Source organism: Carassius gibelio, chromosome B2 (genome assembly GCF_023724105.1).
Source record: "Carassius gibelio isolate Cgi1373 ecotype wild population from Czech Republic chromosome B2, carGib1.2-hapl.c, whole genome shotgun sequence".
Taxonomy (NCBI): domain Eukaryota; kingdom Metazoa; phylum Chordata; class Actinopteri; order Cypriniformes; family Cyprinidae; genus Carassius; species Carassius gibelio.
Window position 1 is genome coordinate 19281145 of NC_068397.1, and position 124141 is coordinate 19405285.

The 124141-nt window shown below is 37.6% G+C and overlaps 5 protein-coding genes and 1 long non-coding RNA gene across 9 annotated transcripts; 3 read left to right on the forward strand and 3 right to left on the reverse strand.

Annotated features, from left to right (window-relative positions):
• Positions 1 to 8840: 8840 nt before the first annotated feature.
• Positions 8841 to 11641, reverse strand: LOC127951475 (uncharacterized). 2 transcript variants are annotated; one of them, XR_008152655.1, is made up of 5 exons: positions 11393 to 11641; positions 10464 to 10584; positions 9403 to 9450; positions 9218 to 9310; positions 8841 to 9105 (listed from the first exon to the last, which is right to left on the reverse strand). It is a non-coding gene; the product is annotated as an uncharacterized LOC127951475 (long non-coding RNA). The 2 variants fall into 2 exon arrangements; XR_008152654.1 differs by lacking the exon at positions 9403 to 9450 and having other exon boundaries at positions 11393 to 11490.
• A 12790-nt stretch (positions 11642 to 24431) lies between these two features.
• adcyap1b (adenylate cyclase activating polypeptide 1b) lies at positions 24432 to 34148 on the reverse strand. Of its 3 annotated transcripts, none has more exons than XM_052548426.1 (5): positions 34019 to 34148; positions 27164 to 27268; positions 26100 to 26234; positions 25536 to 25640; positions 24432 to 25015 (listed from the first exon to the last, which is right to left on the reverse strand). In XM_052548426.1, the coding sequence occupies exons 2-5, from the start codon at positions 27265 to 27267 to the stop codon at positions 24832 to 24834; spliced, it is 528 nt and encodes a 175-aa protein (XP_052404386.1). In that variant the 5' UTR covers position 27268; positions 34019 to 34148; the 3' UTR covers positions 24432 to 24831. The 3 variants fall into 3 exon arrangements, with proteins under 3 accessions (XP_052404386.1, XP_052404385.1, XP_052404387.1); XM_052548425.1 differs by lacking the exon at positions 34019 to 34148 and adding an exon at positions 27679 to 28006; XM_052548427.1 differs by lacking the exons at positions 25536 to 25640; positions 34019 to 34148 and adding an exon at positions 27679 to 27993.
• On the forward strand, positions 34121 to 61019 carry yes1 (YES proto-oncogene 1, Src family tyrosine kinase). The gene is made up of 12 exons (XM_052548424.1): positions 34121 to 34563; positions 44960 to 45250; positions 47689 to 47788; positions 48233 to 48331; positions 49355 to 49458; positions 49556 to 49705; positions 51316 to 51471; positions 52504 to 52683; positions 53932 to 54008; positions 54663 to 54816; positions 55972 to 56103; positions 58713 to 61019. The coding sequence occupies exons 2-12, from the start codon at positions 44968 to 44970 to the stop codon at positions 58919 to 58921; spliced, it is 1644 nt and encodes a 547-aa protein (XP_052404384.1). The 5' UTR covers positions 34121 to 34563; positions 44960 to 44967; the 3' UTR covers positions 58922 to 61019.
• A 1312-nt stretch (positions 61020 to 62331) lies between these two features.
• Positions 62332 to 63784, reverse strand: clul1 (clusterin-like 1 (retinal)). Its single transcript, XM_052549332.1, is given in 8 exon segments — positions 62332 to 62432; positions 62863 to 62966; positions 62968 to 63064; positions 63067 to 63107; positions 63109 to 63269; positions 63370 to 63508; positions 63510 to 63538; positions 63716 to 63784. Coding segments are annotated over 8 exon segments (741 nt in total).
• A 4960-nt stretch (positions 63785 to 68744) lies between these two features.
• LOC127950957 (collectin-12) lies at positions 68745 to 110636 on the forward strand. The gene is made up of 23 exons (XM_052548423.1): positions 68745 to 69212; positions 72241 to 72291; positions 88402 to 88524; positions 92374 to 92460; positions 94743 to 95786; positions 96082 to 96573; positions 98209 to 98345; positions 98525 to 98634; positions 98774 to 98838; positions 101084 to 101188; positions 102880 to 102964; positions 103058 to 103133; positions 103260 to 103355; positions 103447 to 103593; positions 104728 to 104818; positions 104899 to 105091; positions 105400 to 105494; positions 107211 to 107299; positions 107536 to 107623; positions 107707 to 107761; positions 107937 to 108090; positions 108203 to 108336; positions 109039 to 110636. Exons 1-23 carry the CDS (start codon positions 69206 to 69208, stop codon positions 109244 to 109246), a joined length of 3732 nt encoding a protein of 1243 aa, XP_052404383.1. The 5' UTR covers positions 68745 to 69205; the 3' UTR covers positions 109247 to 110636.
• Positions 110637 to 111948: 1312 nt separating this feature from the next.
• On the forward strand, positions 111949 to 115009 carry tmem236 (transmembrane protein 236). The gene is made up of 4 exons (XM_052548801.1): positions 111949 to 112392; positions 112793 to 112865; positions 113484 to 113607; positions 113696 to 115009. Exons 1-4 carry the CDS (start codon positions 112145 to 112147, stop codon positions 114304 to 114306), a joined length of 1056 nt encoding a protein of 351 aa, XP_052404761.1. The 5' UTR covers positions 111949 to 112144; the 3' UTR covers positions 114307 to 115009.
• Positions 115010 to 124141: the final 9132 nt, after the last annotated feature.

The window sequence follows — 124141 nt, forward strand, 5'->3', positions numbered from 1 at the left end:
TCCATCTTTTATATACTGCACATTATAATGTTGTGGTGTCTAAATTCACTTATTTTAGCATTTAACATTTAAAACCATTGATTTATTGATTTATGCATACTGTTATGCATACTGTCTGCATATTGTCTAAACTTTGACTTCTGGGTACATCTGTCCATCTGTTCATGTTTGTTTTACTGTCTCCCTCTGCATAGCAATGGGCATTAAAGTAGTATTTGTATGTTTATATATGGATAAAATGGTCTATCTTTGTTTTATGAGTGTTTGTTTGAATAGGAAAGATGATAGATGTGTCTGTCTGTGTTATTTGTTCTGTTAACATCTATATACCTCCTCCTCCTCTTCCTCCACCTTAGAGTGAATCATCTGTCCGCCGCGTTTCCAGAAAATGGGAAGTGAGGACAAGCGACGAAGAGCGCTTATAAAGCTTATTTTTAGATGAAATAATCTCACACACCATTCACAGACATTCAGCTGCAAAGCATTGTCTTGACTTTTTCTTCTTACCTTTGCCCATTTATAAACACTCACAGTGTCTAATCAAATAAAGACTTGCTTCCTCTGCTCGAGTGTACTATACGCTGCTTTGAGTTTTGTTTGTTTGTCTCCTGCACTCCACTTTTAGATCCGTTCTCACTTGAAATGCTTTCTTCTGTGCACTTTAAAGCTTTCTGGGAAGTTCTGCGAGAATTTATCGAGGTGTGCGATCTTTTCCATTAACGAGAATGTCCGTTATGATTTCATCCTCAGTCCTGCTTCATTATAACCAAAGTTTCTAATTCTTCAGTGTCTTTACTTGTCTAATTAGGCTAGACCTCCTAAATGAATGACTTAAAATGCCCTGGAGTATTAGTCTTCCGGTGCAGCAGTCGCAGAGTGATTATTCAAATGAAAAGTGTTATTATTGTAAATAAGTTCATAATGCAAGAGAGATTTCTTCAGAGCGAGCTGTGGGATCAGTGATGACCAGTCGCTTAGCAACGCTACCTCATGACCATCTGTTGAGCGTTCAGTCAGAGCCCCTCTCAGATCACGCTGGGGGGAATTCCTGTATAGTGCTAGCAAGCTGCGGTAAATGAGGAGAGGTATGCGGCAGACATGAACCTCATGCAGTTTCAAAGTGACCTTACGTGAAAGCTCCACACACAAGACCTCGTCCAGGAGCTTCAAAAGTTCCCTTGACAATGATGGTGATTGTTTCGGAGATCAAACATCTTTGTGTTGTTTGTCGGGTTGAGGGGGCGGTGAGAGGGGTTGCAATTTCTTCTACATCAGGAGACGGAAGCATTGTGGATTTGAAGGACACATGTTGGTAAAGTGCCTGTGAGATGCTGGCTTCCTAAGTGCATCCTGATCAATTATTTACATTGGAGTAGAAGAAAAAATGTAATATTCATGCAAACAAATGTCCTTTTTTGCTATTCGGCCCCTTAGAGACCGGAGAAAATGGTGTGCATTTCCGCAAATAGTTGCCGCTAATGAAAGTGATGCTGTGTCCGCTCTCAATATGGCTTTCATCATCTGCCGGTTGATGATCTTACTAATGAGAAGATTGTTTCCACACTTGTCCCATTGTGCTGTTGCCTTGTGCCTTGCTGCTGAAAATAACTAACACTGAGTCAAAATCTAATTCAAATGCACTATCCCTTTTGCATTTCTCAAAATGGAAAGGCAAGGCTACCTGATAACATTAAATATTTTGCAGCCAAATTACTTTTTAGTTTTAAAATTTCAGAATTGCTCAATAAAGGTAGTTGCACACAGCTTAGTACTTGGATTTTAACAAGTACATATTATATTCTGTGCTGAAGGGATGTTTTTAGAAATCCATAAGAAAATAAAATAAAGAAATGTGTAAAAATTTTATGTGTTAAGATTTAGAGATTTAAGGGTACACCAGCTTGTCACTGCGTGGGGCAGTGCCCTTAAAATGACACCTTTGTATTTTCATTACCCCTAAAGGGTTCATAATAGTACCATAGGAGTGCATATTACAATCTAAGCCTATGTATTACTACATTAAGCTAGTCACACACACACACTCACACACTCATAAAAATAGGTTCTTCTGCGATTCTTTGTGATGATTAAGGGGCTATATAGCACAACTGCCATTCAATGCCCCATATATGGCTCTTTAAAGGTTCTCTATCTCTCGTAGTCTCTTAATTTAGTTGGGGAAAGGATAAAAAAAAGACATTAAAATACAGTGTATTTCCTGAAAATAACATGGTTCCCTATCTGTCGGTCACTACGAGTTATGTCGAACGACATACGGGGTCTCACTTGGGAGGCCAGTCATCTCTGAGTTTAAGAGAAAATGGCAATGAAAATTGGCTAGTGGATTTAACATACCTGAGCCACTCCCCGTGCCAACGGGTATAAATAGGGCGACAGGTGCATCCACTCATTAGGTTTTACGCTGAGGAACCGAGAATGTGTCCCGGCAACAGCGACCGGTTCGAGGTTGTGGCATGGGGACATAACATCTCCGTTCCCTCTATCAGGGAACGAGGGTTACATACGTGTCCTTTAAGGGCACTGCCCAGTAGTGGCAAGCTGCTGTACCCCTTATTGTACATGTTTTGCACATTTTGTCTAAGAGTATATAAACTATAGCCTTGTTAGTTATGTACACTTTGTTTTTAAGAATATTTCTGCCTGTTTGGGGTAAAAAATAAAGTGTTTTAAAGCAGTCAAATAATGCGTTTTTAAAGATCATTATTTTGTGTATTTGGTGCAACAGAATATGTTGACATGCTTTAATGTAAAAAAAAAAAAAAACATATATTTTTTTTCAAATACTGTACATTATTGTAGGTCCTCTATGCCCTGCCTCTCTCAAATGCATCGTTTTCTACAAAAGTCCCTCCTTCTGACAAGCACGGTCTGCTCTGATTGGCCAACTGACCCAATGCATTGTGATTGGCCGAACACTGCAAGCACTTGGCGGAAATGTAATGCCCCTTTTCATAATCGCAAGCTTCATCTTTAGACAGTTAATGTCCTTAGTTTTACCATCAGTTCAAGCCTGAAAGGGGAACAGAGTCGTGAGACAGACACAGTGATGAAGCTCGTATGTGTTTGAAATACAAAAGCCACGGATGGATATGACAGCAATACTCTGCACTTGAAATTTCAATAGCAAATACTAAAACTAAAAACAAGGCATACTTACTGTAGCTGATACAGCGCCAGATTGTTGTAGCAAAGTGAACCTCTTCTCCTAGGTTCACGAAACGGTTGTCCAAAATCATACCTGTGAAGTTTTGGATTTGAAAATAAGGGAAATTTTACGGCGCCCACCGCGAGCAGTCCCACCACCAGTGTTGGGCAAGCTACTTGGAAAATGTAGTGATCTAAGCTACCAGTTACTCTACAGTAAATGAAGCTTCACTACACTGAAGCTAACCACCTGGGAAATGTAGCAAGCTAAGCTACATCAACAGTAGCTTGCTACATCCAAGCTACTTTTAAAATTAAATGTTAATGTTGAACACGTTTTATTACAAGTCAATGCTATCTCAGTGCTCAAAACTGTCAGTCAAACAGAAAGGCAGGTGTAATTGTTTAGTTTAATAGTTTTTTGTGTTCCTCCTCAATTTGGCAACAAAAACAATCAAAATACATACCATACCATTAACAATGTGCGCACAAGTAAATGTATGCACCTGTTGCATGGGCATGCTTAATGTACTGTAGGCCTTTTCAGAAAAAAATGCAAAACCTCCAAACAGTACTAAAAAAAATGGCCAGGCTGGACCCTGATAATTTTTACAAGCAGCATCTGAAAACATATTTTCTCTCTGTTATCTCGGTCAGTGTCATGTAAGTTACTTGTCGAGGTACGGCCACAACTCCCTCACTCCTCGGGATTAACTGTTCTCTGACCTCATACTATGCCATCATTTCATCAAATAATTTCTTGCGTGACTGGCCAAGGAGTGGTCCCATCCGGAGCAGAAGGTAGCGGTAATGCATCATAAAGATGGTTGGTTGCTATCCACCGTAAACACGAACAAGATGAAGTAGCTCCGTCGCGTCCTAGACAGTAAAAGAAACCACACACACCCCTCGCGACAGGCTACTACAGGTGGCAGTTATCGTGAGACTAGTGACAGAGCTCAGATTGGGAATGTATTTTGTTAATAACGCAGGTAAAAAAATAAAAACTTTACAGGGAAAATACTAATACGGGAGGACGGCGGGAAAGAAGGGTAAAATACGTGACTTTCCCGGCCAAAACAGGATACTTGACAGGTATGATAAAATGCGTGGCTGTTCTGTTGTAAGCAATCTTAAAGATCCCTAAATGAATCTTCTTTCGGAAGGCCAAATAAAGTGCTCTTGCTTTCGCCTAAATACACACAGCATCTCCCTGAAATTGCTTTATTTAAAAACCATGATAAAATTTCTAAGTATTAATTTGGAAGATGTTGATTATATATAGAAAGAGTATTTTTGTGTGTTTATATACTGGATTACCTCATTCGCAGTGCTTCATGGTGGGTAAGTGCTTTAAAGATCTTTTGGTGCAATTTTCTTGCTTTGATTCTCTGATTGGTGGAGATTTCTCTGCAAAATTGTGGCTGAAGCCTTTATATATATATATATATATATATATATATATATATATATATATATATATATATATATATATATATATATATATATATATATATATATATATATATATATATATATTACTGACTCATGTAAAAGAACCCCTTCATAAGAGTCATTTGTTCACAAATCAAACACTGATGCTCCTGTGGTGGAAATACTGGCACCCACTCGATATCTGCACAAGACAGTATCAACAAAACAACAAATGGACCCCCATGAGACTTTCATGACAGGATTTTAAACTGTCGCAAGGCTTGTAAAAGACTGAAACTGAGAGTAAGTCAGCCATTGACAAACCTTATCAATCTTAATTTGGTCTGAGCGTGTTCCTCTCAGTGTATACAGTGGTTACGTCCTGCTGAGACACCCTTGAGGAAGTCATTTAGCAACTGGCACTAAAATATTGTCACTCACAAGGAGTTTGAGCCTCATTTATTTAAGGACCTAGAATGGATACAAAGCACAACAGCATGATATTTAAAGATTATACTTATCCCTTCATATTGTGATCCACGTTTCTGTGCTCGCACCTACAGTTGCTCAGTTATTATTTAATGACAAACTGTGGATAATCTTATGTGATTTTACTCAGTTTTTTGATGGAAACTAGTGTAGCTGAAGTTTTATATGAGTGATTCTTTGCTGCAAATAATTGCTCTGGTTAGCTCTAGACCATTGTTCTGACCACTTACAATATATTTTCCAATTAATTATGAAGCTTCTAAACATTGCATATAAAAGGAAAATTTGCTTACAGTAACTCCAGGCGCCAGCATATCTGACTCCATATTTCCGAAGTGAAGTGAATTCCCTTTGATAACAGTTTCCTCTGTGTCAGTTTTTAGACTCAGGCCTGGGTTTGTTTGTTATGTAGGCAGTGAGTGGGATATCTAAAGACTTCTCCCTATAATTAGAACTCACTTCATGCTCTTGAGTACTGAGGAGACTCCATCCTTCAAAATAAAGAGGAGAAAAAGTAAAGAAATAACTTTTTATTACTTGTGAGCTCATATGACTATATGAAAAGTCTGACTTTCCCATGCGGCATACTGTATCGGAGGAAAGGAACATCGTGAGGAGCATAAATGTTGATCACTTTGTTTTGATGTTCGTTATTAATTCATTTAACAGACGCTCTATTGTCAATAAAAATATACACTTGAATTACTGTTATGGATATGCAAGGAAGTTACCTAGCTATTTTATAATGCTTATAAGTATATTTAAAAGTGAATTATTTGCACATATTATATATATTAAAATTATATTCATATAATTTGTATAATGCATACATTTGAAATATATAAACGTAGCATATTTAACTAAAGTACTCTAAAATACACTAAAATATATTTAATTATATATATATATTATAGTAAATATATTAATTTGAAATACTGTTTTGGATTTTTTTATTGTATACTATGCAGTCTTAGTTTAAAAAGCAATCCTATGTTTATAAAATTATTTATAATCATTTATTATATAAATTACATTATCACAAAATAATTTTTAATATTGATTTTGATTAAAACAAATATCAAAATATGCATATATACAATTATTTTTATTAAAATACTTAATTTATATTTATATATATATATATATATATATATATATATATATATATATATAATATTACATTAAAATACATTATTTTAAAATAAATATTTAATTTAAATAATTTGACTTCATTGACAATGTTGTTTTCAGTAATTTATATACATTTATATAATCAATCAAATCTATAATTATATATATATATATATATATATATATATATATATATATATATATATATATATATATATATATATGTATATAAATAATTATATTTACATTAAAATAATTTAGTAGTTTTAACAACAATGTATAATAATTACATAAACATTAAAATACATTATAATATATATATATAACTATATAAATAATGTTATTTTCAGAACTTATCTTTCTACTTTTTAAGTCTTTCCTTAGTCAATGATTGCATCACTCTTCTCCATCATCCTCTACAAGCAGAACTACAGAAAAATCACGCCTTTGGAATCCATCCGTCATTAGTATGCAGAAGAAGGTCCCATCTGTCGAAGTGGGGCGACTGGTTTTAGGAGGGTGGGATTCCCTGGGGGGACTGGGATTAACCACTGACACCAGTGACACATGGAGCCCACTAATAAGGGGAGTAGAGAGAGCACACGCTCCTCTCAAGACAAGCGCAGTGACAGCCGGAACCGCCCCTATACACACACACACCCAGCCCCCCAGCTATAGACCACGTCTTTATTAGATTTAGTGAGGGGCCGCATCTGCTCTCTGACACAACAAAGGATGTCACCCTAACATATGAGGTGTGTGTGTGTGGGGGGGGGGGGGTTACTTCCTATGTATGCATGAGCAACTGGGCATGATCATGTGACCGCGTGCCAGATTCTGACAGGCACGGGGCCCCAGGTGTGAACATGAAAACCTGATTTAATTAACTTTCAGGGAGGGATTGACCCCTCATTTATATGTGGATGTTCTGGGCCCCTAACATGTAAGTACCAAAAATGCATTGTTTGAAATCATCAGTCATGGTTTTCTGGTTTTTATGCTTCTAGAGACATTATTTACATTGTGTTCACTACGTAGTTTACAACATATCTGCAAAATTATACACTGACATTTAAACTGTTTGGTTTTCACCAGTAAATCTTCATCCACTTTCAGTCATTTTAAAAGGATAGTTCGATTCGATGTAGTGCCTCAGTTCAAGCAGCACATGAATTGATCATCTTTTCATATTTACTACAATATAAACATAAATGAACATCACAATGTGTCTTGTTTCAAACGCAGAAAGATGTCAGTACACAACATTTCTTCCCGCTCATGTTGTTCCAAACCTGTATGACGGGTGAAAACTAAAGTAATATATTTAGAAGCATGGACTGTTGTTGTCATGAACAATTCATTTAAAGCAAATGTAGAGTATTATGAAGTCTCTTGGAACATCAGTAACACTTTTCTCTATTAATTCTTAGTGTTACTTTGAGTTTATCACCTCCTGTGCTGACTGGGGAGAAAAATGTTGCTCATTAAGTAGCTTCTCAGTATATAGGTGATCTGTCACATGTGAGAGGAGGTCTGCTGTGGGGGCTGTCCCTGAGGACCGGGCTATAAGCACTCATATCAAACAACCTCCCATGCAACATGACAATCACCTCCATATTTGGGGCTGGACGCGTGCTGAGCGCTTACTTAATTTGGATTTCATGCGTTCATGTATAAATCAAACATAAATAGCATCTGTGTAGGGTTGTGTATCTGTGCCAGAAAAAGGAACAAACTCTTCTCATTCGACAATTTGGAGACTTGAAGCGAGGGTTCCTCACGTCTTGTTTGAACTCGACAGCACAGCGTGTATTAAAATAGAACTTTGCTGACAAAGAGTGTTCACAAACAAGGGATCAATATTTGTTCCCCCGCTTTAAAACAGGGGCATTTGTCTTTGTGGTTCAAATTGTTTAACCCTGTCTGCCAATGTATTAACTATGCATTGACTTGGGGACCAGTGTGACTCACTCAAAGTCATCCAAAGAGAACCTTTAGCTCTTTGTTTTGAAAAAGGAAAGTATTTTTTTTTTTTTTTTTTTTGGTTCATGGTGGATTATGGGATGTTGGGGGCATTGATCAGAGACTAATTGCCATTTAAACTCACACTGGAAAAAAGAATGATGTCTAAGCATACCATAAATTCATATACGATTTAACCTTTTTATTAAATATAAAAAGTATTAATTTGAATATTAAATTGTATTTATGAATCATGCCTGAACAGCAGCACTAAAATAACTTGAGGGCCAAATCTCAGTATTAGCTAATAATTAACTTCAACTTTTGTCTCAAAACACTCCTAATTATTTCTTATTAATACACTGTAAAAAAAAATATGCCTCTCCAACATAAAAATTTCTAGTGACCCGTTGCACCTAAAATTTTTAGTTGGCCCAATTTAAGTTGCGGAAACCAACTTTTTTGTGTTGTGCTGACTACCCCTGCATGTAGACTGAACTTGAAATAGAATGTTGTGTAAATTAAATATTTTCTGTTGACTAAACATAGCTTGTTGGGCCAACAAGCAGACTAAAATTGAAATAAAATGTTGTATTAAATATTTATTCTTGGTCAAAATAGTCTATTTTTCATTATTTCAAATAAATTACACACTAGGCTTTGATAAAAAAAAACATTTTATTTATTTATTTAAATACATATGAATTTGCCTGTTAGGCTCAAGTAAAATATTACACAAGTATTCAACCAGTGCCGAAACAAACATCATGAGGGAATTTGTGAAGTCTCCCAGATTGTCCATGACAACTTCCTCCTCCACTACTACAGCCACATTGACCACTGTGGGATAAGGTCCTGAGTTGGTAGAACTGTCAGTCACTTCATTTTCATGGCCTTTGTGTGTGGCCCCAGTGCCTCAGTATCCTGTGAAACACAATAAATGTCTTTTAGTGTCAGACTGAAAGCATAATGTCTTATGCAATCACTACTGCATCACAAACAGTAATACCATAATAAAGATATTCAAATTAATTACCTTAATAGTCTTTGAAATTGAAGCTGGCTCTCTCAAGTACAGGGGAAGACCACTAAGAACAGCAGACCTTCAATGAGTAGTTAGATCTGTGGTCTGCCAAAAAGACCATCAATAAGACATTATTAAGTCGCTTAATTAACAAAGGGGTTACACGTATACTCTACCAACAGTTTAGGATCACCTACTCTTTTCACCATTGGGCGTCATTTCAACCAACTTCATGAAATAGTTTCCTGAAATACAATCAAGATTACAATCTGAGAGGGATAATCAGCTAACAAGTGCAGCAAGTCTACAGATCCCTTAAAGAGATACTCCACCGAAAAATGTAAGTTCTGTCATCATATACTCATCCTCATGTTGTTTCAAACCTGTATGAATTTCTTTCTTCTGCTGAACAGAAATGAAGATATTTAGAAGAATGTCAGTGGGGTATCCCTTTAAGACTGTTTGAATAACATTACCAGAGTCTACTTAGGTTAGATACTGAGAGTGGTTTTCTAACAGTCCTAAAATAGGTCTCAAACATGCTGTGCGCACGATGGCTGTTTTTTGTTCAGTCATATTGACCAAAAGCATGTCAGGTGACTTTCATGAGGCTGATCAAGATTAACCAATGGTGAAATGAGTCAATTCTGCCCAGTATGTAGGTGCTGGTCAAACGGAGCTATATGATAGGAGAAAAACAGCTTAATACTACACCAAAATATTTCTCTCTAATGCATACATGTTGATTTCAAGGTCTTAATCGGGGAAGTTGACTGCTTTGCCCATTTTGTTATCCATACCAATTGAAACAATAAAATAGCACCATAATCAAAATCTCAACCAAGGTTCCATGTACACTCCATGTAAATAAGATAACGTAAACAATACGTGTGGCATCCCACAAGCAAAAAAATAAGCCATCATCTCTGAACGCCATTTATGGCATACATTATATTATGTATTTGCGGGATTTGTACATGTATTGTAGATCATCAAAATCAAGTATACATTGAACCTTTTTGACAAATTCTGATCATATAATATAATTCTATTGTTTACATAATGAGCAATGGATAAATGTCACAAGACAATTATCAACTCAACTGCCAGAGACCTTGAAATTAAAATGTTGAGTTTTGCAGTTAAGTTTTTGTGGATCAGTGAGCTGTTGGCAGTTTGTTCTCTTAAACAGGTATCAGTAAATTATGTTACACTGTTTAACACTGTTATATTTTATACAAAGAAATGATTAATATACCTGGGCATCCAGTTGTTCCAGAAGTTCATCCAAGTTGTTCCACCTTCCCAGTCTTGCTTTTGGCTCTGTACATCTTTAGCAACCCCTGGGTGTGATTGTCCAGCGATGTCAGGAATGCTGACTTCAGGTCAATACGGTAGATGCGGAAGAATTCAGCACAAACCCGTGGGTAATGAAAGATTCAGAAGCAAACAATTAAAAGCAAAGCAAATTATTTCTTAGCCTAAATTATCAGTCACTCTGTGATAGCAAAAGCACAAGTTGTCAAGACTAGCTGTCTGTTACAGTCAATTATCATATATATCATAAGCCAAAATGCAAATGGAATTGGAAAATATTGACCATTAAAAATATTAAACGGAAACATGTAACCGTTTGGAAAACTGATAACGTTAAACAGCTTACAAATCTGATAACATTAGCAGCTATTAATTTTCGTGTTAGCACAACTCTTTATTTATTTTTATCAGACTGAAATGTTATTTCACTCTTGCAAATTGAGGCTTTGTGCAAAGTACTAGCTGCTAACACGAAGGCACATGTGCTTTGAATGCCACTAACAGTTAGAACTAACGTTAGCCTAAATTATCAGTCACTCTGTGATAGCAATAGCACAAGTTGTCAAGACTAGCTGTCTGTTACAGTCAATTATCATATATATATCATAAGCCAAAATGTAAATGGAATTTGAAAATATTGACCATTAAATATATTAAACGGGAACATGTCATGCTTAATAACCGTTAGGGTCGACTTTAAATCACATGCCAGTTGGAAAGGAATGCTAAGCTTTATGAGTTAAACGTTATTTTCCAGCACTGCTAATCACTGTAGGTACTCACAATAAAGCTATTTCAAACTTTGTTGATAGACAATCGATATATTATTAACCTAAATTTGCTCATTAACTCGCAGCACAAAGTACTCACCAATGCAATGTCGTGACTCCAGCCTGCTGCAGCGCTGCCTGGTAGAACTCCTTTGCGCATGCTCAGACGATTGACGGTGTTCTCTCTTGCTCGGCCAACATAATATTTTTTGTGCAACGTTAAAAGTTATCTCAACATAATTATTTATTTTCTCTTGATGAACATTTTGTAGTACAATCATGGAAATCATGCAATCATTGACCAAACATATTTTTCTTTTTTGACACAACCATTATGTTGAGCCAACATGTATTTCATCATTTGTACAACTTTTTGCATCAGTAATTTTTTACAGTGTAGTTAGTAAGGTATTTTTAAGTTTAGGTATTGGTAGAGTTAGGTTAGGTTGGGGTTAGGTTACTTGCAAGTAATTATGCAAACTGTATTTGTTATTATAATAGTAAGTACATGTAATGTTTAAAAAGGACACCTTAAAATAAAGTGTTACCATTGTAATAAACAGCCAACATGCAGTTCATAAGCCACTAGTTAATATTGAGAATTTGTCCCCAAACTAAAGTGTTACCAATTGTTGAATAATATAAATTTACAATTATTTACAGTTTATTGTTTATAGTATTATATAAATATTATGTATAGTATTATTCAGGTATTCAGTTTATTACATGTCATTTGTTATTACAATTATTACAGATTTAATTAATAAAGAGGTTTAATTGGGAAACTGATTTTTCATATGTTCATACATCATTCTTTTTCCCACAGTTGCCTGTGTTGATTAGCAAATGTGCTTACGTTTTGATAGACACAGCTAAAGCATAACTTAAAGGAACATTTAGCTCTGCAGCAGATGCTTTCATGTTCACATGTCGGTTTGCATCAAATGATTGACAGCTGTTGCTCCACTCTGCTTCTTTAGTTGAGACAAAGTTAATGTAAAGTTTCTCTAGCAAGATATTTAGAGTCAAGGCTGGGCATTTTTTATAGGTGATATTGGGTGTGGATATGCCGAGGGGTTCATAAAAAGTATATAAATCACAACAAATGCTAAAACAATACACAGCAGAGTAAACTAAATTGGTGCCATTGCAATCAAGGAATGAAATTTAATCATCAATGCTAAAGCGTCTTTGCATGGCAGAATCATTGTCAAAGGATACAGCTTCCCTTGCTTTCTGGGGAAAGAATACAGACATATGCTGACGTAGAGCTGCAAAGACATGCAGCCTGAAAATATGAGTAATGAATTTCATACATTAATACATTTAGAGTGGTCTGCTCTGATCTGTCAGTCTCTTTCCAGCTCAACCAATAGCGAGAGTTTGGGGCGTGGCTACTGTGGCAGTCTGAGCCCCAAGGTGTTTGTTTGGGACAATGGCTGACAAATTAAATTGGAAAATAAATTCAGATTCAGTTACAGAAGTGCATGCCAAAATTTAAAGACTTGCCAAAATACAAAGAGACAGACAATGGGGTTAAAGTAGTGCAAACACTGGAATTTGATGGAATGTTTGAGGTTTAATCGAGATCCTGATCTTGTGGAGTTTCTTTTTGGAAGGTAAGGTAAACTCAATTTTGACACATATTGTAGCTCTTCACTGTAAAACCCCAGATAAAATGGTAAGATATTGTAAGGATAAGAGTAATTTTAAGGGTGTGATGAATGTAAGGGCATTGCAAAGGTTTTATAAAAATATGTGGTAATGCCTTATTTTAAAGGCCAATTCTTATTACTAACAAACCATTAACTACATTTCCTTATTTGTTGCTTATTAATAGTTAGTTAAGTAGTTTAGGTATTGGGTATGATGATAAGGGATGTAGAAAAAGCAGGCAATATGCTAGTAATATGCATGCTAATAAGCAACTTGCTAATAGTGAGAATTGGTCCCTATACTAAAGCGTCACCAAATATGCTTTATTTTTATAATTTCACGAGATGCCACTAGTAGCACAGAAACTGCATACTATTATACTTTTAAGATTCACTTTTGCAAATGGGTAGCAAAGGGTAGCAAATCACATTTTCTCTTTATGCGCTGGGCAATGTAATTTTTTGGTGTTTGTTCTTAAAAAGAGACACATGAAACATCACACTGCAGTGCATCTGTGGATATTTCATTGTTTTGACAACTTTTACCCCAGTGAGGCCCATTTCCATGATCTCGCCCAGGGCCCCGGCAAACCCACAAGCTGACCCTGCTTGGAGCGAGATGTCTTGGAGTGCTAGTCTTGTTTTCCCATTCACGTGAGTGGCTTCTCCAAGTGTGGATTAATGGCATAGAATTCAGAGATTGAGGTAAATGGCTACAGAAACAGAAGGAAAGAGAAACAACAGAGAACAAAGTGGGAGTGGAAGAGAGATGACAGAAGCCACATCATAGCACAAGCAGAAACATGTCCTGCTGTTGGGCTGCTTGGATCTGGCCTCCTTAGGGAATATGGGCTGTCTTTCACAGGTGTGAATGAGGAACCTTATGGTGCATTGCCCCTTCAATGTCTAATTCTCACTCTGTCTAGCTTCTTATTTTAGCTCATTTGTTAAAGTAAAGACTTATCTGCTTACCTTCCTTTTGTTAAATAGCATCTGTTTGTCTGACAGGGTATGGCTGATGGGCATATTTTCCTAATATTGTTTCAAGAGAAAGAAATCATGCTTAACATTTTTTTTTTTAAGTTGCATGTTCAGAATAATGTTTTTTTTTTCATAATCAAAAATATTTCAAGCTGTTAATTTGTATGTTAGTCATTTAATTCAATAACGAAAATGTACTTTGGTACCAAGTCAATACTGAACTTTAAAAATATAAAAATATCAGTAGTACAGAGTAGAGGGTCATGCATAGGCAGGTAAAACACCTGTAAAAAACATGAAAAATCCTACATATTAATAAAGTACAGTATGCCATATTTTTACATTTATTAGAGTGTACATTTCACACAAGAAAAATCGCTTATTTTATAACTATTTATGCTATACCTGTTCAATTCATGAAACGTGACTGTGTGTGCAATCAACAGTTCAGTGTGACAAGACTGAATCTTACTCTCTCTTAATTCTAGCTCTTTGAGTAATTGGTTGACCTTGACCTTTGCCCTGAACATACTGTTGACAGTTATGCTTGACAAGAAGAGATTATTTTTAGAGCTCTTGAATACTAATGTGCCTTCTCTTCTCATTCTCCTGTAAATGAGAAAATAATGACAGGTTGAGTATATTTCCAGTGTATGGATTTAGACTTTCATTCATTATTACAATTTCCTAAGCACAATATCAATATTATTCTGCACAGAAGCAGATGTGATGAGATTAGTGGGTGGGTGGCCAAGAAATGAAAGTTTGGATTATTTCACTCATAAGAGAAATTGAGGACAGATGCTCTGCATGGAAAGGAGTGTCTGCTTCCCTGAAGGAATGCAGAGTCACTTCCCAATCCCCTTTTGTGGGGCCAGTGCGTATTTTACCTCTCATCAAAATCCAGACGCAGACAGAAAAGTTGCCGACATATCTCCAAGCCTTCTGAAACTCCATGAGCCCAGTGTCTTTGGATGTCTCCATTTTTGGCAACCTACCCACAGAGCAGCCTACCTTTATAACTGTCAAAAATAAGCCTTTCTGCAGGAAGATGGCAGTAATGCTCAGCTTATATATGTTGGGGTGGTATCTGGAAAAATAAAAGATGAACTACACCGTTTCATCTTCTACAGCAATAAGTTGCAGACACAGAAGATTTGTCCTTTATGGTAGCTTCTTGAGCGCCAGAGGACTGAATGTTCAGGAAGATGCATGATGGGAAAGTTATACATAGAAAACTGCAAGAAGAAACATTGATCTCTGAGAACTGTATTTTGTGGATGTTTCAGAGCAGGAAAGGGGGAAGTATTTTTCAGCTCAGAGAGGCTCCTTCAAAATATTTTATTTTTTGCAAATCTATATTGATAAGCTACATGAATTATAAATGATTTTTGATTCTACAGTATCTATCTATCTATCTATCTATCTATCTATCTATCTATCTATCTATCTATCTATCTATCTATCTATTTTTTTAAGAAATTAATACTTATTTTGCCAACGAAGCATTAAATTGATGAAGTCATTTACAGTACTACAACAGATTTTTATTTCAAATAAATGCTGTTCATTTGACATTAAGAACAATTTTAAGATGTGTCAGAGTTTGCACATAAATACTAAGCAGCATAACTGTTTTCTACAAAAGAGCACAATATAATAATAATAATAAATGTTTCTTGAGCAGCAAATCAGCATATAAGAATAATTTCTGAAGGATCATTTGACACGAAAGACTGTAGTAATAGCTGCTGCCAGCTTTGCAATAGCATAAATAAATTACATTTGTGAAATATATTAGTATAAATAACATTTATATTAAATTGTAATAATATTTAACATTACTGTATTAGATTATGATACTGATAAAGATTCATTCCCAGACAGTAAGCAGTTTTGGCACAGAACTGGCCCACATCTGGCCAACGTGAAATCCAAGCGGGCCAAATGTGGTCCAGATCTGGGCCAAAACTGCTTACTGTCTGGGTTAGTACTTCTTAAGATAAACTTAAGATCTACAAAGTGTACTCGACTGTGCTATTTTGGGACACCATGAATATGAACTAAAATTTATTTTTAACATACTATGTTTATCCATACTATGCACTCAATACTTAGTTGGGGCTCCTTTTGCCTGAATTACTGCTGCAATGTGGCGTGGCATGGAGTCGATCAGTCTGTGGCACTGCTCCGGTGTTGTGAGAACCCAGGTTGCTCTGATAGTGGCCTTCAGCTCTTCTGCATTGTTGGGTCTGGCATATCACATCTTCCTCTTCACAATACCCCATCCAAGACAGCAAGCAGTGTGAGCCCAGAACTGGCCCACATCTAGCCCGTTTGAAATCCATGCGGGCCAAATGTGGGCAAGATCTGGACCGAAATTGCTTGCTGTCTGGGACAGATTTTCTATGGGGTTAAGGTCAGGTGAGTTTGCTGGCCAATTAAGAACAGGGATACCATGGTCCTTAAACCAGGTACACGTAGCTTTGGCACTGTGTGCAGATCTGCATCTCCATAAAGTTGGTCAGCAGAAGGAAGCATGAAGTGCTCTAAAACTTCTTGGTATACGGCTGTGTTGACGTTGGACCTCTGAAAACACAGTGGACCAACACCATTAGATGACATGGCACCCCAAACCATCACTGACTGTGGAAAATTTACATTGGACCTCAAGAAATGTCGATTGTGTTCCTCTCCTCTCTTCCTCCAGACTTTGGGACCCTGATTTCCAAAGGAAATGCAAAATTTACTTTCATCAGAGAACATAACTTTGGACTACTCAGCAGCAGTCCAGTCCTTTTTGAAACGAGACGTTTCTGACGCTGTCTGATGTTCAAGAGTGGCTTGGCACAAGGAATGCCAAAAGGATTTTTGAATGGGTTTTGTTTCACAATCCTCTCCTGGGTGAGGTTATCCCTATTACACTTTTTTCCTACAACATCTTTTCCTTCCCTTTGACTCTCTATTAAGTTGCTTGGACACAGAGCTCTGTGAACAGCCAGTCTATTTTGCAATGACCTTTTGTGTCTTGCCCTCCTTGTGCAAGGTGTCAATGGTTGTCTTTTGGACAACTGTCAAGTCAGCAGTCTTCCCCATGATTGTGTAGCCTACAGAACTAGATTAAGACCATTTAAAGGCCTTTGCAGGTGTTTTGAGTTAATTAGCTAATTAGAGTGTGGCACCAGGTGTCTTAAATATTGAACCTTTTCCACAATATTCTAATTTTATGATATACTGAATTTAGGATTTTACTTAGTTGTCAGTTATAATCAGCAAAATTAAAAGAAATAAACATTTGAAATATATCAGTATGTGTGTAATGAATAAATATACAAGTTTCCCTTTTTGAATGGAATTAGTGAGATAAATCAACTTTTTGATGATATTCTAATTATATGACCAGCACCTGTATTAAGTACAAAACTAGTGTAAAACTAGTATAATATGGAAGTGTACTTTTTTTTTTTTTTTTTTACCTGAGGAAAGAGATTGCACAGATAATTTTAAATGGATGTCAATGGGGAAAATGCATGTTAATGCCAGATGGTGTAATTCCAACATTTACCAGTAGGGTAAATCCTAAGCAGGAAAAATATGACCCCTCAGTTCAGCTCCAGTAAAGTGACAGAGTTCAACACCATGGACAGCACCACAGGCTGCATCCTTTTCTTCTTTTCTCTGCTTCTTAGACAAGGTGTTTGTTTCAAACAGCACCGCAGAGCTAAGCAGTTAACACCTACCATGAGGCGAAAAACAACTGCAAATGTAAAAAGTGTGACTCATCTGTGGTCTCTAAACATAGGACCACACACTGGTAAACTCAGTCTGTTGTTTCAGGTAAGCTAGGAGCTCCTGCCACTCACTGTTTTGACGTCTGGTTCTTCCCCACAGGCTTTAGTTTTCCCCTGTTCCTCCCTGTTTGATTCTTGCTCGGTATCCGTCAAACCCCTGTGGCTTAGCAACACTGTATTTCCTGGTATCATCAACAAATACACACAAGCATTGCTCTGGCCCTATGCATCAAAGCTACTAATACCACAGCAAGTCATTCACACTTAATGAACATAATGTACTGCTTGATAAAAAGGAGAGAAATCCACACTAAGTGCTTCCTTTTGAAGATAAACATTGCGTTTAGGGATGATCACCAGTCAGTGTCAGTGTGAGTTACGTCTCAGTGCTCTCTCTGCTGTGTAAGTGCCCCTGATTCCCTTGAGGAAGGCAGTGTGCCATAGCCAGCTTTGTGCTCTTTGGCAGTTTTGACAGCCACACTGGCTCATGAAGAGGGGCTATTGGAACACTAAACTGGTTTGCTTCAGGCCAGGGTGGAGAAAGACCGGCCCCTTGGCCTTTTAACAGACACTACTGAATGATTCATAGTAGTGGGGTGGTTGTATCATCTTGAGGTAATGTTTCACAGAGTGACTTGCAGGGGTGTCGCTTTTCTAGTGTCTTCCGTCTGAACCTCAAACCGCGGGGGAAAGCTGGGTAAAACATCGATTTTGAAATTAATCGTGATCTTTATTTGATCACTATATCCCTTCTTAAAAATTCAATAGCGAGATTTTACCCTTTTTTCTACAGCTTTTTAGCAGTGGGCACCAAACCAGCAGTCTCATAGAAGTAGTATTTTGTATGAGTTTGCAGTCCGTATTGCTTTTTCAGTGCGTCAAAAACATACAACGCAAGCACTTTAAGTTAATGAATAAATTAATCTTCTGAGCTGATCCTTTTTAGTGAATCAAAAACATAGAGTGCTATCAGAGTAGTCTAAATTCACAAACAAATTACTCTTGAGTTGAACCTCATGAAGAATCAAAACAAGCTAAATAAACAAGTGGTGTAGTCTTATTCATGAAAAGTGTTCATTCTTCACAATGAATCAAAACATACAGTGCAATCACTGTTCTTCAATTAATAAATTAAAACAAGTATTAAGAGTCTCTTAAAAATCAGTTGTTTTAATGAATGATTCAAAATGACTCACAAACTCAGGAGTTTGAGGTCTGATTGATATGAAGCAGATTGAATCAGTCTGATTGACCTCACTGAATGAACTCAAATTAACCTTGTTATTTCTGCCATCTGTGATCAGTTTGGTAAATTTTAAAATACATATAAAAGAACCTAAGCAAGTAACTAATAAATGAATAAACAATTTGTCTGAAATATTTTGATTTATACCTGTTGTGTAGATTCATGTCTTTTCTATACTCTTCAATTCATAATTTCATAATCGACTAATCATTTTGTATTTTTTATAATTACAGTTTAATACAACAAATGAAATGTAATCTTTACTTCAGTAACTCACGGAGCATTTTTAATTGTGTTGATTATTAAATATAGAGGTTTATATAGTTTAGGCCCTGTTGCTAATTACTTTTTTTTTATACATATTAAACAGCTATATTTATTTTAATGTACCAAGTTATGAGGTTCCCTGCATATTTTTCAGCCTGAACTCATGTTTATCCATGTAAGTAAAATGGACATTTTTACAGAAAAATGAAATAGAATCAGAATTGAATCAGGAAATCTGTATCAGTACTCAGCAGCTATATATAACAACAATTTATCTGTGCTTAAAATAAAGCAAGAGTCCTATAAAAATAAAGCTATCCAAGGCTCCAGCCCCCCACCTCCTCAGTCACCAAGGCCACAGATTCACCTTTGACATATTGTTGTGTGACTGCAAATTACTCCCTAAGGGAGTGTGTTCATGTACACACACACACACATGCATAAGTCACATCTCACATGTGGACACACAATAGAAAGGAGTAGTGTGAGCTGGGGGTGGGTGCCAATCTCAGTGAAGTCCCCCTCTTGGAAAACCCCCACTTCACACCCATCTACCCGGCATCCTCTGCACCTCAGGTATGGTGTAAAGGGGCTGCGGCGCACAACAAGTACATGGCTAAGATGGAGTCTCCCAGCATGATTCCTTATTGGCTGCTGTTTTCACAGCTTTAATTGAAGGAAGGAGGGCTCTGCTGCTTTATTCAATGCCCTTAGACAAATAGTCTTTCCTTGGAGGAGTGGAAGCTAAACCAAGAAATCTACGTATCTACATATCTATCTACCTATGCATCCATCCATCCATGGAAAATGTAATGCCATTTGAGGAAAAACATTAAGTTCTTCCATAAATATTAACTGGCTTTTATATTGTCAAACTGCAAGTAAATTGTTAAAAATATTATTTGGAAAAGAAATACCTTTTGTGATCTTGAAAGCACATTTAAGATCAAAACAATATATTTAAACTTCAAACATTTGGGATTGGTAAGATTTGTAAATGTTTTTAAAGTGTCTTATGCTCACTAAGGCTGTATTTATTTTATCTGAAAATACAGTAAAAACAGAAATATTGTGAAATATTATTATGGTTTAATATAATATATATGCTTAATATATTTTGAAATGTAATTTCATTCATTTGATGGCAAAGCTTAATTTACAGCAGATATTGCTATAGCCAACAGTCTGACAATATTGCTTAAAAATAATTCTAAAATGCTGATTTGGTGTCAAAAACCTTTTCTTTATGTTGTTATCAATGTCAGTAGCAGTGTTGCTTAATATTTTGAGGAAACTTTAATAAATCTTATCCATTGTTAGATTAACAGAATGTTCAAAAGAATAGCATTTATTTTTATTCTAAAATGCATAGCCCACTTTGAAAACCCTTGGTCTATGGTATTTCACAGAAAATATGAATAGCCACAGCAAAGTCCCTTAAAGTTTTCTTTGAGCTGCCATCAAATACCATGTGTGTACACATGCTGACCTACAGATATACAGTCCTTTGTGTCCTGTTGCTCAGCAACACTTCCCTGATTAAGTTAGTTGACTATGGGTGCAAGGATCTGCCTTCTGAATGGACCACAGGATCAGATCACACTAATGGATCTGCAGCCACACCCTCAGCTTCGGTCCCGTGGGTCGAGTTCCCTTCCCAGCCTTTGTCTCTTAGTCAGAGAGAATGTGTACCAGGACAACACTACTATACAATAGGGACGTCTATTTTTATACATGGTAGCTTGAAAGCGATCATGGAAAACTCCTACTGTTGAATGCAGAAATGTCCTGGGAAGACTTATGGAACACTGAAGAGTTTTCTTGAGTGTTGTTTGTTCCACCCACTGGAATGTGTTCAGTTTTATTGTGAAGCTCTTTTAGGCTTGTACTTGAATACATGGTGCATTGTTAAAATATTCATTTTATATTGTTTAGTAAGTAATGTTTACATCATCATCTAGCCGGCTTAGAAGCGATTCCATTACCACTTGTCTCCAGGCTCCCTTTAAGGAAGAGTTTCAATGGCTTTTTACCAGTGCTATACAGTGCTTTGGACATTATGAAATAAACATCAAGTGACACTTTGCCCACTCTGACCATACTTCTGAAAAAGATTGACTGAAGGTCTCATCCCAGAAGGAAACATGACTTGTGGATGGCTGGAAGGCAGGAAAGATGAATGACAGAAGATATGTGAGGAGCTATAGAGTCAAGTGTGTCATGAGGTCTCTACTGGCTCAGACAGAGCTATCTCGTCCTAAAAACATGCTTTTCTTCCAGCATGAACTGAAGTTCGCTTTTGTTGAAGGTGCACCACACCAAAAAATTATCCCTTATATTTATGCTTTTGCATTGAATGTGTAAGTGTATCCCATATTTAAATAGTACTTTTGAAGCTTTGTTTTGTTTTGTTTTTGCTTCCAAGATTGATCTTTTTGGACAATTTTTATTTTTACTTCTGAAGTTAGATTGTACTGGACCGTGACATTATGTCTGTTTCATTTTATAACTTGCAGTCCAGAGCAAAGAAGCTTTTGACTTACCTCTGTAGTTGACTGGGACATCCAGAAACAGATCATGTGCAAATTATATGTATCTTCAGCATCTTGAGTCACCTTTATTGCTGGACAACACATAATTTGTGTGATCTTCCACCACCACTGTTGGGTTATGCATATGTTGTTAAATAGCTGTTCGTTTATTTCAGATATTTCTTTGTTTACAGTATGAGTACATATATGTATGTGTGCGTATGTGTCTTGCTGTCAGTGCTGAAGTGGGCGTTTCGTTGAGGGTCACTCTTGATCTAATCGCCTGGGATCACTGACGGGATGTTAATGTTCCGATTGTTGTGAGTAGAAATTAAAACCATCACAACCACTCAGCTCACCCACAGTGATATTTGGAGATCTGAATTATACTGATTACACATCTTGAACAGCAGTGGGTTTTGGTCTATCATTAGTGTCACAGCGTGAGCCTTCCCCGTGTGCTTGTGTGAATAAAAGTAGCCGGACAGAGAAACACACAAACTGTGCGTTCACACGGGCTATGGTGGAACGTTCCAAAGATTAGACATGGATTAGAAATTGTGTTGTTTACAAAAATTTATTCATACAAATCTTACAACACTTTTTAACATTTAAAAATGTCACCCCCTAAGGAGTTATATGTGTTAATATAGGATGATGTCACTTGCTAATATTCACTTGTCACATATATAATGTTTCAGGTATAGATAAAACGTTCACATTAAGGCTTTCGGCGCTTTCAGAAATGTACACAACAGGCTGTGCTGTGGCCTGGGTTTCATCAGGTTTTTCGCTCGCTGTCAAAAAACCCTCAAGCTATGCAACAAGAAACAACACAAAACCTAGCTAGGCTAGCTTCATGGACCTTGAGCTACAATGAGTAGAGCTAAACAGAAACACGTGCTTGCCACATTTACACACATTCATCAGCTTAAACAATTCAGACAATTAACACTTTTACCATGTACACCACTTCAGTAATAGATTTGATCACAATATATGCTGGCCATGCTTTTCAGCTCTAATTAAAGAATTAGGTTTGAAACCAGGTTTCGAAAAGAAAAGGAGAGGGAAAAGTAAAGATGGAGTTTGTGAAATGGAACCTAATAGTTTGCAGCATCGTAGGGCCACTAAAATTGCCATCCGTGATAAGTGGCGATTTTTTTATCATAAGTTGTCACAAGGCACCTAAGCCAAAACCAGTATCATCTTTCATAACATCATTATGTTCATGCACGCATTCACTCGCCCACCCACCTCCCGCCCTTCCTACACGCACACGGCACACACACACCTCGCATAACACTCTCAGAGACGCATCCATACTCACATAAAGCCTGGGGGACAATGCCAAATTGAAGAAAGATTGATTTTGTGCCTGGGACAGCGGTTTACATATTGAATTAGTGGATGAATAAGACCTGATTTACATATCAGGAGAAATATACTGAATTCAATACAGGCTTAACCAAAATATATGGCGAAAAAATCATATAGATGATTAAACAGATAGATGAAAAACAATAGATGATGTTGCAGTGCATCCCTCCCTAAGGGTAATGGGTGTACCTTATCTATACATACAAGAAAAAGGCTATCTTCAACATGCACTAGCACTATCTGCCAATAAGGGTGATGAATATGACAGTGGTCACTTTGAAGTTCACACGGACCTCCCCCTTCGCTCTCGCTGGCCTCACATTCCCTCAGTCATCAGCAGCAATTACAGATAGGTATTAATACAACTGATTTTTTCTAGATCTATGATGAGCTGATGAATGAAACCATTATGCATACTTTGTCCTATCTGAATTAAGGAGCGATCGCATTACTGAAGAAGTTTTCACGATTAAGTCATGGACCTGAAGGGACCATCCACCACATTCATCTCTTAACTGAATTTTAAAATAGGGGTGGCATCAGATGATCATTATCTCATGACTTGCTATTCAATACTGGTTTAGTCTGACTGCAGATAGCACATAACAAAGCATTCACAGCTTAAGGCATGTGAAATGACGCAAAGCCACCCACATAGGCATCGAATACATGCAAAGAAATCAGCGAGAGACCAACACGCCGATTCCACAACACATTTTAGGTGGAGCATGCATTTGAATATAAGGACTTCTTCGATCTGATTCAGGGTTTTTTTTTCTCTGCTTCCTCAGAGGCGGATCTGATGTGGGGACCAATACAATGAGCATGGAAACATTGAGTGAATGGGAAACAAAGAAATGCAAAGGACATGCATGTATACATTTTAAGTATACCATGCACTGGGATGAAGAAAAAAAACAGTAGAAAGATAATCCAACAAGGGAAAAAAAAAAACATGTAATTCAATACTACTCTAGTGTCATTTTTCCCAGTCAGGCATACTGGTCACTGACTCCAATCACATATACAGACAGGACAATCACATTCCATCTGGAGAAGACTGGTGTTTTGAAGTACAGTTCACAAATGAGTGGGCTAAGAAAGAGGGAACCGTGCCAGCTCCTATATATCCCTCTCCCACTCCCCCTCTTTAGGGGGAGTCACAACCATTGAAACAGCCCTGTACTTTACAGAGTATGTTGGATACATCCCTGGGCAGACTTTGGATAAAATAAGACTCTATTCTTTCAGCAGATTACAAAAATAAGTATAACATTCAGAACTTTGATTGTCTTTTTAAAATCTATTTATTTTCTGCATATGATGATGAATTTGAAAAGATATCAGGCGCAATAACGTTCAAGGTGCACAATTTTTTTTTTTCTTCTTCTCTTTTTTTTTCTTCTTCTGATAGTTTTTGTTCTCTTTTGTTTTTAACATATATAGCTATATACATGAAACTGAACGGTTGGTCCACAAAGTATAACTGTGCGGTTTCAAGTGCTTTTGTACAAAAAGAAAAACAATGTTATTAGTAAAATATTCATTTTAATGGCTTTACTTCATACATAAATACATGTTTAAAGAACACAGGCGCGATCCACTGACTGATCAGTTATATCAGAATGACGTTGATCTTAGAACTGAATGTACACATGGAGGGGCATTTGGGGGCAGTTTTGTCAGCGCTACAAATAAGCAAATCGACGTCCTTTGTTTTTAATTCGCTGTCTGTACCTTCTTCCCAGGACGGCTGCTAAATACTTCTTGACGGCCATCTGTTTTCGGTAGCGACTGTAAATGTCGGTGAAGATCCCATCCGAATGCCTTTTTGATAAGGTTTCCGATTCGTCCTCCTCGCTGCTTCCTCCGCTGCAAATATAGATGAACTGTTATTAGGCCACCGGCTGGCACAGAAAATGTGTTAACAGGTTTCAGTACAGCATAAACGCTCTTGGTGAACCAAACTGATTTTTTATTCCATTGTTCAATAATAAATAATTAAGAGATTTTTTTTTCGTTAGCATTACAACGAATTATTGTAGAAATCGAAAGAAGATCCAGCAGACAAGCCTCATAAATGATGCATGTTGGAATTTAAATGTAGGCTATTCTGATGCATGGCCTCTCGGCATTATTTCTCTAACAATATAGCCTACAACATTTTCGTTTTGGCACAAGCAATTAATATCACTTTTCATTTATCGGGTTTCATCTACGAATAGTTGCCCATGAAATTCCACGCCCATGCGAGCCCACAGACAAAGACACAAGAAGTCGGGGGGAAAAAAATAAAAAGAGTCAAGACAGGACAATGAGAAATCACCTCCACTGAAATCAAAAGGGGGAAAACAAAGATGACGGCAGGTAAACGCTTAAAAAATGCCCTTACCCTACGCGAACTGCCATCAGAGAATGCAGATATTTTCGTGCTGATAACTGAACCAGGATGTCCCTCAAGGCTCTATCTAATAATCCATCTGCATGCCTTTCCGTTCTGAGATAAAACGCCAAACACATAATATCAGTGATGAAATACCACAGAACACGTTTGTTGCAAAGTAATCAGCCCTGATTTGGTTGTATTCTTCTCTCGGCTAAACGCGTAATACGGTTAATACGGTTACTTTCGATTCCCCTAGTAAATCCTGCAATCGATCCGTCTCTCTCTCTCTCTCTCTCTCTCTCTCTCGCTCTATCTATCTATCTATCTATCTATCTATCTATCTATCTATCTATCTATCTATCTATCTATATGTCTATCTATCTATATGTCTGTCTGTCTGTCTGTCTGTCTTAATAGTCACTTGATGCAAAAATCAACAGCAACAATAACAGAAAAAAGCAAAGGAAAAAAGCTAGAAAACAAAAGGAACATAGATAGCGGAACAACAAACTAAACATAATGACATTGATTCGCATATGACATACAGTCATGTGCTGTGAAATAAAGTACCTTTTCTCTGGCGGGTAGTATAACGTGTATAGGTCATCTGTGAGAGAGGGAGGACTTCGTATAGCAATTTGATCAGTCCCAAAAGCCAGGTCGCTTAACGAGTTTCCGTCTTCGTCAAACACATTGTTGTCTAGTCTGGGGAAAAAAATGATTGATGCATTTATTAAAACACAATTTAATCACCGGAGTTATATGGTGTCGAAAAAAAACAGCGCTTGAAAGAAAGTCTAAATAAATCGCTAAATTAATTCTGCCGTTAATTATAGGCTACAGTTGTTTTGCGAACAAAATAAATAAAATGGGCTACACTGTGAGATGATAAATGCGTCATGCCCGAAGCAGGTTCGTGAATCGAATTGATTTTTAAATAAACTGACTTATTATTGTGTTTTTTTTTTTCTTTTTAGGACAAATGGGACTATAATAGGTTAATCTTATTTCTAAGCGTTTCTTCGCAGTTTTTAAAAAATCTTATTATAATGAACCTTATATTTGGCCATATGTGCTCAATAATGAGATTTGATGGTGACTTGTGGAACGTAACCGAATATAACTGACACTGTAATCTTATAATCATCAGTAAATTAACACAACAAAGGGTCCTGCACTGAGCATCTCATTCGTTTTTTCTTCGGTTTGTACAGTGACGCCACTGTACCGTCATCTTATACGGGCCACCCGTTACATTCATTGGTTTCTCATTTTCATACAAGCTACACTGCATCTGCCTGTCCCGATGGAGAAATTCCTTCTTAGCGATACCAACGCCCTCCCACATTGCGCTTGCACTGTAGCCTTGCGTAAACACTCGGGGGGGAAATCTCGTTGGGCTGTTACTGTTTGAAGGCTACAGAATAATACAACAAAGCCAATCCTTTTCCCACTCCATAAATTTAGTACTCCAAAAAAAAAAAAAAAAAAAAAAGATCAAATCCTTATGCGCTTCGACAAGATGATTAAATTCTAGCCCGTTTAGACTGTAAAAGGAAGCTCGTCGCAGAATATAGTTCGTTTCAACATGAAAGAAAACCCCAAAAACGTTGAGCAGAAAAGCTTATACATACCTTATATTGGGAAAAGTCATCCCAATAGGCGTGCAGAAGGCGCTGTAGTGCATTATGATTCCGTAGATGAGCAAAGCTAAAGTCGCTTTACTAGATCTGGCCATGCTGTAAAGACAGAAGAAAGTTCAATAAATAACTTAAACATATAAAACACTTGCCCCGATACAGTCCCGGTAGCCTCAATTTAAAAATGCATCGGACGCCTGGGTAGGGCTGTATTAGGCAATATTCGAGTAATGCGCAAATAACTTTTGATAAGAACGCCTCTGGAATCCAGAAAGGCAAACCAGAAGCTGGTTTTTACTTTTTTAATCGTATTTCCCGCTCATGAGATGATATTTGAAAAGTTTAAAGAATGCCATGCATGCGCATCAGAATCCTTCTCCCGATGAGGCAAACGATAAAACCGGTAGATAATCTTTAGAAAAGGAAAATCCAGTTGCCCGAGCGTCTTCGTATCATATAATTCCTTGGTTTAAACCGAATAAAAACGTCTTTGCCGGATTTTAACCTACCTATTGCAGAGTAGGTAGATAGAAATGCAGTTGGATGCGACTCGGGTGCGGCTGTGATTGTGTGAGAGAGATAGAGATCTTCCTCACAGCACCTCTTCCCTGAAGCGCCACCGTCCTTTGCTTATGTGCTCGTCGGTTCAACCCCTGCACTTTTATACAATAATCAATATAAACAAAATCACTTTTCCAAACAAAACTTCGGTGAAATCAGCAGAACTCGTTTGTCTACATATCCTTTTGCAAAACTTTTTCTGCTGTGCTCCGATTACCTCGGATTTTTATCCATGAATAGGGAGCCTTGCCTTTTTTTCAATAAGTCACATTAAGTATGCCACAGACGTCATCAACCCTTCCTCCCGGGATATAATAGTACAGTTCCTTCCTCATCGATGAACGAGTCACACACATGCACCTCAAATGGAACTTTCCTCTAAACGTAATTTCAGGAGAAAGAACAATTTGCAACTTTTTTTCAACTTGACAATGACAACGTGACTGCCAATTAGGCTCACCAGTCCGTGGAATGTCTCGAGGTCCCAAACCACATCAGTCACTCCATACAAACACTCACGCACTGTCGGACTGAGCAATGATGGGACAATAGAGGGTGGACACGACAATAAAAAGAGCTAAGTTCAAATACGCCACATTTGTCACAGGGTCACAAGCTGAGCGCTGTCCAGCAGTGGAGTGCTGAAATTTCATTGTGAATAAAATAGCGCACACTTTCTTTCTTTTTTTCTTCTTCTTTTTTTATTTATTTTTTTATTAACATGCGCTATATTTATACTGCGCTATATTTATATTTATACTATATTTAAATGTGTCTATCTATTTGTCTATTTATTTATTTTTATTTATATGCATTTATGTATATTTTTTACTAACACAATCAATAAAAGACATATTAGTCTATTTTAGTCTCCTATGCGTCATGGCTTTTCTTTGGTGAGCGGAAATTACTGCGTCTGAATTTTTTTAGAATGATAAACCCACCTAGCTATGTTCCACTTGCAACTTCAATATAAACTCTCGTTATTTTTTGTTATATCACTCACAAAAGCAAAAAGTTATTAAGGGTTTTTTTTTCATGGGAGCCTACTTTGAGCCTACTAGATCCCTGATGCATTTACTGGCTTGTCCACACACAGATGACGAAGTCTGGGTCGTGCACCACGGATGGATTTGCTATGAATTAATTAATGATTACGATTAGTGAACTCTGACGTCATATGACGATACTATAAGTCACCGCTTCGTATGCATGTATACTCACTCATTCTGTACACAGAGCGTGATTTTGTTGAACAATGATCACCTCAGGTCCGTTCTTACCTCAATACTACCCCCATGTGTTTCAGATTTGAAATTACATATGCAAACGTTGCTTGGTTTAAGAGGTGCACGGTCACCTGTAAGCGTCTTGAAGACTTTATTTTTAAGATATTTTTTGTTAGACTTTTGTAAATAAACTAGGCTGTATTTAAACCGTTACATCCAAACGTTGGTGTGCTAAAACACTAGTCACATTTAAATCTAGAACTTAAAACTCATCTGTTTAGCTGTGCATTTATTGAATGAGCACTGTGCAATGTCCGAACTGATTGCACTAGCATATATTTTCACTGCTTTTTTTTTTTTTTTTAATGTAAAATCATTTTCTAACTGTTTTAAATTCATTTTAAAGGAGTAGATTTTTTCATAATTTTAAAAGTTGTAAAATTGCTTGTTGTATTCTTGTTACTTTATTTTATGTAAAGCACTTTGAATTACCATTGTGTACGAAATGTGCTATATAAATAAACTTGCCTTGCCTTGCCTTCTGTATTGCTCGGGAACGTTCTGTTGCTATAGTTACCAGACAACTAATGTTCGCGAGACTTTAACTTTTGTGATACCAGAAAGTTTTTTGAAAACACTGTACAAAGTTGTTCTTTACTGAAACTTTGTTGAAATGTAGCTATAAATTGTATGACCTATACTTGCATAATAGTACATAAATAGTAGCCTACACATAATTTTACTTCGTTTGGGTTTGGTTTAATTAAATTGGGGGTTAGGCTATAACTCACAGCATCATGAATCGCGTTTTAAATTGCTTTTCACCTGTTCATTTGGCCACCCAAGTTACAGCATTCATTCATTCAATCATTCATTCTTTTGTGTAATTATGTAGGCCTATGCAGCATGCATATCAGTAGCCCTATTTTTTTCAGAATTAATTCATAATAAAATAAATGTGTTCTTGATTCACAAACCCATACTCGCCGTAAAAAGAGACAAACACAAAACTTCTGTAAATTAAGCAAATGAGCAAACTGGAAAACGTGCTATTACTGACTGTGTATGAGTCAAGACAAGGAATTATTTACAGTAAAGCTATTAAGTTGTTTCCTCTGGGTATCTTGCTGTAACCAATGAGATTAAGGTACATTTGTCAACTTGAGTGCAAGTATTGATGTCCCTAATTACAGCGGGAGGAAGTTGTTGTTTCGTCACACATTCGTCTCCTGTGTCACTACATATTGTGGTACTTTAAATTTCCAGCTGGTGGTTTATGGTTTCCCTTGTGGATGAACATGACCTCTCTATGACGCATATATAAACATGCATACAAGCATACAAAAACCTCACTTAAAATGGCTTGAAAATTGAAAACATAAATTTTAAATTTTGGAAGTTGCTAACTTATACATATATTTTACAAATCTGATGCATAATATATCATTAGACTATTATGCAGTTTCTTCAGGTGCTATAGTACAGTAAACTGTAGTGTGATCAAACTCTATGGGCCTGCAACTCTTTTATTCAAGAGTTATTGTCTTGAATTTATTGTATTTATTTTCATCTTAAATTTATGGTATTTGCAATAAATATGTGACCCAAGGCCGCAATACCAGTCTTAAGTCACATGGGTATATTTATAGCAAACAATGTATGTTCCAATAAACATAAAGCAATGGAACGCTTATTTATTCAGCTTTCAGATGATGTATAAATCTATATATATAAATGTAAAAAAATATTGTGTAATTATATATATTGCAATACAAAAAATGCAACAATACATATAATGGATAGTGACAATATGTATATTGGTCCTAGTTTACCTAAAATAAAAGTTTAAATAACAAATATAGTAATGGCACAACAAATACAGGAAACTCAGAAGGTCACACATTTGAGCTTTCATGTTTTATTATTTATATAAATAAATTAACAATGAATTATTTAATTTAATTATTTAAATTATTTTATTTAGAACAGCCTACATATTATGTCATGGACATAGTGTAAGTATCTGTGTCTAATATAATACATTTTTAGCTAAGCTGAATCATGAATATTTTGAATATTTTGGTGTCAGCACTGCCTTCCCTGCATGTGCATGGGGGGAAAGGACCAAGTTCATGCATTTAACTCCACCCCTGATGTGATACCAAATTTTGTATTTTAATGACCAGAAACTGTTCACCATATGTGTTAGAAGTATTAATTTTAAACATGCCATTTTAACTTTTTTCTTTTGCTTTATTCTAAATAGTATAATGGGAGTATGGGCCAGATTAACATAAGGACAAAGTGGGGCTGAAGCATGGATTGAAGGGGTCCGACGTGATTGGCTGTGGAGGAAAAAAAAACGTTTACCTAGAATTGATTGGCCATTGGGAGCACCCAAGCGTTCCCAGGTGTGCCGATTGTTGAAAACCTACCACGCACTTGCATATTACAGTGGTGTAGCGAGTCAGCCCCTGGCCCATGTGCAAAAAATGTAAAGTCCATTAATTATTTGTAGCATGCAAGCCACTCAAAAATGAAACCTTTTGCTTTGTTAGCATACTACAGAGTCTCAGGCTTTTGTCAGTTTGTATGATACATTTCAAACAATAAACATATTTTTACACTCTTTAATTTGTATTGAGATATTTTGCCTAATTTCAAGCTGCATTTGACTCAATTATATTTTCCCCTTTAATATTTGCAGCACGGAATAAACATGAATATTTGAATGCATGTTGAAAAAAATCAGAACAATTTAATATAAATGTCTCATGAATCAATCAATCAGAGTTTCAAAAAAAAGTAAAAAGAATGACGGATACCACAGACTTTTTTTTCCTTCTTTTTTTTTTTTGAGGAGTAGGCCTTTGGTGGAATTTTCACATTAACTTCACGCCATGTAACATTATGTTATTATGGTCATTTTGACTTTTACATATTTGACATATAATGATGTTAAGCTTATTTATTTAGTTATTTTTTAATGAGGCACAAAAATGCTGCCATATAGGCTATAGTAAAAGCAAACACATTTGGCACAGCAGCCCAAATAAATAAATAGTGAAGGGATAACGTATTTGAATTATTTGTTAATAATGAAATGTTTTCTGAGTCAATGTTGTAAAAATGAATTTGATGAACCTGACTTGCCATCTCCTCATTGGACATGCCTTTATAGAGAAATGCATATTTACAGATTACGTAATGAAAGTTTGTTTTAAAATAATAATTTAAAGCATTTTATAGATATATTTATCATGTCAGTGAAGGGTTCCTGCTCAAGACCAAGTCAACAGAAAGGGCATCCTGATTTTTCTTTATTTTACAAAAACACAAGGTTTTTTATATTATAAGTGCACACAAATTCAAGTAGACCCTTTGCAGTTCCGAATGATGTATGCTCTTATATTTATGAGCAAAAATTATGGTGCATTTTTAAGTTTCCACTATTATTTTAAATATATATATATATATATATATATATATATATATATATATATATATATATATATTTTTTTTTTTTTTTTAATGCAAGTGATCGCACTGGCACCTCCATGACCTGCAAAGTGCGCTTTACCTTCCGCTCTCCTGAAAATTATTGGATATGCGCCTATAACGTTTAAATTAATACTGTGAAATGCATGAAGTGTTTTATGTCTATTTATTTTTGCTTGAATTTAACAAACATAAAATGTTTCAAACATATTTCTAAATTAAATTAATAGCCAAAAGAAAAAAAAAAGAAATATGAGCACTTTGCCATTACAAACCAAAACTGAACTATTTTAATAGCTGTGTAATGCGGAAGAGAGAGAACAGAAAGACACAGGATCCAGTCGGACTCAGAGAGAGAAATTTCATAAGCTGTTGGACAAGAGCCAGGCCCATGCAGGGCTCTTTTCATTCCCTCGTTTCAATTAAAAGTTCCCCCCAGCTCAGCAGGCCCCCAAACTGACTGGGCCCATATGCACCTGGATACCCAGAAGCTACGCCACCGGCTGTTATTAAAGGCGAAACATACATGTAGCCTACATTAGCTCTTGACACAAGCACACAAGAAAGATTAATCCTTGTCCAGTGTCTGCGCTATTACAGTCCAAAAGATATGAACGATAAAAAAATGTATTTGAACTCATTTACACTTGAGTTGTGGGTATCTTTTAATCGCAATAAGTCACTTCTATAAATGTTTACTAATATTATAGTTAACTCTGGATTCAAGAATTCGCTTTTCTAGCTCTGATAAAATTTAACTGCCGAAAAAGTATGAATTCAATAATTAAGAGCCTGCAATAAAATGGAACATTAATATTTTTAAATGCATTTTAAGTATTAAAAAATATCAGTTGTTTTTATCTGTTATTTACATTAGTGGGAGACTGTGTGGGCCAAATGGGGTGAATTTTAAAACCATTCCAGCCTTGATGATTGTCTTTTTTTAGGGACAGATAGAAGACCTCCTATTAATAAAACTATTTAAAGGGGCTGTATATGCTCAAAAGTTGTCACTGTTTCTAGAAACTGGTTTGCTTTGAGTTCATATATTTGGTGTTGATGCATTTATTATAATAATGTGTTGTAGCCTGGAATAGTAAGTGAGCATACTCTCCATGTGTTGGAGATTGCATTTAATAAACAAATGATAATAAATTCCTATAGTAGAAAACGATGTGGCACCAAGATGGGTTTCTATGAAGGGGGGCCTTGGGTTTGCTATAGCCCCAGGGCCTATGTGTTCTTAACCTGGGCCTGAGTATCTATATTGAGCAAATTATGTTACTTCTTGGGTGTTATATATTTCAAGATTGGTTCTTTCTAGACTAGACAATTGATTACCAAGCATATATAATTTGATTTGTGATTAAAATGTTTTAAAACATCACTGCAATGTTTCCGTGAAATGTGCCCAGGATGTAGGCCCACTATTAATAAAATGATGTTAGAAAGCTGCAGTGATTTAAGTCCACAGGCAGATGGCGCTATAAGACTGATCTAAACACCGTACACTACGAGCAGTCTAGTATTATTACTCATGTTGGCATAATACAAAGGCTACCTGGAGTATTATTATGCTTAAAACATCACCGGACCATGGTCTTTCCTCTACTTCCCAACTGAGAAACTGTGATTTCTTTCCGTTCACCATTCCCTGCGGCGGCCATATTGTTGGATGCGTTGCTGCAAGTTAAACAAATTCAGAGCGGAGGGAGGAGGAACATCTGCGGGAGTCCATCCACTATTCCCAGAGCTGTTTTTGTCATGTACCATAGCCACACAATCTCTACCGGTTCCGGTTTAAAGGTTTTTGTTTGCTAGGATTGGTCACTGTTACTCTTTTCGTTTAACTGCAACACAAGAACAAAACCAAGTAACGTGACTGGATTAATAATATATATGACGGATTTCCCCTCTGTCGGGCACAGCATTTATTTATCACGTCTCGTGAGGTGTTACATGGCAAAGGAATGGGACAGATTGTGATTTTCGAGTTGGACACAACAATAGCACTTTGAGTGCAACACTGAAACATCTAAGGTTACTGTCGAAGAAGCGGTCGGAAGGCGTATGTAACCTCAAGAAAAAAGAACCGATTCGGCAAAGGTAAGAAAACCGATTCGGTTCCTTTGTAAAAGTGTAATCAAATGGCCTAGTCTCCTCTCGGCTTTGGTTTTGTGTGAAACGAGTGTGTGATTGTGCTTGAAAACAACTGTGGGCGTTTAGTTCTGTGTTTTCTCCTAACCTGAATAACAAATATCTGCGGCAGAGGCGTTCTTGTACCAAAACTAGTTGTTTTTCTCGAAAGAAGTTTTGAAGCCGTCTGACTAACGTTAACGTTACCGTGTTCACTTCGACAGAGACCGAGAATGAAACGTGGCTCCTCAAACTTCCCACCTGAACCGTAGATTTCCAAGGAAACGCTGAAACGTCCCGTTCGCAATTATTGCGACGTTATTGTGAACCCCCAGTATTTTGAAACTCGTGTACACTCGCATTTCTGTCTGTTTTTGAGGATTTTGTAGACGAATTTCCACAATGCAGGCCTGTAGTTTACATACACGCCACAGGGAACACGGGGCGATCCATACTTTGGACCAGTGTGTGAACGTCCTGCTTTGATATAGTGCAATTCATTATCAGTAAACTATGTAACTTTCCGCCATTAAGTCTTCATACAACTTCAGATTTTAATGACGTTTGAAAGGGACTCGTGATCAGTTGTGCAATCTTATCAATAGACCTCTTCTCCAGTGTGTTGTTGTTCTTGCAGTCAACCATCCACTCCGATTTGTAGGTACCAACAACATCCGGGCATTTCACACAATTTTCGGTTGTTTACATTGAATAATTAATGAAAGGATGACATAACAAATCCGAGTTCGCGCGTGCACAAGCGCCTAATTAATCTCTCTTCAGTAATCCTTTTGTGAGCACAACCTCTGCCTCATGCTGACTTGACTCCGAGTAAAGGGAAGGATGCCATCTTCTGCTCTGATCTGTTTCCTTTTGATCCTGTTTTCTGTATACTACATGATACTAGCACTCATGCAGGTCATGGCCCTTTTGGGGGTTGTTGGTCTTCAACCATGTAAATGGCAAGGACCCCCAAATATGAAATGAAGATATCAGACTCTTTACAATGACCCCAATCATTCCAAGATTGCAAAACCCATTTTGATACCACATCAAAACTTGAAAATTATACTTCTATATAATAGTAATGCAGTAATTAAAAAGACAAATATAGCAAAATGGGCCTCTTCAGAAGTTCTCTCTGTATATAATTTTATAAGAATAAAATCATATCACACTTTTATTTAACTTTATTTTACATTAATATTTTTGAAAGTGTTTTATGTTCACTGAGATTATTTTAATAAAGTAAACAAGTAATATAGTTAAATATTAATACAACTTTAAACAGGTATATTATATTGTAATATATTGTTTTATAATGCAGTATTTCAAAATGTAGGCTGTTTCTTGTGAAGCAAAAGCTGAATTTCAGCAGTCATTACTCCAGTCTTCAGTGTCACATTATTCTTTAGAAATCATTCTAATATTTTATACTCAAGATCAACAAGAATGATTGACAACCCTGACATAAATTACAGTAAAGATTCTGTTGAATTTTTCACCTGAAACCAGAAAATCCCTGGTTTAACCAATATGCCACAAAGATGATTCGCTTGTTGGTTTCATTTTGTAGTTTCCCACTCTCAGTTCAGGAACTGTGTATGTCCCTTTATGACCCTTTACACCCACATTTATCACTGGGAAGACCATGAAAATATTATAAAATAAGGGATTTTAACCTGCAAGACAGTACAGAGAATGACAGTGATGCAATTTATGTGCTATTGTTAACTAAAATGCAGAGCAAGATGTTATTTTGACAGGAATAAAAGTAGTATTACCTAGACAACAAATACATTGGTTGGATCTCTGTCTATGCCAAAGATGTATCCATGTATATTCATGATTCTGGCAAGGGTAGAAGGGGGTTGAGTTTGGTGGTTATGGGTCTATACATCCCTCATGTCCATCTTTTTTCTGTCCTCCCTCACCCTTTGCTCCAGCCTTTGACAGGCACAGCAGGTGGCTTTTGTGGTATGAATGGACTGGGAAGGAAGTTTGTCCCCCTCCTTGCTTGGCTCTGATTGGCAGCAGCAGCAGAATGCCATGGTGATTAGGCCATTCCGCAGTGCTGCGAGTCTGCCAGAGCGACTACAGTGTTACACTTAATGTTCAGCAGTCAGCTCAGCCAAGCTCTGTATTTACTAACACAGCGTTTTCACTGAAAACCAGAACATATTACCTTAGGATGAGGATTTGAGTCGAGATTCGGAGATAGTTTGGGGGCAAAGAAGTAGCTGATTTTTTTTTTTTTTTAATGCAAAAAAAAAAAAGTGCAGGTTTAACATTTAAATTCATGACTATTTCCTGGTTGTATTGTAATGTTTGTGCATGCGGTGGGTGGACATGGAATATAACAGAACCGTACAAGATCAGACTTGTATCATTGGTTATGTAACTTCAGTGCTGGGACGGTCCGCTTTGAATGAGTAGATTTCACTCAGGTGGGCAGATCCACCCACCTGCCTGCTTTCTACCTCCCCATTTCCTTGTTGGTTTGTTTGGTTGTTTGATTATAATGATGAAGGTGATATATCCGTTTGTTAGTTAGTTCACACAAATATTTCTAGTTTGGATAGTTCACTAAAACGGGCATCATTTTCTCGCCCTCATGTTGTTTCAAAACTGCATGACTGTCTTATTTCCTCTTAACATACAATTTTTTCATTTTTATCAGGACATCTCTGTTATCTAATTGCAATTGAATAAGTAATGAAAAAGATTTTGAAGGAGCTGGATACACAGTTGAATTCCATGTGGAAAAACCAGACACATGCATGAATTCTTCTTATCACATTCTCCTCTTTTTTTATATCTGTCACAGTTTTAATCTGTTCTGCCTTTGCGGTTTTACATAGACCAGGGGTGGCAAACTTCGGTCCTGGAGAGCCGCAGCCCTGCAGAGTTCTGCTCCTTCCCTAATTAAAACTCACCTGCCTGTAGCTCTCTAGTAACCCTTCAGACCTTGATAAGCTTGTTCAGGTGCGTTTGATATGGGTTGAAGCAAAACTGCAGGGCTGCGGCTCTCCGGGACTGATGTTCGCCACCCCTGACATAGACCATGCATTTAACATGTTTCAGCATGGCACCTTGCTCTATTAATCTGTTATCAATTTCTTAAATAACCAAACTTCAACCACTTATAGGGATAGCTTCAAAAAAAATAAAGACTGAATCATTGATGTCACATGAATAATTTTAATGGTGTTCTTTCTGAGCCTTGAATGTGGTAGTTGTTTTGCTATCTATCCGGGGTCAGAAAGCTCTCAGATTTCATAAAAAAATATTTTTATTTGTGCTCTGAAAATGAATGAAGGTCTTATGGGTTTGGAACGACATAAGGGTGAGAGACAGAATTTTCATTTTTGGGTGAAATATCCCTGTGAGGGTAAATCTCTTGAAAGTCCCTGAAGTGACATTGGAGTGATCAAAAATATTCCAATATTCCAAAAAAGATTTGATTCCTTCATGCCTAATTTTCTTTCCTTGCATCCTTCTCTTCCATCCTAAGGATGATGGAGCTAAAACGCAAGGAAAGGAAAAAAGAATGCACAAATAAGAAATTAAATACACAGAGTTTACTTTTTTGGGTGAAGTAGTAAGTTTAGATAGTAGTGGTAGTAGTAGTAGTAGTAGTAATCATGCTTCAGGTGATGCAATATGAAATCCCAGTCATTGTTAATGCAGTGATCAAGACCTGGGACACGTACCACTGCAGACACCGAAGTAAGCATACATTCAAAAAACACGCATGGATCTCTGCAGAGCTGTAGATTTTCTGTCCTTAATCCTTTTGATCTGACTAGTGCTGGCATGAGACCCTGTGTTTCATGTCATGTGGCATTCTGATGCTCTGAGTGTTTAATCAGGTCTGTGTGCGAATGTGTCTGACCATCACTAACCGTGTCACTGTTCAGCCTCCATGAGCGAGGACCCACTGCCCTCTCAGCTCACTCTCTCCAGTCTTGCACTCACTGAAGCAGAGGGATTGATGTTTTTAACAGAACACTTTTCATGGCTCTCATCAGCACTGAGGGGATAATGATACGTCTCATAATTAGAGAGTTTATTCATATCACTGACTTTGATTAGAATGTGGGTCAAATGATTTGTGTGCAGCATGACTTACAGCGCGGAAAGGAAGTGTCATTAAATTACGTCACTGATAAAGAGGGAAAGGCATGAATAATTTTAGTCCCAAAGCTGCTTTTGTATGCAACCATTAAAAAGTTTGGGGTCATTTAAATGTGTTTCTATTTTACAGTCTGATTGGCTGATGAATGTTTTAAGATGTGCAGTTACCAATGACACTGAAAAAGCAAATAAATGTATTAAACAATAAGATTAAAAAAACAACAACTAATTACTGTGTTTTGGAATTGCAACTGAGGCATTGGATGAGATCAGAAATTGGTCCTACACACAAAAACAATGTCTTTAGGTGCTTACCAAGATTGTGTTTAATATTTGTAAAATATGATGACATTTTACATAAATTACATTTTATTTGAAGATAATTTATTTTCAAACTTTTTTTTTCCTGTGATGGCAAAGCTTAATTTTCAGCATTACTCCAGTTTACGGTGTCTTCATATTTTTGTGGAAACTGTGATAAATTTTTTATTAGGGTTGTTGAACACTGAAAAGAACAGCATTTATATCAAATAGAAAACATTATAAATTTCTTTACTGACAATTTTGATTAATTTAATGCATCCGTGCTAAATGAAAGCATTTATGATTATTTATAAAAATAAAAAAAAATTCCTCTATGTATTCCCTCAACCCTGACAGGCCCAGCTGGATCAAATGGTGTATGACGGAAAGCTTCAGGAACCTTTTGTAATCCAACCTAACTGAATTCGATTTAAGTTTGATTTCAATTCCTGTTAGCCTGGTGGAGTTCATTATGTTCTAGTTTATTGATCAGTCTGCCTAGTCACATGTTTCAGCAGCTATTTATATTGCTGTAATCATGAAGGCCATTTGATATTCCTTTTAATATATCTTGGCCACTTGTTCGGTTGTTCAGCTGTTCAGTTCTTATAGCTCAAGTGGCCAACCTGCTAATCAGTTTGGGTTGATTTACACTGCCTAGCAGATGTGTGACCTATAACAACTGGGCATGGTCATTGATATTTATGACCCTTTGCCTGACCTCATATACTGCCTTAAAAGGTCTTTGTAATGGATAACCATAAAGGCTAAACGCTGAAGTGCTGCTGCTTTTCAGTGGTAGAGAGAGCAAAGCATTAGACCTATGAAAAGTGATGTCATTGAGGTTCAAGGAATTTAACCTATCAGAAGTGAAGAGAGCCTTACTTAGGTTGCTAGAATGTAATGTTGAAGTTTTCTATTTTGCCCTCTTGCTCCATTTAGCATTTATCTGTCTATCTATCTGTCAGTCAGTCTCAAATTTCACAAAGCACTTACTGTTAAATTGTGAAATTTAATTATTAAATTTATTAATTTTTTTTTATTTATATTTATTATTTTACAGCCCCCACACATTTTTTAATCTTAGTTTTATTTCAGAATCACTGGTAGCAGAGTTTTTTTTTTTTTTTTTTTTTTTTCTCATTGTTTCCCTCATTCAGGCAATCTATAGCCTTGTGATTTCACACACCCAAGTGTCCCTCAATAAACCCAGGATTTCCTTGTTAGCGCTATGTGTTGTGCACAACTTGAAGGAACAGATTTGAAAGTGTGGATTTGAGAATTGGAGGGCTGCTAAGTAGAGATGCTCGACCATGTGCCTTTCCAGAGGAAAATGTCAATAAAAAGGTAAAGCCCTGTTTACGGCTGGTATTAAGATTCATTTTGGTCAATCACATCACAAGTAGAAGCGGAAGACACATTCCTATTTACAACTTGTTTAAATTTGTCACCTTTGTCAACTTTTAGCGACCCGTTTTCTGATCTTTCAATCTGTTATTGCGAAATAAGCTTTCTCTTAAACACTTGTTGTCCCAAGCCTGATGCTGAGCAAGTTTTAGTGACTTCATTTGTTCAGTTAATAGTTTAGAGTGTATGAACCAGCTTGCACTGCTTTCAGACAAGCTGTGTGAGTGAAACCGTACATGGATGTACAGTGCAGTGTTCATCCGAGCGTAGAGAAGAGGGTCCATCCGTCCGTGTCACTGATGTGTACACACTGTCAGTGCTCTTTCAACTCTCTATAGGCACAGACCTCCCATTGTTTGCCAATAATCCTCACATCTGCGAACTACTTTCTGTCTCAGTCTTTTCTCTTCCAATCCAAGTCTCTCTTTCCCCCATTTGCTGACATACACTCTCTTGTCAATCTCTGTTACTCACGCTGCTTTTCAAAGACCCACGCTACCCCAAACAAGTACTTGTAGTGTGCTTTTACAATATGATCATCTTTAAAAGTACATCAGGTGAGAACTGAGCCATTGATTATGAAAAATCGTATTTAATTGTAAGCTGGTGGGACAAAAATAGGATACATGCCAAAATATCAAATCTGTGGATTACTTAGACTTTGCAGTGTAAGGCCCGATCCCTCTGTGTGTCTCTCTTTACAATGAGTGAGTTTTCTTAAAAAACAACAATTTTGTCCTCTCATTGCTGGAAAATATAATGTAGCAATTCAGTGTTTAAACTTTTATTAATAAAAGTCGCAGGTGCTGCGTTAAGTTTCTTTGCTCCTGGATGTGTTAAGCTGGGTGATCTCTGATACAGCGTGTGTGTCAGTAAGCAGTGCATTCATTAAAAAAACTAATTAAAGGCTCTAATGCACACCAGTTAGCGAGCTAGATGACGTATGATTGATATATATATATATATATAATATAGGATTGGTATCAAAATTGGGAATTGAAAATTTGCTGGCATTTGGCTACTAAAGTTTTGATCTCATGACAACCCCACTCTCAGCCACTCCATTAGTTCTGTGTGCTTGTCACACACTGAGCACTAAGCAGCTCTCTTACAAAGCTTAGATTGTACTCGGATGCCACATGCTTGCTTCTCCATTATTAGTCTGAATCCAACAACATTGACATTTTACACTGTGTCCACATTTAGAGCAAATGACCCCGAGTGATGCTACAAAACTAAATCGCTCCTGTCACGCTCCACAGATCGGTGTCCACTGCAGGCATGTGACGTCACTATTGAAATTTATAATGGGAGCAATGGAGTTGTGCTGGCATCATGTCGCTTGCTCTCAGTGTAGGTCGGATGTAAACGATTCTTAGATTTTAGCAGAGGTCAAGGTTGAATTGATTGAAGCTCATTTGTCAGGGGTATATAAATGTTCTCCTCATTGAAAGGATGCCGCAGTCCCCTCAGGCCCAGTTTTTGAAATCACATTATGGGTATTAGAAGCAAATGATGTAGTGCTGAGCTTTATATGACTCCATCAGAGGTCAGATCTTTCTCCAGTTACTTCCTGTCCACCGCTTCTCAGAGCTGGGATTGATGAAAGCCCATGCTGGCGTGTTTACAAGCATCCGTCATGGGCTAATCCTGTCCTGAGGAGATGACACCTTTCTAGAGGTTTCCTCACTGGGTCAAGGGGGCGGATGCAGCTCACGTGTAGGGACATGTTCGGCCCGCTTCAAGCACTCAAGCTCACACTCAAGAACTCCAGTTCAAACACTCTTCACTGCTTTGTTTGTCTTGAATCAGCTTTCACCCAATCCTCCTGGTGTGTGTTCACGGTGTGTGTGTGTGTCTCTGCACTTTGATGGGTTAAATGCAGAGCACAAAAGTATGGGTCAACATACTTGGCCACACATCTCTTCACTTCACTTCAAAAGAAAACTGCTCATGAAGTGACTCTAGAGCAGTTCTTGAGATTATGTCTATGTACTTATGTACTGAGGCGGCAGACGCTGAAAACGCCATTCATTCATGCAGAACATGCAGGATTTATATTTGAATATTACTTTCGTGGCTTAATATTCACAGACATTTGTTCATATCGTGTTTTGATTCATGTGTACTGACTTACTATTGATTTATTCACCCAAAATTGGCAAATTCCGTGACATTCTGCTTTATAAAGTAAATTCCATGACTGAATTCCACGATTCCCTCAGTTTTTTTCTGCATTGTGGATATCATAGGGCCCTACATATACCTTTGATCATTAACCTTGTAGCCTCCAGTAAGTTGTCCTTTAAAGTCATCGTTCAAAATGAAAAACTCCCCTATGGAGGAAATGACTGTGATTTTTACTTCCAAACCGACTGTTGCACTATTCTTGTCTGTCATCGTCTGTTTCTCCCAGCTATCGGTGTTTTCTGTGCGGTGGCCCTGCTGTGTCCTGTAACGCTCCTCTTAGGGCCACCTGTTCCTTCAAGGCCACGCTTGCATTTCTCATTCCCCTGCACATGTGTGCCTCCGTCATGCCGAGTGCAGCCCAGACAAAGAGGCCTGGCAGAAACACAAGCAGGGACGGGGCATCTGGAGATTATACTGTCATCTCTCTGGAGCTCTGCCTGCCAGGGTAAAGCCCTCCAATCACATTGACCCACACGGAGCAGTCAACACGTCCTGACACTTTTGTGTGGGTTGTTGGGGATGTGGATTGGTGTCCCAGCGCTGCTCAAAAGACGCCTGTGTGATTAACTCTGACATGTGCATTGCTGCGGAATGACGGCAAATCTGTTGAAAGCAGTTTTGATCTGGCTAGTAACAGGAAACAGATGCTTGTATGAGGTCTGATTTCAGGTTTCCTTCATTGTGAAAATACATTTCCTTGTTTGACATGAATTTCTTAAGCCCTCTCTTATTTTGTATTATGTAATGTCAATTAAAATGTGAAGAACAAGTGAACAACTGTGAGATTTTGCAGCCTCCACCACAAAGTTGTCCAAGCTTTGTTATTATTATTGCTTGGGTTTATACTTGGGGGTTTAATGATTAAAGGGTTAGTATGATTTTCCTCTGCTGAATGCAAAATAATATTTTGAAGGATATAAAATATAGAGAGTATGATTACAGCAGAAACTTTTCATAATTTGCCATTTTTATAAAAAAAAAAATGTTTATTTTAAATGTACACCGCACACATTGGGGAGCAGTACATTTTATTTTATTAATTTTTTTCTTAAGAAATTAATACTCTTATTCATCCAGGACCCATTAAATTTTATGCTGAAAATATTTTTCAAACTAGGGCTGCAACTAAAGATTATTTTGATAAGTGATTAATTTGTCTAATATTTCTTCAACTAATCAGTCCTAAATGTAATTGTTTTATAATAAAATAATAATAATAATTTCTTTAAAATTCTTGTAATTTCACATGCTTTTCTCCAAACAGTTTACAGTTTGAAGGCTATTAAAACAAGTCTAGTTAATGAATCTATACATGATGTGCAAAAAAGGGTTAAATATAAACATTCTGAAACAAAACAAAAAATCTGCTTGCTTAATTTCGCTAAATTAAAATAAAAACAGACTAAATGTTAACTGTTCAAGCATAGTAACCCATTACATTAGTGATATTAATAGTATACATAATTACATTATGTCCATTAACTCCCTTTAAGTGCCTTTACTATTACTGCTCTCATAAAAATCCAATTACTTGTGTTGCATCTGGTTGCATGTAGAATTTTAAACCAATGTTTACAAGAAAAATTTGATCAAAATGTTTAAAGTCAGTACTATTGCAGTGCTATTCTCTTGTGTGCCGTCTGTTTGATGCACATACAGTACATGTGACAGCGTTCATTTAGTGACGTTGTTTCATGATTATCCTGCAAGCAAAATGGAAAAACAATCTGTAACTTTGTCATTTACAGATAAAGATACAAATGTGAAAAGCAAGTTACATGCTCAGGAAAACCCCTCTGCTATATGATATATGGATTTTGCCAAGAACTGCATTATTCAATACTGTGAAGTGACATGACCTGCAAAGGTTATCTGTGCAAAGCATGCAGATGCATGCTAATCAAATTTGTTAACAGTATTGATCATTTTCATTATTGATTGATTATATAATTAATTTTATTGATAGTTGTTGCAGCTCTATTTCAAATAAATGCATCTCTTATCATAGAATTGTAAAAAAAAAAAAAAAAAAAAAAAAGAACTCAGTTGAACAAAAAATGTAAGTAGCGACTTTCAACATTGATAATATGAAACGTTTCTTGATAATGTTAACAATGTGGAAATGCGTCATCACATCGCTGTCTATGAAAAGGGTCCATTGTTTCAAAGAGTGAAAGAGCCTCTCTCAGGGAATCTCAGTAGTCTGATGTGACACGTCTTACATTTATTTTTATTGTAGCCATAAATGGTTGCAATCGCTATATTGCTATAGCATTCATTTTACAAAAATGGCATGAGAGCTGGTAAATACTTTATCATCTCTCCACAGGCTTGACTATGGGCTGTGTCAAGAGTAAAGAGGACAAGGGTCCGACGCAAAAGTACCGCCCAGATCCCACCAGTCCCACCCCTGGGTCACACATGGGGCTCTACGGACCAGACCCCACTCAGATGGGTCAGTCACCTGCCCTGAAAGGCCCCACCAACAACTACAACAGCCGCACACCTGGACTCACCCCGTTTGGTGGCTCCTCCTCTGTCATCACACCCTTCGGTGGAGCCGCCTCCTCTTCCTTCTCCACTGTTGCTGTTAGCAACCCCTTCCCCGGTGCCGTCACAGGTGAGTGGATGAGTGATAAGAGCTCTGCCTGTACCTCTTTGTCTAAGCAAACAAGAATTCCTAAGAAACCGTATCAGATGTCTGATACCAGATCTGGCCTCATGGATCTTGACATTCCCCCATTCCAGGTTTTGTGTGCTCTATACAAAATATGTGAATGATATTTATTAATTCCCTGTTATAAATTGTGTATATATAGGGTCATCATGAGGATAAAGTTTGTGTTTGGGGTTCTGTTTTGCGTAAGCAAGCACTTTTTGAGAAGGATACGGTTCATTGTAGCCAGATGTTATGTAAAGGAGACCACTAAAACAATACATCCAGTATGTTTCATTAAATTAGAATTAGAAACGGCAGTTGTAGTAGACCTAAACAAATGCGATTTATTCCTTCAGGCAGTGCTGTGAAGAGATCTCTTGATATCAAGTCTGTCTCTCCATGACTCCAAGAGGCTGGGTATAAATGCGATATGTGTCTACAGCAGAAAAGCCAAATAATTAGATCTTTGTGTACTCTGAACGGCACAGTTTTTATTCAGTAGGGTTATAAATAGCTTAATTATCACATCGTGTCTTGTCACAGGGCAAGAGTTGTTCACGAATCTGCTTTTTCCGGCAATATTTGATCTGATAGTCTTTGCTTACATGCTAAATCCAATGTAACATTGTCCGCAGGTCAAACATCCCAAAGCGATTATCGGCCGATAGTGATCAGTAGCCCTAGTAATAACAATAAATGATGCATAATTGCAAGCAAGTAACCCTATGACGAACCATAATCTTAAACCTAACCGTATGGTTAATACATGTAGTTAATTAATATCACTCCTCAATACTTAAATGTACACTACTGATCAAAAGTTTGGGATCAGTATGACTTGTAAGTTTTTTTTTAAAGAAGAATCTTATGCTCATCAAGGCTGCATTTATTTCTGCAAAAATACAGAAAAAAAAACAGGAATCTTGTAAAATGTTATTACAATATAAAATAATGGTTTCTATTTTAATATCCTTTAAAATATAGTTTATTTTTGTAATGCAAAACTGAATTTCCATCAGCCATTACTCCAGTATAAAGTGTCACATGAGCCTCAAGAAATTATTCTAATATGCTGATTTATTATTAGACTTATCAATGTTGGCAACGGTTGTGCTGCCAAATGTTTTTTTTTTTTTACTGCAATATTGTTTCAGGATTCTTTGTTGAATAAAAAGTTAAAAAGAAAAGCATTAAATCAAAATATAAATCTATGCTGCCATTTCTTAACAATTTAACACATCCTTGCTGAATATTTTTTTTTTTATTTCCTAAAAAAAAGAAAGAATAAAAATGTACTGACCCCAAATTTTGAACTGTTGTGTATATTGTTACAAAATATTCTTGTTTTAAATAAATTATTCTTTTTAATGTTTTATACATCGAAGTATCCTGAAAAAAAGTATCACAGGTTCCAAAAAAAAAAAAAAAAATTTAACCGGCACAACAGTTTCCAGCACTGGTAATAAATCATATTAGAAGCATTTCTGAAGGATCACATTACACTGAAGACTGGAATAATGATGCTGAAAATTCAACTTTGCACCACAGGAATAAATTTGATTTAAATGTATATCAAAATAGAAAAACTTTATTTTACATCATAATAATATTTCATAATATTAACTTTTTTCCCCTGTATTTTTGATTAAATAAATGCAGCCTTGATGAGCATAAGAAACTCCTGTAAAAAAACATTAAACATTTTTATATGTATTCATATTTGCAATTACTGTGTGTTGTAGTTGCTACAGAGAAGTTTCTGCTGTTAAGAAATTGTAGTGGTAGCATTATCAACTCCTGCAGCTCTGCTATTGGAAAAACCCTAATTACTCATCACCAACACATTGCCAACAGGTTCAAACCTGATCCAATTGAATAGCCAAACAGAAGAAACGCCAGCGCCCGTGCACACGTCATACCTGTTCGCTTCTGGACTTGGCAGATCTGTGTGTAATCAGCGGGTCGGCCCTCTGTTCTTCGCTAATGGATAATCTGGTCTCAGGGGCCTGCTTCGGTTTAATCCAAGCTCCTTCCTTTTGTCCTCCCTCCCACTCAGAACCATCTCAGCTCTGCCTTGGTCCTACTGGGCCATCCATAAACCATGCTGGTGAAAATCCCATTGTTGATGTAGTGAAGCCAAAGAGCGAGCCGGCTAATGATAACTGACTACAGATAGGACCGAGCCGGGAACAAAAATCAATGGACACGTCATTCAGCACATCTATAAACGCTTAACTAAACTCTATTATGTGGCTGAAATAGCATCTAATGCGGCAATTTCAAAGAAAAAATCAAGTTACTTAGGAGCAGCTAACTAGCTATTAGCGTACTATTATCGTATTGCTTGTCTGAGCCTGTGATTTGCGTCTTTACAGAACCCGAATTGATTTTTCTTGCAGGCGGTGTAACTTTCTTTGTGGCCTTATATGATTATGAAGCCAGGACATCAGATGACCTCTCCTTCAAGAAAGGCGATAGATTTCAGATCATCAACAACACGTGAGTCCCTCAGCTTTTGCTCGTATGGTCATATCCAACCCCGGGGTAGCATATTTTGAGTGTATATAAATGAATTTGAAAGACAATCCAGCTACAGGAATTAAATTTGGCAGGATTTATAAAAAAAAAAATAATAATAATAATAATCCATCATTGTATTCCAAGTTCATCGAGGACTAAATCTGTCTGGGTTAATGTGTTTCCATAATGGGCCATCTGTTCATCCACCAGCTAGGTTTAGCTTTCAGTAAACGCTCACTGTTAAAAAAAATCTCTCTCTCTAATGACCCTGACGTTTTAATCATACACTTCAAATTCCTTCACTTCCCTGCATTTTAACTTTGTTGATAACATGGGCTGCAGGCGCTTGTTGCTGACTTGTTTTCAGTTTCTGGTGAAGGACGTGAACCTGATAACTGGCTTGTCTTTTGCTTCGGCCCACAGAGAGGGAGACTGGTGGGAGGCTCGTTCCATCAACACGGGGCAGAAGGGCTACATTCCCAGCAATTATGTGGCCCCTGCAGACTCCATCCAAGCGGAAGAGTAAGTAACTCCTCTCCTCCTGTGCTCGTCCAATCATCTCATCCCTTCACACCGTAATTAAGAGAGCGTGATAGCCAGTCACACATACGCCAGGAGCACTGGTGCTGACAAACACACCAACAAAAGACTCTCTCTTTTTAAATACAAACTTTGTCTGTCTTCTTTCAGTGTAATTCCCTCTCACACTTATTACTCTTGCTCTTTTCCTCCCTTTTTTCTCTGTTATACTATTTTGTGCATGCATTTACTTTTAGTTTTTGCTGTTTCATTCTGTAAATTTATTAATCCGTATTAATTTTAGTATTTAATCACCATATTCATTCATGATATATATATATATATATATATATATATATATATATATATATATATATGTATGTGTGTGTGTGTGTGTGTGTGTGTATGTATGTGTGTGTTTGTATATATTATTGTATATAATTCCTATTTAAAAAATGTAACTTTCTTTTCATGAAAACAATCTTGAAAAAATAACAGCTTCCCCAAACATATTAAGCTAAACAACTGTTGTCAACTTTGATGATTAAAAAATATTTATTGAGCAGCACATCTGTATATTAGAATGATTTCTGAAGATCATGTGACACTGAATACTGCAGTAATGACTGGGGAAAATTCAGCTTTGTCATCACATGAATAAATTCCTTTTTAAAATACATTACAATTGTACATATATCTTTAATAAACTTATATTTACTAATCTAATATTACTTATAACATTATTTTATAATATTTCATAATATGAGCCTACTGCTATTATTCCTTATTTTGGAATTCCTTATTTACAAAAATTTGAATGGTAGCGTTTTGTTTTTTAAGTGTTTTTTTGGGATGTTGCTTTTATTCTATTTTTTGTATTCATTTTTTTTGGCTATTATTATATCATTTTTATAATTAGTTTAGAGCCCTAGCTGAGTTTTCTTCAGACTGCTTTTTATGTATTCTACAAACTCTGATTTAACATGGCTGGGCAAGTGTTTATTTTCATTTATTGTTATCTCGCAGATGGTACTTTGGGAAAATGGGTCGTAAAGATGCTGAGCGACTGCTTCTGGTTCCCGGAAACCAGCGGGGCACTTTTTTGGTCCGAGAAAGTGAGACCACTAAAGGTAAACGAATCGCTGTCCTTCTTAAGAAGTCCATCTCACAGCGCTGGTGCTCAAAAACGAACCATCCATCATCCATTCCCTCCTCTCCTCCTGGCAGGGGCTTACTCTCTCTCAATACGGGACTGGGATGAGATGAAGGGAGACAACGTGAAACACTACAAAATCCGAAAGCTTGACAACGGAGGCTATTACATCACCACAAGAGCTCAGTTTGACACTCTACAGAAACTGGTGAAGCATTACACAGGTTAGCACATTCACTTCAAACAGTGTTGTTTCTTGTTTCTCCTTTTAGTTCAAATGGACAGAAGCCTTGAATACCAGTCCTGTGGAGATGGCAAGGTGTTGATTTGAAGCTTAGGGGTCTCACTGTGACTAGTGCTAACGGGTGCCTGACATCTGCTGTGAGAATGTGTCCCTGTTCACTCAGACGGTCAGTTAATCTTGGCCTAGATTCACAGGAGAACGCCTGAGAGTGCTTTTGACATCGACTCGTCTTTGATCTTATGAGACGTTACGAGAGCGTCCTGCCACAGAACTGTTGTAGTTGACGCCAGTCTCCACAAAGAAAAACCATCAGATTCACCTAATTGTGTTTTTTGACAAGCTGTCAACCCAATGTTATGTTTACCTCAGCAGTTAAACTCTCAAAAGCAGGATTACTTGATGTAAACTACATGGCAAAAAATATGAAGACACCCTTCTAATCAAAGGGTTTGGCTTTTCAGCTACACTCATTGCTAGCAGGTCCATAAAATCAATTATACAGCCACACAATCTCCTTAGACAAACATTTACAGTAAAACAAGGAGTACCTGTTTTGTTCCTGCTTAAAGCACCATGTAAAAATATATAATATATATATATATATATATATATATATATATATATATATATATATAATCTCTATCTACAGTCTATATAATATAAAGATTGGTTTCTTCTTTAAATTATAAAAAAAGTAAAAGTATAAATGGTAATAGTTTTATACTAAAACTAAAATCAAAACAATGGAAAAACCCTTAAGATAATATGTAGAAAAAAAACAAGCTTTTTCTTTAAGCACGCAGAATAACATATGTGGACTTGGAACGATAAATTGCCGTTTTAAACGATTACATTATTTGTGATAGAAGACTTTTATTACATTAAATGTGTCTTAACTCTCATTTTTGAACAGTTTAATGCATCCTTGATTAATAAAATAAAAATATAATTTTAAATTTTAAATTATAAATTTGTATAATTTTGAAATTAAATGTTTAAATTCCCACTGATTGGTGGATTTAATTGTTTTCTGTGAGGCATTTCATGCAACCTGTCACAGACCCGAGAGCCAGTGAAAGTAAGAGATTCATCTTATCTGAAGAATGTCAAGGTTTAATGAAAGGACATCAGTCCTTGTCTGGCTCTCTCTGTGTGACCTGCTTCGTAAAGATTTGAATCATTTGGTTGAAAGACAGTGATTAATGTGGTTGGAAGAGGGATGAATTAATGACTTTTGCCGTCACCCACATTTTTTTTTATGGTCCCCCATGAATTTTTTGAAAATATCACACACCTCGTTTAATAAGAACTACATCTGTTCATTTTACTCAGTACTTTTCTCACTCACTACACTATAGTAATTTTTGAAATGGTATTTGTTTGAGTTACAGTTATTAACACAGGACATTGTGACTTGATCTAGATGGGATTGAGGCTCCATTGTTCATTTGACTGAGTGTCTGTTGTCTGCATATGGGTGTTACAGATCTAATTTACCTGATATCCTCAGGGAAAACTAGTCCCATCCTCATGGCTTTATGACCATAATATTATTCTAATGTATGTGTGTTTGTGTGTGTGTGTGTGTAGAGCATGCAGATGGGCTGTGCTACAGACTGACCACAGTGTGTCCGACGGTGAAGCCCCAGACTCAGGGTCTGGCTAAAGACGCATGGGAAATCCCACGAGAGTCACTGCGTCTAGAGCTCAAGTTGGGTCAGGGCTGCTTCGGAGAGGTCTGGATGGGTAAGACAAACACTTAAACGCATTCCCCAAAGCACCTGGCACACTTAAGCCCACAGCTAACATCTAGTCAAAAATGCTTCAGTTGATAATGTATGGCTGAATTCATGGTTACTTAACCAAAATTATACTAGATTTTACCCAACTCTCCTGTGCTGTTAACTTTATTTATATCTGTTGTTTTCGCACATGCACCACAGTACTTAAGTGTTTACATACCAGAGAGAGATGTGAAAGTGGGCTATTTAGATCCTTCGTCTTTCATCACTGCTCTTGAAGATTGTCATACCGCAAGCTCCAGCATGCCACTTCACAGAAAACAATGTTGCCAATTTGTTTCAACAAGCATAATAGGTTCCACATAACTAATTTGTCATCGTCTGCTGGCAATCTGTGTCATTGCCGTTTAAAAGGTTTTTTTTTACAAAACGGCCTGTCCTGGACTGGCAAAGCAACATTCTTTACTTGTTTTGTAAGATTTCTTAAAGGGATAAGTTCCCAAAAAATGATAATATCATGACTAAATATGATAAAATACCCTCAGGCCATCCAGAATGTAGATGTCTGATTATTCCTCGAAACAGGTCAGGAGAAAATGAGCATTACGTCACTTACTCACCAATGGATCCACTACAGTGAATGGGTGCCATCAGAATGATAATACAGCTGATAATAGTGTCACAATAATCACAAAGCTTGTTTAATTTAAACTTCACTTTTACTCTGATATTTTTCAAATACTTTTACTGTGGATGTTTATGGCTTACCTTTGTTCACTTGTCAATTTTAATAAGAGCGAACACTTCAGTTTTGCTTTTTCTGAATTAGTACCTGGGTTGCACACCGTGTTTTTGGTGCAGTTGGCGGAAATTGTCTAGTTTAAGAATTGTCAGAACATTCAGCCTTGTTTCAACAAATGTTTCTGAAGATAAAGTCTGAATCCTGGGAAGGTTTTCAAATTCTTAATTGTGGAAAAACTCTTATCAATGCTTGCTTTTTGCACTCATTTTGTTCGTTCTTTCATTTTTCCCCTAGGTACATGGAATGGCACGACCAAAGTAGCTATAAAGACACTGAAGCCGGGCACCATGTCTCCCGAAGCCTTCCTGCAGGAGGCCCAGATCATGAAAAAACTTCGGCATGACAAGCTGGTGCCCCTGTATGCTGTTGTGTCCGAGGAGCCAATTTACATTGTCACTGAGTACATGGGCAAAGGTATCGTGCACTCTTGTCTTGTTCCTTACTTCTTCTGTGTATATTTATAAGCTCAAACAGTGTGTGTGTGAGAGAGATATTACAATTAGGTTATATCTCTAATTGTATTGTATCACGTCAGGTTCTTTCGCAATGATTTATTTAATGTCATTAAATAATCCAGTCATAAAAACGGAATTTACAGTTTAACACGGAATGGCACGTCATTTGCCAAATTTTGAATTAATTAATCAGAAATAGTTGATTGCGCTTGCATCAAATCACGATATGGACTAATATCTGTAAATATTAAGCCGGAACAATCTGTTTAAATATGAATCCTGCATGTTCTGCTTGTCTCTGTTAATGAATGGAGCAGAAGCGCAACTTCCTTTATCACACATGAAAGTGCGCGTGACGCTCCGGTGATTTCAGCGTCTGCTGTCCAACTAAATAAAGACGTGAACACATGAACAACATCTGCAGAACTGCTCTTACAATCACTTCTTGAGCATTTTACCATTTGATTTGAGTAAAACTAGTGTCACATCACATACACAGAACTGTAAAGGTACGTCAACCTGTCAAAATAAAAGTCCGGTTAAAGACTATTGTTCAGCAGAATGTACATAACCTACCACTAAAAAAAAATCTAACTTTTTTTAAAGGTTGAATCACACAACATTTCTTCCATATTTTATTTGTAATAGTAAATCCCCTATGTTTACCAAAAAGTTAAGTTAATTTTCAATAATTAAAAGATAAATTAAATTAATGTTTTATGTGTTTAATGTTTAATGTGTCTCAGAAAATGCTTTATTTAAAACCCCAAGTGAATGGCACTTAAATGCACTTAATTCATCTGTCGACTTTATTGTGATTGTTCACAGTACAAGTACAGACAGAGAAACAATGGGTAATAATAAAATCTTTATTTTTGATGCATGCATTGCATTCTATGCGTTTAAAAAAGGAAACTTAGTTGTTAATTTGAAGAGACCCAGGAGTCTTATTTTCTCTTGCATAATTAATATTGCACTTTAAGCAAAAACACATTTTATCCGATTACTCGATTAATCGATGGAATTTTTGGTAGAATACTCGATTACTAAAATATTTGATAGCTACAGCCCTAATTACAATATTATTACACATCATCATATATTTAAGATTAGTGTGGTTCATATCATGTTTTTGATCCACTTTTAAACACTCAAGTTAAAATGTACATTTTGAAAAACTGCTTCACTTTATGCGTCTGACTTTTAGGGAGTTTGCTGGATTTCTTAAAGGAGGGTGAAGGCAAGTACCTCAAGCTGCCCCAGCTGGTAGACATGGCTGCCCAGGTAAGAGAAAAAACCAAACATGATCCACTGTTAACCAGCCAGTTTTGTTTTCCTTTTCCAAGCATGTCAAAGTGAACCTGAACGAGTGGCATCTCCCAGAGTGGCAGGGTTTCTGTTTCAGCCTCCATCTGGCTGTCATATTTATTTAATATCTGATATGACATCCTGCTGCCTGTGGGTCTCTCCCAGGCACTATGATCCTCATTTCCCGCCTAATGCCTGGAGCACTTAACTGCCACTCCTATGGGGCCACTTTACTTTAATGTGCCTACTCAATTCTGCTCTGTTCACTTAAAAAGCTCACTGTTGCTCTCTCACGTTCTTCTTTCCTTCTGCTCTCTCTCTCTCTCTCTCTCTGGGCTCCCATCGCTGCTGCATTGCTTGGCTGAGGCTTCAGTCTCCCTCTCACATCTCCGCTTATAAAAACCTTTTGGACAGTTTTGCTGTCTCAGATTGTTTATTAAATTCCCTTAAGAATTTTCTGTCTGTGTAGATGTTGCCCATAAACCGCTATATGGATGTTGGTTAAACCGTAGCTTTTTAAGAGCTGAAACTTCGATCATGTGCCACCTCAACTGAACCCATAAATGGTTCCACGACATGTTGGCTTTTGTAAGAGCTTCTGGAGGCTTGATTTCCTGTCATCTTGTCTAGATTGCAGATGGCATGGCCTTCATCGAGAGGATGAACTACATCCACAGAGACCTGAGGGCTGCTAACATCCTGGTGGGAGACAATCTGGTCTGCAAGATCGCCGACTTTGGCCTGGCTAGACTGATTGAAGACAACGAATACACTGCTAGACAAGGTACGTGGACGGAAATGCAATATTAACACATTCGATAATTAGGTCTGAAGCGATAATTACTTAATTGCCTGGTCATGCTTTGTGGTATTAGAAATAAATCATGATTATTATCCACATTAAATTCCAGTCACATACTTCCATCCGACTAAGGGAATTTTAAGTGAATGTAGGCGGTTTTTAGCCTCTCTTTCCGGTGCAGTAGTGCGTTATGTGAGCAGTGCATTCTAATGTTATAATATTGTAAAAAAAATACATATATTATTTTATGACTAGAATAATATTCCACTCAGGTTGTGAATGGTGAGTAGATGAAGAATTTTTTCTTAAGGGTAGTCCACTCCTGAAGAATTAAGCAAAATTATGTATTTTATTCAATAATTATATGATTAATGTAAAACCAAAGCATCGATTATAAAATGAGGCAAAGAGGAAATTGTCTAACAAAATATGCATGGTGAAATATGTAACTCATAATCTTTTGTCTGCAACAAAGCTGTTGTGCTGGAAATTACAAGGCAGTCAGCATCTAATCATGCATAATTATCTCACTTACTTTCTGAATCCATCATCTCCCAGAATGCACTGTGATTGTGTACAGCATGATGACTTGTCATTACCTACATAAATGGTGAACGATGATTTTTCCCTGCAGGGATTCTTGAGTGCCCAAAGGCTTCTGGGCTGTAAAGAAAATGGTACATCACATTCTACAATCTTATGCTTTGTATATGCTACTGCGTTTGTAGATGTTTCACTGAGGATCTTTAAAGATCAATGAATCAGTGTCTTTCAGTTTCTCATGTTCCCTGTTTTGACACTTCCTTGGTTATTATCGACTGACTAATTAATAAACTCACCAGTCAGAACACTTTAGATCAGCACATAAACTGCAGACACAGTGAGCTTTAATGACCAAGGTACAAATCCGGCTTATGTTGTGTATGTTGCTGAAACAATGAACACCGCATCAATGGGATGATATGACCAAAAAAACAAAACAAAATGAATTTCATTTTTTTTTTTACTATTCAGAAGCATTAAGTTCAGTAAGGTAGAGGTCTACAGGATGTTTTAAAATGCTGACATTTGCTTTGCTTTTGTAAGAGCCATTGACTACTGCAGTAATTTAGAAAATATGTGCCATTGTTCCTTCAGGAGCCAAGTTTCCCATTAAGTGGACTGCACCAGAAGCAGCGCTGTATGGCCGATTCACCATCAAATCTGACGTCTGGTCCTTCGGTATCCTGCTGACGGAGCTTGTGACCAAGGGTAGAGTGCCATATCCTGGTGAGAAAAATGATATTTGATTTAGCATTAAATCAGGGTTTTTTTTTTTAGTTTTTTTTTTTTAGTTTTTTCTCACAGTCTTCAATTTAGGATAATTACATTCCACACAGTTTGAGATATACTTCCATGCATATTTAAAAGTGTAGTTGACACACAAAAACATAATCGCCCTCATGTTGTTTAAAACCTGTAAACTTTGTTTAATCTTTGAAAACAATATTTTTCATGAAACCTGAGCATGTTCTGCTCATCCTTTGAAAGTGCATGTAACCAATGCACCAAATGTAACCAAAACTTAGAAAATCCAAGGTCATAAAGAAATCATAAAAGGATTCCATATAAATTGAGTGGTTTAATCCAAGTCTTGTGAAGAGGTATTGATAAACACAATTAATTTAGTTTTTTTTTTTACTTTTAAACAATGATCAATGCACATGCACAGAGCACACGTGGTAAACACAGAAGCTCAGTCGTGTGTGTGATGCACAAGAACAAATGAGGTATGCTTTAGCGTGATGTGTATATATTTAGTATGTGAAGAAATACATCAATTAAATCTGTTCATCATATAAAGCAATTGCATTTCATCACTGGGAGACTGGGATTAAACTACTTCATTCATCTGGATTTATTTTACAACAACTTTATGACCTTTTTGTGTCAGTTTTGCCAACTCTGGATGGAGGGACAGAAACTTCTCAGGTTTTATCATTGTATTTCGAAGATTAACCAAATGGGGTGAGTAAATGATAAACAGAAATCTCATTTCTGGGTGATCTACCCCTTTAATATCATGCACAACCAGTGAGACACACCTGAACCAGCTAATCATGGTTTTCAGGTTTACTCAGAAAATCACAGGCAGGTGTGTTCAACAGACCTGCAGGTAGATAGGTCTCCAAACCGAGAGGTGCAGATTCCACTGTGCCCCCTACTGGAGCAGAGAGGGACTGCTGTGTGTGTTATTACTACTCCGAAGGAGCCATCTGGCTTAGGCGGGCATGAAGGACTGACTGGGCACCAGTTCTTATTTACCACCATCTGTCTGTTCTTTTCCTGCACCCGTCCCTCACACAGCCCCAGTCTGTCATTTGTAGTGCTCACCTAAAGCCTTTCTCACTGATGCTGCACATCACAAACCCAGTTAGGCTTTCATCAATCATTCAGTCTTACACTATTAGACTCAGTCCATTATTGATTGGCATCTGCTTCCATGCAGAGCCCTAGAAGAAGCTGGATTAATGCAGCAACTTCACCGGCAATGTGGCTTAGTGGTTAATGAACTGGGCTGGTTGCCAAAAACTTGTAGGTTTGAACCCCAGTAAAAGAGATCCTTAAACTTTTAACTTTCAGTTTTAACCTTGAGCAGATGCACTTTGGAATGTGTACACTGTTCGGCTGAACATGTTTGAATTGTTTCATAGTGCAAATACTGGAGTCAAGTTTATGGAGAGTGTTTATTATCTGTAATATATGACAGTGCTTTGCCTTAAAGGGATAGTTCACCCAAAAATAAAAAATGGTGTGATTAATTACTCACCCTCATGTTGTTCCAAAAACCTTGTTCATCTAAGGAACACATATTACAATATTTTGATGAAATCCAAAAGCTTTCTGACCCTTCATAGACAGCAACACAACTGCAATGTTCCCAGGTCCAGGAACATAGCAAGGAAATCTGTCAAATAGTCCATGTGACATAAGGGGTTCAACCGTAATTTTACAAAGCTACGAGAATAGCAAAATTATACAAAAATATAATGTTTTCAATGTATCATGATGTATGCGCTTGCTTTGCATCATGTAAACAATGCATGCGCATGGTGCTTACGTAACAATGTGTCAGCTTCGCATGCATCGTTTACATGATGCAGAAGCTAGCGTATGCCTCGTGATACTCTGTTTACAATGGCGGCATATTGCAAGAGACTTGATGAGGAGGTGAAGTGTTGTTAAATAAAGTCATTATTTTTGTTTTGTTTGTACACAAAGTATTCTCGTAGCGTTTCTGGACCTGAGAACTTTACAGTTGTCTCTTGCTCTCTATGAAGGACCGGGGGGGGGGGTCTCAGATTGCATCTGAAATATCCAAATTTGTGTTCTGATTATGAACAAAGGTTTCTTACAGGTTTGGAACAACATGAGGGTGAGTAATTAATGACCACATTTTTATTTTTTTGGTGAACTATACCATAGCATTTCCATCCAAGGCACAACAGGAAGTCCAGCAGCTTTTTAACTGCCCACGTAACATAAGATTTATTGATTCGAGTTTAGCACACATAAGACTTATTGTTGTGAGTCATTATGCAAGCGAGTGTAAATTAAAGTAGGCTCAACACAAAAAGGTCACTCTGTGTTTCTTGCATGCATAAAGAATCCTTCCTCTGAGAGCGCTCTCGGATACAGTCGGCCCACTGATTTACACTTCCTGTCCTCTCACGTAGCACCAGACTGTCTGTCCCCTCTGTCCTCGACACTCCTGTTCTCTGTGGGTTCCAAGTGAAGTGTCCGCTGTAATTACACACCCCTCACATCCTGTCTGAGACAGTCTGGCCGCTTAACAGGGGGCGGTTGCACAAACTGACTTGGTATCAACTGTTTTTCAGGCATGGTGAACCGAGAGGTGTTGGAGCAGGTGGAGCGGGGCTACAGGATGCCGTGTCCTCAAGGCTGCCCGGAGTCGCTGCACGAAATGATGCAGCTCTGCTGGAAGAAGGAGCCAGACGAGCGGCCCACTTTTGAATACCTCCAGTCCTTCCTGGAGGACTACTTCACCGCCACTGAGCCACAGTACCAGCCCGGAGACAACCTGTAGAGACCTTCTACGGGGCCCAGAGACTCACCACCACGTGCTAATAAGCCACCGGGACGGTTCACAAACCCACTGTGGCACCTCCTCCCTACAGCTCCCCTGCAAACTTGTCCTTACAGAGATGTTTTTGTTTCTACCTTCTCCCCAGAGAGTCAAACTTAAAAATTCAATTAGTGCATCTAAAACATATACTTCACTGCAGATCCAGGCTGTTCTCTGCCTGAGGATGTGTGTGTGGCGGAGTTGACGAGGGTGTGTGCATGAGCGGGTTTGGAGCGGGACCACGTCACGCTCCCAGAGCTCTGCTGGGGTGATTCCCTGCATTGCAGACAGAGGGAGCTGTGAAACAAGCGATGAGTTTAGTGCTGAAGGCTGCTTAACAGTTGCACAAAATCAGCTTTTTCTTTATCTTTGTTTGTCCCTCCCTTTTTTTGTCACCTGAATGCTAAATCTTATTGTAAAATCTGTTTTTATTATTTTAAAGCCAATCCCCCCCCCCCCCTTTTTTTTAAGTAGTTGTGAGTAGTTTATTAAAAGTGACCAATAACTGTGGTTGAATCGGTTGGCGCTACCAGTGACAGTGCCATTGCTGGGACAGGGAAGTGAGTCAAAGTCAAAGTCAAAGAAGGACAGAGAATGAGACGCATGAGGGCATTAGCCGTTCTGAATGTATGGGAGATGGGGTTTAAGACATCAGCTACAGGGGCAGAATTAGTTTTTCTCTAAACGCTTTTATAGCAAATCATGATTTTTTTCTTCTTCTAATAAGTACCTTAATTTCAGTTTCAATCAATCTCAGTCCCTGAGAGCTTGAAATCATATCCGGAGAGATGATTCATATTGGAAAGCCTTCGCAAAACATTTCTGATGACTGATCACCATTTCAGCCAGCTGCTAATTTTCAAGCAAAAAGTAATTATTATAAATCATATTTTTGTCTCAAGGGTAATTAAGCAGAGACCTTTTATTTAACAAAACACTAGACCTGACCAGTCCAAACGTTATTCCTCATGCTGCTGTTGAGACCCTACAGGTCGCAATATCACAACAGCAATGCCCGGGTTGGTTTTTTTTACGCACATCAGCACCCACACTGCCAGGTTTGTGTTTTTTGTGCCAACACATTTGTAGTGTTGCCAACCTCTTGGTACAAATTCATTGTTTTCTCATGTACACTCCAATAAATGAACCACAGAGATTTATTGATCTTTCACAGAGGATTGCATACATTAATATTTCAGTATATTTCAAGAGAGCCATGGTTTCTTCATCTTGACATATGAATGTGAACTTGCTCAAATTATTTCACACCGATCTTTGTTTTTGACCAGGAATAAGAATTACAAAGCCTTTTTAACTCCATGATGTACCACAATTGCTGCTGGTGGAGTTGCTATATTTCCTGTTAAGGCGTCACTGTGAAATATTCAGGTACTAAAGATCGAGAACATTTACCAACCAAAGTTTGATGGAGTCAGTAAAATTTGCCTCTCTATCCTGAGCGCATTGAAAAAAAAAAAAAAAAGATGTGATTGTTTCCCTTGATCTGTTAAAATGGTACAAGTCTAATGTAGAGGGCAAATTAGACCTCATCATAAAGCGTTACAATTTTTGCACCACTATTAAAGATTTAGTCTTAAGGTTTGGTCATGTACTGTCTGTAATGGTTTCATTTTATCCATGACAAGAAATTGAATGCACTTGGGATGAATCAGACCGATATCGTTTGGAGGGCTAATTTGTTGGTTTCTTCTCCCTTTTTGTCGTGTAGCTTTTCATGAATAGCGAGAGGCCTTCTTTTTGTCCTTCCTGTATGCGAGCCCTTTGTCCTAGGGACTTTTGTTGTCTCCTCCTGTATCCAGGACATCCATCTCTCCCATCACCACCTCCTGTTTTAAAAGGGCTACAGGCTAGTTTGTGCAAAACTCTGTTATTGATTTTTGTTCATGTCAAAAAAAAAGAAAGAAAGGAAATACTCTAATGTAAGGTGAGGGTCTCCGCTTCAGAGTTTGATGAGGATGTTTGTTGTGAAAAAATGGTAATGATTACTAATCTGAAGAATTTGTACAGTGAAAAATAAAGTTTTACGTAATGCTTTTAACTCCATGTGGTTATGTGTAAATCGTGTGTTTGTGTTCAGACTTTTAAACTGGAACTCTAAAGTTTAGGTAGATGGCATTGGGACTGAACAGAAACATGGGGGGGTTTTGCGCAGATGTCTTGCAGATTATATACATCATGCCTTAAAAAAAACAAGAACACTGTTAGACTAGTCAGAGGTGAGCATTAAATCCACTGCCATTATTTTAAAATATGAACCCAGTAGCGTCTGAAATAGATTTTTTTTTTTTTTAATGCTTTATTGAACCTTTTTATATATATATACATAAATCTTTAATGGGCCATATAGTATGAAGGCTATGCTAACTGGGCAAACACATCAAAATACAGGACACTGATGATTAAGAGATATACTAATAAACAATCCTCAAAAGCCTGTTGTATGATGATGCATGCATTTTAACACTATTTTTCTTTAGGTATAGAAAATTCTAATTAAGTTGATTCAGTTCAGTAAATGAGTATATTGAGAAACTTAAATTCTCAGTTACTTCATAGAAGATTCATAGATTTTTGGCAAACATTTTTTACAGTTATGTTCGGGCCTTTTTCTTGCAAAAAAAAAAAAAAAAAGTATGAACAATCAACAGGTTTTTCATCAATGTTTTTGTCATTTTTATATTTTAGAGCCCTTAAAAATTAATGTATCAAATATGATGCAGCAAGCTTAGGGTTATAAGGGTTATAGGGTTAATAATTGAAATCCTTTTAAGCATGGCACCACATTGGCTCCCTCAGTCCCTGGTTAAGAAGCCCTGATTTATGTGATTAAACTGTGGGGTGAACTGTGTGCTGATGAGTGTGAACTATTCTGACATTTCATGATGTGACTAATTGGAAAGCGTCTCACCTGGCCATCTGCTTGTACATGCCCAAAACCTCCTGTGCCACATGCTGGATGAAGGCAGGATCCTGCAGCCTGAGAGTGTGGCGGGGTTGAGAATATTCACTTCCACCATAATATCTGCTGCTGGGGTGTTGTCGCCCTCCTCAGTCTGTGCCGCAACCTTGTTTTTTGGGTTCAATAGATTTAGTATCTGGTTTTTCCACTGAATCTACCACCACTGTTGCTTTCCTTCTCACCTACTGAATACCATGCTACATGTCCAAAATAGCACAGTATGACAAAAAAAAAAAAAAAAATGTAATATGATATTTTCTTGGTAGTGGCTCACCGTGGCAATACTAAAGATGCTCTCAGGAGTGGTGTTGTCATTGGCAAGCTCAGTCACAAAACCAAAGTCAGAGGCCATGTTGCTGAGCCAGCTGATGGTGTCATCAGTGTGACGTCATTACACAATGCCCACCACCTCTTCACACTGCTGCCTGGACGCTTCCAACAGCTGAGAGGCTTCATCCAACTCGATGTGTAGTTCTCTTACATTTGGGCATTCTATGAATCAAACAATAAGGACTTGAATGATCAGTATCACTGATAAGAGTTTTCTAAAGGGACCGCTCTAGAATGTGTTGCTTCTTAAGAATAACCCTGAACTATAATAACAATACACATATTAGCATCAGAAATGACCGACGGTAATGTCTGACTTGTTCTAAGCATGAGCGTATTCTTTCATTAAATAATGGTTAACCCATAATTATGTCAATATTTACTTAAATGTGAACTGTTTTAATGACTTTTTATTCAAACTTTTGTCATTGTGAAAACTGACAGTGCCTATTCTGACATTCATTGTATTGCTATAATAGTGTAATATTTACTTTAACGAGTAGATGGTATGTAGATGAGGGACAGGACTGTAAAATAAAGTGCTATCAAATTTTCTTTTTTGGCTGAACACACATTTGTCAAGATAAAGCACCTTTCTCCTCCTTTGTCTTCTCCATAGCATCATGAATTTCACTGAAGGCTTGTGTGACTGCGGCCTCAAACTCCTCCTACACACTTCTAACAAAATCAAAGAAGCACATCTTCCAGTCCCACACCTTCCAGAAAGGCAGAATCCAGAGCTTTGTTGGCAGGCTTGAGCACCAGCTCGCTCTCTTTATTCTCCTGAAGCTCGGCCTTCATAGGGCCTGGTCCAGCTCATGGTGGAAGTGGGAGACTGTGATTGACCAGGCTTCCCATTGTGGTGAGCAGGTTGCTGAAGGAGTCCTCAATCCTCACCACCTCCAGGTCAGGATTCTCTGCGCTCTGGTTCAGCACAACCTCATCCTGAGCATCACAAGGGCCCAAGCGAGAGCTCAGCCTTTGGAAGAAGTTCTATAGCTGTTGAGAACAGAAAAATACATGATACAAATTTGGTATTTTGATTCTGTTAATAGCTATCTCTATAGCTGAATGGCAAAGGTGGATGAGAATTCTGTACTTTATTGTTAAAGGTAGCAAATCGACGGCGGCAGGTGTTGATATAGAAGTTCTTACAAGTGTCCTCAAGACAAGGTCTACATTCCTCCCAGTAGGACTTGAGAGACTCCCTACACTGCTGTTCGGCTTAGTTCAGCTCTTTCTACGTCCTGTGCGATCTCTGCTGCCCCCTGGTGGTGCAAGAAGACAAAGACAGGTTTTGAACATTTAAATCAAAATGGTACTTCATTTTATGTTGAGAAGTTTTTTTATTTAATATTTTTTTTTTTTTTTTTTTTTTTTTTTTTTAACACAACTAGAAAAAACGTTATTTTGGTTTTTAAAAAATTCCACTTATATTGACTGACCTTTTTCTTCTTCCCGCTGTGCCTGAGGGATTTCATGAGGTTTGAATGTTTCCCTTCGTTCCTTGCCATCACCTCCTTTACTTGTTTGATCCCAATGATTTAGAGCCTTTATTTAAAAGTTTTTTGAAAGATAATTTTTCTTTTCTCTTGGTTTTTGTCCCCAGTCAGTCTAATAGTTTTGATCATGGGAAAGAGCGAGCAGTAACAGCTGTGAGTAACCACTGAGTGGCACTACATCTTCACTGAAAATTCACGTGTTTTATAACCTTCAGGAAACTTAGTTACTTTTAGTCTTAGTCAGTATATGTCACTCTTTAGTCCTGTGGTCGTTTGTGTCAGTCTTTTTATCTAATACATTTTTATGTTTGCTTCCAGATACTTCCACTGAGAATTGAGGCCCAGTTTTCTAGATCATAGAGAAGCTTCTAGAGTCTAGAAGCGTCTTTCTTGGATTAATGAGGTGGAATATGGGATCTATTAAGCAGTTTAAGAGGTTACAGAATGTGGCAAGTCTTGTGACTACCCAAAACCCTACATTTGATCTTTTTCAGCAACCAGGCATATGAGGTGTTATCTTGAGAAGCAACACATTCTAGAATAGTCTAGAAATACCACCAGAGGTGCACAAGTTCACCAGTTTATATGTTGTCTTGAACACAACAAATCCTCCATATCTGGCAGGTCCAAGTCAAAAGCTGTGTGTTGTAAGAATAGAATAGAAAGAATAGTGTTTTAAAGCTGTCACATCATATGTCTGAGTGCTGGTAAAACAATCAGTAAATAATTTTCTGCCATTGATATTTGTGGCTAAGTTTGTTACACAATAGTGTCTGCATTAGTCAAAATGAGGATGTTCTGTTAAATCACTGCTCGAGTAATTAACAACTAAATGCCACAGAACATAAAGTAGCTCTGTGACGACATCCTTATCTGTAGATTGTATGTGTATGCCTAATTGCTTATATTCATTATTGATCTGTTTGGTTTTAGATCAACATTAGATCAGTGATACATAAAAATGGCATAAAAATCTGATTTCCATCCACAGTAAAATACACTGTGATCATAAGTAATCAGTGTGATCAGCAAGTATTCTTTAAAAAAATCTAACTACCTTTCTAATCTTTTGTATTCTATTTTCTTTACATTTATTATGCAATTTTGTGTGTGTGTGTTTGTGAGAGAGCTTGTTTATGTGGTTAACGAGGACACAAATTTGTATAATGACATAGGTATGACACAGGTATTACAATGAGGAGGTGGTTCATTTTTAGTGTCCCCGTAATTCAAAACGCTTATAAATCATACAGAATTAGTTATTTTGAAAATCCAAAAATGCACAAAGTTTCCTGTGAGGGTTAGGTTTAGGTGTAGGGTTGGGGTAGGGCAATAGAAAATACAGTTTGTACAGAATAAAACCCATTACGCCGGAGAGTCCCCATAAACCACATATACCAACGTGTGTGTGTGTGTATGTGTATGTGTAAAGATCTCTAACACTAGCTTGCTCTATTCTTTTTTTATTCTATCTGTTTTCTTTTTATTTATTTTATTATATTATTTAAAATCCCATGCTACGTGTACTGTGTTAACCTAACTGAGACTTGTTATAGCACTTATATATCATTGCTCTTTTTGTTGTTTTTGATTGCTTCCACTGCCTTCATTTGTAAGTCGCTTTGGATAAAAGCGTCTGCTAAATGAATAAATGTAAATGTAAATGTAATAACTGTGCAATTAAACTTTTCAGGATCTTTACAAAGTATACAATAATATTATTAATATAAATAAACCATTATCATATTTCACTATAGACTCTAGACAGAGCTATCTAACATTATATGAAGATCAAAGGACTTTATTAAGGATTAAACTCACCAGAAAATTCCTGATATCTGACTGCAGTGTGATTAATGCTGTTCGCTGCAGAGGGAAAATATGTTTTGCTTATCTTTACCTGAACTCTTCTATTTACACTAAGTAAAACCAGAGACGAACCAATCAAAGCATTTAAAGGTTATGACACTTCAAAGTGTAACTAGCTTTTTTTTTGCGGTTCTCAGTACAGTTACACATATTTACATTTACATTTTTGGAATTTATATTTATTAACATGGTATACTCTTGTTTTTTGTTGAGTCTTCTCACCAAGAGTCTTCTCACCAAGGCTGCATTCTTTCAAATAAAAAAATACACTAAAACCCAGTACTATTGTGATATAATATAGATTTTTCTTTTTCTGTTTCCTATTTGAATGTAATTTATTCCTGTGACGTAAAGCTGAATTTTCAGCAGCCATTACTCCAGTCTTCTGCGTCACACAATCCTTCAGGGATCATTCTGATTTGGTGTTTAAGAAACATTTCTACTATTTATCAATGTTGAAAACTTTCCAAAAACTGATGAATATTTCTATGAAAATTGTGATGCAGTACTTTTTCAGGTTTTGATGGCAGTTTAAAACAACATGATTTATTATTATTGTTATTATTTAATGTCCTTGCTGAATAAAAGTATGAATTACTTACAAAAAAAAAAAAAAACACAGCAAAGTATTGATTGGAAGTGTATGCTAATTGTGTTATGGCATTTTTATAGTTTTACTCATTTTTAAGAACAAAGGTAAATATAGGTAAAGGTCAATTTTAGGTAAAGGTAAATCTAGCACAGGTAAGTTTGATAAGTGTTATGATGTATATCACAAAGTCTTAAAGTCTCAAGGTTTAAAATCAACCATACGTATATAACGAAGTAGAAAATTGGCAACAAAGACGTTGTGTAGGCCCATATTCCCCTTACGTTTCTCATTAGCGCACAATGTCCTTGTAAAAGTGCCCTCTCTTCAGGGCTTATGACCCTGAAAATAGTATTTTCTAACCTCTAATGAGAAACAGCATCGTGGGCCACCGGTATGACCATCTCTGCTAAGTCTAAACGCACCTGTTTCTCATAACCCTATCTGGACCTGTCGCTCTCCTCTAGTGCCAAAGACCTGGTGGTTGGCACGCCGAGGGTGAATTACTGGATCTGAGAGCACGGAAACCTCGGAATTCATATAAACAGTAATGACCGAACATGCTATGAAAACATTGCTGTAGTATGAAATGATACAGACCCTCTTTCCAAATGTACCATGAAAAGTTGCCAGATTTTTACTATATTGGATGTCCTTTAAATGCTGGAAGCTTTCATAATCTTTTTTTTTTTTTTTTCATTTCTATAAAAACAGTAGCAACTAAATGGTATTTTGGTTGAAACTGTGGTTACCATGGTAAAATTTGAGAGTAAGGTGTCATTCCGAAGGTTAATAAAAAAAGTCACCTGCTCTGGCAAATATTTGGTACTTATGAGGGCAAATAAAGTCGGTTTAGAGCCCAGCAGTGCAGCTATAATATGTTGGATTTTTTTTTTCCTTTTTACGTTACTGCTTAGCCTCGTTAAGTTGGAAAAACATTTCTGGCCAGTGTGGTGCTACACTTGTGTGGTGCTGCGGATCACACGGTTCTGAACAATCCAGCGGGATGTCAAATAATTAATCACGGATCCCTGTGGCAAAGGGATTTAGAGAGAAATGCAAAGAAAGAACAAAATGAGCTGAGTGCTTATTAAACCCGAAGGGAGCAGAACAATGGTGCAAGTAATTTTGAGCAAGTCAACACACGCAAAGGACTTTTCACTTGGCAGCCCTGGGATTCAGAGCCAATACACTGGCATACCTAGACATTTATTACAAAAATGGCACCATAATTGATTAAGAAAAGATCCAATAACTTTATATGATGCACATATACAAATCTGTATTATCATGCTAATGTTGTTGTCATATAACACATGATATTTGGTGTTGGACATGTGTTTTATTACATTAAATGCATGATCAACATGATATTTTTGAATGCATGATGATATTTTTAAATGGAGAATACAGTCCCATTATAAGGGAGGAACTATCAAAACGGATTTTGCTTTTAACAGCCTATTACAAGCTTTTCAGTCTAACTTTAAAACATTATGGCCTGGTTTCACAGACAGGGCTTAGACTAAACCAGGATTAGGCCATATAAACTTTGCCTTAGAAAAAAACATTACTGGTGTGCATTTTGATACAATATAAAGGCACTGATATATTTTAAGATCAGTCAGAGCAAGTTTCTTTCATTTGAAAGAGCTCAGACTTAGATTTTAGTCTGGCATTAGGCTTAAGCCTTGTCTGTGAAACTGGGGGGGGATGTAACGTAATTTAGGAAACAAATAGTGTAATGAATAATTAAATAATGTAATTATATTATTGTGTAATTATATAAAGCTTAAAAGGATAGTTCCTAAAAATGAAAATTCTGTCATCGTTTACAACCCCCCCACTTGTTACACACATTTTAGAAAAGACTTTGTTACAAAAGACATTTTAAAAAATGTAAAGAAAGTCAATGGCTACTGTTATATGTCATCAGGTTGTCCCTATCCCTTTAAAACAGTTCTTGCAGTGAGATTTTACTTTGTTCACTTGTTTATCCACTAACTACGTTTAGTTGTGAGAACAAAATCAGCTAAATAATTTTAATTTAAGAGGGTGAACTAGATATTTGAAACCAACACACAAAACCACTGCTAGAGAAAACACTCATTTCTGTAATTTAACTTTGTACTGATATAAAGTTTTCATTTGTCACAACTCTAGTCCTCACTTTATATACATTATTCCAGCTCAATAGTGGACATAAAAGTGTTGATAAAGACTTTTTTCTACACTGAAAGGTTGTCCCATGCTAGATTTTAACCCATGTTAAGTCTTCATAACAGTGGTGAAGATCAGTGCAGAGTATAAAGGTATTTAAAATGCTGAGCTTTTGGGTGAACACAATCACGTAGTAATTTGAGTAGTAATGTTTCTACACTGTTTCATGACAGATTAAGATCTCACAGCACTCCAAACTAAACAAAAACTAACTCGTGCAACGTGTAAGACCCCCTAAAGTGCCAAGACCAGAGCAAGTTAAACTCCAGATGCGGTGCGGCACATTCAGATTTTCAGAGAAGAGGAGGCTGCTGCTGCTGCTTTTCACCTGGTTTCCCTTTAAGAGATTCAGTTCATGTAGAAAACAAGTGGACTAACAGACACCCTACGGACTCCCAATTTCTCTCTGGTTCTCGGGTTGCAGCCAAAAGGCAGAAAAGGAGGCATCCTCACTCACCTCAAGTGAATTTCCATCGCGAACACGTTCTCATGGAGAGAGAGAAAACGTTTGCGTCCTGAGCAGAAGTTTATAGCCTGCGACTCATTAAACTTCGTGTCCACGAGTTTTCCATTTTGTTGTTGAAGGTTTTTTTTATTTATTTATTATTTTTTAGCCTCAGTCACAGGGATTGAGATTATACGCATGTTTCAGGTGGAATATTCGCATCTGTGAAACTTTAGTGGAAGTGCGCGAGCGCGGAGATTGATGTGAACTTTTGGCACGTGACGGAACGGTGTACCTCAGTTTTACCACAATGAAGGGTAAGTTTCATTTCAAATGATCCACTGCTTACACATTTTAATGCACTGTCTTTTTAAGAGAAGTCTCTTGAGTCTATCCACGCGTCTCGCTCTTTAGTTTTTCTACTTTTCTTTCTTTCTCTTGTGAGAGGAATGTGTGTTACTCCAGTGCACGAAAACATCTGGTTGCAATTAACTGCTCATAGTGTCTAGGTTGGCGGATTGTTTGGCTGAACTGTTATAAGACAGCTGAATAGAAGGATCTACACCCAAGCTTGTGTTGCTGACCCGGCTATTGTGTGGGATGTTCACTGACATTGCTCCCTTTATCTTAATAAACAAATCAAAACAAAGCAATAAAAAATGTAAAAAAAAATTACAATCAAAACACGTGGCCACATTACAAATGGAACATCTGGCAGGGTGTGAAGATGTCTTTAAGGGTTGAAAAACTTGTGAAATCTCATTTCTGCTAAAGTTTCTATTAAAGTCTGCTAAAGTTTCTAACGTGTTAATGTTCAACGTGTTTGGATTCATTATTTCTTTATTCAAACTTTTAAAATAAAATAAAAAGTTTGACACAAAAAGGAGTGAACAGGACTTTTGAGAAATATAAAGTAAATGTTAATATTATGTTGATATTAAAATAATGTGCACTGACATGTGATGAATAAAACAGATATAGCCTATCAGTCTTCTAGAAACATCTTTTGATTCTGCATGAATTGGATCCACCCTTATGGATGTAGCCATATTGAGATCACATGATCAGCTTTTTAAGTTGCTTCTATAATAATGTTTATTTCATAGCTATATTTTAGGCAGTTCTTTTAGTCAGGTACTTTGGAAAAATGAGGGGAAAAAAACTATAAAGAGAAACCGGGACAAAACAGCTTCAATGTTAATTAGCCTTAGCAACAAAATTGTTTTATCCGGACTAAGTATAAACTCTTATATTATTGGGATGAATAAGAAAAATGTAATGAGTGCAGATTTAAACGTGGCATGTGCTCTTAATTCTAAGTTACAGTCATTTGTGCTGTGGAAATAAAGGGTCAGGATTATATAATTAAAAATGAAAGGTCCTCTGTATTTTCGGAGGTTGTTGAAACTTGGGTGTTCTTTGAGCCAAGATGTTTTCCATCTCAATTGCACACCAGAATTTGAATGTGTGACTCAGAGAGCCACTTAGAATAAAAACAACCCCCACATCTCTCCATCCCGTCTCATTTAGCATGTCCAATGGCCAGATGTTCTGACAAACACAAAGCCTTCACATCACATTTTTGTGCCTTTAGAGTTACGCAACATTGACCTTCTTTTTATTTTCTAACCAGAAGGCTGCCATCTAGTGGAAATTTCAATGTAAGTATTGTGTGTGTTCATAATGCAACTGGAATTGAATGCAGTGCTATTAAAAATAAATACTTGGGGGGAAAAAAACACTCAATGTGTATCTAAAAACAGGAAGTTGTATTTGTTGTCAATGTTTGTGTCAAAAAGTGGGTTACTGTGGGTTGACTGGATTTCGGACTAAATTTTTATTTACCAAAAAATCAATTCAAAGCATTAACATATTAATGTTTATAAAACTAATAAGGATATTTAGACCACACACATTGAATTGTTGTTCCCCTGAGTAATGGTTTTCCGCAGTCTTCTGTGATACTCCTCCATGCATATCATTTTTAACCTTGAAAGTTTTATTTCAAGCAATATTTCTCTTGCAATGTCAAGTTTCTGACCGTGGCTTCGTAAAAATGTTGTCTTTTGGGTGTGTGGGATTTTTGTTCCCTTGCGTTTCCCAGAGTTTTGTTGTTATTTTCAGCTAAAATACTGAAATAGCTGTCAGCATCGGTCTACAATTCTTTGTCCCTAGCAGTTTGTTCCCTGGTTATGGGTTGTGTGTCTGTCCAGTTGGATGGCTGGACCTGAGGTCACGCTCTGTGTGGTTTCTAACAGACTGTTCCTCCACCCTCCTCCGGTTCTGACTCTGCTTTAGTATCAGAGTGAGGGGGAGTGGGTCCAACTACAGAAACATGTGTTCTTTCTTTATTTTCTCTGGCCTTGGACAATGACACATAAAACCGCCTAGAGTCACCCCTCTCCTTTCCCATGAGCATGGTAGCCACAAGAGAGAGCCCTCCAGGACAGGAAGAGGAAGTAGAGGATGGTATCATTTAGTTAACCCATGAATGGACCATCCTGGCCAATGTTATTTCAGCAGTCAGATGCAGAACACATGCTTTGTATCAATTCCAAATCTGATTGTTATGTGTTTATGTTATTTATCTTAGCACAATATACTGATCTTGTTTCTGAGGAAGCATGGATATTTTTTTGGTGTTATGAAATTTCAGAGCTTGTTGTCTGTGTCCTGTAATGTATAATATGAATATTTCACTAATATATATAGGCCTATATATAGAAAACATATTAATATTGTCACATTTGTTTGGTGTTTTTTGTCATTTTAGAGCTTGTTGTCTGTGCTTTATAATCTATAATATAATATTTTACAAATTTCTCCAAACTTTTAAAGGGCACTGTATGTATGTATGTGTGTGTATATATATATATGTATATATTATTATTATTATTATTTTTTCATTTTTTTAACTAATACCATTGTTCAGCAAGGATGTATTGAATTGATCAAAAGGGTCAGTAAATACATTTAGAATGTTAGAAAATATTTCCATTTCAAATGAATACTTGGATTTTTTTTTACTTTCTATTCATCAAAGAAACCTTAAAAAGTAAAATATTATGGTTTTCACAACAATATTAAGCAGCACAACTGTTTTCAACATTTATAATAATAAAGAAATCTTTGAGCACCAGATCGGAATATTATAATGATTTGCTTATAATGATTAATGAGTAATGACTGCTGATGTGCTTTTTGTGTTTATGTACATTTAGTAACTTACATTAGAATCATATAGAATATAGATTCTATTAATGAATATTATTTTAGGACATTAGTTGATTTACAGGCCTGCAGCACTTGCTATACTAATTTCATTGTCATTTGTTACTTTTGCAGACGACTTCACTGATGAAGAGGAAGTGCAGTCTTTTGGCTACAAAAGGTTTGGTAAGTGTATTGCAGTGCAAACCGTTCATAATGTGCTTCACTGTTTTCTTCATTCTTTTGCATATATTAGCTTGGACGTGTTTTTAGTGTTTGAAAGGTGCATTGGATTCTAAATTATAGTCAGGAAAGCAGATTATAAGTTACACAAGGTCATGCCCTGGTGTGCACCGCAGTTGTTTTCCCCTCTAAACATGTGCTTTTATCATTCACCCTGCAAACGTATGTGTAATAAACAAATCTCCATATTCATCGGGAAGAAGGAGGCGGGAACCGGCGCACAATCAAAAAGCACTTTAATAATCAAAAGTAAATCCAAAACGGCGCACCAGCCCCTCACGGACGACTGGTGCGCATAAATAAAAGCCAAACACATAAACTAATGTCCCAGGCCTGGTCCTCTCTCGTCCTTCACTGTCGTCGCTCCAGTTTTATATCCTTCCATCTCCTACATGGGACTCGAGACCGGTGGTGGGTCGCAGGGTAGCTCATCTCCAATCACTACACCTGGCCTCACTCCTCGTTCCCACGCCTCTCGGCCCCGCCCCACTCGCCACATACCCCCATCGCCCCTCGCAGGCCGGGGGGTACCCTCGAGACTGCGCTCTACTCCCCCCCCCCCCCTTCCCTCCGGGGGGGACCGCTCACGGGGACCTGCAGGAACCTGGGGGTAGGACAGACGAGGCGAGAGAAAAGGAGATGGAAGGAGGAGCGACAAGGACGAGAGAGGGGAGAGAGGAAAAAAAAAAAAAAATCCGGTTCCCAGACGCACTGCTGCTCGGCCCTCCACCAGCTGGGTGATCTCCTCCGCGGTGCCTGGCGGTGGCACTGGACGGCCCTCGGCGGACGGCGCGACACTCCTCCGCCGCCCGATGGACGGCGACGGCTCCTCCGATTTTGGGCAGCGGCAGGAGTCCCCCGTTCCCTGCCCCTCCGGATTCCGTCACGGAGGCGGCAGGCTCCGGCCCCCTGGCGAACGGCGCCGACTCCTCCGCTCCCTCACGGACGGCAGCCGCCCCTCCTTGTCGTGGGCGGTCGGTACCACTGTAATAAACAAATCTCCATATTCATCGGGAAGAAGGAGGCGGGAACCGGCGCACAATCAAAAAGCACTTTAATAATCAAAAGTAAATACAAAACGGCGCACCAGCCCCTCCCGGACGACTGGTGCGCATAAATAAAAGCCAAACACATAAACTAATGTCCCAGGCCTGGTCCTCTCTCGTCCTTCACGGTCGTCACTCCAGTTTTATATCCTTCCATCTCCTACGTGGGACTCGATACTAGCGGTGGGGCTCAGGTGTAGCTCATCTCCAATCACTACACCTGGCCTCACTCCTCATTCCCACGCCTCTCGGCCCCGCCCCACTCGCCACAGTATGTTTTAGTGAACAAATCTGGATGCCTCAGTTCCTTCTCTGCCTTTTTATCTTAAAGGTTTGTATTTGTAATATGTTTGCATGGTTTGCCTTTTTAGTGTACAGTCCCATATTTTACATTCTTGGTGTAATATTGGTGTAACATTTAAAATCTCAGATTCAATTTATTTAGACAGTGCATCCACTCACATGTACCATTGTGACAGGTGATATTACAAAAATGATGAGCCATTGTCTGCTGGAGGAATAAATGTATGTTCATTAAACATCAGCCCTAAATCTCATATCTTGTTCCTTTTAAGAAGTGACTTGTTTAATTTACCCAGTGTATTTCCAAGAGAGGCCTCCAACAGTAAATCACATTAACTGTGTAATTCGATAGTTTATTACCTATGTATTAATGCATTTGTAAATCTATAGTCTTTGGTGCTCCAGAAAGAGGTTTCAGGTTTCTGGCTGAGCTACCACCCTCCATCTAGCACTTATTAAAGCAGCGTGAGTTATTTCCCAGTTTGACTTAGAATTCATTTCATGCAGAGTAATAATGTGCCATTTGACTACTGAGGTGGAGGAATGAGTTGACAAAGGGCATGAACATTAAGAGTGTAGCTCCTAAGAGTGTTTGGACTCGAGCCCACAGTTCATTTGTCACAGCAAAAGAGTGGTATACTGGGTGGATTTGTCATGCACCTCATCTGTTTTAAATACTTCAGTGAAGTGTTAAGAAACTTTACCCGAATACAGGTGATTTAAGAGGTCTTTATTCTATACTTTGGGTTTAGGGTTAAGGCTAGGGTTAGAATGCCTGCTTTGAGCCTAACCGGATTAAAACTGTACACAAAGTGAAAATGAATGGAAGAAAGAAATGAAGTGGATGTAGTATATTATATGAGATGTTGAATGTTTATTTGGTCTAGAACACATATTAGCAACTACAGACTGACAATTATTGCTCTTTCTGAAATCGCATGGTGTCTAGAAGGTTTTGTGTTTGGTTTGGAACTTGCTTTGAGACCTTTAAAAAACATGGTATACCAGCACTATTTGCGTTGTTTCCTCATTTTCCAGAACTGTAGTCTGATAGTATGCAGAAATGATACAGTCTGCATCTACAGACTCTAAAATGCTGGTGTTTTGGTTGTAGCTTGTAGAGTCGCTGATGTATTTCTTGTAATGCAGGCTCGATTCTTGGCTTGACGGCTGTAAGGTGGGTGTAGGGAACGAGTGAGAAAGTTTGTTGAAGAATGTGTTACTGTGCTGCGTCAGCACAAGTGTTTAGGGCTGGTGGATACATCTCAGTGGATACATTGCATCCCAGCACAGCCCTTTTCGCTGAGTTAGTGCATTCGTGGACAGAAAGTGTTGGAAACTATTCTATAACTATAACTCCTTTACACTGTGGCAACATCAATCAAATCAGAGCTGTCTGTTTTGATCTGTCACATTGTTTGATTTTAACACATTTTCACTATTAAGTTCATTATTTTCCCCTTTACTCAAAATATCAAAGTGCTTCCAGATATTTGGCGAAAGTTACTCTTTATCCCAGTGGAACAGAAGAGATCCTTTTTACATTTTCTAAGCCGTTGACATGGAAATATGTTTTTCAGTGGTTTTCAATGCCATTGGGAACGATTGCTGGATGGGGAATAAAGAGATGTAAGGAAATACAGAAAGAAACTATTTTCAAAGAGAAAGCAACATTGTAAAGATCTTCTTTATTGCTCACTCATAAATCTGATGAGGTAAATAATGATAGGATGTGGGTTTTTTTTTTCCTACTGCAAATGCGGCCATTTCTTAATCAGTACTTGTTTAGTTGTATATTAATGTGTGTTATATATTTTTTATATTTTAAAGGTGCCATAGAATGCATCGATACAATATTTAAATTGTTTTCTGATGTCCCCAGAGTGTGTATGTGAAGTTTTATCTCAAAATACCCCACAGATCATTTTTATAGCTTGTTGAAATTGCCACTTTCAGGGTGTGAGCCAAAATGAGCTGTTTTTGTGTTTGTCCCCTTTAAATGAAAATGTGCTGGTGCTCCCATCTCCCCTTTCAGACAAGTGTGGAGCTTCAAGAGCTCATGCTTGCGGCCATACCACCAGTGTTACAGTTTAACTAGTGGTGACCATGTTACTGACCTGACATTGCTTCCAAATGCAATTTTTAACTACCACATTGCTATTTATGATTATTCTGGTAGCACGTGAAGGCAGCATTAATGAAAAAAGGCAGAGACAATGGTAGCTTTAGCAACATTAGCCTTACATAGAGCCAAGAAGCTCTTTTGGAAAACAAAATATGACACACTGTCTGGAGTTTGATACTTACATTGATACTTGATACTAACATTTGCGCACAAAGGGTTGCCATCTACCCCTTTTTCAGAAGCATTTTTTGCACAACTCCAGCGCTGAGCTAACCCTCATTTGTGAGGCAGTCCGGTGTAAAATGTTAGCACAAAAATATAGGACTTCTCCGTTTTTTTGTTCTGGGACATTTCCTTCAAAAATTAAATGTAACCATCGTGTCCTCAGTTGTCTATGTTCATTGATGCATCCCACTTTACCTTTAATGGCTCGTTGGTGCTGGCATTGTATCTCCAGCAGCTACAGCAAGAAAACAGTAATGGCAGACTGCAGCTTCTCACTCAGGGCTGTGTATATGCTAACAGGGCAGAGAGAGTCACAAATGGGCGGGACTTTCCCCGAGTATGACGTCATAGTAGTAAGAAATCTGGAACTGCTCATGTGGAGAGACTGTTTATGATTTATTGAGATTATATAACAATGAAGAAATAGATTTCTTACCATTATAGGCTGGTTGTTTTCGCACGCTGCAAACCACACAATGGTGTTCAAACACCTTAGAATTTTTTTTTATAATAGTGCCACAGAATGCAAAAAACACTTTTATTTTATTGAGAACATTCGTCTTGAGAACAGTTTATCTTTCAGGGTATAATGCTTGTTTGTTTGTATTTGTTTAATGGCATAATTCAAAATAAATTTTGTCAGGTTTATGTTTAAAAAACATTTCAGTTAGAAATGTAAAAAAAAAATGTGTCTTTTCTCAAATTACTGAGAAAAAGTAATTTGTGTGTGACTTGTTTACATGTATTGTTGTAAAGATGCATTTAATATAGTATGTTTGAGCCAGAGTGATTGTTTTTCATTTGTCTCTGGTTTATTTTTACTAGAAAAGATTGTTTTTAGAGTACTTGTTTAATGCACCCCCTCCCCTCCAGGGTTCTACATGCATTGATGTTCTGTGATGCCGACTCGAAACATAACATGCTTGTGTGTTTTCAATATGCGTGCAGAGACCAGGAGGATGGAGGTAGATGGAGAAAGAACATTTGTCTGTCCTACATCCCACAGGGTCTGTGGGGTAAGCTGTCAGGGGGGTCTGGAGAATTTTATCCTCCAGGCCAAGGAGGATGGTACACAGCTCTCCAACTGAGAACAACCTTTTTTTCTCTCCACTCGATGCACAAATAACTACTTCCCAGCAGGAGGTTCATGGCACGGGCTGTAAGGATTCTGAAGAGGGTTTGGGTCAATGTTGGGTCAGGCTAGTTGAATTTGACTCTTTAAAGGCACCTTTGCTTAAGCTTCAAGTGGTGGAGACACTTTAGAAAGGGGAGATAAGCAGCTACACAAATCTGAGCTGAACAATTCAAATAAAAACAATGTAGTTTACATAGTGATAAGAAAGATTTAGAGTAAATCTTGCTTGTTTATGGTGACTTGACTTGTTGTTGAAGGCCTTGACTAAAGGCATGTTTCTCAGTAGTCCGGCTTTTGTATGACAGGGAACAGATCAGGAGTGGCGGGTCTCGTCGCATAAACAAGGACTGCTACCAAATTTCTCCTTCTTCACTCTTGACAAATAGATATAAATTCAGCTTGTAAGAGAAGCCATCTGTTGGGCTGAACTGTGTAAGGAGAACGGGTCAAGTTAGCATCCATCCAGTCTTCAGAGATGTTCTTACCCACTAAAACATCCTGTCATATAATACGGTGTCACGCCTAAATGATGGATGGATTCTGTGCCTTTCCTTGCAACTCAAGGTCTGGCATTCATTCAAAAACAATACATATCACTGATGGAGACCAACTCTTTTCTTTTGGCATTACCAATAAAAGAAAGGCCCCGAGTGCAGCGCAGTGTCTGATATATTAATGAAAGTCTTTTTGGCTTCCAACTCTGCCAAAATCAACTCTGCGCTTCCTGGCCTGAAAAAAAAGGTAGAGTGAAAGAAAGATGTGTATTTTTCTTTGCTCGACTCGGAGTACTACTTACCGACAATCCGTTTTGCAGAACTGGCCAAGACAGAGGCACAGTGCTTTTGTTTCTGAGCCTTTGATTACTTTGGCTGTCAAGACGACTGACGCACGGTATTATTCTTGATCGGGTTACCTTTTTGACTTTTTAATGTATAATTTAACTCCGATACGAATACATAAATAATAAATTATTGCGAAAAGGCTAGAGAAATTCTTCTTCTGACGGCTGATGTTTGGACAGTAATTACTTTGAACTATATCACAGGGTATTTGTCTCCATGGTGAGTGGTGCAAACTAATCTGTTTCATTTTGTAGTTCGTTTTTTATGTCTCCAAATGTAATTAGAGTTTATATTTTGTTTCTTAGTCACTTACACAATGGGTGGAGTGGCATTGTTTGTCCTGGTGTTTGTTGCTCTTTGTTCTGTTACGTGACAAGCATGTCTGGCATGGAAGTTTATTAAAGAGCTCAATGGGTTTTATTGGCTGCGTAAAGTGATGAAGCTTGTGAGCACTCTTCTGGCTTATGTCAGGCTGAGCTTAGTTGCTGCGGTAACGAACAGCCTTGATTGCTGAGTCAGGATCCAGGCCTTGTGGTGGGCCACCCACTAGCATGAACCTTTCCTGCTCCAAACCCCCCAACCCACACTTCTCCCATCAGCGCAGATGACTGCACCCCTGCTAGAACATTCAATACACAATAAAGAGGTTAAAGGAACAGTTCACCCAAGGAATTTTTTTAAAGACTCTTTACCGAGTCCTCAGTGACCACAGCTGTCAAGCTCCAAAAAGAACAAAAAACACCATAAAAGTATTATGAAAGTTGTTCTTGTAATTTCATATAAAAGTCTTTTGAAGGCATATGATAATTTTGCATGAGGAACAGAGGTACAGCACGACATTCCGGGTCCTTGATCGCCATCATTATGTTTTATTTATTTGTGATATTAATGGAAAAATCGTTTTAAAATCCCATGATGTCATTATATCTGTCATTTTTGTCATTATTCACAAATAAATGTGCCTTCTGCTTGCATCCAGAATTAAAAAATAAAATAAAAAATAATAGGATATGGATTTGGAACTATACGTAGATAATTAAATAATTTACATATTTGTATGAACTGTCTCTTTAAGAAAAGGAAAGACGAAGAAAATGTTTCACAATTCTTAATTGCATTAATGCCTGTTGTGTTTTGCTCTGTTTGGCTCTGTTTGGCTCTGTTTGGATGAAGAACTTGTTGACTCTGAACTGTGCCATTCATTTCATTGAAGATCATTGTTTAGTGCTGTAATTTACACTATTCAAGGGTCTCTCTTGACTTTTTGTTGCTAAACATGTTCTTTGGCAAACACCCTGAAAAAATGAGATCATACCTCTGAGACTTCAGATAATAAACGAATGTCACTCCATAACTATGCACACAGAAAACAGGAAAATGACAATACCTCTTCACTGAAAGTCATCATTTTTAGCTGACATCAGAGGCATATTGTAAATCAACATATAATATGACTTTGCTCTGTGGTCACCCTTTTATCACTCACTTGTTATGTTTATTATAGAAACTTGTACATAACAAGTCAGTTATCATTCGATCAAGTGTCTCTAAGGAGATGTATGAACACATTCATCCAGACCCAAAAATAATCTACACTTGCTCAAAGGGTCTTTACCCCCCTCTTTCTCTGTCATGAAAGTTCAGGGCCAGATTCCAGAACATTACAGTGTTCTGTTCTGAATGAGGAGGCTGTTTTGAATCTCCAAGGATACATTTAGATGACATCACAGTACTGTCAAGAGCAATGAGCCATATTGAAAATCAGTTCAGGCAACAGTGGGTTTGTGGGAGGTGTTCTTTTCATTAGCCCCAGTGGTGTGCCCTCCTCTCGGTTCCTTATATAACCATTAAACCTTTATATATTAGTATGATTTCTATCACTGAGGTCATTAGTACGAGTCCCTCTAGATTCTCTTTAAAGTAAATGTTTTAACCTTGAGCTGTTAAGTTTAACTGTGTATGAATTCTGCTTTATGTTGCATAATTTTGGTACTACATACTTAATATAAACAGTACTGTATACAGCGGCACCTTAAGATTTCCAGAGGCCTGTGGGCTACAGCATTACTATAGCATGCACGCGTTTTCCGCGCGGCTCGAGCCGCGTCTGAGATGCGCGTCTCAACCGAGCGGCAACCTCGCGCTCTCTCTGGTGAAGCCAATAAGGAAGTGACTAAAACTGCAATTCATCGACTGGCCGCTTGAGGCTGGCTCCAGAAGAGAGTCAGTCCCATAGACTCCCCATGTTAAAATGCCCAACTTTACAGCAGAAAAAAAAATGTTTACAGCCTGGTTCAAAAAATGATTTTGGTCTATATTGCTAATTTTGCCCTTCATCACAACTGTGAGGGGGGTGAATTTTTTTTATAACTCATCCGTTTAAATTATATTAAGCCTTAAAGTTCTGCATAATTAAGGGCGTGGCCACTTGAGTGACAGGTGGATTGCCGCTGTTGACAATGCCATCGCGCTAGGTGGGCGTGGCTTCAGCAATCAGCTCCCGCCTTTTTGCCCATTTTCGATTATCCGGGAGAGTCGCGCGGTGACGCGCTGCCAAGATGGCGACGGCCCGCTCTGCACACTTTAGGCTTCAAAACCGCTATTGAGGAGTCTATGTGTGACGTCACAGACACTACGTCCATATTTTTTTACAGTCTATGGTCTCAACGCAGGCAGCCTGCAAGCTTTAACCTGTTAACATTGGAGCCACACGAATCAGCTGCAGGGCGGGATTTGCGCTGAACGCAGAGACTTCTGCCACTTAATATGTTAGTTTGGAAACACGAAAATGTACTAAATTTTCCGCGCATAAAATATTGCATTCCGTCATTTGGTACACACGTGCACCGAACCGAAAGCTCTGTACCGAAACGGTCCGGTACGAATCCACGTACCGCTACACCCCTACTATAGATATAAAACACGTTAAAAGTTTGAGCAGAGAGTGCAACTTAAAGTGCGCTTTGCAGTAAATGGAAGTGCCAGCGGAATCACTTGCATTGTTTTGTCTAGTTTCAGTGGCTATGCCTTTATTTTTGCTCATAAAGGTAAGAGTAATACATCATTTATAACGGTTAAGGGTTTACTTGTATTACTGTGCAATCACAATATCAACAAAAAGTTGTGCTTTTATAAAATAAAGAAAACACACATGATGTGCTTTCTGCGGTCTCGTCTTGAACAGGAGAACTTCACAAAAATGAACCGAATCTCAGGATAAATATATATATATAGTTCAAGACTAGACCTCAGAAAGCACATCATGTTTGTTTTCTTTATTGTATAAAAGCACAATGTTTTGTTGATATTGTTAGTGCATAGAAATATCCTGTTACGATCCTGCTCTCCTCAGTAGATGCACCTCTAGAGAGAAGTGCATCTTTGCGAATTAAGAGTTTTTGATTTGTTTTATTTTGTTAAGTAGTAATTTAAAGCTTTATATATATTTGAGACATTATATATATTATTACAACACTGAGACATGCACACAGAATAGCGCTCATTCTAGGCTTCTTTACTAGCGCTTTGTGCATTCCGCGCTTACAGTATATCGGTGGAACATACCAACTATACAAACTGTGTGGGGGAAACCTAAACTGAACCATTGACTACAAATAGTACAGCATCGCTGAAAATTAGTGTTTAAGTTTGTTTAGAGAATTTTGCTGTCACTGCTGCAAACTCCCATATCTACAAATAATTCTTTGAAAAATATAATTTCCCAGCAGCCAGTATGCCCCTCCCAATGTATGTTCTTCTCTCATTTGTATTAGTTGTTTGTACTTCAGCGTAAACTTTTTTTTTCTGTGTAATGTTAATGTACATGTTTTCATCTAATTATTTTTTTCTAAATACTAATACTAATCCTTTTTTTTTTTTTTTGACAGAGTATTTGTGCTTTTTCCTTGTAAAGAAGTCAATGTGATTATTTTAATGGTTTGCTAATTAGTGCATTGCTCAAATGAGTTTAGACATTCATCTGGATCATGTATGTCCTTGTGGCCTTATGTTTCTAATGTTATGGGTTAATAATGAGGCATGTGTTTATGCTTTAAGGAAACCAGATGCCGTATAGTGTACATAAGTGTGAAACTATTTACTTTCGTTCAGCTCTCTCCATATGGCCAGTTTATTTGAAAATCTTTTGGCATTGGTTGACGCTCACGTCAATACTGTAGCAACTACTGTAGATATGCCAGAAACTGACTACACCGCTTACCACATGCAGATACAGCATCAACACTATAAGATCAGTGTTTTAAAAGCATAAAAATCTACTTCTCTCTGTGTAATATGAATGTAGCTTCTTTTTTTTTCTTTTTTTGGTTTATGCTTATAACATATTGTGTGCTGGAATAAGAACAGGGTGAGCTTGTGTGACTTCACTCGAGTCACTGCCAAAAAAAAAAAGATGAAACATTCTGCACGTATCAAAGCATATGGTTTTTATAGAATCTTTAGCATTAATCACCAGGACAGATATTACATTTACATAAGAAAATTCAAACCCAGTCATGTATGACTTTATAGAAAGTTAAGTTATATGCTTAATACTGTTAAACCATTGGGAAAAAGTAGCTGGAGAAGAATGGATTTAAAGGTATTTGCATTTCTTTAGTGCAGTAGACCAATATCAAGAGCAGAATCCTCTTTTTCAACTCATTAGCTAGAGGCTCTTGGCTTTGGATTTTGATTTCCTGTCTCAGATTCAGAGTGGGATCTGCCTGTCTGGTTGGCCGTGAATTATCTCTGTTTTTGTCTCCACACATTTTCCATACATACTTTTTATGATTTCCTTATTAGTTTGCACTTTATTTCTACAGTAATACAATACAGATGACTTGCAGGGCTGAATGTAAGCTTATATATGCATGGCCACAGTGTGTTTCTTGTCTTTTCACTTCATTCTAAGCAGCAAGAACAAAATATGCAGAATTTTTCTTGAAAGACCATTGTAGGTTTATGTAGTTCTTAGAGTTGTTTTCACAATCGCTAGCTCTATGTCATCTCATTCTTTGAGTCTCTCTGGATTTCTAAAAGTGCACATGGCCTTAATCACATAAGGAAATAAGTGGAGCTGAAAACAGCCAACACGTGTCCCACTGACTGTGCCAATGTCTTAGGAAAGACTTTATTGCCTCTCTCTGAACTCCAGAGAGTATTTTATCCTATTTCTGCCTTTATTTTGTTGCTGATGTCATAAAAAAAAACCTGTTGGATCCATAAATGTTAAAGGCTTACTTTAAATTGCTTGCTGTTGTATCAAAACTGCATGTGTCTGATTAAATTTGAGCTGAGACAAGTAAACATGCAAACAAAGGCTTCATGTTGTAGCCCAACCATGAGTGCGTAACAATTGTTAGTCATTTCAAGGCATGATTTTCCTCAGTGTATCTTACGAATTCAGTTTTCCATGAAGATTGTCTCACTCAAAAAAAAAATAAAGTTTCCAGTGTAATGGGCTGTGTTGTTTTAATTGGTCCGCTTCCACATGGATACACCAGGTTTGGTGGCATGTTCAAGCCATTCATAAGCTAAAATATATTACACTTCCTATACCATGGTGGTGTTTTCTAAATTAGCTTGAAGTCAGTAACATAAAGGGTTCTTTGAGGAAAAGCATTCCTTGCATCCAAATTGTAAACTGAGCTGACATTTTAGATGTTTGTTCTTCAGTCCTTAGCATAAAGGGGTGATGTATCAAATTTTCTCTTGCATCCTTTGATTTTCCCCCCCTTTGTGTAATAAGCTCCAGATGCTTGTGCCTATTTAAAGTGTTCTAAACCTGTTTGCTGTCAAAAAAGGGGAAAAAAATGTTACTGTTGCATGCTAGTGGTGTGGAGTTGTACAGTTCAGAGGTTTGCAAAGATAATAGTGAAGTAATTTGTCTCTGTAGTTAAACCCCTTTTTTAGAGCGCTTACTTGTTAACATTCCAGAGAGGGGGCTTTTAATGAAGGACGCCGGGGGCATGATGATTGGATCCAGAGATGTGCACCAGATTCACAGAGTTTACTATATCTGATGCTGCACAACTGAAAGGAACAGCACGCAAATAGCATTTTATTTGCGTCTTACTTTGAGCGATGCTTCCAGATGTTGGAAAAGAGATAGATATCCAGAATATTTTGAACATGACAAAACTGTATTGTTTTCTTACTGTATGTTGAAATAAACCGGAATGACATGCTACAAGATTTTGTTTGTTCGTCATCTTAAGAGACTGACTGGATCTGTTGTTAATAGTTGATCATGTTTGTTAAACCGTTTGCTTTCACGGTTGCCAGTCTGTCATGTTTAATCATTTTATGTCTTCCAAATTTGTATAGTCGTGAAACAATGGCCAACATGAAATAAGCTGAGGTAATGCTTAAATTAAATTATGAAAATAATTGTTATTATGACAGCTTGTGCACATCCGTTGCATTTACATCATGCAGATAAGGCTCAGATTGGGCCCAGAAGGGTTCACTGCTCAGATTTGCTTACTTTATCAGTAACTCTTCATAGCTTTTGAACTGTAGCTTAAACACTTGAACATTATGAAGCACTTAATTAAACATAATTATGAATCAGTCACCCACTGTAAATGTGCAAACAAATTTGTAATGCCTGCTTGACGCCTCTATGGTTTCTGTGAGACCAAATTAGTCTCCCTTGGCAGATCTTTTATGATTTTTCAAATATGTTTATCGAAGAATTAGGAAAATGTCATTAAAGAGACCATAGGAAATCTGAAAGCTAATTTACCCTAAAACTCTTTTCGCAAAAGAGCATATTGAAGAATCACACTTCTATGTATATCAAAACCGAAAGTCAACTCAAACATGGACCGCTTTCTCTGTGTAGTGTGGAAAAATCTATTTTGTTGCCATGGAAATTTCCATCACAAGTATTGGGCAAGTGTGAGAGTGGGTCTTATAGCAGGTACAGAGGAAAAAGAGAAGTACGGGAATTTTCTTTGAGCGACTTCCTGCGTTTAAATGAAACACAGCTGTTGCACAGGCATGGATGCGGGCCTCAGCGTTTCTCTCTCTCAATCTCCTGCCACAGCTTAACAACCTCATCACACACAGTGTTAAAGCAGCACTTCTCTATTCTGTCCTCCTCCAACTTTTAATATGATCCATCATGAGATCTGTAGCATGCATACTGTGAAATAGTTTTTCATTTTTCCTAACCCGACAACTGATGCTTGTAAACCGATTATTAGCGCTTAACCAACAAGATTATTTTAAATTAGAATTGAATTAAATTAGAAAGGATCAGTGTCTGGGACCCATTAAAAATACTAACATTTGTTTCTCAGAGATTAATTTTACATGCTCAAAAAGCAGCAAACAACAGAACATGAGGATTCACTTGGTCTTCATACCACATCACGCACCTGCACCGCTTCTGCGAGCAGAGAAAAACTCAATAAAGCTAGGCTATATATAGTGAATAAATAGGCATATTTTTCTTTAGGTTTATTTTACACACAAAGATTTGTTTTTATTATGAATGTACACAAATAAAGGCAAACCGTTTACAATTCCGATTATCTTTATGACTAAAAGAAGTAGTTGCCTCCTCTGATAGAAAGAAAAACTCAAGTTATTGCACTGGTGCTGCATACACGCACACAGCTAATCTTTGCTACCTTGACAATGCAGTCCGTTTATTATCATAATAAAATACAGTCAGTCAAACATATGTAAAAAAATACAAAACTAAAAAAACACTGCTCAGTTTAAATATGTAGTAAAATCAGTGCCATTAAGTGTTCTCACCATATCGCCGTAATGTTATGCAAAACATGTTGGATATTGGAATGCGAGTGAAGTACATAATAAATAATAATTTGTCATTCAAATACATTGTGAATACGGAAACATTTTATTTGTGTCGAATGAGATACCAACAATGTTGGTTTCAGTTTTGTTTTAGCCTAAATTAATTCGTATTGGCTTGCCGTTTATATTGCTATAACTTCTAAAAGGCCTATTTTTAATTATTGTTCTTTTCTAAATTTCAAAATTATTTGTTGTGGATTGAGGGGAACTAAAATAGCCTAGCTATGTTTACAGTTTATTATAATGTTTGTAAACATTTCACGTCCGCATTAGGCCTCTTTCTGAGTGAAATAATACCATGCGGCTTATTATACGTGACTTATGTTTTTTTCTCTAAAAAACAATATTTTATAAGCGTAGCATATTTTAACCATGCAGCAAATATTTTTTAATATTTTGATAAATTACTGAAAATAAATAAATAAATAAATTACTTTTTAAACCATTTAACTGATTGTATTTAATCGGTCAAAATTCTTAACGGACGGTTGGCGGTTTACCGGTTAAAATAAACATCCCTACAGTGAAGTGTTGACTAGAACAATAATCATCCAATGTAAATCAACAAACAGTAGGTATGGGCTGCTGTGTTACTGTAAATTAATTTAGACTGTTTTCTCGTTAGGAATTTCACTGACCAGAACCATTTTCCAGACCCTCCCTAAAGCCCTGTAGTAAAGGGCAAGGTATGGTCATCCATTCCAGGGCCTCAGTTTGCTTTTCCCTTTAGGTTAGGTTTAGGTGTGTTTGAGTTAGGTTTAGGTGTGTTTGAGTTGCAAAGACTAAAGTCTCAAATCCAAAGAGATATTCTTTATTAAAGTCAAGACTCTACATTGGTTGTAATGGATTCCGTTGATCATTCTAAAGATAATTAGATGTAATAATGGTGTTACTGTACCACTGACAACTACTACAGGTAACTCCATCAGTTAAGTGGGAGCATATGCAGGAAGCATTATTTGGAAACAAATGACATTCAGTTTTGCAATATAAAAAAAAAAAAAGAAGAAAAACTGTTTCTTGTTCCCAGTTGAAAGCATTGCGTGTTTCCCTCTCTGTTGCTTCAGAGCACAAATTTAAACATCCCGTCTTGGAATTCCAGCTATCTGAAAGAGCACATCTGTATTCCTTCAGTGAAATTAGCTTTCCCACCTGATTTTCAAAGCATGTGTGAAAGGCTATAAGAAGAGAAGTCTGTGTGGTTAATATAGCTTCAAAGTTGTAAGTCAGGAGCAATTTGTCCATCTCTACTTAATAGTTTTCATTAGGTGAAAGAAACACAGCAATAAACACTCTACAGCAATGTAGAAGTGATCCATTTATTGTTTTCTTTTCTCTCTCTCCACTGCACACCCCAGTGACCCATAGCCAGAGGTGGTGATGTTGCTTGTTTACATGGTGCAGTTTGGTTATAGTTGAGTGATGGTGGGGCTGAGGCCTCTCCTGATCTCCCCCACACAGACCACCTCACCAAACCCTCAGTGCAAACCCCCACTTCATCGGGGGCCATAGCTCGGAGGGACATTTTTTGATGTTTACACAGATGTTTAGGTCTAAGGACAAGCTCCTCAGCGACCTGCCCACCACCCAGCTCTCTCATGGGGCTTTAATTTTAGCCTGACCTGGATGCCATGGCTGCCACTCCGACCATAAGCTGATGAGTCAAACAAGGATATGAGGCTCATTGTGGAATGTCTGGAGTTTTTCTGGAGATAGTGGACATGTTTATTTACTAAACCTCAATCTAAACACAACAGGGGTCCACTTTACTCTTAGCTGCAGCAAAAACATGCAGCATGTGGCGAATTTTACGTCACAGTCTGTTATGTACCGTTCAAACTTACTGTTTGTCCTAGTCTGGCAATATTTATATTTGACCATTTATTCCCTCTAGATCAAGGGGAAACAACAATTTGCTCAATGGTAATCTGAACCAGACTGACAAAAATCACTCATTCTCATTCAAGACAAGCGGGAATCATAGTCTCTCGCCACAGTAAGCCCTGATGGTGTAGTTCCAGCTTGGCTCATGAACACAAACAGAGGGGCATTTATTCACTTCCACCATCATGTGGTGAAACACTGTGATCTCCAAAGCTGCTTTGCATGAAATCGCAGAAATGTATTTGTTTGTTCCTTAGAATTCGGTTTTGTCTTAAAGCAATGTGCCAGTGTTTCACATGTTTTGTTATGTTAGTTCATGCAAGAATTAAAAAATCATGTCACTCTTTATATAGTTTTTAACCATAAAATTAAAGTCAATGGGGTCCAAAGAATTTGTATTATATAATTATAAACTTATTTTATATTATATACATACAGATTAGTCGAAACATATTTTCTGTCCCACAGAAGAAAGTAATATATGTTTAGAACAACATTAGGTTAAGTAAACGCTGTTGTCTAATTCGTTAAAGCAACCAAAGCAACTTTTCTGGTCTTTCCTGTCAGCACTTGATTTGTTAATTAAGATTGAGGAATATGTATTTACATCATGCATAAAAACATTTTTATATTGTGGTGCGATGTTATTTTCTGTTGCAGGTATTCAGGAAGGAAGTGAATGCACTAAATGTAAAAATGACTGGGCCCTGAGGGTGGCGATTGCTCTTCTGTATGTACTCTGTGCACTGCTCACCATCGCTGTGGCTGTGCTTGGATACAAAGGTAAGAAGTCCTCCTGACATTGGCACGCACATTTATCTTTTGCAGTGATGTGCACAAGTCTACTTGATTGTAGTTTCAGCAAGCTATGCTTTCACAATAAAGAGTTCATATCTACAAATGTTTAGAACAGAAACCTTGAAAATCTAAGTTCACTGGGTTTATATCTTATCCAGCTAAAATGTATCAAGAATGTGCCACAAATGAACATTCCCCATCATTTCTGCTCTTCAGTTTTGAACTTTGGCTCACTTTATTATTTGCCCTGACATAAGGCAACCATATTGCACCATAGAAACAAGTTAGTTTTCCAAATCTTGCCAGCCGGACTATCACAGAGAAATCTGTTTTCTGTATTAGCTGGGAAAGCCATGAGCGCTGTAAAACAGAGCATAGCAGTTTATTTTGTCTGGTGCCAAAAACCAGGATAAGATAATGCAGTTGTTGTTGTTGGCATCCAGAAGGACACAGTAAACTAGAGGTATTTTTTAGCTCTCAAATGTAGTTAGGTTTTTAAACAACTTTATTCATTTACGTGATATAACTAACATTTCTGTAGAAAGCAGTGTTAATGGGTTTGCAATCAAATATTTTGAAGGGATAACAATATATTATACAACAAAGCACTAAGAAAAATCTGATAGAAAGAAGGATAGAAGAAAGACAAATGAACTTCTACAAAGCACCCCAAATCTGTACTTGAAAATGTTTGCTTATTTACCTTTAAATGAATGAGATCTGATTGTCCAGAACACGTCTCCATTGAGTCCATATGTCTCCTCTGGTTCTCTAAAGCCCTAATGCCAACCAGATGAGAAGATCCTGTAAAGCAGCAAGTTTCACTACAAACCTGCTCCAGAGGAGATTGTATGCCTTTGCTGCAATTTGCTGTCCCCAAACCCACAGGTTGATTGACAGGGACATCGTGCCATTCTGAAAACATGTCATGGTTCCTTTGTTGGCAGTGCCAGACATTATCTAGTTGCTTTATTCTGTATCACATCTCAAAAAAGTCATACAGACAAGAGTTTTTATTTGTATGTTCAGATTTAGTCTAGTGAGTGTCTCAGTGGTGCATATTTAGATCGAGTCACTCATTCTGTCCGCTAAGAGAACCATTCCATTCAACTCCATTCAAAAATAACACGGCTGATACAGGAAAATAAGAAAGAAAGGAGAATGGCAGTGTTGACCTCCCGCTGACAGACTCCCAGTGTGAAAATGACCAACAAGCCTTTGAAATGGACCTCCGTGTTTTGTTTTTCCCCTAAAGCATATATTTCTTTTGTGTTTGGTTACACAAGCGCAGTCAGGAATGCTAACACCCAAGATTTTTGATGTGTATGAGTTTACTGGCAAGGAGAGCCGAGTGCTGCGTGTCTGAATGAAACACGGGTTAAAAAACTGTGAGAGCGAAGCGAAGATGACGACTTTTATTTTTTCATTCATGTTTGACCAGCAGTGAGATATTCAATGGGAAAAACACTGGGAACAAGAGGAGGGATTTAAAACCATTCCAGGCCTTTGTCAGGATAGCCTGTAAGATCACCTTCTGACTGTTCCAAAGAAAAAGACAAATGTGACAGTTGGTATTTTAATCATACGCTACTCACCAAAAGAATCATGCAGAATGCAAAGTGAAAGCTCCCTCTAGTGGCGCACATGAACACATACTCCTAGAATTAAGTTTAATGTGATACAACATTGTATAGAACATAAATGGGCAGGTCATGGTTATGGCAGGTTATATTAACATTTCAGCCCTAAGGCATCTTAAACTAAGGTTTCATTATTGTACAACTCCGGGATATGGCCAAAATCTGTCTTTGAATGGCTATAGTGGTGCCTGCTGGGAATCACCAGAAAGGAGATGCTCTGATAGCGTCTCCTCAAGATCCATTGCAAATTCCTGAGGAAATGAAGTGTCATGCATGACTGTGTGTTTGGAATGTATGTTGTATTTTTATATATGTGCACTGGACAAGTGAAAATTCTATAATCATGTCCACACAGGTCAAAGGGTCAGCATTTTGGAGGAATGCTGTCTCAGAAATACGTATATACGTAGTGTGACGAGTCAGCTGCCTCCTCCCTGATTATCACCGGCACCCCGTCCTAAATCGCCGCCCTTCACCAGGCTCCCAACTGGAGTGGGTGTGTGAGAGGAGGGGCGCTGGACGAGTCAGGGCTGGCGGCGTGTGATGGGGCACACCTGAAGGAAGTGGAGCCTCATTACCGCCGCTGTTTAAAAGCCCAACGCGCCTCTCCTCAGGAGACCGGTCTCTTCCCTGTGCATGCACACTGGTGTCCTCGTGGGTCCAGGAAGGGTGCGTTGAGGGACTCCCGCGCCACCAAGACGTGAGCTGCCGGACCCGCGATCCGGATGGGAACCGCACCCGTATACACGGCCGACGGGCCAGGATGCCGGGCCGTCCATCCCCTACCAGCGCCGCGGCCAACGAGCGAGATGCGGCCGCTAGGAGAAGCCGCCGCCCCTCGCGCCCCGGACCAAGGAGGGGAGCGCGTGCGGCCGCCGGACTCCGCCCCTTGCCTGGACCCTTCCTTGATGAACACTGCCCGACCTACACAAATCCCGCAGCACGACGAGGACACCAGATTCCCTGTTATTTTGGACACTTTCCCCCTTTGGCCACTTTTATTCCCTTTGTTTTATGATTTCTGTTAATAAAATCCTCTCCGAGGCCTAACGCCACGCCCACTGTGTCTGTCTTGTGCTCCTCCCGTGACACTGGTGGAGAATGCAGGCAAGGCGGAGCCTAGACAGCGCAGTTGGGAAACGTCTGGTGACGTCACTCCCTCTCGCTTGCAAACGTTCGTGAGAACCCAGACTGGGACGGAGGAAAACTGGGGACAGCCTCCCAGCCACACAAGGGGTAAGTGACTTTTCCATTGTCATTTTACCCTGTGGTTGGTTGAGGCTGTCACTAAAACCCGGTTTCTCTGTCCCTGCTCTGGTGCGCTGCGAGAGGGAGGACCGCCCGGAGAGGAAGCCCCGCCCACTCCGACCGTTTGGAGCCTGGTTGAGGATGGTAGCACTCCCGTGTGGGCGGCGCCCTGATGACGGGGATGTCGCTTGGGAGGGGGAATGTGACGAGTCAGCTGCCTCCTCCCTGATTATCACCGGCACCCCGTCCTAAATCGCCGCCCTTCACCAGGCTCCCAACTGGAGTGGGTGTGTGAGAGGAGGGGCGCTGGACGAGTCAGGGCTGGCGGCGTGTGATGGGGCACACCTGAAGGAAGTGGAGCCTCATTACCGCCGCTGTTTAAAAGCCCAACGCGCCTCTCCTCAGGAGACCGGTCTCTTCCCTGTGCATGCACACTGGTGTCCTCGTGGGTCCAGGAAGGGTGCGTTGAGGGACTCCCGCGCCACCAAGACGTGAGCTGCCGGACCCGCGATCCGGATGGGAACCGCACCCGTATACACGGCCGACGGGCCAGGATGCCGGGCCGTCCATCCCCTACCAGCGCCGCGGCCAACGAGCGAGATGCGGCCGCTAGGAGAAGCCGCCGCCCCTCGCGCCCCGGACCAAGGAGGGGAGCGCGTGCGGCCGCCGGACTCCGCCCCTTGCCTGGACCCTTCCTTGATGAACACTGCCCGACCTACACAAATCCCGCAGCACGACGAGGACACCAGATTCCCTGTTATTTTGGACACTTTCCCCCTTTGGCCACTTTTATTCCCTTTGTTTTATGATTTCTGTTAATAAAATCCTCTCCGAGGCCTAACGCCACGCCCACTGTGTCTGTCTTGTGCTCCTCCCGTGACAGTAGTATACTTGTAGTCCAAAGTGCAGACAAAGTCTGACTGGCTTTTACAATATGTGCCCACAGTGGTCCAAAGAATGGATAATGTAACAGAGGGTATGGAGAATTATGGAGGGAAGATCATGGCTGTAGAGACAGACCTCAAGAAACTTGGTAAGTCCAGACCTGAGATGTTGCAATATAGAAATCACATACATAACTGGCTTAATGCACTATATATGCACTGTATATAGTGCCACGTGAAAGTTTGTGAACCCTTAGAATTTTCTTAATTTCTGCATAAATATGACCCAAATCATAATTAGAATTTTTAAGTCCTGAAAGTAGACCAAGAGAATCCAATCAAACAAAGGAGACAAAAAATATATATACCTTGTCATTTATTTATTAAGAAAAATTATCTGGTGTTAAATATTTTTTTGAGTGGGAAAAGTATGTAACATTTCTTATAACCTGTGATCAGTCCTGCATAATGTTTTGTAGGAATTTTAGCCCAATCCTCTGTACAGAAACACTTTATCTTTGTGATGTTGGTGGGTTTCCTCCTATGAAAAGAGGAGGACTCTTCTTGCGACTCTGCCATGGACACCATGGTTCTTCAGTGTTCTCCTGATGATGGACTCATAAACATTAACATTAGCCAGTGTGAGAAAGGCCTTTAGTTGCTTAGAAGGTAACCTTTGAAACCTAGTGGACTTTTACACATCTTGCTTTTAGAGTGTACTGTTGGTGGACCACTCCTGGGGAGGGTTACAGTGGTCTTTAATTTCCTCCGTTTGTACACAATCTGTCTGACGGTGGATTGATGGAGTCCAAACTCTTTAGAGATGGCTTTCTAGCCTGATAAACAACATCAGCTCTTTTACTGAGGTCCTCAGAGATCTCATTTGTTTGTGCCATGATACACTTCCACAAATGTGATCAGACTTTGATAGATCCCTGTTCTTTAAATAAAACAGGGCGCTCACTGACACCTGACAGTCATTTCACTGATTGAAAACAACTCTGAAAAACAGATGGACTTTAATTTCAGCTTCAAATTAAATGCCAATCTTAGAGATTCACATACTTCTGCCACTCTCAGATCTGTAATACTGAATCATTTTCCTGAATAAATAAATGACAAAATATATTTTCATCTCATTTGTTTGACTGGGTTCTCTTTGTCCACTTTCAGGACAAATATGGATATTTATGTAGAAAATTCTAAAAAGTTCACAAACGTTCAAGCGGCATTGTATGAATAGTTTATTAGCAAAAACTTAGAGTATTAAAATGTTCAAAAATGTTATTATGTTATCATGTTTTTATTGTTTTACTGTGCAAGTTAGCTGTATTAATTTTGTTATTTTTTAACCTAATCAAAATAATCCAACTGCGGTTTGATTGAGATTAACTGGAATGTATTATTAATAAACATGAGTTTGGAAATTTGTCATGAGTTTTTGCAAATGCACGCATTTATGTCCGTTTATTACACGGCCAAAAAGATTTGTTTTTACCAAATATGTATAGTGGAGTGACTTGTTAAGCATATATATGGAAGTTTTTTCCTAACAAAATTAAAATTAAAATTAAAATGCCTAAAAAGATCAATGTATAAATCAAACTCTCAAAACAACTGCTCAAATTATAAATCAAATGCTCAAATTATCAAATAATAAATCATATAAGTAGTACCAGTCATGATAACTGATGTACATGGATGAGTGGTGTGTTATTGAATTTGGCGGTTTTTATCTGGGAATAGCATACCACTGGATGGCGCGACTGACCAATCAGTATCAAGTATTCCACAGAGCCATGTAAGATATATGTGCGTGTGTGTGTTTATTGAATTACAATTAATTTAGATATTTTGTCTAAAAGGATGGTAATGATACATTTCATAATATCATAATGTTCATGTTCAAAAAAAGTTCATCAGCTTCATTAACTAAGTTCATTTACTCCATTAACAGAATAAAATTGTTGAAAATAAAATCTTAAATTGTTTGTTTTTTCATTTTTTATTCATTTTTAACAAAACTGATTTGCTATTTATATTCGAAAAACTTTGTTAATCTGTAAAAGTCATACTGTTGGGCCTTACATGACTCTTTTTAGTAAAGTTTGTAAAATAGCAGGTGTGACTTTCCAAAAACATAATGATTATTAATTAATAATAGAATGAATAATAATTATTATTATTTATATGTAATAACACAATACACAAATGTATTGTTTTGGGTGAAATTATTGTTTTAGTTCTAATTGTCAGGACAGTGTGTTAGAACTTTTTACTTAATGATTGCAAGTCATTAAATATTAGCCAGTAAATATTCAATTCAATTAATAATTAAATTTTCATAATAGACAATGTTATACATCACTGACTCTTTATTAATATATATATATATATTTTTTATTAATAAACTTCTAAATGTGATGTGCAGATGATCAAACAGCAGAGAAGTCAGGAAACGCCACCAGTGAACTCCTGTCATTCAAGATGGAAATTCAGACGTTGCAGAAGCAGCTCGGTGTTGTTGCTGTGAAGGCTTCTAACAACAGAGCTGTTCTCGAAGAGCTACGGCTAGCCGGCGAGGACATGCAGAGCGGACATCACTCACTGCGAGATCTGTTGGAGAGCAATGCCAATGTCATTAGCAAAGTCAACCGCACCTTAAACTCATACAGCAGCTTGATTGATGGACTAAAGACGGACACGGCTCGGCTCCAGACGGACCTTCAGGTGCAGACGAGCGAACAGGGCCGAAACACCAACAGCCTCAGCACTCTGAACTTCACCCAGACCCAGCAGAGGAACCTCATCAGCTCCCTCCAGAGGTCGGTGGAGGACACTAGCCAGGCCGTCCAGAAGCTTAAGAATGACTATCAGAGCCTTCAGCAGGTGGCTAGGCAGACCAAAGCGGATGCTGACTGGCTGAGGGAGAAGGTTCAGAACCTTCAGGCCTTAGCTGCTAACAATTCTGTGCTGACTCGCTCTAACAGTGACGCTCTGGAGGACGTGTCTACTCAGCTGAACTCACTCTCAGAGCAGGTGCAGAACGCCTCAGGCATCGCCGACAGCCATGAACAGAGCATCCGTGAGCTCATGGACCAGCAGCGAGACCACGACAATTCAACCTCCTTGAAGTTTGATGCCCTAGAGGCACATCTTGACCGCAACGATGCGGAAATGGACCGCATAACGGGGAATGTAAGCTTCACCACGCAGCTGCTCGGAGTGATCAGTGTGGATCTGAATGGTCTTCGCACCTGCTCCGAGATGGTGGCCCAGCATTCAGACCTGCTGCTGGGGCTGAACAACAGTGTGGCAGAAACCAGAGCCGACAACTCAGAGCTCAAAACCCAGCAGGAAGAACTCGCCGCCAGGCTCGACAAAGAGGTCAGCAGCCTTTCCATAGTCATGGAGGAAATGAAACTGGTGGACAGCAAACACTCGCAGCTCATCACCAATTTCACGATTCTTCAGGGTAAGATCTGAGGCTAGGCTTCTATTTATTTAAATATAAACACTTGTTTAAAAAGAGATTTATTGATTTTTGCATATATAAAAAATTATGATATTTTGAGCTATAATTTGCAACCAAACCATGGCTGTGTGGTCACTGTGGGGTGTCGTCAGGCTAAATGGATGAGTGACCTCTTTAAAATTGTAACACTTTCTAAATATTAACATTTCTGAATATACCCTAATAACTCATTTCACTACCAGAATTTTATGGTTTTAGAAGAGTGGGAGTTCATTTCTTTGTTTCATAATTTCAGGTCCTCCTGGTCCAAGAGGACCTCGGGGAGACAAAGGGTCCCAGGGGCCACCTGGCAAAGCTGGCCAGAAAGGTGAAAATGGTGAAAAGGGAGCACCTGGTGTTGCTGGGCCTAAAGGAGAAAGGGGTCCAGCAGGGCCTCCTGGTGTACCAGGAATGAAAGGGCTACCCGGTTCAAGAGGAAGCCCTGGGCAAAAGGGTTCACGAGGATCTGGGGGCAGGGCGGGGCCTTCGGGAGAGAAAGGTGACCCTGGTATACCTGGGCTGCCTGGAAGAGATGGTCAGACAGGTCCTCAAGGGCCACAAGGGCCGCAAGGACTCAGAGGGCCAGCTGGGCCTGCAGGACTAGAAGGGCCTCGTGGGCCCGTAGGCCCACCTGGACCTCCTGGACCACCTGGATCACCTGGACTCCCTGCACAAGTAGTTGTGGCCCCGGCAGATCCACAAGGCTTTGTCAACCGCCAGGTAGCGCCACCCCCTACAAGTACACCAGGTACCAGCTTTTCTTATACTCACTGTTCACATACACTAGTGGGTCTCAATCTTTTAACATTTGCTTACCTTTCCCTAGAGGTCTGCAAGCCAGTTGGGTGAGTCCATTCGGGCCAGGCTCATGTTTATTTAGCTTCTCTCATTTTATTGTCCCCATATTCAGCACACATAGGCTACTGTATGTTATAATATACTGTTATAATGATTATATTATAAATATTATACATCACCTACACAATACGCAAAGCATATACACACATGCATTAGCATACAGGTGACATTTGACAATGCAGAGCATCAGGGAGAAGTTGGAGCATGTCTAATGAGCATCTCCTCATTAGACGCACCTTTAAGATTTGCATCTTTACGGATTATGATTATAATGAAATAGTTTTTGTCTTCAATAAGTTTTATTTCCTTAATTACTAATTTAAAGCTTTCTATAGATATATTTCTGTCTGTGAGGCTTTTATTCAAAGCACATCATGTTTCTTTTCTTTATTTTATAAAAGCACAATGTTTTGTTCATATTGTAAGTGAACAAAAATAAAAATGAACCTTTACAGTTACGAATGATAAATTACTTTTACCTTATGAGCAAAAATGAAGCCATATTCACGGAAAACATGCAAGTGATCATCCTGGTCCTTTAAACATTGTTATATGCTTCAACTATTTTGGTATATCTATAGATTTATTTTAGGCAAGTTAAGATAATTTGAGAAGGCTGAATTGATCAAACATATATGATCTGCTCATTGTCTGTCGCTGGCTGCTTGTTCATTACTTTAAAAAACAAAATGTATATATGATGAACAAAAAAATGCTCCAAACGTTCTTCTAAATTAACTTAAAACGAAACGAAATATAATCATTTTGCCATTACATACAAAACTGAACTATTTTTAATAGCTGAAACAGTAGTATTAGCTGTTTTAGTATACAGGTGAAAAGGTGTGCTCGGGCCGGTAATTCTTATAAACTTTCGGACACGGGCCAGGCTCGGGCCCTAGCATCTCTGCCCTAAATTTGAGGCCCATGCAGGGCTCTACTTCGTACCCCAGATTGAGAACTACTGACATACACTCAACACAGGCCATTTATTAGAGTCAATACAGTAGAAATCATTTGGTTTTTATGTAATATGAATGTTTTTAATATCAACAAACAGTGCTTATATACACTCAAAATGTGATATTTTATTACAAAAAACTTTAACTCCTTAATGAAATCCCAGATAGCCAGACAATGAAAATATAAATAAATAATTATATAACTTATTTGTGTTTGGGACACTGAGAGCACAGAGACTGTAATGTACACCGTAAGTTTGAAAACGTTTAGTTTAAATGTTTAACATGAATGAACGGTGCTCATAAAAGACTGAGATAGTATTCTTAAGTGAAATGAGTTGAGGCTTGAACCTGGAAACAGCATCCATTGGTGCATTCGTTAGACACATTACGTCACCACTTAACAAGCGGATAGCATTTCGTGGTGGTCTTCCAGTAAAAATCGTGTTTGGGGGGGGGTTAAATATATGTTTTTTGCTGAGGTTTCTACTTAAAACTAATTTTTTCCCCGTTTGCATTGTTTTACTACTTACACATTAAGTGTGTTCTTTTTATCATCTTAGGGTGCCCACCTCAGTGGAAGAGCTTCAGAGACTCGTGTTACTACTTCTCATCAGAGATGCTGGACTTTAATGACACGATGGAAAGATGCAGCAACAAGAGTTCAACTATGCTGATTATTAATGATGAAGATGAGCAGGTAAATCCTAGATACTATTATCAAATATGTAATGGGTCTTAAACAGAATTAACTTTATTAAAACAGTTTGCAGTTTTGCAGTGTGTCGTAACAGATAGCCTTGTGGGCATCTTGTTACGACTCTTGAGTTTTAAACCTAACATTACTCTATACAATGCCTACTTTATTATCTATCACAGCTATGGATAAAGAGGCAGATTTCTGGAAAGGGCTTCTTTTGGCTGGGCCTCACTGACAGAGCAGAGGAAAACATCTGGAGATGGGTGGATGGGAGCCTGCCCAACTACACGTGAGTGATTAACTGAAATACATAATACATATGCAGTGTATAACATATTCCATTATATTGAGGATCCTCAGTAATATAATGAGTAGATGGCAGTGTGAGGAAGCATTCCCCATTAGTCTTGTCTGATTTTAATTGAAAGGAAATGGAAGCCTGGACAGCCTGATAACTGGAGCCATGGTCACGAGGTTGGGGAGGACTGTGCCGGCCTAATATATGAGGGCAGTTGGAACGACTTTTTCTGCACAGAACACATTGGTTTCATTTGCGAACGAATGAATGAATGTAAGTTCAAATTCTTCTTTCTTGCAAACATTTTTTAGCTTCTTTTGGTTGAAAAGAGTTATCTGTTTGCTGTGCTCGAGTTCATTTCATTCATTGCAGTCTTTTCTCCATTATTCACAGCCAAAGTTCCCGTTTTATAGCACCTGTTGTGAATGAACAGAGCATATTGGATAAGACAATCACAGAGACAGTTCAGAAGACTTCTGTCACAGTATCCTCTCATAAAGCACGAACGATCGCTTTCCCCAGAGAGTCACATGTGACAGACATGAAGAAGACTGCAAACTATACAATACACTGATCACCAGTCACGTTAATGTTTAGATAAGTGAAAACGCTGTAATGTATTGTAATCATGTAATTGTAAATACCTGTTTTACCTGTGTCATTAACAAAGCTGATGCCACATTATTCCAGTGCAATACAATAAAGCTTTGTAGCTGCTTTAATGAAAATAAAGCTTTTAACAGCCAACCGTAAAGCTACAATTAATATGTTGATATGTTTTAATGACTATAATCCAGAATTTGTTCACACCAGAGTTTTACACCTTGGACATCATTAATGTGATTTTATAAATACCTTTTTCAAATATTTGATTATGCAGTAGCTATGTATAAAATAGTTGTGTATTTGAATACATGTACATGTATGTAGTTATCATCAAAGACCATGTTTTTATCTGAAATAAAATATAGTTGGTATTTTTCAATATGCTTTATGTTGAAATCCTTTTGATAAATGTTTAATTGTGGAATGTCCTATATGTAACACAATAATGCAACATAGATTGTTTTGCAACTATACACAGTCAGAAATACTGTATACATGTATGTATTATGATTAGGCTGACCATACTGGGCATTTGTATGGGACTCTGATGTTTTATGGAATATTAAAATCCTGACCAGGACGTGTCCTGTTTTAACAGCACATATGGCCACACTAATTATGATAAATTATCATTAAAAAAAAGTTTCATATGCTCACAAAGAGTGAATTTAATTGATCAAAAATACAGTAAAAACAACAATGTTATGAAATATGTTTACAATTTGAAAAAACGTCTTTCTATTTGAATTTATTTTAAAATGTAATTTATTCTTTTGATGCAAAGGATCACTTTAGAAATCATCTTAATATGCTGATCTGGTGCTCAAGAAACAATTATTATTATATATTACATTTATTTATAAACATATTATTAATTTGTCGTTATCAGAGGAATAAATAACATTAAAAATATACTATATATTTAATATAACAATATTATAATGCATTATAAATATACAATATATTTAAAATCGAATTATATCTTACTATAAATATACTAGAAAATATTAATTTAAATTAATAGTGTTTAGAAATGTTATTGTTTTAAGCTGTGTTTTGGTCAAATAAGCCTTACAATAAAAATATATATATATATATATAGTAAATAAATTAGAAAACATTTGTAAATAATTTACATTATATACATATTAAATATGTAAGCTATATATTTACATTTTTAATTTTATAATGTATTCCTATTCTACATTTAAAGAAAATTCCCTTGTCAGGTAGGTCAGTGTGATTTTATTGAGTTTACTTATTTGTTTATTGATTATTATTTACTAGTTTACCCCAAAACAATGTCAAAATATTTATTTTAAAAGATTTCAGATTTTTTCCACTGCTAGAGAAAACCCATTTGTAATTAAATTTTTTCCTCTTATATAGCTCTTAACAACTGGTCTTACCCTATCATAAAAGACACAATTTCATATTTTAACTAAGCGTCCAATAAGACAAAGCAAATAAATAAAATAAAAATGTCCACATCATCTTGTGACTGCTGAGTCAGATAGGGTCTACCATATGATTAAGTCATATGATTTATTAGCTGTATTTCCCTAACCTTCAAAAAGTCATCATTTACACTATCCGACTAACAGACTCCAGTGTCGAATAACAAACATCTCGTTTACATCCCGCTCATGTTTATTTGGATATGCCCAGCTGTTTGTGTGTTTTAACGGTGTGGTATGTGCACACACCAGCAATAGCTCTGTTACCCAGAATGCACCGCTTTCGAGCTGCGAGTAAGTGACTGAGGAGAGGATCCCATCAGCAACACTAAGTGTAGTTTCTATCTTATTATGTGTATTAATTCACTTCTTACCAAGTGCTGACAGGGAGAAGAACAAGAAGAGGATCGAGCTTAGATTTCGTCGCGTGTATATCTCGGCCATGCCTCTCTTCAATTCAAATCCCTTTGATCAAGATGTTGGTAAGTTTGAGATGTCATGTTAGCAGTTAGCAGGCGAGCTAACGGAGCTCATCTCTATCTTTTGTTGTTCTTAGCAACCCACCGGCTTTTTGTATCTTTTCGAAATCACTACAACTATTTATGTGAATTTCGGAAAGGCATTCCATTGATTAAATAATTCCCATTAGTGTTTAAACCCGAAACTTTTAACGTAGGCATTAATGACAACAGTTTCACAGCTAGAGAGCTTAACATGTTATTAGCCTGATGGCTAGCCAAGTTTGTAGCTAAAGAAGCAGCGACTGACTAGCGATCAAAAGCTTATTTTCTCTATTTGTGTGGCACTGGCAGTGCACTATTGAGTAAATACAGGCGCTTTGCAGTCAACTTCAGATGATTTGAGCCACCTCACTCAATCTTAACGGTTTAATTCATCCTCGACCGGAGATAACGGTTCACACAGTGACGCTGCAAATGTCCCCAGCTGCTCATTTGATATATTATTAGCCGCGTTTGTTTTGTTGACTGGTTTTATTCCAACTGCACAACTGTGTTCTTTATAACAGGCCTTCATTAAGATTACAGTGTTGTGTTGTCTAGGCTGTATCATTATAGTATTATGAGCCTGCGGATAATAGTTTTGCTGGGGAAAGCAGCCTGTGCGCGGTTTATAATATAAATGCATGCATTTTAGGAAGTGCGTGAAAATTTGGTTCGGTATAAACATTTTTGAGCATATGAATTGATCTGAAAATGTTCCTACTTTGCAGATGTGGGGAATGTCAGATTTTGGCAGTGACTGCTGGGGTGATGTACAGTAGCTGCAGATGTCATTGTTTGAGCTGGTCTGAAGGCATAGAAGTGTCTGTGCAGAATTAATCTCCTAGCTGGTTTTGTTTATTATAAAATGTATTTTAGGGGTGTTTCTGTACTAGAACAGGCCATTGTGTTTTTGTTTTGGCTGACCTCTGTCCTCTATTTGACAGCTTGCTAGATTGACAAACAGAATCTCACAACAAATGCAGGTCATTGGTTAACCTTCTCTAAACAGCGGAATTGGTTCTGTCATAAATTAACTTTTTTTGTGTGTGTGTGTGAAATATTTGCTGCCTGGGCTGGAATTGATTTTCATGGGGATTTAAACAATTATGGTTGTTGATTTAGTTGCATTTAAATTTAAAAAGTAAAATAATAAAAGTTGCTGTAAATAGAGTTTCATATAAAATATATAGTGGCATATAATTGTACAAATGATTTGTAATTCAAATTATAATTTTTGTAAACTTTGTATCACAGTTCCCACTAAATATTAACAGCATTTTCATTATTGATAATAAGAAATGTTTCTTGAGCACAAAATTGAGATGTTTTTATTATTATAATTTTTTAAATACACAAATTCAGCCTTGATGATAATGAGACTTTAAAAACATGAAAAAAAGTAAAACATACCAAACATTTTATAGATATATCCCAACTATAACCCGTTATAATTCCTGTATAACCTGGTTTTTTTTTTTTTTTTTTTGGCATTTGTTTTCTTAGGCACTGGTTAATTTCTGACTCTGGTTTCTATAATTTGGTGTAACAGACCCTGTGGCCTTTCACAGATACACATTAATTAATTTGCAAATGAATGTTATGCAGCTGAATCACAGGAAAAATCACAGAAATCAAAATCACAGGAAATATTTATCATTATTCTTTTGCAGAGAAAGCGACAAGTGAGTTGAACACAGCTGAGGACTGGGGCCTCATTTTGGACATTTGTGACAAGATTGGACAGTCTCGCACTGGGTTAGCCAATGAGCATTCTGGATTTTTTTTTGTGAATGTCTTTTAGATAAATGGGTGATTAAAAGGTTAAATCTTATTGCTTGTCTTCTGAAGGCCTAAAGAATGCCTGCGATCTATAATGAGAAGAGTTAATCACAAGGATCCGCATGTTGCCATGCAAGCATTGACGGTAAGGCAAATGTTTCTTAATGCTTTCCACTGGATGAGGAGAAATAATGCTTCATTCTCAAGTATGCAAACATCAGAAGCCATTAATGAGCTATCAAGAATCAAATGAGTGTTTTCTCCTCCGTAGCTACTGGGTGCGTGTGTGTCAAACTGTGGAAAAATATTCCATTTAGAGGTTTGCTCCAGGGAATTTGCTAGTGAAGTTAGCAACGTGCTAAATAAGGTATGTTTTTCATTTTGTTTGTAGAAACACTGCATGCTTTAATTGCTTCGTCCAGCAGTTAACGACTGATGTTTTGTCTTTTCTTTTAAAGGGACACCCAAAAGTGTGTGAGAAGCTGAAGGCTCTGATGGTGGAATGGGCTGAGGATTTCCGTAATGACCCCCAGCTCAGCCTCATATCGGCCATGATCAAGAACCTCAGAGAACAGGGCGTCATCTTCCCCGCCGTGGGCTCTCAGGTGAGCAGCCCGATCCAGACCCCCACTGCACAGATCTGCCTGTTCACTGGATTCTATAAAATGCTGTAGTTATCTCTAAGTGATTAAATGTGTGTCAGGAGTGCAGCTTCAGTTTAAAAGCCAAATCTCAGACTTTAGCACATAAACATGATATTAAAGGAAATGTTTAAAAGAAAGCCTTACATTGAGGTCAAAAGTTTGGAGTCAGTAAGTTTTTATTTTTATTTTTTTTTTAGATAATTTATTTTTACTATTAAATCAAATTAATAGTTGGCTAGCCATCATAATATATATATAGCTAGCAAAGATTCATAAAAATGATCAAAAGTAAGAGTATAGACATTTATAATGTTATAAAATATATTTATATTTCAAATAAATGATAAAGATATAAAAAAATATTGTTCAAACATTCTTCTAATAAAATAATCCTAAAAATATATCATGGTTTTCACAAAAATCTTAAGCTAAAGTTGCTTTGACATCACATGACTAAATTACATCTTAAAATAATACAAAATATGGTAACACTTTAGTATAGGAACCAATACTCACTAGGAACTAGTTGCTTATTAGCATGCCTATTACTAACATATTGACTATTCATTAGTACATATAAAGCACATATTCTGTATGACCATATTCTACATCCCTAATCACCAATACCTAAACTTAACAGCTACCTTACTAACTATTAATAAGCAGCAAATTAGAAGTTTAATGAGGTAAGGGTCGTAGTTAATGGTTTGTTCAATAGCGAGAATTGGACCTTTAAAAGTAAAGTGTTCAAGTAGAAAACTGTAATTTTAAGATATAATATTACTGTTTTACTGTTTATATAAAAGCTTAATAAACATATGACTTTTTTTTTTTTTTTATCTTACTGATGCCAAACATTTGAATTGATATATTTATATATAATAAATATATGTGGCTGTTATTCTTATCATTTTATTATTTAATTCTCTCTTTCAATTTGCTTTCATTTCCTTTTTTCCATTATATGCAGACTGTGTAATATATTGAGTGTTGAATAGCCGTTATGTTACCTTCTGTTATGTGACTCTTCTCATATGGCGAAAAAAATTGTATGATATTGTTTAAGTAATGAGATGTTTAACTTTATTTGTTCAGGCAGCAGAACAAGCTAAAGCCAGCCCTGCACTGGTAGCTAAAGACCCTGCAACATCAACCAACAAGAAAGAAGAAGAAGACATCGCTAAAGGTGGGTGCAAATATGTGAAGCTAAGTCTGCAATAACTCATCTTGAAGAAAGCTAGATCTCTGTCTCTGTCCCTTTCTCAGCGATCGAACTGTCTCTGAAGGACCAGCGGCAGCCCCAGGTCTCTCTGTCTGGCCTCTACCCGAGCACCAGCAGCCTCCTCACATCTCACAAGGCTGAAGGCAGAAAGGTCAGGGCCATCTATGACTTCGAGGCAGCCGAGGACAACGAGCTCACCTTTAAATCCGGCGAGATCATCACCATCCTGGATGACAGGTGAGTCTGGTTCTGTTCACTGATGGTCACAGTGAATTTCTCTCACAGGCTGTGTTTGAAATCATTCCCTTCGTATGATATTCACTACACATTGGTCGTTTTTGTTCTGTTTGGAAGGCTTGTTTCCACTTTGGTCAGTTTGGTTGATAAGCTACACATGATGACTATGAAACAGAAGTTGTGTGAGGAGGTTAGTAGACCTTCAGATCTCTGGAGAGATTGAATGAATGATTCCAAACACAGCCAAAGAGTTATTTTTTTTAAATGACAGTTAGCAGGAGGGTGCTTTAGCATCTCTTCTCTCACAGTGACCCTAATTGGTGGAAGGGTGAGACGTATCAGGGTGTTGGACTCTTTCCGTCAAACTTTGTGACAGCGGACCTGACAGCAGAGCCTGAGATGAGTAAGTAAAGCTGTCATCTACTCTTTTCCACCTGTCGGTCTGCAGTCCCTTAAAGTCATCTTTCTGACTGTTGCACAATAGTTTTTCTCTTTTCACTTTACCATCCATTTAAATTATTATTTTTTTTTTTTTACAAGCATGGTTATAATAAACATTAAGTTGAGCAGTAAATCAGCATATTTGACTGATTTCTGAAAGATCATGTGACACTAAAATGACTGATAAAAATGCAGCTTTGCCATCACAGAAATAAACAATTTGTAAAAAATATATTAAAATAGATATTTTGAGTTTGAATAAGTATTCACAATATTGCTGCTTTTGTTGTATTTTTTTTTGTTTAATCAAATAAATGCAGCCTTAAGGCTGGTTCACACGGCAGGATAATTAGGCCGATTTTAGCCCCGATTCACCCCTTCCGACAATCTTAGGATGCTCCGATTATCGTAAAATAATCTGATCAAATATTCCTGCCGTGTGTGGTGTGTTAAGACTGCTCTCCTCTGCTCGGAAGAACATCGAGACCACTCTGATCTCAAATCGGGGATATCCAACATGTTGGATTTATTTGGCCCGATTTCTTCTCGTGTGTGGTGTCCCCCGAGGACAAACAATCACGCAGCCTGTGGACTGTAGCGTGTAGACAATCAGAAAGCGAGGTGACGAGGCGGTGAGGAAATACCGGGAAACAAAATCAAAACAGCCTGCGTATAAAATATAACAAATACAAATAAAGTCGATGGGCATAACTACATCCACAACTGCAGTCCACCAGAGTACATGGAAACGAATATATGAACGTTTATTTCCACGGTTATTAATCTCTGTAGTAAGTAACAACATTTCTATGTGATAAAACAACAACTTTCCTCCATATCATGATGTAGCAAGTATAGTCCATGCTCGTGTTGTCTTTTTTTCCGTTAAAAACAAAGCACAATGGCCACTGCATGCTCTTGGTCCGCCATGATTGTTTACTCTGAAGTCATGTTTGATCTCGAGGGATTTTGCGAGATTTCCCGTCTGACCTGGGAATGCTCGGGAGTCAAATCGGTTCGTGTGTGATGTGTTGATTTTGCCGTGTGGCTGCACACCACACACTGAACGACCAAAACTGTTAGACCCGTGATTTTTTTATCGCCGTGTGTGGGGTCTCTCAGGTTTGGAAAATCGGCCGACAATTTAAAAATCGTCCCGTGTGAACCAGGCCTTACTGAGCATTGGAAACCATCATTTAAAAAAAACTTTTGAACAGTAGTGTACATAAATAAAAAAACTGTGACTACATTGGAGTCCAAAGACATCATAGACCACTGGAGAATTTTTATTATTATTATTATTTATTTTTAATAAATTATGTGCATTCTTATGATTTTCCACATGAGGTCAATTTAAAATTTTATGTCAGTCTTTTGCTTTATCATGCCAAGCAGTCATGCCAGCATGATTGGAGAATGATCCAAAGAGCATCTTGATCTGTACCTAGGAATTGACCAGGATTAATGTCACAAAACCCTTTTTTTGAAAACCAAAATCTTCCAAATGTCAGTTTTTGTTCATTTACAGGATTCAGTTATTTTCAATTACCATATTTTCAGCGTGGTCTCTGACTTTCAGAGCCTAGTGTGCATTGTCAAAACAATATCCTTTTGGATTTCTGGATTATATTTCTTGGATTTTTGGATTATATCATCTTTGATATTTTTCTTTCCTAAGTGAAAACCGAGAAGAAGACAGTGCAGTTCAGTGAAGACGTCCAGGTAGAGACGATTGAACCGGAGCCAGAGCCTGTCTACATCGATGAGGTGAGGCTACATATTTCTCACACTATTTGGCACTGTATTCCTCTCATACACAACCCTTACAACTACAAAGCACATGAAATAGCATAGTGAAATGAATGATCCACTTTTCACTTTTTCCCTTTGAAGACGTCAGATGCTCCCGGTGGAGAACTGTGTTTCGAATTAGTCATACATGTAGCAGCTCTCAAGAAAGTGTCATGCAGTCTAGTCTGTAATGTCTTTGCAATGTTCTGCAGGAGAAAATGGACCAGCTGCTTCAGATGATCCAGAGTGCAGATCCAACTGATGACCAGTCAGACACCTGTGAACTCCTGCAGTTGGAGGGTGAGTATAAAACAGATTCACATGTTGATTCTGTTGAAAAGATTAAGTCATTGATTCATAGTTGTTCCTCTTCTCCCAATTAGCTGCTTGCAACCAGATGGGTCCTCTCATTGACCAGAAGTTGGAGGACATTGACAGGTATTCAAAAATTCCTATCTAAAACAAATTTAATGCAAATCCATCCTTCCATAAATCTAGCAATGCCAGTAAACAAACCTCCAATTCTTTTTAGTGAATGAAATCCAATGAGACAAATGCACACGTCATGGCATATAGATCTCATGTGTAATAAATCTGCCGTGTTTGTTTTCAGAAAACACTCGGAGCTGTCTGAACTGAACGTGAAGGTCATGGAAGCGCTGTCTCTCTATGCTAATCTAATGAATGAAGACCCAGTATACGCTATGTATGCCAAACTACAGAGCCAGCAATACTACATGCAGCAGACCCCAAACGCTTCCCAACAGGTGAGAGTCTGACAAACTGTTAATTGCTATTGGTATAAACTGCTATTATGGCTGTTTGTTGTTGATTGTTTTGGTAGTGATATGTTAGGAAATGTCTCTGTTTTATTTTCAGGTGTATCCTGGCCAGCCCACTGGAGGGCAGTATGCAATGGGCAGCACAGCAGTTCCAGGATACAATGTCCCGATGGAGCAGCTCTCTGCAATGAACCAAACAGGAACACCAATGGCCGGGCAGCCGGCTCCCACGTAATCACACTTTACTATATTACACAAATAAAATAATTGTAGTATATTTAAAAATGTTTGCATGATTCTGTTGTTATCAGTATTATTATTAATATTAGTAGTAGTTACCCATCAGCCCAATGTCTCTAAGCTCAATTTTCAGTGTTAAGAAGATCAGATGTTTTTAGTGCATTTTATTTTATTAGTATTAGTATTAGTAGTTATTCTTATTTTAAAAAGCTAGATCTATGAATTAATAAAATATAAAAATATAATAATTTATTATAAGCAATTCGTTACTTAAATTATTGATCACTATTGAAGTTGTATCTGTTCATTGATAGTGATAGTATTGATGATGATAATAATAATAATAAATCAAATAAGTGATCGAAGTTATAATAATGTATAGATGCCATAATTTTTATGTTTTAGTATAATTAGATAAAATATTTAATATTTTGTTGATATTATTAATAATAAACAAGTTAAGTTAACAATAATAAAAATTAGCAGTATGCATTAATAATAATAATAATGTTTGTATGATTAGATGAAATATTTAATATTATTATTATTATTAAAATAATAAAAATAAGGCTTTATAATTTTATTTAACAACTTATTGTTATTATTAATGTATTACTGGTGGTGGGATAATTATTATTATATTTGTATAATTATGTTGAAATAAATGCATGTATTATTTGATCTGTGTCTCAGTGATGTCCATATGTACATGGGCCAGCCTCCAGTCTACAGCCCGCCCCCTGGCAGCATGCCTCCAGCTGACGTCCAGTCCTACCAGACCCCAGCCGGTGCTCAATGTGCCATGAGCCAGACCCCCGGCTACACCGGGCCCTCCACCCAGAGCCTCCCTGCCCCTGCAGACAACCAACAGACCCCTTACCCTGAGAAAGCCCTCTTATAGGACCCCTAGAGACTCATACAAACACATACATACACACACTTACACTCAGAAACAAGGAGCCTTCAGCTCACACAAAGATATCTCCAAGACACTACAAACAAACACTGATTCTGATCACTACAGGATGTGCCGATTGTTGACTACTAACCGGTGGTGTTCTCACAGAGCGGTTCTGATCCATCTCATACTTCTTTGGTCTCTTTTATAAGAACATTTTGTTGAAGGTGATGAGGAATGCTAAGTTATATGGTTTATTTGGCAGCGTCATTATAGTAATAATTAACTGGACGTTTCTTACAAGAAAACACACAGCATGCTTGTGTTGTACATACGTTTCCGTACCTATGTAGGTCTCAATAGTCCAGTGTTTGTCACAACAGGTCCTGAAGGGGAGGTTACGTCATCATTTTAATTTCTCATCTCTATGAGAGTTTGTGTGTGTGTGTGTGTGTGTGTGTGAGAGAAGGAGCATGTTCAGGCCCTCAAGTCATCTCACCTCTCCTCCAGAACCATGTAGCGAAACACTGCCATTGTCTTGACAGTTACCCATCAGCCCGATGTCTTTAAGCTCAATTTTCAGTGTTAAGAAGATCAGATGTTTTTAGTGCATTTTATTTATATTTTGATTGTCATTTTGCTGTTTTAATTGACAGTACTTTAATAGAAGGATGTAATATTCTGCCTGTGTGCAGATGTGTATATACGAGAGCTCACTTCTGTCTTTAGAGCGTGACGTTCAAAGCAGCTGCTTCTTCTGTAGAAAGGGCACATGGGAAGTTGAGGAGTAATGCTGCTCCACACCATGCACTTTTAATTGACCCTTTTCATTACCCTCATTTCAGATGTGTCCATTAAAACACGTTTCCTCCACCCTCGAAGAAGAACCTGAATGCCATTGACCCTGCACTCGAACCCTTTTCCATAGCCATTTCAAAATAAGCGACAGAGATACTTGGCTTGGAATTTTTCAAACTCTCCGTATCCCCTGGGAATGAATGATCATGTGTAAATGATCTGTAGCACGTGGAATGATTGAACTAATCCCTTGGCCAGGGGCTTAGACTGACACAAAAGAGAGCAGACTCCTCCGTTCATTTGCATATCCTACTCTAAACCAAGGCACTACCCCACATCTCTGTCTCTGTGTCGCTCCAGTGTTATCAGAGTAGTTGTTGACGTTTCATAGAGAACATTCTGGGAAATTGGGACCATGGGCCAGTTCTAATGTAACACCTTAGCATTTGCACACGAAGATGATAATCCTTACGTCAGCCTTATCCACAGGAAAATGACTGTTTTTGGTGTATCAGTTCTATGTACCCCGTTGTTTGTATGTACTATTTTAATCATCTTAATTATTAGCATTCACAATAAAACTAGGTCAAATGTACAGCACATGTTGTGTCTCATGTTTATGCATAACTTTTCTCTGGTAGACCGGTGGAGGTGTGTTAGTAGTTTCACTGTAAAAATTTTAATAAACAAAAAAAATCATACAAATTCTAAATGCTGCAGGTGTGCAAATTTAACAAAACAAAATAGACTTGGTAATTACTGATTATTATTAATAATAACAGCAAAATAATAAAGTTTTAATAATACATCCAACGAGTAAAAACAAAAGTTTTATTCGAAAGAAGAATTTATCAGCTTCAAAATTATATATGCTACCACTCAAGTTTGTGGTCAGAATGTTATATATATATATATATATATATATATATATATATATATATATATATATATATATAAAGAAATCAGTACTTTTATTAGCAGGGATGCATTAAATTACCGGTAATCAAAGATTACAGTTTATGTATAAAAAATAAATAAATGCTGTTCTTTTGAACTGTTTATTTTTCCATAATTGAAACGAAAAGAACTATCAGTCTCGAAAAAAGTAAACCTCAAAGAAGTTAAGCAGCACATCTATTTTCAACATTAATAATAGTAAGAAATGTTTTTGAGCATCAAATCAGCACATTAGAATGATTTTTGAGGGATGATGTGACACTGAAAACTACAGCATAGCTGCTGAATATTCAGCTTTGTTATAAACTATGTATAGAGAGAGAGAGAGAGAGAACTATTTCATAATTTATTCGACTTAGCAATTTTACTGTTTTAAAGCTGCAGTCGGTAACTTTTGACGCTCAGGCGGTTAATAAACAGAACTGCTTACGTCTTGCGGAAGAACATTGTAGCCGGAACTACTTCTCTCTGTTTATGTCTATGAAGAATCACAAAGGTACTGGTTTACTCCGCCGCGGTACCCCCGAAGCAATCTAAAATAGTGTGAATATAAACACTTATTATAGGTGCACCCTAGTGATTCAGGACAGGCTAAAAACACGGTTTGGAAAATGGATTCATGGTGTACTCGCTTATTATATACATTTTTCTACATTTTGAACACAAACAAAGTTACGGACCGCAGCTCTGATTGGTTGTTTCTTACCGGGAGCGACGTATTTTCTGCAAATGGCAATAGGACCACTGGGAGGAGCCAGAGGAGCTTGATTTTTTCACAGATTATCTGTCTCATATTCTACTGTCAGGACATAATGACAGGTTTAACAAATATGTAAAAAATATATTTTTACAAAAGTTACCTACTGCAGCTTTAATGTGTTTTTAATCAAATAAATTCAGCCTTGGTGACCATAAGAAACTTATTTCAAAAATCAAAATCATACTGATACTTTTTGCTCCTGTAACTCCATAAAAAGAGAATCGTGACTGCTTCATTACTGTGGCAGTAAAAGAGCACCTGTAAGAATGCAGTGTAAGCAGCAGCAGTGTACAGAGTCCAGAGCGTTCAGTCATTCAGAGTTGTGAGAGATGCATTCAGTGACGGCTCACTCATAGAGGAATTTACTGAAAACTCATAGTGTCAAGATGCTCTCTGGAAAGACTGTCAAACTCATCCTTTATGAGCTTCTGCAGTTCGCATGTCTCTGTATTCCTGTGTTTGTAGTAATGGAGCGCTTTGCATCTGTCATTCGTATTGTGAAGGCTAGTGTCACTGCCTACTGGCTGGTGGTGGCAGCCTCGGTGGCCTATGTGGCGTCTGTAACCCTGTTTGTGTGGGTTCCTTTGAAGTACTTCACCCTCAAGACAAATCGCTTCTCAGAAGTGACCAACTGGTGAGTACTAAACCGTTTTCTATGCTGCCACTGTTTTATAAGAGTAGATGATCCATGAACTCTCATTATTCATAATTAAAATCAGCATTAGTTGCAATTTTCATATTAGTGGAAATGCATGTCTTGTGACTGGTTACTACACCATTCCTTTGACTTTAATGGTTCAATGTGAATTGCTCTATTCAACTATAGAAGAACTATGTGAGAAAATACTCAAATATTTTCAAATTAATTTAAGCATGTCTAATAAATTGTCTACAAATTTATTGATCAACTATAAACTCAAGTTGCATTATAAGCCCATTTTATAAGAAATTATGCTCATAATTTCTAAACTATGTTTCTTAGTTTGTGATGCTTATCATGTTCATCAATGAAAACGCTCTTATTTCTAATGCAGGAGACCTGTTACACTTGGATACGTGATCCTCAGCGCTTTACCATGCTTTGCTATAATCATAGCCAGCTCAAAGGTAATGCATTATTCCATCTCACTAGGAATCTACCATATGACTGAGCACTTCATGATTATTAAAATCTATATTACTACCAAGAACCATTATTTACAGGTTCCTAATGGCACTTCATACTCTTTTGGATCATTGAACTTTGAAAATGTATCCATTTGAATGTTTATATACCATACACTGATCATTTGTAATCTTACTTTCAGAATGATGTCCGTAATAGAAACTGTAATAAAAACCGTAGGGCTCATCAAGACATCAGAAACCTTTCGTAAACAGATTCACTCTGAGGTACTCAGTAACTCACTGTAGACCAGCAGATTTTCTATTAACCCAAAGATGGGGTATTATAGACTGTGGAATGTGAATAGATCTGTTTTACAGCCAACTGTCAATGTATTACCAGTTTTGAAAATGGTTCTCGTGGTTTTTGACTGCTGAAGATATGACTCTTCACATTGGTCCAGTTTAGCAGTTTTCGTGTAGTTAGTTTTTGGTGATGCATCCAAAACTGCTTCCATTTTCAGTCTTTCACCTCAGTTTTCTCTTGAGGACGATAAAAAGCTTTTTGCTCATGACTCTTTGTTCTCTCTGCAACCCTCTGGTCTATTTATGGTTGTGCAGGTTCAAGTTGATGCTGGTGTTAAGTGTGACCGCTTCACTGAGCTCCCGGTCTCTCTGGTCTTGTTCTCCCTCATTTGTGTGGACATAGTGGAGAAAATTCGCCCTCTTCGCCTGACGGGACAGGGTAAGAGATAACCGCCGATAAACTTGTCCAATTAAATGATCTGTCCATCTAAGTTGTGCTCTATTTTTACCCTCTTTTTAAAAAAAAGCAAGTGGATTAGAGTTGGATTTTGAAATGCCAGGCCCAGTGTTGACTCACATGGAGCAGGTGACATCCGTGTCCGGACAGCTGCAGGCTAACGGACGGGACGTCGATGCGTCTCCAAGGTCGCCGGTCAGGAATGGCACACTATCAGGACGTTGGAGGGATGCAGATGAAGGCGGCACCTCTCGTACCAGCAGCACAGCATATCTCTACTCCTCTCATTCTTACTCAGGTCCGTTTAAATTTGTCTGGATTCGAGACTCTCGGCATGACCTCTTTGTGGCCACCTTCATGTTTTGGTTTGACACCGTGGAAATGGTGAGGGTGGCCGGGACTGATTCGGTTTATTACTCAGCATGGGTGTTTCCCATTTACATACTGGCTTATCTGTCCATCCTGCGTGTTGTTATAACTCCAGGCAGTCCTTTGCTTGCTTCATCAAGTGTCCTCACCCAAGATTTGCCCTTCCTGGTGGTGCGTATATGCCTATTGGCTGTTTTCGGGTACGTTACCCCTGTGCTCTACATACTAAAGAACATTTTCACCACGGTATCTTTCATGTACTTTGTCTTTATGACTAAACTAAAACTGCTGAACAGAGCAAGCATGTTCTGAGGGCATTATGAAATTCCATGCAGATTCACAGCTCATGTATTGTAGATTGTAAATTACGATTTAGGGTTAAGATTTTTTTTTATTTTTTTTTATAAAATTCATATTTCTTGATTTTTTTTTTTTTTTTACTGGTGGCCAAAACGAAACTCAGACATCTAAATGTTTAGTCATTCTATTCATATTTATTGTAGAATATATTTGTATAAAAATGTTTTTGAAAAAAAAAAAGTATATTATGCTCACTAAGGCTGCATTTATTTCAGCAGAAATACAGTAATATTGACATATTATTACAACTTAAAAATAATGTTTTTATATTTTTATACATTTTGAAATGTAACTTATTAATTGTATGGTAAACCTGAATATTCTGCAGCTATTACTCTAGTCTTTAGTGTCACGTGATTTTTGAGAAATCATTCTAATATGATAATTGTTTGGCATTCTGATCAACTAAATGCAGGCTTGTTGAGAATAAAATACTTTCTTCATAAACATAAAATAAAAATCTTAATTATTCCAGACTTTTGTAGTGTAAATGCTGTTTGTGTTCATATGTTGAGTATATTATTACATGTATTAAGGCTTTCTGTTTTGTTGTTTTTCTATGCAACACAGTGCGTTTTAATTCATTGTGCCAATGTCATGTTTTGAAAATTTGTAAAATACAGCAATTTATTAATAACATTTGACGTTGCACACATTTATTGTTGGATTTCATTTCAGCATGTGAGTGAGTGCAGCTACAGTTGATACTAACTCAAGGTAATGCAAGCTGATCTTATACCAGGACATGTTATCATAATGTAAAACCTGATTGCTTTTTATAAAAAATCTGACTGTTGGACAGACTAACAGTAATACTTCGATTCAACTATAATGCACATTATAAGATATAGCTTCTGAATTTCCATGATGTTCAGAAATCCCCTTTCATTGCATCTCATATACTGCTGCACGCTATAATTCCAACTATCATTTTTGTTTTTTCATTATACATGGTCATACTTGTTGTCAGATACCATGTAAAGTGTTTGTAACCTTGAGAGCATTACAAGTGTGAGATGTAACAGAACTCATACAGATCACACAGTTATCTAATAGGTCAGTTTAATAATATAATATCTATATATATATATATATATATATATATATATATATACACACAATTGCATACAGTTTTTACAGCATTCTGCAGTAAAATAGCAGAATAGTTTTTTTGTTATTTTTTACTTTATATTGTTAGGTAAGCTTACCTAACAGCTAGCCAAATAGGTTTTTACTTGATTTGAAGTGTATGGCCAAGATGTTGTGTTATATAAGATCCTAAGTGCAAGTATTCAAGAAGAAACCTCTGAATATGACAGCTTTCTTTCTCTGCCGAATGGTTATTTCAAGCCTATTTTCTCAGCTCAGCATTATTCTCATCTAACCAATGAGGTGGGATTTATTCCCTCGAAACGAGACGTTAAAAATCCATATCTGAGTGTGACTGAATTGTTCGCCTTAGCGTGCCTCCCACAGATTTCAGAATAGAGCTTAATTTTAATTTGTTCCGTTTAAACTTGACAGTCAGCATGTGAACAGAAGCTGCAAATGAAATTGCATGAGCTCTTGCTCGCCACCTCAGCACGAGACAAGAGAGGAAGAGGAGACAGCAAGGACAGACACTATATAGACATACAGTATATACATAAAGAAGAGGAGTGGACTGACTGATAAAGAAAAGGGGCTGAGATTCAAAGAGAGGAAGGAGGACATTTGAATTCAGCCTGTGTTTCTCCTGCATTAAGTGCTCTAGCATGCAGTGTAGCAACAGGGAGTGAGAGAAAACAGCGAAGCACAGCAACAGACAGGACACAAGGGTGTAACACGGGTAACCAGGAGCATCCCTGGCTGCACAGAGGGAAAAAGAGACAGAAAGAGCCTGAATCCACAGGGGAGGGATGCAGTGAGCAGTCGTGGAGGTAGAGAACAGCAGAAAGCAGGGAGGAGAGATGGCAGATGATGGACTCTAGCCTCCTCTGCCTGTGCGGACTGGAGACAAGGCAACCCAGACGTGGCTCGCATCTGCGTTCTGATTGGCTGGGGTGGGCGGGGACAAGCTGACGCAGGGAAAGTCAGGCAGGAAAATGACATTTACACCGTGTATCAATTTTAAACTCTGAGCCTGTGTCTGTCTTTAAAAAAAAGGGGTGCGGTGGGAGGGGTGGGTGGTGTTGGGGGTATGTCTGGGGAGGGCGCAGGCTGGCGTAAATAAATAAGGAGAGGAACTCAACAAAGAAAGAGAAGAACAAATAAATCGCGCACACATACCTGGAGCCTACGGACTGCGAGCCTGTTGGTCTCGAGCATCGGGAAGACAGCAGGAGGATGTGAATCACTCACTCTGACTGACTGCATCACATTCTTCCACCGTTTGTGGAGGAATGTCCACTTTTTATACGCTCTATAAACCTATGGGCTGGACCAGAGGCTGTGTGGTACGGAGACACTTACCTGCTGCTGCTGATGCTGCTGTGTCTCTCATCAGACTGATGTGATGGCTGTCCCGTACGGAAAGGGATCCAGAGGCTGTGTGTCACAGAAAGAGTGATTTAGACTCTCTTCTTGGCTGCACCATCATCACGACCCCCCTGGATGTTCTCTTGATGTATTGCTGTGGTCTGGGACATAGGCAGAGAGAACAGTCCACCTATGTGAGTAACCGCAGCATGCTTTATGTGATTTTCCATCACCAGGATGCTCTTGAGTAGAAATATACACCTATAAAACAAACAATTCTGAGTAAGGGTCACAAGATACACTTTTAGAACTTGAAAGTGTGAAATAATGGTACGTATTGTCATTCTGAGCCTTGTTAAAGTTTACCTCGAATGTTTTTGTGTATGTTACCTTTCATAATACTGAAAACAGGGGTGAAATGTGTGTCATTACTTCTGTCCGAACTGTTTTTTTTGCATTCTGGACTTTTGTGATTTCAAAATGGCAACCTGTTCCCTCAGTAGCATTTGATGATGCGGTCAGAATTGAAAATATCCCACAAATCACCCACTACTACATCCGCCACCACAGTATTTCTTAGTGTAGCCTACTTCATAATTCATAACATTTGACGTACAAGCACGTTTCTGCGGGAACTCGACTGAAACGTAGGTCTAAAAATAGACTCGCTGCTATTTTAGGCAACGTTTTTGCTGCCGCATGGAGAGAAAGTGAATGAGTGAGTGTGTGTGTGAAGAACAGAATGAGAGACGCGTGAGTCACTGTGTGTCATACCTAAATCCCCAAAGAGCAGGCGGAAGGGGATCACAGTCACACAGAAGCTCAAAGCTGTCAAAGCAAACAGGTAGTAAATAGGCTTATCGTGCCTCAGAACGTATGCAGTGTCAGGTCGCAGAACTCGAAAGAAAGAAATCATAAAAAGCGTCATCTCTTACTGTAACCGCTGCGTCAGATGTTTCCAAATCCTCAGAAATGTGCTGTTGGTATTTTCGGTAACGTTACAGTCAAGAGTCAAGAAGATAGTCAAACTATAAATCGCGCGACTTGTAGGTTAATTTGGAGATATTTAAGCACTAAGATATTAAAATTGGTTTTCAATTAAATCATCTTAATTGGTGCCATTTTTCAAATAGCCTACATTGTTGTGGAGTGAATAAGAACATGGACTAAAAAATAAACTCGACTTTATTAATAGCAGTTTCCATATATATTGTGAAAACTCGATTCACGTTATGGAAAAAAAAGTCTTTGCAATCATTAATTTAAATGTATTTGGTCTTTCTCTTTGTAGAGCAAATTTGTTATAAAGCGAGTTTCTTTGCTTACGTCACGTATTGGAAACAAGCTGCAAATGTGTTTTTGTGTTTGCTTAAAGATTATTTTAATATTTTTATTAGAAACCAAGACAAAAAGGATTATGTGAGTTGCTTTTTTTTTCAGCAAATTCCAATATCTATTTTTGTCTGTAGAATAGAGCAGGGCAGTGTGGGAGTTTTGTGTGATATTGATGTGTTGGATGGATTGAACTTTCATGTTAAGCTTCTGAAGCGCACTTGGGAGGTGCTGCCTGTTCCAATTCCCTGCCATGTGTTCTTGGTTTCTGTTGTGTATCTAATCCCCTAACATGGATTTAAACTGGAGTATTTGTGTAAGAGTCACAATTTAGATTTCATACTGGCTTACATGACATTTCTTGCAGACGAATGTACCACTTCTCTTGACAAGGACTCTGACTCAGTGGTGGCACTTGAGGGCTTGCAAACGTGATACCTACTGAGTTGTAAATTTGTTGGTTTTTAGATGTTTTTTAGATGTGGTTCACATCAGTATGATATTGTAAGAAAAAACTGACTTCGTAATCATTTCATAAAGAAATCATTAAGTGGAAATGCTATAACTTAAAAGTAGCTTAACCTGACAAGATGAAGTATTAAGGATTAAATATGAAAGGAAGGGTTGGAAACATGGCCTAGTTCAGCACAGACTTTAATGTTCTTCCAATACAACGTTCAAGTCTTGTTTTTCTTTGGCAGCTATTGAACTTGAGTGAACTTGAATTATATTAAGTGTTTGTCTGGCTATTGGCAGTGGCTAATGGCAGATCACCCCTCTCTGTCATGATCCTGCCAGAATACTGGAGACACAGGATGGCACCAGATGAAGGACATGCCTCTGTTAATGCCAATTTCTGGCATTCAAAGACACCACATTATATAAATGAAAAGGTTGAGCATACCCATTTTATTTTGTTTGAAAAGGAGCTTTCCTCACATTTCCTCACTTGATTTATGTGCGCACGTGACACCTTTGAAACAGGCCAGTGTATTTCATAACCTTTTGGAGCAGGGAGCATTTTATTGTTTTATGTGAGGAGTCATGTGTTACAAAAATGGCAAAGCTGAATAGGTTTTGAATGAAGGGAATTAAAGGGATAGTTTATCCAAAACTGAAAGCTGTATCATAAAAAAGTTATTTTGAAGAATGTGAGTAACCAGACAATTGCTGGTCCTTATTGACTTCCATGTGTTCAGCAGAAAATAAAAAAATAAATCATAATGGTTTGGAACAACTTGAGGGTGACAAATTATGATATTTTTTGGTGAATTATCCTTTTAATGCAGGAACAAAAGTTTTAAGTTTGAGCAGGGGTGTTGATTTTATTTGAAAACTGGCGATGCTTAAGAATAAGCTTCCTTATATGATTGATACAGTATATTGATTGATTGATTAACTGATAGATTAAAAAAATATATTTCTTGGTAGTTTTCCTATCATCCACACATGTAAAGTTAGTTGATAGCACACCTGCAACTAAGAGTTAATAATTAGCCTGTTTTCAATAAAATATTGACATATTTTATACCTACTAAGGATATTTGCCCTATTTGTTTAACAGAATTTTCTACTTTAAAGTGCCATAAACTAACTTAACAGTTTCTTAATACTGTTGCTAATTTTTGTTTGTTTATTATAAATTCTACAATAAAAATGTGTAACATTTAGCACAGTGTGCGAACACCCCTGACTGAATTATAACTTGATCAAATCTGCATTCCCATTGTAGTTTTTTTTTTCTCTCTCTATGTAAACTGTTCTAGATGAATGTCTCGCACATGACAGTGTTCTAAAAACATGATGCTGAAATGTAAATAAGTTTTAAGAATCTTTTAAAAACACGTCTCTCTATAAAATGTGGGTTTACCCCATTCAGTTGTCCTGCATTTCTCATTTTTAAAGGGACAGCTTGTAGTGAGTAGCCTATAACTTAACATAGAATATACCATAGACTTGTATTTCAGGTCTGTTTCTTCTGTGGTTACTACCAAACTTTTTGTATACAGTTTAGACCTTCAAGCCGATGAAAACAAGTATGGGAACGAAATACAAATCTTTACCCGTGGACCCATGTTGCAATTTCATGACTTGAGGATCCTTCGCTAGAAATGGAATTCAGGGAGCCTCATTGTAAAAAAATTAAATATGGCGCTACCCTAACTCTAGTTAGACAAGGTTAGTGTAAGTTTATGGTTATGAAAAGCATGTTGTTTTGCAGTATTCAGTGCTTTGACCTATTCCAGAGGCAGGACAGAGAGTGTTTGAACAGTTCTGGAGGATTATGAGCATTGCTCATCCTGTTTTAGAGAGACATACAATCTGTCTGACAACACTATGCAGGACATGCCCTGTGCTCCACCTTATTCTTTCTACCATTTTAAATCTCCTCTCCCAGCTGTTGGGTGGGCAGGATTGGCCGCTCTTGAGTTCCTGCCTCCAGCACTATGGGGCGGAGCATCATCCAGATGTTACGTAGCATGTTCATGCAGTATTTGAATGCATTGCCAGTCAGAGGGGCTGAGGAGGAAGAAAATGATAGCGACAAGAAGACCAAACTTTGTGTTTTTCGTCATGTCCTGGTCAAGCCAGTTGCTGTACACATCACGTAGGTGGTGGCTGATGGCCACTGTGTATCATCTCCAAGCCTAACTTCAGTGGGACCAGACATCAGGGCTAATGAGCTACAGATCTCAGAGGTGAACTTGGAATTTGAGGGCATCAGTCACCGATTCTCCTTGTCCTCTTTGCAGAAATGCCTAGAACTCTTAAGAATAAAAACGTCTCTTGGGTGAGTACTGTCTGTAACTAAAACTGTAAACCCTGAGGTACATTACATGTGGGTGTCTAGCTAAGTTATTCAAAGCACATGAATTTCATTGGGACAACTGGCTTTAGATGAACTTTAGGATGCACAAAACTCTCTATTTACAGCTGTAGTTTGTAAGGGCCAGATTGTGATCAGAATTGCATGACTTGTTTAAAAAAGGTCATGATTTGCATATAAAAATGGCAGTATAAAGTATGCTACAACATTAGCCGTTATGCATGATATAATTTAGTTTGACATTATTAGTACAGTGGTCTTGCGAAAGTGGTTTGAGGTTTGAAACAGCACAAAACACAGCTCAGCTAGACTAAAAATTGTTCCATACTCCCTGAAGACTTTACAACTTTGATTTAATGCCATATTCAAACAGATGTGAAAGGAAAGATGCTTTCATTCCAGGACGCATTTCAAACAGGCATAATGAGTGACCTGAATGCTGTTAAGAACAAGGATTACTGAAAAAAAAAAAAACTCCCAGAAACACAAATTAAGCTCTTCTGGAGTATTGTAAGCAGACTATCAGATTTACAACATCTTAGGTATAAAAAGAGGCCAATATTCAGGTTGGTACTAGGCTAAATTCAGATATTCATTAAAGTTAACAATAACCAAATTGAATCCCTCAGAGAGTTTGTGATTTACCCAGTCCTATAGGACTTACTTTCTTCTGTGGAACACGAAAGAAGACATTTGATTTCAGTTTTGGACCCCGTTGACTTTCATTGTATTGAAACAGTTAAAAAATTCTTGCAGATCCCATTTTTTTTAAAGACAGAAGAGATAATCAGACAGGTTGTGATATGAGGGTGAGTAAATTATGATATTTGAATTTTTATTTTAAAAGACTTTATTTATTTTTTATTTTTGTGTATGAACGGTCACTACTAAGGAACTAAGGAGCAGTAGAGTTGAAATTTGTGGTCTCCCACTGAAAGGCTGATAATTTCTGGTGTGATTGTAAGGTCAGACAGATGTTTGTCTTCCAGCTAGTGTGTGTGTGTGTGTGTGGTTGAATGGTCCAGAGGAGAGAGGTGCGGCCAGAACTCCAGCAGTGCGTGTCAACTTTGTTGTGCCCTTCTGAGCAGTGTATTACTGAGCATGGCTTTACACTACACACACCCCTTTGTAAGAAGCTTATATATTCACTGTGTGTGTGTGGGTGGGTGGGTGTGTGTGTGTGTGTGTGTGTGAGAGAGAGAGAGAGAGAGAGAGAGAGAGCAAAGCATAATCCAACTGCATGTGCTTTCACATGCATATTAGTACATGTGCATTCCCATGAGCATGAATATTTTTCCGTGTAGTATTTATGTATGTTTAAATGTATGCTATGATTTTATAAACAGGCGATGAGCTGTGTCCTCATTTGGAATGCATTAGCCATATAGGGTAACGTAATCCATACTAGGACAATATAGCAGACATTTTTATGGTCAACGGATGCTCCACAGAAATCCCATTCTGTAAAGAGTCTCATGCTAAGATTTGTTAGTAATTTAGTAAGTGCATCTGTGTAGTCACAGAATTATCATGGCTGCTTGTGTGTGTGTATGTAGGTTGATGACACTTAAAAGTGAGAAATATATATATTTTTAAAGATTGTATTGCTTGTAGTCTTGGCTGCTCAGAATATTACATAATTGCTATTTATTTTTTCTCTTTTACTGAAAGTCAAAGTAAATGAAACAATATATATATATATATATATATATATATATATATATATATATATATATATATATATATATGTTTCTACTTTTCACTTTTCCTGCAAGGTTTGTATTACTGCATTGCCATTCTTTCTGCATTTGACAACTTTATAGCATCTGTCACATGCTGAAATAAGAGATTGAATTAAGAATTATTACACACTGGCTAAGGAATAGTGTGAAGTATATAGTTACAAGACCTTATATTGTATGTATATAAAGGGCTTGTTAAAAAAAATCACAATAAAAACTATTGAAATTTAGCATTTTTCTGTTGCAAATTCATTCTACAATGTCTGGCCATGTTTTATGTAGTAAAGTCAATACCGTATTTTCCGCACTATACGGTGCACCGGATTATAGGGCGCACCTTCAATGAATGGCCTATTTTAGAACTGTTTTCATATATAGGGCACACACCGGATTATAAAGCGCATAGAATAGAAGATACTGCAGTCAAACATTTGACTGGGTTTGCGTTATGCATCCACTAGATGGAGCTGTGCTAAAGGGAATGTCAACATTTTGACAGAGCGCCTTGATCCATATATAAGGCGCTCCGGATTATAAGGCGCACTGTCGTTTTTTGAGAAAGTTAAAGGCTTTCAAGTGCGCCTTATAGTGCGGAAAATACGGTACATGGTTTACTTGAAAACAAGTGCATACAATATAAGTATTCTGATCTCAAAATATATCATTTAAAAGTGCACTGAAATTCAAAGCAAACATTACATAATCTGTTGTCCCCATAGTCTGTCACCCAACCGTTGCAGATAGACAGATAGAGTCTTCTGTAGTTTTTAAACCAAATTAGAAGAGAAATCCACATATTAAAACAATTATATTTACATAATTACATAATATTTGTTTACAATGGAAAAGTGTAAAGTGTTTGATCCATGTGTGAGGCTTGTGAATCATACTCCTGCTGTTGTTTATGCATTTAAAATGTCAAAATTTCTGTCATGTTTCGTCGTGTTAATAATTAGCATGTTATTAAGCCTATGCTGTCTGATCTGATCTGATCTGATCTAGAAATGTCTGATTTTAAGAACAATAAGTTTTAAGCAGTTAGTTCCAGTCAAATCTCATTGGTTGAGCAGCGTTCTCCAGAGCAATGGGTTATTTCAGCAGGCATTTTTCCAGTAGGTGGCTAAAAGTGACTGTCAAATGAATGAGTCACTGAGTGAGATCGATTCATTTAGGGGTAGGAATAGCTTACTTTACCATTTCTGTGTTATATGCCATAAATAATAAGAGTAATATCCTAGCATTTGTATTTGAGTCATTGAATCATTTACTCAACCGATTTGTGGTTCAATCAGGAACGCCAGTATAGTGTGTTTTTGTGAGACATAAAACAGTTCATTTGTTTTTTTTTTTAAATGACATCGCTAATATACTGTAGTAAAATATGGTGCAAACCAACTTGAAAGGACATTTTAAGCAGTCCCCACTCCCC

Bases quoted from the DNA above. Each gene is read 5' to 3' on its own strand.
- yes1 (XM_052548424.1), top strand. From the start codon at position 44,968: ATGGGCTGTGTCAAGAGTAAAGAGGACAAGGGTCCGACGCAAAAGTAC. The intron at 47,789-48,232 runs GTGAGTCCCTCA...TTCGGCCCACAG, and splicing joins TTTCAGATCATCAACAACAC to AGAGGGAGACTGGTGGGAGG. The intron at 49,706-51,315 runs GTTAGCACATTC...GTGTGTGTGTAG, and splicing joins ACTGGTGAAGCATTACACAG to AGCATGCAGATGGGCTGTGC.
- adcyap1b (XM_052548426.1), bottom strand. From the start codon at position 27,267: ATGGCCAGATCTAGTAAAGCGACTTTAGCTTTGCTCATCTACGGAATC. The intron at 25,641-26,099 runs GTACTTTATTTC...GTTTTATCTCAG, and splicing joins TACTACCCGCCAGAGAAAAG to AACGGAAAGGCATGCAGATG. The intron at 25,016-25,535 runs GTAAGGGCATTT...CTATATTTGCAG, and splicing joins CTGATGGCAGTTCGCGTAGG to CGGAGGAAGCAGCGAGGAGG.
- LOC127950957 (XM_052548423.1), top strand. The intron at 102,965-103,057 runs GTTAGCCAATGA...TGTCTTCTGAAG, and splicing joins ATTGGACAGTCTCGCACTGG to GCCTAAAGAATGCCTGCGAT. The intron at 103,594-104,727 runs GTGAGCAGCCCG...TTATTTGTTCAG, and splicing joins TCCCCGCCGTGGGCTCTCAG to GCAGCAGAACAAGCTAAAGC.
- tmem236 (XM_052548801.1), top strand. From the start codon at position 112,145: ATGCTCTCTGGAAAGACTGTCAAACTCATCCTTTATGAGCTTCTGCAG. The intron at 112,393-112,792 runs GTGAGTACTAAA...TTTCTAATGCAG, and splicing joins TTCTCAGAAGTGACCAACTG to GAGACCTGTTACACTTGGAT. The intron at 112,866-113,483 runs GTAATGCATTAT...ATGGTTGTGCAG, and splicing joins TAATCATAGCCAGCTCAAAG to GTTCAAGTTGATGCTGGTGT.